Source organism: Sapajus apella, unplaced genomic scaffold (genome assembly GCF_009761245.1).
Source record: "Sapajus apella isolate SASKATOON/1434 unplaced genomic scaffold, GSC_monkey_1.0 scaffold3, whole genome shotgun sequence".
NCBI classification, from domain to species: Eukaryota; Metazoa; Chordata; class Mammalia; order Primates; family Cebidae; genus Sapajus; species Sapajus apella.
This window is the reverse complement of record NW_022436943.1, coordinates 27765484-27909662: the sequence shown is the minus strand read 5'-3', so window position 1 is coordinate 27909662 and position 144179 is coordinate 27765484. Positions and strand designations below refer to the sequence as shown.

The 144179-nt window shown below is 38.1% G+C and overlaps 3 protein-coding genes, 1 long non-coding RNA gene and 1 pseudogene across 6 annotated transcripts in view; 2 read left to right on the top strand and 3 right to left on the bottom strand.

The window, feature by feature from the left end:
* Window positions 1-1409, top strand: part of LOC116528788 — a 9775-nt gene extending 8366 nt beyond the window's left edge. For both annotated transcript variants that reach the window (XR_004259205.1, XR_004259201.1), the window contains exon 3: window positions 1253-1409. This is a non-coding gene — a long non-coding RNA (uncharacterized LOC116528788). The remainder of the gene's footprint in view (window positions 1-1252) is intronic.
* Window positions 1410-49745: 48336 nt separating this feature from the next.
* DCAF13 (DDB1 and CUL4 associated factor 13) lies at window positions 49746-75945 on the bottom strand. Its single transcript, XM_032245816.1, is given in 12 exon segments — window positions 49746-49928; window positions 50851-51014; window positions 52141-52276; window positions 56302-56466; window positions 59333-59415; window positions 61284-61361; window positions 64888-65043; window positions 65995-66084; window positions 70812-70919; window positions 71439-71638; window positions 75404-75824; window positions 75826-75945. Coding segments are annotated over 12 exon segments (1794 nt in total). The 5' UTR covers window positions 75931-75945; the 3' UTR covers window positions 49746-49840.
* On the top strand, window positions 75782-91612 carry SLC25A32 (solute carrier family 25 member 32). Its single transcript, XM_032245829.1, has 7 exons — window positions 75782-76137; window positions 83064-83214; window positions 85845-85930; window positions 87019-87179; window positions 88541-88654; window positions 88932-89077; window positions 90038-91612. The coding sequence occupies exons 1-7, from the start codon at window positions 75984-75986 to the stop codon at window positions 90171-90173; spliced, it is 948 nt and encodes a 315-aa protein (XP_032101720.1). The 5' UTR covers window positions 75782-75983; the 3' UTR covers window positions 90174-91612.
* A 4633-nt stretch (window positions 91613-96245) lies between these two features.
* On the bottom strand, window positions 96246-97285 carry LOC116528528 (annotated as a pseudogene). Its single transcript, XR_004259078.1, has one exon. The product of XR_004259078.1 is annotated as a succinate dehydrogenase [ubiquinone] cytochrome b small subunit, mitochondrial pseudogene (transcript).
* A 6832-nt stretch (window positions 97286-104117) lies between these two features.
* On the bottom strand, window positions 104118-115336 carry CTHRC1 (collagen triple helix repeat containing 1). Its single transcript, XM_032245791.1, is given in 5 exon segments — window positions 104118-104656; window positions 108734-108950; window positions 111038-111259; window positions 115171-115296; window positions 115298-115336. Coding segments are annotated over 5 exon segments (732 nt in total). The 5' UTR covers window positions 115322-115336; the 3' UTR covers window positions 104118-104513.
* Window positions 115337-144179: the final 28843 nt, after the last annotated feature.

The following is a 144179-nucleotide window of genomic DNA, read 5'->3' as shown; positions in this document are numbered from 1 at the left end:
GTTTTGGTTACTGTAGCCCCATAGTATAAAGGTGGGTGTAGTGTTTTGCCTCCAGCTTTGTTCTTTTTGCTTAGGATTGCCTTGGCTAGTTGGGCTCTTTTTTGGTTCCATATGGATTTTAAAATAGTTTGGATTTTTTGTTGTTGTTGTTGTTGTTGTTGTTTTTAGTTCTGTGAAGAATGTTATTGGTAGTTTAATAGGAATAGCATTGAATCTAAACTGCCTTGGGCAGTATGGCCATTTTAACAATACTGATTCTTCCTATCCATGAGCGTGGAATGTTTTCCCATTTGTTAGTATCATCTCTGATTTCTTTTAGCAGTGTTTTGTAGTTCACTTTGTAGAGATATTTCACCTCCCTGGTTAGCTGTATTCCTAGATATTTCATTCTTTCTGTGACAATTGTGAATGAGACTGTTGGTGGTGTATAGGAATGCTAGTAATTTTTGTACATTGGTTTCTGTATTCTGAGACTTTGCTGAAGTTACCAGTTTAAGGAGCTTTTGGGCCAAGAGTATGGGGTTTTCTTGATATAGGATCATGTCATCTGCAAAAAGGGATAGTCTGACTTTCTCTCTTCCACGCTTTATTTCTTTTTCTTGCCTGACTGCCCTGGCCAGGACTTCCAATAGTATGTTGAATAGGAGTGGTCTTGTCTTGTGCCAGTTTTCAAGGGGAATGTTTCCAGCTTTTGCCTGTTCAGTATGATGTTGGCAGTGGGTTTGTCATAGATGATTCTTACTACTTTGAGGTATGTTCCTTCAATACCTAGTTGATTGAGAGTTTTTAACACAAAAGTGTGTTGAATTTTACCAAAAGCCTTTTCTGCATCTATTGAAATAATCATGTGGTTTTTGTCTTTAGTTCTGTTTATGTGATTAATCACATTTATTGAATTGCACTGTGTTGAACCAACCTTGCATCTCAAGGATGAAGCCTACTTGATTGTGGTGGATAAGCCTTTCACACATCTTTATCTTAATTACAATGCTGCTTACAGAAGTAAATAAAAGTGAACTTTATGATATCAGAAATAAATTTAAAACTTCTAATGAACAAATAGATGTAGATATTAAATACTAATTAAACAACAACAGCTGTTAATATCAAAGAAAATAGTCAATGAGATATTGTATGCTTCCTGTGCTTCCTGATAGAGGAACACGCCACCACCTGTGAAGCTGTCTTGCTAAAAACCAAAACAAAATCATCTGAAATTTAACATCTTCTAGTTTCACCTATCAATTTACAGGAAATAATGGAGACAGAGGAACATAGTAAACTGCACCAAAAGATTGTAGTCTGTGGAACACTTGAGAACATTCTACATGACAAAACCCAGTTTTTTCAGTAAACATATTGCAAGGGGGATATATAGTTTAAACAAGACTAAAAGACATCAACCAAGTGTGAGTAATTCACGAAATTTCATTTGGAACCTGAATTCTTTTTCTTTTGCTTTCTTTCTTTTCTTTTTTTAGAAACAAGGTCTTCCTATGTCATCCAAGCTGGAGTGCAGTGGCACAGTCATAGCTCACTGCATCACTTGGTGTAGCTGCATCACTTGAGGACCTTGGCTCAAATGGTCCTCTTTGCCTTAGGCTCCTGAGTAGCTAGGACCACAAGCAATTATCACCACGCCTGGCTATATTTTTTAAAAATATTTTTTGCAGAGACAGGGTTTCACTGTGTTGCCCAGGCCAATCTTTAACGCCTGGTCTCAAGTGATTCCCCTGCCTCGGCCTCCCACTGTGCCTGGTCTAAGGACTCTGAATTTTTTTAAAAGACTAGAAAAAACTTTTATAAAAGAGTTGGAAATTTGGACAGTGGGTATTCGAGGATAGTGGGGAATTATTGTTAGTTTTAGGATAATAAAGGTATTGTGATGATATTAAAAATAAGAAATTCTTAGTGATAAACACTGAGATACTTCCAGTCGAAATGATGTGATGTCTGAGATTTGCTTCACAATAATATGACTTAACAGGATTGGCAATGGAGGATAAGAAAAAATATCTGCATTATAAAAGTTTTCACAAAGAGGGTGAGTCTTCTAGCTTCCTTTCTGGTTCCCTTTCATTAAACTAGAACATCAGCCAAATCAGATAACCCTTTATCAAGCATTCATTATTTGACACATACTGTGTTTAGTTCTTTCACTTGTTTTTTAAACTTCTCATCCTATGAAAAATTAGTATCATTCCATTTTACAGGCAAGAAAACTGAGCCTCAGAGAGGTTAAAAGATGTGACCAAAAGAAGTGACTGAAGTTCAAGGCTAGTTTTCAAATCTAGGTCTCCTGGTTCCCTGTCCAGTATTCACTCCACTATATGCATTTGCCTCATATGATTGTATACATATATTTTGTTTCCCTGACTAAAATCTGAGCACACTTTTATTGTAGTGACTGACATATAATAGACATCATAAAGTAGTTATATTTAGCCCAATATGCTTTCTAATAACTATCATACTTAAAATGTGAAAATACAAGTATAGCAGAAGCTGATTTTTAATTAAGGTGACCATATGTTCCACTTTGTCTGACACTATCTCAGTTTTCCCAAGACAGTCTTTATTTAACCTGTTGATCAGGTATGATTATTAATTACAACTTCTTTCACTCCACACAGTATCCCAGTTTGTACTTCACATTACAGTGTTGCTAAATTTAGCATGACGTGAATTAGACTCAGATGTGTAATATGTAATGGGTATAGAAAATCTTTAAAATCTAAAAAATATGTTCCTAAAGCAAAGGTGTATGTTATGACCATCCTGTAATTGTAATACTACATGTAGCCATTTAATAAATGTTGGTTGAAATTAAGTTACTGAATTCCCCACTATAAAAGAATAAAGCACTCTGATTAGGTTATATTCTCCCCAGAAAAAGATTTTGACTCAGCTGTAATTCAGAAATAACTATTAATAATAGGAATACCAATTCTAATAAAGATTCATAGCAAAACAAAGGGTCAAACTACCCAGGGATTTGTAAGACAAACATTATAACTGATATAGAAGAAATCAACATTGGCCTGATACCCAGTGCCAGAAGATAAAGTCATAGCAAGCTTCCCAACAGGAAGAAAAAGTAATCACTGTTTATTTAAATGCATATAGGAAGTGACTGTAGAAGTCTGGGGCAAAATCTGGCAAATTAGGAAAAAACTGCAATCCAAGATTTCCTATAAAATTGCAGCTTTCTGAAACAAAAGGTGGGTTTATTTTCCACAATGTTACTGGCAGCTGTACACTTCAAATGTCTTCCTGTGCCTACAAGGATTGATTTAATCTTATCTAGATAGTGCCTGATCCAACTGCTTTTCTCAGTGTCCTTTACTCTGCCAGACACTGTGAAATTCAAGAAACCTCATCCTAGATCTGATGAAAGGAGATGCACAGCTTACTATCAGCTGTATACTGTTGGTACTGCATCCCTAATTACTTCACTATCTCTCTGATTAGCGTCATATAACACTAAAGTGAAAGGGAGATAGAAAAAGGCTCTGTCATTTCCCAGAAGGGAAAGGTAAAAGAAAGGATTAGCAGGAGAAATCAAGAATAACCAAACTTTATTAGAGTCTTTATCTTACTAGTGGAGAGAAATTTAGTTCATCCCAATACAAAAGAAAGAAAAGTAAGTTTATCATGTTTATTAGCTGCATATTTTATGGGGTGCCTAGTATATATCAAGAAAATGTTACCATGCCAATAATTTTGGAAAAGTCATTCAAATTTGAAGGCTTCAGTTGTCCCTTGTAAAATAAAAATCCTCTATAAAGCGATCAGTAAGTTGTTTGTTTGTTTTTCAAGACGGAGTCTCACTCTGTCGCCAGTCTGGAGTGCAGTGGTGTGACCTTGGCTCACTGCAACCTCCGCCTCTTGGGTTCAAGTGCTTCTCATGCCTCAGCCTCCCGAGTAGCTGGGATTACAGGCACACACCGCCACTGCACCCAGCTAATTTTTGCATTTTTGGTAGAGACTGGATTTCACCACGTTGGCCAGGATGGTCTCAATCTCCTGACTTCCTGATCTGCCTGCCTTGGCCTCCCAAAGTGCTGAGATTATAAGCGTAAGCCACTGTGTCTGGCCCAATAAGATTTTTTATTCCTTTCAAATGTAATGATTCTATGAAATACTACAATTATTTAATGTGTACTTATGAAAGATATTATTCATCCAGCAAGCATGTACTGAGAACTAATGAGAACACAGCTATATAAGAAATAATGCCTGCCCTCAAAAAGAGACACACCAATACTTAAATCTATCATGGTATGTGCTGTAAGAGTAGTATCTGTAAAAGTCTGTGGAGTACAAAGAGGATATATCTAATTCTTATGAAGAAATATAGAAAGAAAATTTTCAGTTGGGTCTTGACCTGGAAAAAGGAGTTATTTTGACAGAGGAACAAAGATGGATATACATAATTGCTAATTATTTTGTATGACTTGAAGTGTAGGTTTTAAGAGGTTCAGAAGAAGTTACTAGAGATGAGGCTGGAAACTGAGCTTGACCAAATCATGTAGACCCTTGAAGATATGCTAAGGAGTCTGTACTTCATCCTGCAACAGTGCATCTTGGATCTGCATATTAATCACCTTTGTAGAACTTGTTAAAATGCAGATTCTGATCCAGTTAGTTGAGGTGGAGGCTGAGATTCTGCATTTCTCATCAGCTCCAACTGATGCCTGTCCTGCTGGTTGTGGGCCATATTTGAGTAGGGGAAGTGTATTCTACAGCAAGGAAGTGTTATGGTGAGATTGTTTTTTAAGTGAGTCATTCTATTAGGAGATAGGAAGTGAAATGGAAAGAAGCAAGAGGAATATTAGGAAGCAATAATAAAGGTCAAATAGTAAACAATGGTGATGAAGATGGAAAGGAGGGGATATCTTTAAGATGTATTTAAGATGTCAGATGAATAGGACTTGGTGACCAGACAGCTGTGATAGGTGAACAAGAGAGAGGAGCCCACACAGTAATCCAGTAGTCTCAATTTGATTTAAGTGAATAAAATCTTATAAAATAAGCTAAGAGTGCCTCTCAACTGTAGTCCCAGCTACTCAGGAGGTTGAGATGGGAGGATCACTTGAGCCCAGTAGTTCAACTCCAGCCTAGGCAACATAGTGAGACACTGTCTCTTTAAAAAAAAAAAAAAGCTTGTTAATTATACATTGAAAAACATTTCAAGAATAAGAAAAAACTGTAAAAGTGGCCAGGCGTGGTGGCTGGTGGCTCATACCTGTAATCCCAGCACTTTGGGAGGCTGAGGCTGGCGGATCACGAGGTCAAGAGATTGAGACCATCCTGGCCAACATGATGAAACTCCATCTCTACCAAAAAATACAAAAATTGGCTGGGCGTGGTGGTGGATGCCTATAATCCCAGCTACTTGGGAGGCTGAGGCAGAAGGATAGCTTGAACCCGGGAGGCAGAGGTTGCAGTGAGCCAAGATCATGCCACTGCACTTCAGCCTGGGAGACAAGAGTGAAACGCTGTCTCAAAAAAAAAAAAAAATGTAGAAGTACACCTGTTGAGCTAAAGCATTCATTTGACACTTCTCTTATTTAACCCTGCAATATTCTAGGGTTGATCTTCTGCTGTGTTGTCTAATATGGTAGCACTAGTCATAGCCATACTAACCACATGTGGCTATTGGAATTTAAACATATGTTAATTTATTATGTTAATTAAGATTAAGTAACATTAAAGATTCAGTTCCTCAGTTACACTAGTCACATTTTAAGTGCTCATAGCTATATGTGGCTAGTGACTTCAATTTTGCATAGTGTAGATATAAAATATTTCCACCTTGAAAGAAATTTCTATCGAACAGCACTGATAGAGGATCAGTCAGGCGTCTGTATTGCAAGGAGTTGACATGGAAAACATCCCATTGTGTTTAATTTTTGTTTACTTCTTTTAAAATGTATATTTTTCTTATTGTAAGACATATTAATTTTTTTAATGTGATGGTCAATGAATTAAGAAATGGAAATATTTGTAAACGATATTGAAGGTGAGAAAATCTTGGCAGGCTCAATAACATCATTTTCCCTTAAGAAAAAACACCATGCTTTGGAAATCCCAGAAGATCACAACACCCCTGAGGGAATGACCTCATTTGTAAGCAAGTCTGGAGAATGATAACAAACACACTCCTCGAATGTAATTAATGGATAAACAAGGCTCAATTTCAAAGCATTGTGCAACTGCCATGAGTAGTTTAGTCAAGAAGGAAGAACTGAGTATAGAGGTGTAAAGTTGGAATCTACAGGGCTTTCCCCTAAACAACAGCTAGCTTACCAATTGAAAAAGAAAGCTCTACCACTTAGGATACTTCCAGTAATATATAAAGGAAATTCAACACAAAACGACAAATAATAAGATAATTATTGGCTCATGTAACTAGAAAATCTGAATTTCAGCTAAAACTAGGTTCTTGGTAAATGAAAAAAAAAAATCAGAATTGATTAATCCATCAGCCTTTACACTTCACATTATATATATTTTTTACATATATGTGTATATTATATATATATATATATTATATATTATATGGGGGGAGAGAGAGATCCAGCCTCTGTGACAGATGGGTGACAGAGTGAAAGTCTCTCTCTCTCCACATATATATATATATAATACACACATATATGTAAAATATATATATAATGTGAAGTGTAAAAGTGAGCAAATGACGTTGATTTCAAATTCACAATGAAAATCACACAGAGATACCATAAGGGAAAAAAAGTAGCATAAAAGTGGTAAATTTTATATTTTCAGTGTAGTGACAAAAAATGGGGGGAAACAATTTTTTAAATGATGTTATAGATGATTGGGATATATCCAGATTTTGCCCTGAAACTATAGATGAGAATCTTTGAAAAAATAAATAGCAAAAGTGAAATAGAAGGACTTGGACCAACCCACTGTTGAAACAATGCATGCACAGCATAGGAATTAATTTACTTTATAGGGTTCCTATTATAATATATAAGCATGTATTGAATTGATGACCATAATAAGGTACAACCATAACCATGTTATTTCTTATCATTTCTTCACACATGAGAAAATACTGGAGAATTTTTACCCAAGTTCACTATAAGTATTACAAAAGTTTTTTTTGTTTTGTGTTTTTCTGTTTTGAGATTTTTGAGCTTCAGCCTCCCAAGTAACTGATAAAAGTTTTTGGACCCTAGATGGATGCAGGAAATTAAAAAATAATAATAATGATGATGCCCTCACTTGGTTTTACCTTCACTTTAAGATTAATGATAAAATTATGGTTTCAACTATTACTTCAATGAAACTAGTATCTAAAATTGTATCTCTAGTTCAGTTATTCATTCCCAATTGTCTATATAGCATCTATACTTGAAGGTTTCACTATCGCCTCAAACTGAAATATCTAAAATAGAGTTTATACACTATCTCCTCCAACAACAAATAACCAATTCTTTCTCTGACTTCCATTTTTCTGTCATGATGTACGTCATGATTTTCCACAAATCTCCCAAGGCAGGAATGTCAAAAACATTCTTGATTATTCCTTATGTTTTTCTTATTTCTAATCAGTCCCTACATACTATCAATTATCAGATATCAATACATCAATTATTTCTTTATATTTCAGATGTACTAAAATTTTATGCCACAACTATTTTCCCTTGCTTCAGTCTCTTCCACTCTTCTCCTCCAAATTACTCTGTATGCTGCTATCAAATTAATCTTTTAAAAACATCACTTTTACTATTACATGTAGGAGGCAGACTAAAGCATTAGTTAAGAGTGCCTGCGCTGAGGTCAGATGCAAGGGTTTTATGTCAGCTCTACTGCTTAGTAGCCACAGTACTAAGCATGTTCCTCATTTGCAAAAGAGGAAGAATGATAGGACTGTTAAATATTGCTGTAATTAAATGAGAAAATATAAGTATCATGCCCATCACATAATAATTAGGCAGTAAATGTTTGCTATTTTTACATTCCCCAGTCAAAACCCATGAACTGACCTTGCTACAAAAGGTCCAAAATCTGTAGCCCAAGTTTTACATTTTTCTACATCTGCCTCTGAACCAGTTTTTTTCTTACACTTTTTACACTTTATCATTACATTGTATACACCATCTTCAAAACATTGGTCTACTTTTTTTCTTATCTTCCAGGGGTTTCTAACTTACTTGCATTTCTTGAGTATTGTTTCTGGAACACTCTAACCTCTTTACTTACTTGAAATGTACCCATCTAAATCAGAAGGCTTTCAACTACATGAAACAAAACAAACAAAACTTAAACTGCGTTAAACAGTAAGAAAACATATTGGTCTAGCTGTAAGACAGGCTTCACATTGGCTTGATCCAGTGGCTCTACCTCTGTTGCTTTGCGGGTATCTTGGCAGTACCTTCCTCCATATAGTTCCTTGCCCCTCTGCTTACATCTAGCAAAATGACTGTAATGGTTCTAGGCTTCACATCCATGCAACATGGTGTTGGAGGAAAAAAGATGTTTTCTCTTCCTGGTGTTTTCCCAGGCATTTCTCAGCTGGCATTTCAAACAACAGTCCTGAAATTCACCCTGGTTGGGTCATGTTCTCCCCTTCTCATTACCCATCCCTACCCCTAACCGAAAAATGACGTAAACAGGGGAAATTGAATGTACCAATGTTTGTTTTTAAACAAGCCAGAGGCCCCCTCCTCCCCACCCACTGAAGCTTGAGTGGAATCAGCTTTCCCCAAAGTATCTGAGCTTACGGTAAAGAATCTATGTTATCCAAGTTAAAGTCTGGATGCTGTTAGTAATGGGAAAGCAGGTAATGAATGTTAGCTATGGAGCCAACAGACAATGTCCACTCCATTGTCTTTAAGGTCCAACTAAAGGCAATGAATGTCAGGTTGATTGGTTGTTTGTTATTGAGACAGAGTCTCGCTCTGTTGCCTAGGCTGAAGTGTAGTGGCACGACCTCAGCTCACCGCAACCTCTGCCTCCCTGGTTCAAGCAATTCTCCTGCCTCAGCCTCCTGGGTAGCTGGGATTACAGGAGCATACCACCATGCCTGGCTAATTTTCGTAGTTTTAGTAGAGACAGGGTTTCACCATGTTCACCAGGCTGGTCTTGAACTCCTGACCTCAAATGATCCACCTGCCTCAGCCTCCCAAAAGTGTAGACCACTGCACCTGGCCACAATGCCAGTTTCTATAAATACTGCCTTGATTTGCTTTATATAGTTTTGTTTTGTTTTTAGAGACAGGGTCTCAATCTGTTGCCCAGGCTTGAGTGCAGTGGTGCAATCATAGCTCACTGAAGCCTTGGACTACCAGGCTCAAGCAGTCCTCCCACCTCAGCCTCCCAAGTAGCTGGGACTACAGGCATGCACCACGATGTCTGCCTAATTTTTTATTTTTTTATTTTTAGTAGAGATGAGGTCTCACTATGTTCCCCAAGGTGGCCTCAAACTCCTGGCCTCAAGTACTCCGCTGGCCTCAGCCTCCCAAAGCTCTGGGATTGCAGGTATGAACCACCATGGCTGGCCTACTGTATATTTTATGCCTATAGATATAAGTCTTACCTCCCTAAGTATATTACAAGTCCCTTGAAGTTAAAGACATTAGATTCCTAGTCAGCACTGAGCTGCATACAGAGAGCACTCAATGAAGGATAAAATAGTTTTAGCATGTATTCAGCGACATATATTTTGAAAGTGGAACTACATGACTGAAAAAAGTATGATGGGTGGAAGAAAATATTACAGCTCTTAGAATTGCCCTAAGGAGAGAGTAACAAGTTAAGCAATGAATCCCTGGGTTCACTCAAGCAATTCACTCCCTAAAACAAGAGCCCACAGAATCCCATTTCTGCTTTCAGAATGAGTTTGAGGCCAATATGATTTTCTAATAGCTGTATTTGATGATTATATTTATGCCTCCATCAGTGGCTTTTTAGCCTTGACAATGTCAGTTTAAGTTTTTTATTTCCTTTGGATCTATCAAAGTGTTTTTCCCCAAGAGGCACATGGGAAAATATATTCTATACATTTTTTTTATAACTGTTCCCTTGACCTCTTTATTGCTTCCCTAACTACGATCACCCAAGATGCTCTTGCAAACCAGACTTAATATTGGCAGTCTTTATTCCTTGCAAATGGAAGTGATGACAGACCCAACACTTTGTGTAAAAATATTTTGCTATTTCTATATAAAATATTTTATTAATGGAAACCACACATTATGTATTTTACTGAAATGTTATGACTTGAAATTGGGGAATCTGATATGTCTCTAATAATAAAGGCTTCACAATACAACTGTTGTTTGTAGATTTGTAGCTGGCTGGCATTTTAATTTTTTAATTTAAATTTTTAATTCAAATAGGATTGACCTGAAATATTAACAAAAATTCTACTTGAATTGGTGCACTGCAAAATAAGAAAGCAAAATCAGCTATCTATGATGCAATGTTTTCTTTATAAATTAAGATCATTAGCACTCATCTATTGATTTTTCTATTAAATGTTCTCCTAATAATGAAGGGATGGAAGGATCTTTGTAAAGTTAAATTCACCATAGCAAAGAATAGAGGCGATAATTAATAATATGTTAAAACTACTTTCTAAAAGTAGATTCAATAAAATGTAAGTATTCAAATAACTACTCCCATTTCTCTTTCTCAAACCTTAAAAAATACATTCCAAGGTATTAGTTCTAATAGTTGTTCTGTCTTTTCCAGTGGATTATTATGAGCTCCTTAAAACATGTGAAATACCAGCCAGACACAGTGGCTCACAGCACTTCGAGAGACTAAGGCAGGCAGACCCCTTGAGTCCAAGAGTTCAAGACCATCCTGGGCATGGCAAAACCCTGTCTCTACAGAAAAATACAAAAATTAGCCAAGCATGGAGGTGCATGCCTGTAGTCCTAACTGCTTGGGATCCTGAGGTTGGAGTATAGTTTGAGCCCAGGCAGCAGAGGTTGCAGTGAGCCAAGATCGGCTGCACTCCAGCCTGGGCAACAAAGAGAGACCCTGTCTCAAATAAAAATTTAAAAAATTCAAAGAAAAAGAAAATATGTGAAATGTCTTATTTTTCTTTATATTCACCTATTCTCTTAGCATAGTATCTTTTATACCACCGAATATTTATTGAATTTAATTTAAAATCAATAAGCCCTGATAAGCCAACAATTGACAGGCAATATTTTGACTCTAAAATATTGACACTTGAAAGAAAAATATCTAGGCATAGGAATATTATTTTCATTTAAAATGTTGAGGAATTTTTTCTATTGCTTTTAGCTTTTATTGTTAACATAAATGTTGAAAAAATTTAAATATATTTGGTTAACAGAATCAATGTAACATTACTTCACATTCTAGCTCACCCGCAAATGAACTTTTTTTTTTTTTTCCCAGTAGAGACAAGGTTTCACCATGTTGCCCAGGCTGGTCTCGAACTGCTGGACTCAAGCAATCCACCCACCCTGACCTCCCAAAATGCTAGGATCATAGGCATGAGCCATCGTGCCTGGCCGAAATGAACATTTTAATTTAACTTTCTCTTTTTTTTAGAAAAAATGAAAAATGATTAAATACTTTCTAACTCAGAGGGTAGGAGGTCATAACTTTCTACCCCAGGATATTTTTTCCTTCCCTATGTGTTTCTGTGAAAGGACTACTCTGTTGTTCCTGTGTGTTATGGTGATAATAATGTATATTACTTTGTGATGATAATGATAGTCCTTTAAATCACTGTTCACAGAATACTCAAGAAGTTAACCTCAGTGAGAAATGCTCAGATCTGTTAACCTCAGTGAGAAAGTTTTGGATAAATAACTGTCAATTATAATTCCAGTAAAATACTATGGATAAGGTGTATAACTCAGGCTAAAACCTGAACTGGGTGGGAAGATCTTTTTTTTTTTTTTTTTTTTTTTTTTTTTTTTTGAGACACAGACTCACTCTCTCTCCAAACTGGAGTGCAGTGACACAATATGGGCTCACTGTGATCTCCACCTCCCGGGTTCAAGCAATTCCCCTACTTCAGCCTCCCGAGTAACGGGGACTACAGGCGCACACCACCAGGCCCAGCTAATTTTTTGTATTTTAGTAGAGATGGGGTTTCAGCATGTTGTCCAGGATGTTCTCAATCTCCTGACCTCGTGATCTGCCCACCTTGGCCTCCGAAAGTGCTGGGATTACAGGCCTGAGCCACCGCGCCCCCAGCCAGAAGATCTTAATTACTTTGAGAAGTTCAAACCAAACTCCTAGGTCTTGGCCCAAGAATGAGTCAGTAAGTCAACAAAACAGTTCTTTTGTGATGGTAAATGAGATTCCCAGTCATATGGAGGCAGGAACTTGAAAGAGAAAGAAGCCACGCTTTCAAAATTGAATTAATCCTTTAGGGTTGCTGTATGGTTATAATTATCATCAAAAACTTGTATATTTTATGCTTGATTTTCTTTGCTACTTCCTTTCATTTTTCTTCTATTTTAATATCTAGTAAAGTTTTCAAAATAACCACCTAAATATTGTTCACATTTGGACCAGAGTTTACTACCCAGCATAATTCAAATTATGACAGCACAAATCTTCCCAAGGGACGTTGAATAAAGGTGGAAAAATGAAGATCAGTTTAGTCAGCTTCTCCTCCTAGAATTTTTTCTTCTATAACTTTCACTGAATGAACCTCAGAAGATTTTGTGTTTTCACTTTTATAAGGAAAGGACATTGTATTGTGGCTCAGCACATAATATTTTTATGAAGTTTATAAGATCATTCTTAAGCCTGTCAACACGTGGTTTCCATAAGAGAAGGAGATGGCATAAATAAATCTCAGAAAAACAAGACAAAAGATGTGGGGACATCTTTGACTATTATCATCATCTTCAATTTAATTATAGATCCCTATGGTGTCTGATGATTAACTTCTACTCCACATGGTGCTGTGGTGGGTTAGTACAAAGATAACTCCCTAATGGCTTCAAGTAATAATTGGGAATATGAGATTTAACATAGTTGAAATATTAATGGGAGATAGAAAAAGAAGATATGAAAATTCAGTTAGAGAAAAGTTTTGAGAAGTTCAATATAAAGGAGAAATAGCATTGAGAACAGAGAGAATTTAGAATTGGTTATTTACAAATATAAGTGAGAAAAAAATAAATGGCTAGGGGAAAATCCTAATATATATAAACATATTTTGTTTCCCTAATATATAAAATCTTATATATATTAGGGAAGCAAAGATGATACCTAGGAGGTACATAAAGGGTAGAGAAATATGGGTCTCATTAGCTTCAACCAATTAGCAAAGTGACTTGTACAGCATTATCAATTTTATCAATTCTTCTAGGCTTGTAGGCTAGAAAAACTAAGATGCACCTTTGACTCTGTCCTCCACTTCATCCCCTATAATCACACTATTCCTAAGTCTTTCTGTTTTAACCATTTTCTCTACTTTCATTCTTTTTCTTTCCCCACCACTGTTATTACCTTAGCATAGGTAATCCTACTCTAATCTATTTTATATGTACTACCAGATTAATCATTCTAATAATTAAGAAAGACCTGATTTTCATCATGTCACTACTTATCCTGCTTGAGAATCTACATTGCCTAGAGTATCAAGTTCAGGCTTCTCTTTCTGAGAAGCTAGAACTCTCTGTAAGCCACCTCTACTCCGGCTGTATAAATTTTATTTCCCATCAATGCCTAAAACATACACTTGCTTCAGGCAGAGATAACTACCCAAGCACTTTCCCCACAATACCAAGCACATTCTTGCTTTAATGCCTGTACGAGTGTTGGCATATTGCTGAAATGACTTCACTGCTTCCCTCCCCTCTAAATTCTCTCATCTTCAAAGTTCAGTTCAAGTCCCACAGCCAGAATGAGACTTTTTCCAGTTATTCTTTTAAAACAATATAGATGCCTCATATTTCTGAAATCACTCTGGTCTTACAGTTAGTGCAGACAACTACTTGCTCTTTTATACTTGGCTAGAAAGATTGTAAACTACTTGATGACATGTGCCATGTTTTTAACTTCTTTTTTCTCCAATAGTATGTAAAATGTGCTGGGCCTTTATTTATTCTTCATACTTTGACTCATGATAAAACTGAAATTTAAATTTGAAGACTGTGATTTGGGAAAAATCTTTAGAGATTGTGTAAATTTAGAAATTGAGTACTTATACGGTGTAAGTTTTTACAACTTATGTTAAGTAGATTATTTTAAAATACACTATTTTTGCTGGGTGCTATGGCTCATGCCTATAATTTCAACACTTTGGGAGGCTAAGGCAAGAGGATAATTCTAGCCTAGCAGTTCAAGACTAGCCTGGGCAACATAGTGAGACTCTATCACTATGAAAAATACAAAAAAAAAAAAAAAAGAAAAAAGAAAACAATTAGCCGGGTATGGTGGTGAATGGCTGTGGTTCTAGCTTCTCCAGAGGCTGAGATGGGAAGATGCCTTGGGCCCAGGAGTCTGAGGTTGCAGTTAGTTAGGATAATGCCACTATATGCCAGCCTGTGCGACAGAGCCAGATTCTGTCTTTAAATAAATTAATTAAATTAAATAAGGAAATAAAATACACTATACTTATGACAAAAAGAAAGTCAAAATTTTCTTTCGTCCCCAGCTACTCTATTCCCACTCCCGCTCTTCAGAGGTGACCCATGTTAATAATTTCTTTTAAAATCATTCAGAAATTTGCTATGCATATACATATGATTTTTAAGGCAAATTAGTTTATAACATACACACTGTTTTACCAATTTGCACTTTTCTTTAAAATATATCTTGGAACCATTCCTATATTAGTACTGTAGAATTATATTCTTTTTTTTTTTTTTTTTTTTGAGATGGAGTTTCACTCGTCACCCAGGCTGGAGTGCAATGGCACAATTTCGACTCACTACAACCTCTGCCTCCCGGGTTCAAGGGATTCTCCTGCCTCAGCCTCCCGAGTAGCTGGGATTACAGGCATGCGCCACAATTTCTGGCTAATTTTTGTATTTTTAGTAGAGATGAGGTTTTGCCAAGTCGGCCAGGCTGATCTCAAATTCCTGACCTCTGGTGATCCGCCCACCTTGGCCTCCCAAAGTGCTGGGATTACAGGCATAAGCCAGCAGCCTTGGCCAATTATATTATTCTTAATGTTTTGCATACTGTGTACCACTGTTTATTTATCCAGATGCCTAGTGATAGTCATAAAAGTTGTTTCCAGTTTTCTTGCTATTACAAACAATACTACAATGCACATCCTATTTTTTTTTGGCTACAGTGCAATGTGGCAATATTGGCTCACTACAGCCTCTAACTGCTGAGCTCAGGCAATCTTCTGCCTCAGTCTCCTGAGTAGCTGGGACTACAGGTGCCTGCCACCAGGGCTGGCTTAATGTTTTTTATTTTTTGTAGAGACAGGGTCTTTCTGTGTTGACCAGGCTGATTACAAACTCCTGGCTTAAAGATTCTCCTGCCTCAGCCTCCCAAAGTGCTGGGATTATATACAGATATGAGCCACCATACCTGGTTAATGTCTTTTCTTTCTTTAAGAACTAATTCAAACATTTATTTGGAAACTGATGATTGAATTCAGTCACTAATTGATTACTTTAAGGTTAAGTAGTTTGAGAAACTTCAACTATATCATTCACCTTAGCATTGGTGTAGGACATCCTGGTAGTACATATTCTTATGCAGCTAAATTTTCATGACTATTTTAGGATACCCATTGATAAGAAAGGTCAGATTCCTCTCTTTCTTTCCCTTCCCTCATCAATCTATCCACAAGACCTGCCAACACTACCTTTAAAATACATTATGAATCCAATCACTTTTCACTATTACTACAACTTGCACAATAGGCCCAGGCTATTGTCAGCACTTGCCTGGACCACAGCAGTAACCTCCTGACTAGTCTACCTCCTTTCAGTCTTGTCTCCCATGGGATCTCTTCCCCATATAGATGCCAGAGTGATGTTTTCAAAATGTAGCCTGAATCATGTTGCTTTTCTGCTCCAAAGCCTCTAAAAGCTTTCCAAAATATGCAGAATACAATCTGAGCTACAAAATACTATGTGATTTGGGTCCTGACTACCACTCTCTCTGTCTCTTTCCCCACTTCAGGAAAACTGGCCTTTTCTCACTTTTCCTCATATATACCGTATGAAGCTAACTTGTGTCTCAGGGATATTATATGCACTCCATTCACTGCCTGGAAGCCTCTTGCCTTGTAGAGTCATATGTCTCAGGTCTCTGTTCAATGCTACCTCTTCAGAGAAACCATCCCTTACAGTGTGTTCTAATTAGGTCACCTGCCTTTTGTCATTCTCAATATCCTTGTCTGCTTTATTTTTCTTCATGGAATTCTTACTACCTGAATTTATATTACAGGTTGAGTATCCCTTATCTGAAATGCTTGGGACAAGAAATGTTTTAGATTTCACATTTTGTGTGGATTTTGGAATATTTACATATACATGATAAAATATCCTGGGGATGAAATTAGTCTAAACACAAAATTTATTTATGTTTCATATATACCTTATACACATACCCTAAAGGTAATTTTTTGTACCATTTTAAATAATTTTGAACATGAAACAAAGTTTTTAATGAAACCTGTCACATGAGGTCAGGTGTCAAGTTTTCTACTTGTGGTGATTTTGGAGCATTTTGGATTTTGGATTTTTGGATTAAGGATGCTCGGCCTGTACATATATTTCTGTTTATAGTTTTTATATCTCTCACCTACCAGAATGTAATCTTTGTGACAGAAAGAGTTTTGTCTTGTGCACTGATGTATTCCCAGCATCTAAATTGGCCAGGTATATAGTATTTGCTCAATAAATATGTTTCACTTGAAAAATGATGCAGAGCTAATACAGGACCTTGGCTCTCTAGATTTGCATCATTTCATCATATTACAAATTACGCATTATTATCATAGAAACATATGTACATATGTACATTCTTGGAGGCACAATTATCCGCAAATAATGTCTCCTGGACAACCTACCTAAAGAAGTCTAGGTAATATTAGAAGACAACTGAATTAGATCATCACCAGTTGATCTATTACCTGATTTGTTTGTTCACCTGTGATCATCATTTCTGCCAAGTAACCCAGACATAGGTCCTGTTGACTTGCAGAATCACTGGGGTTAGATGTCACACCCATTAAACATTACTTGCACACCTGGTCTGTGTTATTAGGGTTAGTTTTTTATCTTAGTTTCTCACAAATCATTGAATATTCTGTGTCATGGTAATTTCCTATTTTCTTTTTTATTTATATTATTTTTCATTGGCAAATCATAATTGTATACATTTATGGGATACAATGCAACGTTCTGTTTTGTTTTTGAGATAAGAGTCTTGATCTGTCACCCAGCTGGAGTGCAGTGGTGCAATCTTGGCTCACTGCAACCTCTGCCTCCCGGGTTCCAGCGATTCTCCTGCCTCAGCATCCCAAGTAGCTGGGATTTCAGGCACCCGCCACCATGACTGGCTAATTTTTGTATTTTTAGTAGAGACAAGGTTTCACCATGTTGGCCAGGCTGGTCTCGAAATCTGGACCTCAGGTGATCCACTCGTCTCAGCCTCCCAAAGTGCTGGGATTACAGGCTTAAGCCATTGCACATGACCCAGTGTTTTGATATATCCAGACAAATTAGATTTTATTGTAGCTAAAGCTAATTAGATTAAGCAAATTAACATATTCATCATCTTCTTACCTATCATTAAGCTCATTAACATATTCATCAACTTTCCATACTTTGATTTAAAAATACCATTTTTATGGTGAGACATTCAAACTTTACTCTTAGTTATTTTGGAATATATAATACATTAATATATCTAAAAATGTATTCCTCCTTTCTGTCTCAAATTTTGTATCCTTGACTGAAAAAACAAAGCTGGAGGTATCACACTCCTTGATTTTGAAACATATTATAAAGCAATGATAACCAAAACAGCATAATGATGGCATAAAAACATTCAAATCAACCAACTGAACAAGACAGAAAGCCCAGAAATAAACCCACACACTTGCAGTCAATTGATTTTCAACAAAAGTGCCAAGAACACATATAGTAAAAAGAAAGTTCTCTCAATAAATGATGTTGGGAAATCTACATGCAGAAGAATGAAATTGGATCCTTACCTCAGACCATACACAAAAGTCAACTCAAAATGGATTAAATACTTAAATATAAAACCTGAAACTGTAAAACTACTAAAAGAAAACATAGAGGAAACACTCTATGATATTAATCTGGGCAATGACGTTTTCGTTATAACACCAAAAATCACAGACAACAAAAGCAAAAATAGACAAATGGGATGGCGTCAAACTAAAAAGCTTCTGCACAGCAAAAGAAGCAATTAACAAAGTGAAGAGACAGTGCACAGAATGGGAGAAAATATTTGCAAACCATACATATGATAAGAGATTAATATTCAAATTATAGAAAGAACTCGAATAATTCAATAGCAAGAAAAAACACCCAATTAAAATATGGACAAAGGTCCTGAATAGGTATTTCTGAAAAGAAGACATACAAATGGCCAAGAAGTACATGAAAAAATACTCAGCATCACAAATCATTAGGGAAATGCAAATTAAAAACCATGATATATCACCTCACACCTGTTAAAACAGCTTTTACCAAATATATGAAAGATAACTGTTGGCAAAGATATGGAAATAGAGGGAACTCTGTGCATTGTTGGCAGGAAGGTAAATTAGTATGGCCATTATGGAAAACAGTATAGAAGTTTCTCAAAAGTCCAAAAAAGAAAATACCATTGATCCAGTAATCCCATTTCTCAGTGTGCATCCAAATAAATTAAAAGCAATACATCAAAGGGATATCTGCACTCTCTATTTATTGCAGCATTACTCACACTAGCCAAGATAGGGAATCAACCTAAATGTTCATGAATAGATGAATGGACAAAGAAAATATGGTACATATACACAATTAATTACTACTCAGCCTTTAAAAAAAAGGAAATCCTGTCATTTGTGACAACATAGATAAGCCTAGAGAACATTATGCTAAGTTAAATGAGTCAGTCATAGAAAGACAAATGCCTCATGAGCTCACTTATATGTTGAATCTAAAAAAGTTGAACTCATATAAGTAGAGATAGAATGTTGATTACCAGAGGCTGGGAGCTAGGGGAGGAAGTGAACAGGGAGTTTTTGATCAAATGAACATTTTTTTCCATATCTTCATGTATTCATGCAAGTATATCCTAGAAGAGAAATTACTAGATCAACTGATAGGTTACATTATACAATTTTAAATAAGTGCCAAATACTGTCTTCCAACAAAGTTTCCACAAACTTATACTCCCACCAGCCAGGCAAGAGTGCTATTTTCCACACCCTCACTGGCATGGATATTACAATTATATTTAATCTTTCTAATCTAGTAGATGAAAAACATTGCTATTTTAATGTTCCATTCATTAACTAAGAATAACAAAGGTGTATTGGCCATTTGTGGGAAAAAATAAAATTAGCCAAGTGTGGTGGCACGTGACTGTAGTCCTAGGTACTCAGGAGGCTGAGGTAGGAGGATTGCTTGAGCCCAGAATTTCAAGGCTATGGTGAGCTATGATTGTACCACTGCACTCCAGCCTGGGTCACAAAGTAAGACTTTGTCCATAAAAAAGTTTTTTAATAAAAATAAAAATGGGGCAGAGATGCAGATTTTTTTTAAGTATCTAGCCAGTTTTCTTCAATTGATTTATTGAATAATTTACTTTTTTTTTTTTTACTTGTTTAGGACGTATATATAAATTAACTGCCTTTTTTGTTATTACTGTGAAGCACAAAGTAAGGTCTAATGACCAGATTTTGTCAATAAGAGGAATAAGTCAGTTTTAGATTCAGACAGTTTATTAATTACATAGACAAAGGGAAGAGTATCATAAGGTGCTAGGTCCCTGCAGAACTTGGGCATGGCAACACCAAAACATAAGGAGCCAGATGACTACCATATAAATGAAGGGACATCCTGTTGCTGAGCAGCCAATGCCAACACTGCAGCTAAGTAATAATATATATATAAGTTTCAGCTGTGCCCTAAATTGGAGCCAAGAACAAGGCGGAAACCCTCATGCCTTATCAAAACCCAGAAGGTGATGAGAAACTGTTTCAGTACACCAACCTTGGTAGATAGGTGGAAGGCAAGTAGGAAATGGCCTTGTAGTAACTCACAAGCCTCCCATTGTTTTGTGTTCTGGAAAAATCGCAAGCACCCTGTCAAGTCAGCTGCAGTTGAACTTGCCTACTTGGCCTATGTGGATACATAGGTCATTAAGTGCCAGCATGGAGCTGTTCCTCTACAACTGTTGGTGTAGAACCAAAATCTATCATAATGGAAAGTGTCCTTCAAAAATTTGTACCCACCAAGAACTTTAGAATATGGTCTGAATCTTTGCAGATGTAATTAAGACATCATATTGATAGATATTAGAAAAGATCAATAAAACTAAGTGTTGGTTTTTGAAAAGATAAAATTGACAAACCTTTGGCTAGACTAAGAAAATTGGGAGAAGATTCAAATAAAATTAGATTTTGGAAAGGAAACATTGTAATGATACCAAAGAAATACAAAGGATCATAAGAGACTGCTATGAACAATGATATGCCAACAAACTGGATGTCCTTCTCAAACTCTGCCAAATTCGTCCACAAAATTGAAGAAGAGGGAATATTCCCAAATTCATTTTACAAGGCCAGCATTATCCTGATACCAAACCCAGTCAAGGACACTACTGGAAAAGAAAATGGCTGGCTAACCATTTTCATCCCTGATGAACACAGATGCAGATATCCTCAACATAGTACTGGAAGTCTCCTATATAAGAGACTGAAATCTCTTCTCTCAGTAAGAACAATACTGCCAGTTTTTGTCCTTCAGTGTTTCTTTGGATGAGTACCAAATGAAACAGTTGGTTTGGATAAGGATCACCTTGTACAAAAATACGTCTCTTCAAGCTCCATATATAGATGCACACCCTACTGGAGGCATACAGAAACTAAGATGGCTTTCAGAGATAGCAGATTCACGTCTTCTATCACATGAAATGGTGGATAGAATCATCAGTTCTTTATGTTTACTTTTTTTCCTTTCACTCTTGTTTGCTCTTTTGTTTTTTGCTAATGTTTTGTTAATATATGTAAAATAAATATGCAAATAATGACATGCTTTCAGTGATAATTCATATCAAAATAATTTAATTTTTATTACTAATATCTCACTATATTCACGATTCTATTTATTACATAGCCCAAATACAATTAAAAGTATTTCAGTTTTTGCTGAAACCATTTTAATGGTGTTATTTAGTTTCTTTATGATTTAAAATTTGTTGGAACTTACAAAGTGATGGTACTAAATTTACTTATTTAATCATTAATACATTCAACAAATATTAATGAAGCATCTGTTACATTCAAGTTACTATGTTAGGTTCACTGTGAGTTAAAAAATAAATGCCTTGCATTCAAAGAATTCACTATTCGCATCATGGTAGTATCAATAAATTCACACTGGTAACAACAAATATCCCAAGAGAAAACTTTCACATTATAATATCTGTCTCTTACTTTTTAAATCCTTGACTAATATCTCTAAAAATATTATAAAATATTAAAAATTATCTTATAGACTATAAAATATCTATAAAAATATTTCAAGCTGGTCATGTGTTTGGAAAATGCATTAATTAGTGTATTATATATCATCATACATTATTTGATCAAGTGCCACAAAGTAGTAAATAAGCAAAACACTTGGTCATGTGAAAAACCTCAGGAAAATCTCTTAAAAGAGGCCAAAAACCTCCCTGACTACACCTTTGTAGATATTTTTTCTTCTCATGAGAAGCAGATGGGATCAGCAGACCGTAACTATTGCCTACTGCTATTTAACAAGGTACATAAATTTTTCTGTGTCCCTTCCCAAAAAAGAATAAGCTATATATCTGAGGAAGAAGAACATGTAAGACCTACAAATTCCTGAAATCTTCTTTGTTTACAAATCATGCTTACTTGATTTTTTTATAAGATATATTTCTTCATAAATAAATTGAGGAGAAATTAATTGTTTAGGATCCCAAATAAAGTAAAACAAAGTTGGGCACTGGTGCCAGTATATGCCAACAATTTCTGCCCTAGGAAAAGTAACAAAAGGCAGAGGGGAGCCAGGGGCAGTGGCTCACACCTGTTATCACGGTGACTTGGGAAGCTAAGGAGGATCCCTTCAGGCCAGGAGTTCAGGACCAATCTGGGCAATACAGCATGACCCACTTCTCTATAAAAACTACAAAAAAAATTAGCTGGGCATGGTGGCATGCACCAGTCATCCCACCTACTTGGAGGCTGAGGTGAGAGGATCGCTTGAGCCCAGAAGTTTGAAGCTGCAGTGAACTATCATCGTGCCACTATACTCTGGCCTGGGTGACAGAACAAGACCCTATCTCCTCAAAAAAAAAAACAAGGCAGAGGGGACACCCTCCACCACCACCACCTTCTACTATCTGACTATCCCCACAAGGTATAGCTGTGGACAAGAACAAGATACCTCTATCCACTTTGTTGACAAGTAAGTCCTGTCAAATGGATTCAAATTATCAAAAATCTCACCTTTGGTGAAGGGTTGGAAGGATTGCAGGCAAAAGAATCAAAGTACAATGGGCCAGGTTTGGTGGCTCACACCTGTAATCCCAGTTCTTTGGAAGGCAGAGGCAGACAGATTGTGTGAGCCCAGAAGGTTGAGACAAGCCTGGGCAACATAGTAAAACCTGTCTCTACAAAAAAACACAAAAATTAGCCAGGTATGGTGGTGCACACCTGTAGTCCCAGCCACTCTGGAGGCAGAAGTGATGCTTGAGCCCAGGAGGTAGAGGTTGCAGTGAGGTGAGATGTACCACTGCATTCCATCCTGGGTGACAGAACAAGATCCTGTCTCAAAAACAAAACAAAACAAAAAACCAAAAAACAGAAAAGAAAATGACAAAAAAAAAAAAGCAGAGTACAATATAATGGTGAGGGATAGGGAGCATCTTTAATTTAAGAGCACAACTTCATGAAAATTACCTAACTTGTACTTTACAATTACATATTTAATCTTTAGTTTCACTCATGAGATAGAGGGGTAATCAGTAATGTGGGAAGAGTATTAAAACTAGTATTGGAAGCCGGGTGCAGTAGTGACTCACACCTTTAATCCAAGCACTTTGGGAGGCTGAGGTGGATAGATCACCTGAGGTTGAGAGTTCAAGACCAGTCTGGCCAACACAGTGAAACTAAAAAATACAAAAATTGGCCAGGCATTGAGGCACACATCTGTAATCCCAGCTACTTGGGAGGCTGAGGCAGGAGAATTACTTGAACTTGGGAGGTGAAGGTTGCAGTGAGCGGAGATCATGCCACTGCACTCCAGCCTGGGTGACAGAGTGAGACTCCATCAGAAAAAAATTAAAAAAACTAGTATTGAAGTGGGAGGAACATCAGATCTTGGATTCCGGGGCAAAACTGTTGAAATTCCAATTCTATCACTTACTGACTGTGGCCTTGAACACTGGACCTCAGTTTCCTCATCTATAAAGTGGGCAGAGTAATATTACACATCTCCTAGGGCTTTTCTTAGGAACACGTAAATTAACATGTGCACTTAGAAAAGTAGTTGGCATAAAGTAAAGCTTATAACATGGCTGCGCACAGTGGCTTACACCTGTAATCACAGTACCCCATCTCTACTAAGAATATAAAAATTAGCTGGGCATGGTGGCATGTGCCTGTAGTCGCAGCTACTCAGGAGGTTGAGGCATGAGAATTGTTTGAACCCAGGAGGCGGAGGTTGCAGTGAGCTGAGACCATGCCACTACACTCCAGCCTTGGTGACAGGGTGAGACTCTGTCTCAAAAACAACAACAACAACAAAAAAAATCCCTACTATTATAAATGTCTTAGCATTATTGGGAAGTGTAATGTGGTATTCTGTGCTAGCTTGCCCTCAGTCAAGACAAATTAGAATTCTATCAAACTTTAAAACTCCCAGCAAAGGATTAAAGGCCCTTCCTCTTTCGCTACAATTTTTCTGGTATCCAGTCACCTTGTATACTGCATTTAGGCAATGGGGGTAAATGAACTGAAATGCATGGAATCTCTAGGAAGCATCCTCATTTTAGGAACTCTAATAGAGTTTCCTCATCTTAGGAACCTGCTCAGAGCAGGGTGTCATATTTCAGGCAGCTTTCTATACATTCCTGCTACTCTCACTTCACTGCGATTGCAACTTAAGCTCTTAGGGAACTATACTCATCAGAGGACAGTCAGTAATAGTAATAGTAAATGATAATATCTGAATTTATGCCAGGACTGGACTAAGTGCTTTAAATACTTTTCCCATTGAATTGTCAAAGAACTCTATGATGAAGGTACTGTTACTGACAGAGGATATAGCACAAAAATTATGATTGTGGGCTTTAGAGACAGACTTGCCTGTATTGTAAGACTTTCCAGGCATTGTATCCCAGCTCTATCATTACCTAATTAAATAATACTGGCCAAATCACCTAACCTCTCTCACCTATAGAATGGGGATAATGATACTACTTATAGGACTTATTGGTGAGCATTTAATGAGTTGACATATGTACAGTCCTCAGAATAAGGCTGGTTTAAAATGTGGACACAGCTCAGACTGCTTGGGTTTATATCCCAGCTCTAACACTTACTAGCTATGTGGCCCTGGGCAAGTTACCTAACTTAGTGCCTTGGTGTCCTGTGTGGCAAGAATAGTACCTACCTCAGAGAGTTTTTGTGAGGATTAAATAAGATACATCTGTAAAGTACTTAAAGCAGTAGCTGGCAAATAAACTTCTCTGTATTCTTTCTCATCTCCTTCTGGGACTCCAGCTACACATGTGTTAAACCTATTTGCTATATCAATTTATCTTTTACTATCTTTTCTGTGATTTCCATACCTTTTGTGCTTAAGTCTGAGTACTTTCTTCTGATCCATGTTCCAATTTGTTAAATTAGAAATAAATAAGTGAATGGACTCTCTGGGCATGACATATACTCAATGAATGTTAGCTGTCATTATTAACCCCAATGTAACATTGGAGGAAACTGAAACTTGGGAGATCAAATATATTTTCAAGATTATACAGATACTGGGTGGTACAGCCAGCATTTAAACACAGAGTCCATAGACTTAGTTACCTTAATTATACTCTACTTCAATGACTGGAAAACTGGTAGGACACTACAGATGTTTGATTTACCTTGTTCTTGAGGGTGAATATGGCTTTGTTTTGTTTTTTTGTTTGTTTGCATGCGTGCGTGAGGGTGTGTGTATTTTAAGGGCTTTGTCAGAATGGGGATCATTTCAACCTAATCCATCTTACCTACACCATGTTTAATTTTGCTCAAAATATCTCCCAAATAGAAAGCTTAATCCTCATTTGTTATTCTGTAAATGCAATCAGTGGTGGCTCCCTACCCGCAAGGAGATGAGAAGTGAAGCTAACAGTTCTCAAGCAAGCAGCCTGTGAGTCCAGAATTAACCTCATGCTGCTGCCATCCTTGAGCCCTTAGGCTGAGATGTGGCTCTGGTGGAAGAAATGAATTAATCATCTTTTTTAAAAAATTAGTCTTCAGCTATTTGAAACAGCACCACTTTAAATAATTAAAGGAATTAAAAGGAAAAAAATTAAAGAAATACTGATTTCTTTGTTGATAAAGCCCAAATGTATCAATATTAACTTGCTGAGAGAGAAGAGAGGAAAAACCTTCAGATGATTCTCTAGGAACAGTTCTGCCTAACTAAAAGGCATAGATAGCAGGAAATCAGATATAAAACTGGAATGAGAGCAGAATATAAGAAAAGTATAATCATTATTTTGTCAAACCATCTGCTTCCCATCAAACACACAATACATACAAATACTATCCTTTTGCAGTAAGTCTAGTGATTTAATTCTGAGTCTCCAATCATCAGGGGGTTTTTTTCATTTTTTTTCCCTAAAATATTATCTATTCTATCAGCTTTATCACTTCTACATATTGAGGACTAAGCTCTCTTTTTTTTTTTTTTTTTTTTTTTTTTTTTTTTTGGAGGTGGAGTTTCGCTCTTGTTACCCAGGGTGGGGCGCACAGGCGCGATCTCGGCTCACCGCAACCTCCGCCTCCTGGGTTCAGGCAATTCTCCTGCCTCAGCCTCCTGAGTAGCTGAGATTACAGGCACACGCCACCATGCCCAGCTGATATTTTGTATTTTTAGTAGAGACGGGGTTTCACCATGTTGACCAGGATGGTCTCGATCTCTTGACCTCGTGATTCACCCGCCTCGGCCTCCCAAAGTGCTGGGATTACAGGCGTGAGCCACCACGCCCAGCCCAGCTCTCATTTTTTATCTTGCCCAAATTCCTATCTAAAGGGTAGTCATGCCCTACAAACCATAAATTCTCATCAGATGGGTTTTATTTGAACCTATACATTGTAACTTACTTTTTTTTTTTTTGGCAGTTATCTATCTATCTATCTATCTATCATCATCTATCTATAAGTTCTAGGATACATGTGCAGATCGTGCAGGTTTGTTACACAGGTATACACGTGCCATGGTTGCGGTCTGCTGCATCCATCACCCCGTCATCTACATTAGGTATTTCTCCTAATGCTATCCTTCCCCAATTGCCCCATCCCCTGCTATTCTTTCCCCAACCCCCCCCCCCCCCAGGCCCCAGTGTGTGATGTTCCCCTCCCTGTGCCCATGTGTTCTCATTGTTCAACAGCCACTTATGAGTGAGAACATGCAGTGTTTCGTTTTGCTCTTGTGTCAGTTTGTTGAGAATGATGGTTTCCAGCTTTAGCCATGTGCCTGCAAAGGACATGAACTCGTCTTTTTTTATGGCTGCATTGTATTCCATGGTGTATATGTGCCACATTTTCTTTATCCAGTCTATCATTGATGGGCATTTGGGCTGGTTCCAAGTCTTTGCTATTGTGAACAGTGCTGCAATAAACATATGTGTGCATGTGTCTTTATAATACAATGATTTATAATCCTTTGGGGTGACTTACTTTTCAGTCTGACTCGGCATAATATTACAAGACAAGGAAAAAATGTTTTACCTGAAAATATATTTCCTTGCCATACCTTGAAATTGCCCTGCAAAGTCGCCTGTGGGAAAAATCTCCTTTGTCCTTTGTTTTCCTTTCTTTTTTTTGAGACAGAGTCTCACTCTGTTGCCAGGCTGGAGTGCAGTGGCATGATCTCGGCTCACTGCAACCTTTGCCTCCTGGGTTCAAGTGATTCTCCTGCCTCAGCCTCCTGAGTAGCTGAGACTACGGGCATGCGCCACCACACCCAGCTAATTTTTGTATTTTTAGTAAAGACAGGGGTTCACCATGTTGGCCATGATGGTCTCAATCTCTTGACCTCGTGATCTGCCCACCTCGTCCTTCCAAAGTGCTGGCATGAGCCACCACACCAGGCCTGCCTGCCTTTCTCTTTTTCTCTTTTCTTTCTTTCTTTTTTTCTTTCTTTTTCTTTCTTTCTCTTTCGTTTCTATTTCTTCCTCCTTTACTTTTTCTTCCTTCTTTCTCTCTTTCCTTCTTTCCTTTTTTCCTTTGTTTCCCACCTCGGCCTCCCAAAGTGCTGGGATTACAGGCATGAGCCACCACACCTAGCCTTCCTTCCTTTCCTTCCTTCCTTTTCTGCCTTCCCTTCCTTGTCTCTGTCTCTCTCTCTCTTTCTTTCCAAATCCAGGAGATAATAAACTAAGAGCCAAACACTCTTTTAAGCCTGATAAGGAACATTTTAGAACCTGCTCTCTCTGAAGTCTGCTATCTGAGTGTTTCCTCTGCACAATAAAACTTGGTCTCCACAATCCTTTATCTTAACCTGAATATTCCTTTCCATTAATCACAGGTCTTCAAATAAGCTCAACCAATTGTCAACCAGAAAATGTTTAAATTTACCTAGAGCCAGGAAGCCCCCCTCCCCACCACTCCACCTTGAGTTGTCCAGCCTTCTAAACCAAACTAATGTATTTTTCAAATATATTTGATTGATGTCTCATGCCTCTCTAAAAATATATAAAACCAAGCTGTGCCCTGACCACCTTGGGCACATGTTCTCAGGACCTCCTAAGGACTGTGTCATAGGCCATGGTCATTCATACTTGGCTTGAAATAAATTTCTTCAAATATTTTACAGAGTTTGACCCTTGTTGATGAACAAGAACACTTCTGCATTTGTATATCTTGTGTCATATTTGCAACTGCTTTTTGGAAGTATCTCCTTCCTTTTCCTGCCATCAGCCCAAATCAAATATACTTAAAAGTGAACATACTTCCATTCCCATCTAGACTGTAGAAAGCTGGGAAGAATGTTGCTTTCTTGCCCTCAGTCAAGACAAAAAGAAAAAGCAGATAATCAACATAATCATAATTTTGCTTAAACCCACCAAGGATCTGCTACCACAGGGCAACAAATTATATTGAAATCCAGGGAGAGGCAGAAACTTCCAAGGAGTGATAAGCGGGAATACTGACTCACTTGTGGCACAGCCTAGGAAAAAGAAACCCCAGGTGCCATACAAGCAGATAAGAAGAATACAAGTATTTTTTAAGGATATTGCTAAAAGCTGATTGTGAGCTAGTGAGAGAGTTTAGAATCCCTGGAAGCTACAGACACAAGGGGAAATCATACCTACTTGCAGGCTCTTCTCTATGAATATCCATTTGGGGTATATAATAAATAGGTGCTCAAAATATGTGTCGTGGAGAGGACACGGCATCTAAGTAGAGCCATTTCACAGGGACAGGAAACATTTACAGATGAACACCAGGGACACCTTAGTGGGGAAAAAATGTCACACACGACGATATATAATTTGAACATCAGGTACATATGCGTTTGTGTTTGGGAAGGAACATGAAAAAGCTGGTGAGGAACAGGAATGCTCACTTAATTTACCTTGAAGATGAAGGGTTTTAGGGGTCAACCATAGTGTGACTCTTCTTCAACAATATCTAACATGAGATATAGCGATTGTTAATACCATAATGGGAGGATACAGAGGAAGCAGAGTGAAATTGAGACTGAGAAATGGTAGAGCAGGAAGACAAGCTGTGGCAGCTTTTTAATGTGGTTGTTCCCTTCTCAAGAAAAAAAAAAAGAAAGTTTTATCTATCATGGCCATCTATCCTAGCTGCTTCCACAGTGTTGCATGTGCGAAGGTCAAATCCTTGATAGATCATCTTTCTCCCATTGACTGATTGGCCCCCACTAAGTTTTCACCCCACTGCAGTGCATGGGAACAGAGCACAAAATAGCCCAGGAGAGTATCCCCAGGTTTGGTTGATGGCTATCTCTGTGCCAGATGCAAGCTATGCCTAACACCTGACATGGGTCTTCCATTTCTGAGGAAGCACAGTGTCATATGCCATGTTTTTCTTTGTTGGTACAGCTTTGATTCTACCACCCAAGCCACTTCATTTTAATAAACTTTCCACATTCCAAAATCAGTATTTTTTTGTTGCCTATGTCATTCACTGGGGTCAATCAGCAGCTTTGTTTTAAAAACTAGAAAAACAAACTCTATTTCATCACAGAACTGGTCTTTTGAGGAATAAGGCTGTGAGAAAAATTGTGAGGTTTTATCAAATCTAAAATAAAACAAGTTAAAAGAAACTTAGATCTTAAGCAAGCAAAAACACAGTATTGGTCCTCAAATCCAAATAACATGAAATTTAACTGCAGGGAAGAATGGAGGAATTGTGTCAGAAAAATGAAGACTAGAGAATTTAGCCATGTGGTTTTATTTACCTTTTAATGTTGGGTAAATTTGATTTGAAAGAAAACATATATAAAAGTATTTCATTTATACTTCAGTTATACATGGGATTTCTATGTGCATTTTTTTAAAAAGTGCACTCTGACCTGCCTCAGTTCATCCTCAGTACTAGACACGGGCATGATTTGAAGGGTACTAGAAATAACCCACACTCCGAAATAATTATCTTTATACTTTGGTAAAAAAACATATCAGAGCAACCCCTACAGAGAATCTTCCTAGAATTCCATGACTGGTAAGTTTCCCTGTCACCACCTTATGGACTGAGGCTTCTTCTTTTTATTATCCTTGTATGTCTCTAGCTTCCTCTGCTTTCTGGCTCCTGTTATTTCAGCCCAGTCAGTCACTTGGGTTTTAACATGACATTGTTCTGCAGTGAGGAAATTTCAGAATATTCACAGTCATAGCAATACAGTCTGGCTACCTTGATGCTTCTTGACTCACTAAACCCAATTTTAACAGATCGTTCCTCAAAATTCACTACCAGATCAGCTGGTAATTTAGCTTAGTCCTAGCCACTAGGTAGTTTTCACTCTCAACTGAAGATAAAATGTTCTCTACAACCTTGATATGGCTTGGGCAGTTGTGTTTAATATTTGGATTCCGTCCTAAAGCTCTTTATCACATTTCTCATCTCAAGGCCCCTTCAGTCTGTTTAGACGAAGTGACTGAAGCTGCTGCTTCTTTTCAAGGCTTTTCTAGACAACTGATCTGTATAAAGCTTATGCCCTTCTTTCACTAGACTTTCCAAGTATCCTTACAACCTCTGGTCTCTGCTCCAGTTTCCCTTGCTTCCTGAGGTTTTCCCAAGTGTTTCTCTAAGTAACATGCAGATTTAATTCTATCCATCCTTTTCTGTCATAGTTATACCTCTAGTCTTCTCTTGTCAGTATTTTCAGAACCTTCATCCTATCCCACTTGGTACCACATAAAGCCCATTTATATCTCAACTATTACTGCCTCCATGCAGACAGGAGTACTATATCCTTAAGTCCACACTCTCATTGGGGGAATAGTTGTCTTTCTGAATCACAAGTTTTAATCAAACAAAACCTGGTTAACAACAACAATTGCCTTACAATTGAGCACTTGAGATAAGCAGCTCTTATTATAGGGCATGGACTACGGCCAGGGAGTAAAGATGCTGAGGAATTGCATAGAAGAATGCAGTAATTCATTAAAGGTCCAAATAGGATATAACTATCCTATATATAATTATATAACATATATAATTATATATCCTATACATAATTTGGGGGTAAAGTCAAGGAAAAGTTAATTTCTGACATTAAAAATAAAAATTAGATGCACCTACAGAAATAACTCCATTAAGTGGCTTATAAATAAGCTTAAATAGAGCCACTGTCTCTTAGTCCAATTAAGAAAGACACTGGATTTTTCAAAAAGCTGTAGCATACTCAGTGATATTCTCAAATGCCTCAGATTACTATTGTGCTGCCACACAGGAGGATTGGAAGCTGGCCTCAGTCCTAAGAAAAGAAATGCAGGGAAACATATTGATACTAGTTTTATCCAGCCTTTCCAGATGGAAGGGCACTTTCACTTTAGAAGACCATTGTCAATATCTATGTAAGAACACACCTAAAATAGACCAGGGGCAAGCTACATCTAATTTTATAAAAATAGCCACTAATTACATCTAACTATTTTTGTTGTAATTATTTTCATCAAGTGTTGGAGTAGGCAGAAAGAACTAGGAAGAGGAGTGCATAGGAATGTCACAGAGAGGAAAATAATGTACATATATGTAGTTCAAGATGGATAAATAAATTGCCAAATGTAAGTTTTCAGGAGAGATGCAGCTCAGGAGTGGGCGAACAGAAAGAAAGGCTGGAGAAAGGCAAGGGTGACCTACTGATAAGAGAATGTTAGGATGAGGCATAATCACAGGGAGTGCATTTGTAGATAAATGCTGAATCAAAATGCTTGAGCAAAGAGGAAAATTGAGAGAAGATATTCCATGGAGAGGTTGCCATAGTAAGCATTTTTCCAAATGAAGTTGATACTTAGTTGAGTCAAGTGATTGAGCATGTGTTAGTATAATCAGTCAAATAAAGTAGGAGATAGGATGTAGAATGGATTCACTGAATGGGTCAATTCTATCAGCTATCAAAACATACCGTGTAAATGCTGCTAAAACTTTGTGACTAATATAAGGTGAGAAATAAATTCCCAAATTTTAGTCTTTGAGTTCTACCTTCATCATCTTTGCCATATTCTCATACCATTCTTATCTGCCTAATATAATTCTTTAAAACAAATTTTAAAAAATATTTACACTTCAGCTTTATTCTAAGCCATAATATCTAGGACATCAGGAGTTTGATAAATCAAGTCTTTTGCTAACACACATTAACATAAATGCATAACCTTAAAAATAAAAGCTCTTCACCTAGGTAAAAGCTAAAATCAACCTATATACTACTGGTGATACAGAGATCCCATTCTGAGAAACCCTGATATATATATTGTTTGTACACAGTAATGTTGTAGTTTGGAATGCTGGAAGGGAAGTATTAAATGCACTTAGAACCCACTTTTGCTTCAGACTTGATCTTGGGTTTTTGTTGGTTTTTTTTTTTTTTTTAGACGGATTTTCACTCATCATCCAGGCTGGAGTGCAAAGGCACGATCTTGTTTCACTGCAACCTCCACCTACAGGGTTCAAGTGATTCTCCTGCCTCAGCCTCCCAAGTAGTTGGGATTACAAGCATGTGCTACCACGCCCAGCTAATTTTTGTGTTTTTAGTAGAGATGGGGTTTCACTATGTTGGTCAGGCTGGTCTTAAACTCCTTACCTCGGGTGATCCACCTGCCTTGGCCTCCCAAAGTGCTGGGATTACAGGCATGAGCCACAGCACCCGACCTCTCAATCTTGCTCTTTTGAGAGAAAAAAGAAAGACAAAATAAAGTATCACTAACTTCCTCCTACATGGATGGCTCTGGGGCTTATTTTAAGTTACTGAAACTGCTGGAGTACTAGAAGTATAAGCCAGAGGAGCACCAATTTGGTAACAGGGCTTTAGATTAAGAGAAAAGCATGATCTTCTCTGATATGGGTAGAAATGTAGGTCTCCTGATAGATGCTCCTAGGTAGATACTCTGAATATACTTCCATCAGGCCTACAAAAGAGAAAAGCTACATGGGAATGAACATGTACCTATTGAAAGACAGACTTCTTTGAAGACAATAAACTAATATTTACCTAAGTACACTCATACCATGAGTTAAGAGAGGCAGTTGAATACCCCTCCTACCTGGACCCATCACACACCCTTCTACTGTTTCACCATAGTGCAACACCAACAATTTGTTCTCTCAAGTGGATTACCACTAACAGAAAAAAGTTGTAGAAAATAACCAATGCTGGTATCTGAGCAGATGTAAATTCTGCACCCTGTAAGTTCTGAAATTGGTCTCCTGACTTATAAAGCAGTCTTTTGTGAGTTAAGTTAGAATGGATGTATGTTCCCCCTAAACTTGTACACTTTGTAGGAAGTAATATAAATCTAGTTTTTCCACCCACAAAGCCAAAGGTCAAATAGTTCCTCCACCAAGAAAACTTATATCACTTATATTCGGGGACCAATCTAGTCAGATGGCTGTGCTTTCTTTGAAACTTCAGTAAGTACAATAGGTACTAAAGACAAACTTAATCTCTAGTCTAATTTTCCAAAGGCTGGCCTTATTTATTGGACATCATTATAAGGGCATCCTACCATATTTCAAAGCTGTGACTTGTATCTTATTGGTGGAGGCTCTGGCATGATATTCAATGAGAGCTATTTACTAATGGAGCTGTGTAAGAAATAAAATGAGCTTATGTAGTCAGTAGAGTATTTTCAACATAGCAAAGACTGGTTTCTGTTGCAAGTCTTTGGTAAGAAGCTTGGCACCTTATACCTGAACCATCTGTCTGTCTTCCAAGTCCAAGGGATGCTGACCTTCTTATTAAATTGTCTTTTTCTCACTTAGCTCATCAGTTAACAATCTCTGTTAATTAGATGCTAAGAGTACAATGTGACGTCTAGGTAGCAGAATTCAGGACCAACATCTAATTATATAGTACTGAAAACAAAAAGTCTCTGGCATTAGGTAAGTGCTCTCTGGAGCAGATTAGTGCATAAACTATATTGCTCTTCAACATTGCATTTCAGTTAGTCATGTTGAAAACTTCACATAAGTATTTAATGTCATAAAACTCTTAGAAAAAAACATAATGGTAAATCTTCAGGACTTTGGATTTGGCAATAAATTCTTAGATATGACACCAAAAGCATGAACAAAAGAAAACTAAATTGTACTTTTTCAAAATCTAAAACTCTTGTGCATTAAGGGACCTTATCAAGAAATTGAAAAGACAGCTCACATAATAGGAGAGAATATTTGCAAACCATATATCTGACATAGGAATTAGTTCCAGAATATATACAGAACTCAACAATAGAAAGATACACAACCCAATTTAAAAATGGGCAAAGAACTTGTGTAGACATTTCTCTAAAGAATACATGCAAATGGCCAACAAGCACATGAAAAGATGCTCAACAGTGTTAGTCATTAGGAAAATGCAGGTCAAAACAACAATGAGATACAGCTTTATACTTATTTGGATGGCTATCATTTTCTTTAAAAAGCAAAATAAGCATTGGTAAGGATGTGAACAAATTGGAACACTTGTACATTGCTGGTGGGTATGTAAAATGGTGTAGCTGCTGTAGAAAACAGTGTGGTTGTTCTCAGAAGGCTAAACATAAAATCACCCTATGACCTAGCAATTCTATTCCTGGGTATACAGACAAAAACATTTAAAATAAGTACTCAAACAAAATCTTGTACATGAATGTCTATAGCAGCACTATTCACAATAGTCCACAGGTGAAAACCACATAGATGTCCATGAATGAAATAATGGATAAACAAAATGTGGTATATGAATACACTGGAATATTATTCAGCCATAAAAAGAAATGAAGTACTGATACATGCATGACATGGATGAACCTTGAAAACAGTATGCTAAGTAAAAGAAGCCAAACACAAATGTCACATATTCACATATATGATTCCATTTAGTTGAGGTATCCAGGATAAGTAAATCCATAGAGACAGAAAGCAGATTAGTGGTTGCCTCAGGCTGAAAGGAGAGAATAATTTTGAGTGACTGCTTAATAAATACAGGGTTTCCTTTTGGGGTGATGAGAATGTTTTGGAACTTGATAAGTTAGAGGTTGTGGAACACTGTGAATATATAAAATGTCACTGAATCGTATAAACAGGACAGTTTTATGTTATGTGAATTTAACCTCAATTTAAGACAAAAAGTTGATGGTTGTTATTGAATGATCTGATGTGCAAATTTGAAGCCAGAATGAGCAAACTATTGATGGAGAATTGGTTCAGAACAGGTGGCATTAACGAACTAGACTAGCTATCTAAGTGACTGCAAGATCATGGGAAACTTAAGTGTCAGATGACGAAGCTGACAGATACAGAGCATTGCAGCTGACAGCTTAGAAACTATAGAAGTACATCTACTATTCTGTGGAGTACTTACTAGGGCCAGGCAGAGTTCATAGAAAAGGTGCTTTGGAAGAGTTGTACCTCATTCTACTAAACGAAGAGGAGCCTGTCAAGAGAGCAAGTTCTATTTTGTATCTATTCAATACAAAATTCAAGTAGAAGAATTAAGAATCCTTACAGAGAGGATGTGCTTTCTGCTTTACAGAAGTTAGTTTCATTACCTTCCAAAGAAAATGCCTTGATAAGTCACCTGGACCCTGCCCCTTCTTGGTCTGTAATTGGACTCATTTCCAAACTGGTTAAAAGTTGTTATTACCCGGAGGATGATTGTTGAACTGTGTTACATGCACATCTTGATAATGAACTACTGTTTGCATAATATCAAATGATCACTTCTTTTTCATCCTTTCAAAAGGTACAGCTTACTTACTGAATCAAAGAAAGGTAATGATTATTACAGATAGAACAATCTCACCTAAAATAGGTAAGCAGTGAAAGGGAAAGTATTCATTTACCCCTTGGAGTGGGGAGTGGTTTTTAGACTGAAACTTAAAACAAGTCTTGTCATTAGGATGTTTTCTAGGTTGTTAAAATCAAACTAACAGTGGCTTAAGCTGAAAGTAATTTGTCTCTTATAATTAGAAGACAGGAGACAGCAAGTTGAATCTCCTAGTGAATGATGTCATAAAAGACCCTAGCCTTTTCTATTTTTTCATTCCATCATACTTTACCTTATTCTTTTGGACTCATGGTCACAATATGGTCACCATAGTAACAGGTATCAGGTTCACATTTAAGGCATAAAGAAGAGGTGGGGGAAGAGGTAGTACCAACCACATCTGTTCCTTTATTAAGAAAGAAATGCTTTCCTAGAAAAAGAAACCTTACAGTAGACTTCTGCCTATGCCACACTGGCCAGAACAGGCTCACATGGCCACCACTAGGTGCAAGGGAGGTAGAAAGCAAATATTCAGCATTTTCAGCCTCTCCAGTGGAAGACTACGGATAGACCAGAGGGCTGGGAATGGGTTTTAGGCTAGCCAGCTTTCACTATTTGCCACTTTTCCTTGTACAAATGTAAAAGATTCTTAGATGAAGAAATAACTGATTTTATGCCTAATAAACGAGAACATGAACAATGTTGTGATTTTTATTTCAGCTGTCAACCTATGAAGTGTTCAGTGGCTTAAGTTTCACTACATCACAGGAAAAATGAAAACTGACATTCTACCCTTAATGATTTGTAGTCTTACTTTTCAGGTCCTAAAATATCTTGATGTATACTGACTCCTATTTTACTACATTTAAGAGAAAGACACTGAGGGTTGGGGTTGGGGGAAATGGGAAACAAGCTATGTGATCATTTACTCACTTAAATTTAAAACTTTAAGGGGTCATGATTTGGAATCCAGAATATTTGGTAAGACACTTTACTGTTCTCCCTACTTTTAAATGCCCATTTAAATACACACACACACACACACACACACACACACACACACACACAGGCAAAATGATAATAAACAGAGTCACCACCAGTATAGGGGAAGAAAGCAATTTTCTAAACATTGGCCTGGGCAAACGAAGGTCATGACTGAATCCCCAATGCCAGGAAAATTATTTCCCTGGGGAATACAAATCTCTTTTAAGTTATCACACCTAAAAAATGGATTTATGCAGCAATATTTCGGGGAACAGTGGTCAGATTTATGACATAAAATCACTCAATTTACAAAATAATCCAGCTTCCTCTTTGTTATCCACAGAACCTATCTTACCCAACCAGACAAAATAAGCTTAACCTTGATGAATTTTCTCCCTGCAGCAAATGCTTGCATCAACTGGCAGATTTTCCCAGCTGTGTATTTGTAATTACTTTCTGAATATTGAGGAACAGATTAAATGACTACATAAGGATCTGAATATTACCATCCACAAATCTTTGTGCTAACTGATTACTATGAGTTATTATTAAATGGATTTTCCATGTTTCATAAGCATTTCCTGTGCTAGTGCAGCTTTTGTAATACTACATATTGCCTCTGACAAATGATTCAAAAAATAAAATATGAGCTTTAAAAAAATGAAGCCAACTATGTGGTAAAATAGATTTCAAGGAAGATTTTTATAGTATCCTAGGGGGAAGAACTTCAAAAACACATTTTCCAAGGCAAAAAGCATAAAAATGTTAAAATAAATTTTAGCAAAGGAACAAAAGCCTTTACAGAGTTCAGCATTTATAGGTTTAACATTTCAGCTTTAAAAACTTGCATTACAACGGTGATAGAAATTATCTGTAAATATCACTTACAGGCAAAATATATTCTCTAATACTAGGTTGAAATGGTTTCTAATCAGCTAGCCACAGGGCACACTTTATCTCTATGGTAACCATCTTTTTCATTTATTGCAGCCTCTGAAGAAAGAACACACTGTGTACAGCTGGGTAATGCAGTTGTCCTAGACTTTAATAAATTTCCTTTTCCATGTTATTTACAGATTTCTATCATATCTACAATCTTAGTCATTAAGGTTGAGAGATACACAGGGTCTTCATAAAGTTCTTCTACAGATATGTGGTAATATTAGTTCCCTTTGACAAACTCCTAGAATACAATGTTTTATGTTGGCAAAGTACATTCTAATCACTTCTACTTATCTTCTCAATATCCGTTAAGAATGGAATAACTTCTGGACAGGGAAGTGCTGGTTAATATGGAAGGCAGAGGAGGCTGCTGGCCTTTCAGAGTGATTTTATAACAATGATCGGAGGTTGAAAAGACAGATCACCTTGTCACAAATGCCATAATAAAGGGGACAGGCAAGGATGCCAAACTGAGAACCTAATATTGGAACCCAGGGAAAGAGTTAGACCTACTAACTTTTGAGTCCAGAGAGAAATAAAAGCCCATGATTGTTGAGCTTAGTGTGCTGAGCACTGGGATAGTAGTTTACATACTTTATTGTCACTGAAATCTCACAACAGTCCTGTAGAGAAGATATTATTATCTCCATTTTTCAGATAAAGACAGGAGGTTTATGGAAATTTCTTAATAAGGGTTAGGTATCTTTTCTGCTATTATCCATTATAATGATGTTTAATGAATGTGACCATTCATTCACTCATTCTTGTATTCCTGCTACAAATATTTAATGTACAACTACTTAATGCAAGGCACCATACTAGTCATTGAGCAAACCAAAGTAAGTAAGGCCACCATAAGCCCTACCCTCATAGAATTAACTTTGCTAGTCTATGTGGCAGAGTCTGTGTTCAAAATGATAATAGCAAATACTTGCATAGCATGCATTATATACAGGTGCTGGTTCTGTTTGACATATATTAATTCACTTAGTTCTCCTAACAACCCTTTAAGGTAAACATTTCTGCTTTCCTACAACTGACGAAACTCTGTCGTTACTAGAGGTTGAGCAATCTATCTGAAGCTATTCTCCTTGTCATTGGCAAATTCAGGATTTGAACTCAAGGTCTAACTTGAGGGACCACTATATCATTCCACCTCTCCAAAATGGATTATTGAAACATATTGATTAGATACTTCTCTCATGACTCTCAGGGCTGTAGGATGTTAAATATGGGATATTTTTTTCTAAGGGAATTTGCAATGAGAAAAATAATAACATAATATCTCCTCAGGGTATAGGAAAAAGGGGGATTTTTGGTGGATGTGACAAAGTAGAGAGGTCAGAAATTGGAGAACACAAATGAGGATAAGACAGGCATAGTCCATGTCCTCTTAGGGCTCGAAGTTAGCAAAGAAGTGTCATGGGATTATGTGACAAAGATGTACCTGGCCTGTGGGGTCAGGAGAGTTTCCTCTGAGAAAATGATGTATGAGCAGACCTCAAGAATGTGAGACAAGCCCTGAGGGCAAAGGAGACAATTTGTGGAAGGTCTCAAGGCAAGAGAATATACAATGTGATGAAGAATTAAGGGAAGTCCACCACAGACCTAGAGGAGGAGTGTATGTAGCATGAGATGGAACCCAAGATGTTGATGGAGAGGGTAGAGCCTTGAAAATGCATGTTAATAACTTTGTACTTTATTATAATGGCACTAGCAAGACACTGAAATATTTTTTTTAAACAGGAGAGTTGTGAGAGAAATTTGCTTTTTAAAATATCACTTTGGTTAAAGAGTGGAGAACAAATTAAAAGGGGACAAAATGTACATAAAAAGATGGATTGGGGGCCATTGCCATAGTGTGAATGAGAGATAATGTGAGCTAGATTGGGGTATTGACAGTGGCAATGAAGAGAAGAGGGAAGATTGAAAGATGATTAGAAGATGTTTAGGACCTTGTAACTTGATGAAGGGACAGCCAAGAACATCCAAAACTATGTCTACTGTCTGGGTAATAACTAAGAGAATTGGTAGAGCAATGCTATTGTGTTGCAGGGCAGGTAAAATGTATGGTTGCTGAATGAGAAGGCAGGAATCGATGGCATGATGACAGAGGGAAGAATGTTGATGGTTGTGGGCAGAGTCTGCATGCTGGTGGAGGTGAGGGGGGCACCTAAAGCTTCTTTGGCACTTTCAAATATACTTCTTAAACATTTTACTAAAATTCCTTTCAGCTATCTGGTGCAGATTTACTGCTCAAGACAGAATTTAAAAGATCAGACAATTTGACGAATGGAGAACAGTTATTAGTACATTGATGTATTAATTATAAATACAAAGATATTAGTAAATTGATATTAATAAATTATAAATATAATACAAATATAAAGAAAAATATTTTCTTCATCAACTCAAATCAACTTTAAACTGAAGTCTCCTTTACTTAGTAAGTCATCACTGCTGACATTAGCACTCTTCTACTTGACTTCCTCTGGAAAAGCAGTTCACAACCTACCTATAATCGCCTTATATTACTTGTAAAGCCACTGTTTGACCCCTGGCATATATATATATATATATATATATATATTAATTTTTTTTTTTTTTCTCAGAGAAAGGATCTCGCTCTACAGCCCAGGCTGGAGTGCAGTGGTATGTTCAGAGCTCACTGCAGCCTCAAATTCCTGGGCTCAAGCAATCCTCCCACCTGAGCCTCCTGAGTAGCAGCTAGGACTACTGGCATACGACCATCCCTAGGAATTTTTTATTTATTTATTTATTTTGTAGAGACAAGGTCTCACTATTGGGAACACTATTACCCAGTGTGTTCTCAAACCCCTGGCCTCAAGTGATCCTCTGGCCTCAGCCTCCAAAAGCTCTGGGATTACAGGCATGAGCCACTGCACCAGGCCCCTATATTTTCCAATGAACAAACAAGATATACGTTGTGGATAAATTTCCAAACCAGCTCACAATAACTCATTTTAAGCCTTAATGTAGTTAGAATAGGATTTTTTTTTTCTTTTAAAACTAACAAAGACAATAGAATAGGAATTTCTACACATTGCAGGGCAGGTGGGAGAAGCTAAATGCTATTGCGTTGCAGGGCAGGTAGGCTGTATGACAGCTGGAGAAGGCAGGGATTGCCTGGGATAACAGTGGCAAGAATGTTGGTGGATCTCTTCATGCTGAAGAGATCCATCACAATTATTGAATAAACTCATTTGAGCACATGATGTGGTAGACAGTTTATGTGCTGAGAATTTAACAATAAGCAATGCAGTCCCCTATAGTCTAGGTGAAAATAAGGGACTGAGGGTAGGAAGCTGTGACAAGGTTTCCACTCTTCTTCTATCTTTCCTTATTTCTCTAGCCTAAGAAGTGGAAAGCAGAAACTGGACACAGAATGTAGAATAATGAAATTTACTAAAATAGAAATGTGACAGGCTTTCCTTCCTGCCCCTTCTCCACTTCCCATATGCTGACTGAAGTTTTCCCTTCCTTTGTGCTCCTTCTCTCTGCAGAATCCCCCTTCCTTTGCCAACTGGGGCTAACTAGTTCATCAGTGGTAGGAATGTGGGAAAGGGCAGGAGATGAGAAAAAAAAATGGTCTTGGGAAGAAGTTACCGAAAGTGGGGGGGAGGGAGACGGGAGAGGAGAGAAGAGTAAAGAAGAGATACAACCCCAATAGGAGAAAAAAAATTCCTCTCCAAACCAGAAGCAGTTCAATGCAAGATACTCAGATCAAGACAGTACAGAGCTTACCTTCTTTGTAGCATTTCCCACCAATTAATTTTTGTTTAAGAAAAATAATTCTCAGGAAGGCATGATTTACTTAAGGAAAGCTAAAAAAATTAGAACCCTCTAACGTAACTTCCAAAAGGTAGGTTTCTAGTTAATTCATTGGCCAAGGACTATGCATATCTAGGTTACAGCATCAGAAACTGACTTTTGCTAACTTTAGTAGAAAAGGAATTTGCTGCAAAGGTATAGGATGGCTCACAGATTGGACAGGAAGGCTGGATTTGAAGGCTAGAAATTTGATAGGAGCCAGGGAAGATTAGGGAGCAGGAACCAGGCCAAGGTCCTACTGCAGGAATAGTCTGTTTGGGATGCCTCAATAGACATGACTGCCACTGCTGTAACTAAATGCACCTCCCTGTCACTTCAAAGTTGTCCTTGCACACTGGCTTCACTAACCCCAGATGCAAAATCCTGAGCAGGAACATCCAATTGGCTTTGCCCCTAAGGGAGTGGGGAGAGGAAGTCTCTGGCTCCATCATTTCCAAGAATCACATAGTATGGATTGCATCAAAATAGATGCTGTGCAGCCAGGGAAGGACAAAATGTTCACACACACTGCTTATGATAATTTATAAAAGTATTATTGTAATTAAGGGGTAGAATTTCAGCCAAGGATTTCAGAAATGTTTTTAAGGGCAGCAAAGGAGCTCTGCCCATGAGTTATCTCCACTGATCAACTCAAATAACAAACACCACTAAGGCCTACACTTGACTTTGATTCTTAGATCTCGAAGCAGATATCTTTGTCAAGATTGCTACTTGCCTAGGGCACAGTACTGTGTCATTCGAAATCCTCAGCTCCAAAGGTATAGGTGTGCCCACCTTCATATACCCATTTGACGTAGATATGACTGAATCTCAGAGGTGTTTTGCCTTACAATCATGTACTAGAGGTATAATTGATTATTATAGAGTACCAACAGATGTGGAGCAATTAATTTCTTCTACCTTATTTGCTTTAAGCAAAACATAATTAGTAAAAGTATTTTAATATATGTATTTCCTCTAGAAAATATTTCATATTTTTTCCCTCATAAAATGAATAATAGTGATTTGAAAGTCCCAGAAGGATGAATAGGAAACTTGTTGCAGCTGAAATTGAATTCATTCATTATAACTCAGATTGATAATGCTATTCAAAGCTTCACATTTCACCTGGAAAGAAATCTAATTAACAAGATTGCTTTTTACAAATTAATTTCCTGACCTATTTTCTTACAGAATTGAAACTAAACTAAAATATATTTGTTCCAATTACTTAGTACTTATATTTGAGCTTGAAACTCTTATATTTGGGATTCTATATACTGTGATAACACATGTAAATCCAACTGAATTTTAAAATTAAAATTAGAAATATTGACAATAGTTTTGACGAATGTGTATTGTCATGCCAAACGCCATATTTGGGCTTATATTCCTCCCAATTCTAACTGTTTAAGGGAACTTTTGTGTGATGTTTTGATTAACAAGTCCTTGAGGCAAACAAGTTTCTTCATGAGGAAGTTTAAGGTGTTAAAGCCAACAAAAACCTTCATAAATGATGCAAAGCAAGGCTTCCTGAATGTGTTAGCTGGACAGCAACACCTCTATATAAAGCTCCTATTTCATCCCTACTAAACCGAAGATAAAATTCCCTTTGAGATAATTATGAAGTCTGCAAAATTTGTGTTCCTCTCGGGTGCAAAGCATGCTACGACCTCAGCTCTTGCATGGCCAATTAGGGGCTGCATTTACTGTGAATGCCTGCAGGTAGTCCCAGTAGTGCTATAGCTTTGCTAGTTTGGGCAGAATTTAGGGGTTCATCAGTGGTTGGCCAGAGCACAGAGGGAGGGTTTCTGTGTGGGGGTTCAATTTAGGAGCCAGAAAAGACATGTACCAAAGTGTCCATTATGCCAGTAAGCCAAGTATGGCTAGCAGCCATGAGAAAGCAGATTTAGTAGGAGCTTGTCAGGGGGTTTGATGGCACTCCTCAACCAGGGGCTCAGGGTGGAGCCACTTGGAGAAAAGATGGCAATTGGGGTCTACACCCAGATCTGGTAGACACTGAGGGTCTAGGGAGCTTAACTAGATTCCAGGCCCTCATTATAGTTCTCATTTCATTCAGGAGCAACAGAGTCAAAACTGAGACTATGAGCTGTTTTAGGGGGTGTATGTCCTGGATCTAGGAAAACAGGCAATAGAAATAAAGTTAACATTTTCCGCCTCTTCCAGTGCCCTTTATTGACCCAAAAGCCACCTGTACTATGTTCTTCTTAGTTTCACCTCCTCCCGATGTGAAAATACTGATATGGTATTACTGTTTATTTTGACAATTAACTGATATGTACTAAGCATTATATAGGTTTGCCTACCCACAGCTCATTCTAAAGACCCCCTACTTCTAGCCCAGGCTAAGACGGCTGTCAAGGGCAAATATCTGAAAGCTGTGAACCAGGGCCTCTAATGGAACACGGCTACAAAAGACTCTGTCCTTAAATACATGTTTCTAGCTAAGTTTTCTTCTCTCAGGAACTGAAACTGAAAGACAGAGAGGTAAGTGGTAACTGATGGGACACTGGGACTGCAAAGTCATAATCAGGTCAGGCTGGGGCAGCCATTTTGGGACATAAAGAGCTGAAGCTATCGAAGAGTAGAAATTGTGAGCAAGGACAAGATAATTAGTAGAGAATGTACAGAATAGAGGCACAAAAATCTTATTTTTGTGGCTATCTAGTTTCTAGCTCCAGAGTCCTGGATGTCTGGCCCAGCTGTATTGAGGTTCCTATACTTGGGTCTCTGTGTGAGATTCCTGTTAACAAACTGCTTGAGATGCCTTGAGGAAAATATCATTTCCTGCAACAAATCATCCCCGGCTACAAGAAGACTATTTTCTCAACTAACCACTGTATTTTTAATCTTTGTGTTCAGTTGCAGTAAGGATGTTTTATTCACTGAATGCAGAAGAGGGAATTATAAAATCATCCGGGGGTGTGTGTGTGTGTGTGTGTGTGTGTGTGTATTTTGCTGCTGGTTTGTTCTCTGTTCCTTTTGGTATGCACAGGCATGTGTATGCACCTGCTGTAAGCTTATTTCCTGTCCCTGCTGGCTGATCTTGTCATGGACCCATCAATCCACAGGATTTGCAGCACTCTCAGCTCGGGCTCCGTGCCTCCACTTCTCACACCCACTTTCATTTTTACCTAACACTTGCCCTTTTGGTCCTCTGCCCTAAGACCCCTAGATCTTTATTTTGTGCTTTCTGATCCATTAATCTTAAGTTCCCTACTGAACTTTCTATCCCATAAGTCACTTATCTCTCTGGAGAATATTAGCCCAAATCTTACAGTTGAGCCCTGAATGTCATGGGTTTGAACTGCACAGGTTCTATTTATGCAGAATTTTTTTTCAAACGCATAAAAAACACAGTATTCATGGAATGCAAAACATGCATATACAAAGGCCCAACTTTCTCATACACAGGGATTCCACAGAAATGACTTTGGGGTCTTACGAATGTGTGGATATTGGTATGTGCGGGACAGGGTTGGGGGGGTACTGGAACCCATCCCCCACGTATACAAGAGACAACTGTGTATTATTTGACCTAAGATAATGACTTTCTAATACAGATTGCTGGAAGTTTCTTTCATTAATAGTGCCATATCTGAATGATGGATCACAGATTTTGAAAACAGCCCTACTGTATTTCTACTCACCCATGCAATAAGCCAGAACCAACTGGTGTGATAAATGCAGTTCACCTCTGAAGGGCTTCTTTCCCCAGCAGGAAGTTAGGCTTTCCTCTTGGGTGCTACTATAGTATCCTGCCAAGACATCATAATGTACTGCTGTTACTTGTTTTCATGTTTATTTCCTTTCAGACTGAGTTCTTATCTTTTACAGATTCAGTGCACAGTACTAAGACTAAATATGGATTATAATAGGACCTTCCTTTTGGGGTTCTTAGGAAAATTAAATTAAGTGCATGTAAAACATTCGCAGTGTTGTAGATGTCCAATAAACATTAGCTACTATTGTTACTAGTATTAATAAAACTTGTGCCCTTACACCCAGGTTTCTGTCTTGGCTATCTCTGTGGATGGTGTGTCATGCAGAGACAGGGAATATAGGAGATGAAATTTAGAGATTGGATCAAAATATTGAGTTCATTTCTGGATGCTGGCTTCGGTGCTTGTGAAGACATCTGGCCACGAAGCTGGTATTGCCTTTGACTTCAAAAAAACATACACACCTAGCAGGGACTGAATACATGTTGACTAAATGAAAAAATGCTCATTCAATAAATCATTAATTCATCCAAGTTCTTGGCCCTGACTTAATCTGTTTAAATAATTTTAAAGGAAGGGAATAAAAGCAAACAATGTTTACTTTAAAATGTATGCACCATTAGCACTATTAGGAAAGTCACAACATCCCAAAACTGGAAAACACTGATCCACGCTTCAAAATCCCTGTCATTCCAATTAAGTACTGATTTGGCATTTTCTAATATGGGACTTTCAGACTGTATGAATTACCGATGTTCACTGAGTAGCAATCAATTTTGAATGCATTGCTCAAATATTCAAGCTGACCATTAACGTTCCCTAAGAAGAAGATGTCTTGATTTCCTAACTCTTCTTGCCCATGATAATCCTTCAGTCTTTTCCCTTCATTTTCTCTAAAAATACGATGATGAATGGGGATTATAAAAGAACAGATTGCACAGTAACCTGCTTTCTCTGGGTCCATCAAAGAGAAGGGTCATAACAGTGACCGAGTGGCTAGACTTAACAAGGCATTTGATCTAACTTTTCTTACCCGAAGGGCCACTATACATCATTTGTATTTACTTGTGTTTATCTCCTTAAGTAACCCTTTCATGTTGCCACCATCCTTATTTTCTTCCCCAGGATTCTACCCTAACAACTTTAGTCCTTAAAACATATCTGTGCATTTTATTCCATAAGATTTTTTCTAGTAAAGTTGCAATTCCAAATGATCAATATCATGCTCCCATTTCTAGATGAGCAAAAAACTTGAATTATATAGAAAACAACTCAATTCTTTAACCAGTCAGGTTCTGTTTTGTCAAAGTCACTGAGACATCACTATGGAAACCACAGGTCGTAGCAGTAGGTAGTGCCAGTGACTCAGCAGGTGGAACAACTTCAAGGCACTACCACCAAATGCCCTGACAAGATGCCAAGCAAACACCATGCTACAGTCCATTCATTATTTTTTAGGTGACATATAAACTGCACTAAGGTACACTCCGATTTTAGATGAGCCAAAACATGAGCAGGAAAAGCAGAAAAAGAGAAAGATCAGAGTGAAGTGGTCAAAGGGAAAGGTTAAAAAAAAAAGTAAGGTGAACTTCTATCCAACTTTGTATATCACTTGAAAACTGGCCTGAGTAACCAGAATTGCTTATTCAAGGGAAGGCTGTAAGAGGAGGATGCTCTTTCCTGTTAGGCTACTTCTCAGTGCCTATAAAGGTAACATATTGCTGCTTAATGAAACTGCTTTCCTACCTGGAATTATTTCCCCTTAATTAATTATAAGCTGCTCAAAATTGCAGTGGAAGACAGAGGATAAGTATTTGTTGTGGTCCTTCAGGGAAAAGGGCTACTGATCACATGACCAACTTCCACCTTGCAAGAGATGTGCATGGAACCATGGAGGAGTTCCTCCCAAAACCTGTAAGAAGAGACAAATCTGTAAGGTGCAAAAAGGCCGACCTTGGCAGCTCTAGAAATGTGCTGCTCAGAATTTCTTCACTATAGGAAGCCCAGTTGACTGGCAGTCCTAGCTGCCACCCCCTGAATGCACTACTGCATTCACTACAAGACCCCAGGGCTCCCTGTCACTGATGGCACAGTGACAATATGAGTGCTGGCCCACTCCTGCACAACATGAACTCCTTTGGCTGGCAACTTTGGCTCGAGGACTCCCCATCAGCTCGGCCCAACCTTTTGAAGGACTGCACCAACAGTCTGAGATTCTTCCTACCCAATCCTCCTTCCTTCCCTCTCTTACCACTGGTGTTAGGTTTACGGAAGTCTGAAGACTCTTCCTGCCTATCCTACTCCCTCCTCGTTATCCTACACAACTGAGTCCCTCCAATAAATCTCTTGCATGTCTAATCCCATCTAGTCATCTGCTTCCTGAAGGACTCAAACTGACAGCTCACACTTATGGATCAGTATTTGCAGATTTTCTTTGAAACTACACCCAATACAGCAATACAGGTGCACAAGAGAACTTGGTTCACCCTACAAATCAAGTAATTTGAGTCCTACAATAGATCATCAGGCTGAGTGGTGGCTCACACCTATAATCCCAGCATTTTGGGGAGGCCGAGGTGGGTGGATCACCTGAGGTCAGGAGTGTGAGACCAGCCTAGCCAACATGGTGAAACCCAGTCTCTACTAAAAATACAAATATTAGCTGGGCATGGTGGCAGGTGCCTGTAATCCCAGCTACTTGAGAGGCTGAGGCAGGAGAATTGCTTGAACCTGGGAGGAGGAGGTTGCAGTGAGTCGAGATTGTGCCAGTGTGCTCTAGCCTGGGCAACAAGCGCAAAATTTAGTTTCAAAAAAAACCCAAAAACAGATCATCAGAATTAAAAGCTATGGCTGATCCCTTACCAGCCTTAAGAAAAAATATATTTCAGATATCTAAGAAAGCATTATAAAAATAGAAAAAAGATACAGCTTAAGAAATAAAATGTTACCAAAAGAGTTGAAATCTCCTGTGTACTGAACCCTGATTGCATCCTCCTCCCACTCTTCAGATTTTGATCTTTATCATTCCCGTGCACACTTTACATTTTTCCTATGACAGATACAGTCAGCACTACGTATCTGTGGGTTCCTCACCCAGACTCAACCAACTGTGGCTCAAAAGCATTTGGAAAAAAGAAATTGCATCTGTACTGAACATGTACATTTTTTTCCTCATCATTATTCCCTAAACAATATAGTATAACTACTTTATTTAGCATTTACATTGTATTAGGTATTATAAGTAATCTAGAGATAATTTTAAGTATTTGGGAGGATATGCAGAGGTTACATGCATATACTATGCCATTTAATACCAAGGAGTTGGGTATTCTTGTGATTTTGGCATCCATGGTAGGTCTTAAAATCATTCTCCCACAGATACAGAGTGATGACCATATTCTTAAACAACACATTTTTTTCTTTGGATTTTAAAATATCTTCTTAAAATTTCCTAAAATTTGGGTTTATATATATTTATAATAAAGTTAACTCAGTTGATGATTTAAAAAAAAAAAAAACCCTATGTCACATAAAGCTATTTAGGATTTAGTGAGATTGAAAATTATTTATCAAAAATGGGCCAAAGTTTCAATGCTGAAAGGAAGTTTTATTATTTTAACTTGACCCAAATTATAATATTATTTATAAACGTTATATAAATGCAGGTTGATCATTCTGAAAGAGTCAAAAAGCCAAATGTAAGTAAAGTACTAGACATAAATGCAGTTATAAAAAGTTGACATCATTCTTCTAAATGTCATGTAGAATCATAGGAAACAATATCATTGCAATCATTATTCAAAGTAACATTAAAGATAACAGAGTTTTTTTTGTTTTAGATGGAGTCTCACTTTGTCACCAAGGCTGGAGTACAGTAGCGTGATCTTGGCTCACCGTGACTTCTGCCTCCTGAGTTTAAGCGATTCTCCTGCCTCAGCCTCCTGAGTAGCTGGGATTATAGGCACAGGCCACCACATCCAGCTAATTTTTGTATTTTTGGTAGAGATGGGGTTTTACCATGTTGATCAGGCTGTCTCAAACTCCTGACTTGGTGACTCGCACACCTCAGCTTCCCAAAGTACTGGGATTACAGGTGTGAGCCACTGCACCCAGCCAAGATGTTTGATTTTAAATGTCAATTTGAATGTACAGTGTCTACGATAATAGATCAGAGAGAAAGTAAGAATATCTGTAATTAAAACAGGAAAAAATGAGTTAGTTACAAATACTGTATTCTTCAATGAAAGAAGGACGCAGATTAAGGATAAAACAGGAGTCTTATCAATGAGGCCACCTTTAAGGATCATTTTTCAGGGTAGCTAAAAGAAGCAATAATAAAGCTTTACACATATAACTAAAATGTTCACAATTAATCTAGTCCCAATACTTTTATTTGCAGAGTTCTCAAATCAAAAGTAAAAAATAATTATACATCAGGATTGTTAGGAATACCAATTATTTTACAACTGCCACTATGTGTTTCTTCTTCTCTGACACAACTGGCACAGATCCAGGCTTGCTGTGTTTAATACGATTCACTTCCCTAGAAATAAACAAAATATACAAAATATAAGCAAGTTTATGAGAACTCATTTTAAAGAAAACTTTCTCAGAAAAATCAAAGCATTTTCCTTCACTGGAAAAACACCTATTAAAAAAAATATTTTTTCACAATGAGAATAGGTAAAAGGGAGCAAGTACCAATAAATCAACTTTACTTATTTAATTGCTTCTTATCCTATTTACCTAACAGGATCCTTTACTAAGTTTAAAAAAAAAAAAAAAAAAAAAAACCTGCCACAGTTACTAAAATTTTCTAAAAGTGATTCTACTGAAACATCTACTCAAAGATAGAAAAATGACAGCCATTTGCATAGTCTAATTGAAAAAAAAACTCTTAGAATTTCAATGCATGACTTCAAGTATTTCAAAGAGAAGAATATTTCACAGGGGAAATGGTGAAATAGCTCTGCTATTGGTGGCAGTAGTTCTGCTCTATACCCAAAATGACAGATGTCACGTTATTAATAAAGCACATTAGAAAACTTTTTACTTAAGAAAAGAGCCCTATAGATTAATTCTTTGCATTCTTTAACTTGGAAAATACCCAAACTCTCTTAATTCCAACTACATCAGAAATTATTTTTTAAAACATTATTTACAATAGTTTTCTAATATAAGCAAAAGTGTTCTCTTATTTCGGTAATTCATCTTCATTGTTTGTCCTTTAAACATATTCTTAAAAACAGGTAATGGAAATTCTCCATTCTCAGATAGTCACTGCTTCCCCCTTTATTGGGAAAAGAAAAAAAAAAAGGCCTTCTGTAGAAGTCTTCAAATACATCACTCATGTACAATAATAGCATGTAGACTACTCCCTTGAATGGTAGTTGTTTGTTGGTGGTGAGATAAGAGAAGAAGTCAGAAAAGGGTAATGAGATAGAGGCAAATGCCTCAAAACATACTTCCGTCGACGAGCTTCTTTCATGATGCGCTGTTCCTGAATTTGGCTGTAGATAGATTTTGGTAGATGTCGATGACGAGCTATACGTTTTATATGAGGATGATGCTGAAATTTTTCCTTCAATTTCTGGTTATAATCCTTGGCTGCTTTTTCTCGCGATGTAAGCTGAAAATACACATTTGGGTATCTTGATGAATAGTGTGTTCTTTGTTTTGCTTCCGTATAACAAAGCTAGAAAGCACCCTTTTCCCCCGAACCTAAACTTTTATGATATGCAACCAAAACTTCCAATGTATTTCTGCACTTTAAGGCAACACACCTGCCATGTAGATAGATGCCACCTAGTAGAAAGCAGCAGTGCTAAAGGAGTAGGGCTCTAAGGACCACTGAGTTGCATCTTCCCTAAATCACTCGCTCAAATTTTGGGGGTAGGTAGGGAGGTGTGTTAAACATAGTGAAACATAAAAGAAAAACTAAGTATCTAATTTCATAAAAACTAGCCTTTGTTTAACAAATGTTAAGGATGATACAATTTAGAGGAACATTTAACGATGGACCTAGGCACAATGCAATATTTACCAATGATTAAACCTAAAACAAAATTGTCTTTGATTTTCCTACCAGGGCTAAGTAGAAAATAATTCACACTCATGCTTTCCTTCTTACACTTAATATTTATTTCTGATATAAACACTCTGTATGTTTCTTACAGAAAATACGGGACATTTAGAAAAACATCAAGAACAAAACAAAATCAACCATAATCCCATATCCTAGAGGTAACCAGCCAATAACAACTGCTTTTTTTTTCATGAAATCTTTTTTAAAGTCTAGGCTTTCTGTACTTATTAAATATGTTCCATTTTGTCTGTGATATTAAAAGATCTCACAGGAACTTGCAGCCTTTGAGTTGCTGGATGACTATTTCTCTAACAAAAGAGATACAAGCTCTAAGTTCCAGGCTTCTAGTTCCTGCATCTTCTGTCCCTACCTCAAAGAAAACACAAAGAACCAAAAAGACTCAACATTCTCAAACATCTGAATTAACAAAGGTATTCTGAAGGTCTTAAATGTCAATTTGAATGTACAGTGTCTACAATAATAGACTAGATTGAAACAAACAATTATCAATACAACTTTGTCAGTTTATTGCTAACTTATTTTTTTATCACAGCTATGGCAATTTGATCAAAATATCTAAAAGTACTTCAAATAAAGTTTCGCAATGTAAAAGTTTCTAACAAAATTAGAAATCAGCTTTATGACAATAAAAGAAAATGAGTCATCTTACCACACCCAATTTTTCAGAAGCATTAGCTTTCCATAGGCGAATGTTCATTTCATCAGATCCACACATAATATACTTGCTATCAGAAGTCCATTTTACACAGATAACATGTTGCATTCGCTTTGTGTGATACACCTCCCTATAGAAAAGGAATTAAGTTAAAACCCTTTGGATTTTTGTACAGATATTCTTTGAGTAATCACTGCCTATTAAGTATCAGGATATCATTTCCAAGTCCTATAGGAGTATAAAATAAAAATTCCAATTCTTGTCAATGTATTTTTATTGAACTCAACAAACAAGGTTCTGTGTTAAGTGCTGGGGTATTAAACAAGTTTCTGCTCTCAGAGAACTTATTATCTAGTAAGAGAAATAAATATGAACAAACTAAGCAAAACCAGATGTACAGAAAAGTTCACAGAATAACTGAAAGTATAAAATGCAAATAAAATATGATGTTCAACTGAGGTAATTTTGTAACAATAAGAAAGGACTTCTCTTAAAAGGCCCCTTCTCCCTACCAAATCAATTCAGGTCAAAACACTTTTTTCCCCCTCATTTTGCTGAAAAGAAAGAAATGCAGTGATCTTCAAAGAGTATCTCCTGATAAGTTGATTCTAATGTCAGATTTTTGTTTTGGTTAAATTGTTTAAAAACTTACTTAATTACAGCAGCCTGGCCAACATGGTGAAACCTCATCTCTACTAAAAATACAAAAATTCGCTGGGCATGGTAGTGCACGCCTATAATCCCAGCTACTCTGGAGGCTGAGGCAGGAGATTCACCTGAACCTGGGAGGCAGAAGTTGTAGTGAGCCGTGATCGCGCTACTGCACTCCAGCCTGCAGCCTGCACGACAGAGTGAGACTCAGTCTCAAATAAAAAAAAAAAAAAAGCTTAAAGTGAGTTGATGATTTACATGTGTGAAAAGAAAGGGAGGGCTACAGAAGTGTCTGATAAGTTGAGGCAAGAATCATTTAATAAATGGAGATGTAAAATATCATACCTATTTGGAAAGGCTGTGAAGCATGCTAGGTGAATTCACAGGTGATACTATATTGGTAAGTGTTAAGGAGGGCATTAAAAAGCAAGTAAAATACAAGGTCAGAAAAAATAAGATGAAACTTCTGAAGAAATAAATTTTCTGAATCTGGATTATATTATTCAAAATGCAGACCACAGAAAGAGAAAGGAAACAGGCTCAGTAAACTGTGCACAGTAAAAGAAAACTCAAACAGAATAACTAAACCAACTATAATTCATATCTGTAAACAATCTCTCAAGTAGGCAAGGTGCAGTAGCTCACACCTGTAATCCCAGCTCTTTGGTGGGAGGATTACTTGAGCCCAGGAGTTTGAGACCAGCCTGAGTAACACAGGGAGACCCCATTGCTACTAATGACAAATTTTAAAAATTAGCTAGGTGTGGCGCTGCTCAGGAGGCTGAGGTAGGAGGATCACTTGAATCCAGGAGATAGGGGCTGCAGTGAGCCATTGCGGCATCACTGCACTCTAGCCTTGGTAACAGAGCGAGACTCCATCTCAAAAAAAAAACAACAGAACTCTCAAGTAAACTCACAAAACTAGTCTTTTACACTGTTTCTGATAGGTATGTTTTAAGCACTTTGATTAACCATAAGAAATTTATTTTTAAAAGTGGGGGATAGTTAAAAAGAAAGTCCTATTAAAATGAAAACTAGACGAGACAGACTGCTTTTTCTTCTCCCCCACAATGCTCTGCTTTTGAAGACTCATTTCTTCTAATTTCTACATACTTAAAAGGCCCTTTTTTTCCAGCAGTAAAATGTGTTTAAAGTAGGGAAATTCAATCAGGGTTCTGTAACCATTAAACATAATCTGTTCATGCAGTAGGCTAGTCAAATCCAATGGTTAGTCACTTAAGTAACTGAGAATCCTCCTTAATGGTAAACTATGCTGAGATCTTAACTGCTAAATATGTTTATGTCTGTATATATGCTAGGTTTATTGCGCTCACTCAAAGTTCTACTATTAAGAGATAAATACATTTTTAAAGGCTTAAACTCTTTATATACATAGTCACACTGATTTTTCCATGTGAACACTATTAATTTGTTTGCTTAGTAAATATTGAATGAAATTCCAACAGAAGCCTACTTTCAAACACTGACTTAACTGTAGTTTTAAAAACTTTACTCAAAATTTACTTTAAAAATACTATGCGTTAGCCATTTTAAGGCCTTTAAAGAAAAACATTTTTGAAATACAGGTTATTCACCCAAGCATGAGTTATTCGATGTTTATAATGATAGAGAACAAAACACAGAAACAAATTAGAACTAGCTTTCAAACAGATAAAGGCAAATATCAGACGGAACAGAAACACAATAGGATGTAATACATATTAAGACTGTGATTACAAAATCTTCAAATGACATCAGGATACAATTCCTTGGAAATGAAATATAAGAACGCTTTTACAGAATTTTTGAATAACATGAGCTTTCTAGCTAGACCTACATTTAGCTGTCCACACTAGCTTTGGAATAATACAGCCTGAACTCAGCTGGTGGGCCCTTGGGATCATAGGTACCTACACAGTCCCATTTTTTTCTTTGTTCTCTTCTCATTCTTTGTGTCTGCTATATACCATGTTAGAAAAATATTACGCTACTACCTTTGGAAGTTGTGGTGCCAAGAAATGATGGAGGACCACATTCTCTTGATTCTCAACATTTTCCAGAGGTGTGAGAAAAATGGAAGCTAACAGTCTTGCTTTGGGCCTAACTGAATAATCCCAGAAAACCATTTATGACAATTTGGAGAACATCAAGGCAGAAAAGAAGCAACAGTCACATAGGAACACATAGGAGGAGCTCTACAACAGAAATGATGAAATAAAGATCAAAGTCATCAGAACACTCCTGTCAACATGCTTCTAACTTAAGCACCTACATAATCAGATAAACAGTGATGATTACAATTATCTGCTGACAATCAATGATGATACATGGTTTAGAAATCAATATGGCTTCCCCAAATTACAATGGAAAAAGACAAATATCACAAGTAAAACAGTAAAGAGTTAGATAAGTAGATTGGCTATGACCATAATCCTCCAATTTTCATAATTTTTTGAGAAAAAATATTTCCATTTATTTGGATTTATTTTATGCATGCTTCCAGGAACACATCTAAAGCATTACTAAGAAACAATGGCAATATGTATAACAGGTCTTTGTAAACCATAATTCACTACACAGGGGGCTGTATCTTATACAGGACTTAAGTTTTAAAGTCAGTCTGTAAAGCAAAAAAATCGAGAACAAAATTCCCCTTGCAAACTCCTTAAAAATGCCATCATTTTCTGTAAACTACCTCTATACAAAAATATGTATTTAATAGATGCATAAATACTGTATTTAATAACATAATATGTAGTAAAGAGCCAAACTGTACAAAACAACACAATACAAATCTTAAACATTAGAATCATACTCAACGTGCTTACAGAATTAGACACACACACGAGACTATGGGACAGCTGCGTATTCAAATCTCCTACCTCTCGATCAACCAAGGCATACAACTACTAAAGTAAAACAGAAGGAGAACAGTCTTGACAATTTAAACTTACTTTTCTTTTTTAATTTTTGTTTTGTTACATAGAGTTGGATTTAAAGAAGTAAAAAATAACAAATGTAAGGTACTATTATTAATTTTTCTTAAACTGTATTGGGGCAAAAAACTTTATCTATTAAACTTCAGGTACCCTCTCAGAAAAGATAAATAATAATCAGGACAAAGAAAAATCAAACAAAAATAGTCATATGACATTTTGGTCAATGATAGACTTCATATACAACATTGGTCCATTAAGATTACAATAATGGATTTTTATTGTACTTTTCCTATGTTTAGATATGTTTACATAAACAAATAACACTGTGTTACAATTGCTCACAGTATTCAGCACAATAACATGCTGAACAGATTTGTAGTCCAGGAGCAACAGGCTACAACATATGACCACATACGCTAAGTGCGCAGCAAGTTATACCATCTAGTTTTAAGTGTACTCTATGATGTTCACACAATGATGCAATAGCCTAACAACTCATTTCTCAGAATGTATCCCCATTGTTAAGTGACATATAAATATAAATGGCTTACTGGTAGGCACATACCTGCTTCGACTTTTGTCTACAGGAAAGATTCGAATAGATTTATCAAAACTAGCAGACACAAACTCTTTCCCAGTGGGAGAGTAATCCACATCAAGGACTGCTGATACATGATCCATATGGACCATTACAGGAGTGTCCAGTGCACGCATATCAAAAGTATATAAACTGTAAAAGAATTTTAAATATTTGACACACATTTCTAGAAAGATGCCACATACAGTGCTAAAAGATACCAGTCAAAATAAGACCCATTAGCAAAACAATGCAATCTAAACAAAAAGCTCAATGCCGTACACAAGCAGGTGACGGATAAGGAAAAATTTCAACAGTTTTTTATGATTCCTTAAGACTCCACTTACATATACACCAACACATTTTCCTCCTTATAAATCTCATTGTAGAAAATGTGAAAATTTCAAAAAAGTACAGAGTACAAAAATTAGCCTTAATTCTACTACCCAGAGGCCAATTATTTAGTGCAGCATAATTTTTAAAAAACCTTTTCATCATACTATTTAAATACATATTTTTAATAAAACTGAAATAATACTATATAAAGCTTTATATTCTGATACTTCATTTAGCATATTAATGAGCATTACCCATGTTATTAAACAATCTTTGAAAAGATTTTAATGGCTACATATATAAATTCAAATAATTTATTTCCCTATATTTTAATAGTTTCCAATATTTTTTTATAAATAATGCTTAATAAAATCCCAATGTTTGGATTTTTGGCATTCAATCTTTAACTGAATGAGGCAGATTCAATTAAATCTGGACAGATTCCTACAAGTAAGACTGTTAAGTCTAAAGGCATGAGCATTTTTAAGGCTTGATTTGAGTTGCCAAACCACTGCCAACACAGCTGCTCTAATTTATACTCCTATTGGTGATATGTAAGAGTAAACACGGCCTTTCAAAGGGTCTATCAAAATGAGAAGACTATATTTTATGCACAATTGGTAAAAACAGTGACTTTATGAGTTTCAAGATTCAACAATTCTTAATCTAACAGCTAAAAGAATAGTGCTTAAAATGAGCCCACATGAACAATGGACAAGAGTAAATATAGCATTATTGTGACCAAGTTCGTAATGTAAAAACCTTGAAGATGCTAAGATTAGTGAGTGGAAGTTTGAGAAGAGGGTATCTACATAGTTTCAAAGTATCTCAGCAAAGATATATAACAATTACAAAAGGAAAAAGTAGTAATCTTTAGTGGAAAAACCTGGCAGACACCACCCCAACCAAATGATCAAGGTTAACGTTACCAGTAGTAAGATGTATTGACCACTGCTTTACAGCTCCTGCCTAAAAGCAATGGTTTTCAACCACCATTGTTTTGTTCCAGCAAAGTGTTTTTTAGTAAGTTGCTTTATTTCTCCATGGGAAAAATGATAAGAATTCCAATTCTAAGCATGTAAATTTGTTTAGATGGAAAATATTTAAATAAACAAAGTTCCACATTATAGGATTAATTAGGGATCATGTATTCTAACCCTCCTACAGATGTTGAAACTATGGTACAGAGTTATTTTAAATGATAAGTTTATACAGTAATTACTGGTCGGCCTAGAGTTGAACTTAGGTTTCTAATTCAGAATGATTAGAATAGCTAAAAGGCAATAAAAGAAAAACATACAAATATAGAAAAGGGATACAAAAGCAAGATCATTTTCAAGAAAGAGCAACTGCTCTACTCTAACAGTCACTTATAAGGGATATGCTCTTTATTTCAGGTGGCACATGTAATTCTTTACAAGGCAAGAAATGACAAATTCCAAGATACTCTGAAAAAAGATATCTTGCTAAAATAGCTTATTAGAACATTCTTTTAAAACCCTAATAAGGTTGGTCACAATAATGCTGTATTACTCTTGTCTTTTATTGCCTTTAACTGGAACAATGTCGCTTAATTTCAAAACATCAATAAAGGTTAAAAAAAAAGTTTCAATTACTGTGGTTTGGTACTGCTAGTTGATGAGAGTCTAAGTGAGCTTCTATTTATTTATTTATGGACCAGGGTCTTGTTCTGTGGGCCAGGCTGGAGTGCAGTGGCCCAATCACAGCTCACTGAACCTCAAACTCCTGGACTGAACTTCTTTTTAGTAGAAAGTCATAAAAAATGTTTTTAGCTGGAACTACTAAAACATCCTAAAAGGAATCCTTTTATGAGCTAATACTGCTACATTTTTGCTTTCAAATCTATATAGCGGAACATAAAATACAGATCTGAAGTTCAATCCACCAACAAACTTCCACCTTCTTAAAAAAACATATATTAAGAACCTATCAAAGGCACAGCACTATAACAAATGCTTTGGATAAAAAAAGATAAGACACCCTTTCCTCATGGAGAGATTAATCTCCCTGCTTTAATATCTTGAAAAGGGGATAACAAATATGTCCTACCCACCTTATATCAATACTGAAAAGGTAACTATAATTTTTCTTTCGTCTTACTGAAAAGTGATAGCTGATAACATGACTACATGAGTATCAGCTACCTGATACTCACTGCAAACACAAACACTGCAGGCAGATATTTTCACTTCCATTAAAACATGTACGGTTCAGTCATTACCTATAGGATCTACAACAAAGATCAGCCAACTTCTTCTGTAAAGGGCCAAATAGTAAACATTTTCAGCCAAGTGGGCCATAAGGTCTCTGCCGCAACTCTTCAACTCAGGCATTACAGCACAAACGCAGTCATATCCAATATATAAGAATAAATGGGTATGGCCAGTTCAACGGAACTTTATAAAAACAGGTAACAGAAAGCATTTGGTCTACTAGTTGTTTACTGTCCCTGGTTTACATCATTCTAAATACTGAGAAAATAAATATTTTTCTAAGAAGTTCTTCTCCAATTTGGAACATTTTTTAAAGCTAAACAAATGATAGTTTTCAAACTTATATTTAAAGGTATAGCTACCTAGTGGTACATATTTTATTAGTACGACTTATTTGATTAAGCCATTTCTGATAGAAATACACAAGTTTTTAAAAGAGGGAAACTTACTTATAATCTTCATTTGCCGCTGTAAAAATGAAAGCTTCCATAGGGTTCCAACAAATTGTATTTGTTCTCATGTCTAATATAACCTGAGAAAGGAAGCATATGCTATCACATTACCATGAAATGAATTACCCCTAAAATGGATAAATTTCCCACTTCCTTTCCTTTTTTGTCCCCACTAATTTAAGAAAATATTTCATAAACACCTATTATGTGTATAGTACTCAGCTCAGTGCAATGGGAAGAGAAATCAATCAGTAATTGCTTCCTGAATACACAGGCAGAGTAGTAAATATAAAAACAGAAATGCTTAACTGCTGATCCCCTAATCTCAAACAACTTATAGTTTAGTCAGAAAAATGAGACAGATAATAAAAGTTAAAATATAAACAATAAAGTAACAAATGACTAAGTACCAAGATAGGGGCAAAATTAATGGTGAGCTTAGGGTTAATGTAGAGAAGAACTGTTTCAAAAGACAAGTATGATTTGAACTGATCTGTGAAGGATCAGTAATTTAGTGTTTCTTAATGGGAACACTATTGGCATTTTGAGGAAGATTATCTTTTGTTGTGGATATCTACTGCAGGATGTTTTGCCTCTCAGGGACCTCCCACCAAATGTCCCTCTTGCATTCCCAAAACTGTTCCTGCAACCCCCTACAAACCCTGATTGAGAACTACTACATCTATGAGAGAAAGGATAAAAGAAACGTTGATAGACTAGTAGACGGAGCAAAGAAACAACTAAAAGTAGCAGCGTCTAACAATCTTTACATGTGACAAACCCCAATTCAATGTTACCTTACTGACTACAAGAAATAAAAGAATTGCTAACTAGAACCAGATTTCAGAGCACCTTGAAAGTCAGGCTACAGTTTTTTTTAACCTAAAATTAATAGAGCACCATTAAAAACTGAGAATGTGCAAAGCTGGAGGCAATAATAATGAAAAATAAACTAAATTAAAAAAAAAAAAAACAGAATGAGAGGTAGGTGGGAGGGGGCATAAATGATCATTTATTAAAATACCTCATGTTAGCACTGCTAAATGCTTAAAGTATCCATGTTTTATTCTCACCAAAGGGCTGCGAGATAGTTATCAATACCACCATTTTACAGAAGAAACACAGATTAGGTTACCTGCTTAAAGTCTAAGACCGAAGTTCATATAGGATCTTCCTATTAAATCACAAGAATGAGTGAAATGACAAAAGTGGTACTTTGGAAAGATTAAAAGCATTTCTTTTGTATGTGGATTATGACAACAGATTTGTGGCATATGAATGATGTCCAACCCTTTCTGTCACTCAAAATTCTAGTACCTGAAATGAACTTTTTAACCTTGTACTTAGGATGGTACTCTTTTCCTTACTTACAGACAATATTTCTCTCCCTCTTGAGTTAGGTTAAGGTTGTATTATTAGCTTTGGTATCTAAGTCCTGAAATTACTACTTCAGAATTGTTAGGAAATCTGTTACTTTGATCAGGATAGTGCTTGCCTAAATGTCGAACTAGTATTGATCGGCATGTAACTGAACAAATAAGCTGATATGTGAATCAGTTCTAAAACGTCCTAGAATAAAATACTGTACATTTTATAGGATAATCATGGGGCTTGAAGTATTATTACACTGTTAAGTAATAAGATGTAATACCTTTAAGAACTTTCAATTCAGTAAGTATTAATTAGATGCCTAAAATACACTGGCATCATGGAAGACACAAGGATGATGACTAGGATACAATACCTAGTAGAAATTTAAGAGTCTCTAAAAAGCTACGGGGAGCTAAAAGAACATGACTATACTATCATCATGGAGGGTTCTAAGAACATCTGTACGAAAAAAAGGTTTTTAATTCTGAGAAAATATTTGCTCCATATTTTCAGTCACTCTATTTACAGAGGAATATAATGCCAACTGTATAAACCAAAAGTCAAAACTGAAACTCACCTTTTTCAAAGGAGTAGCTTGCCTCATATCATATAGTACTATATTCCTGTCAGACGCACAACTTCCCAAGAGAAATGTCTAAAAACAAGTATAACAATCACCAGTTAAGAGCCAGGCTTGGCAGCAAACCACATCCATTCAATGAACAAATGATTTAATTGCCCTTAATATATATGTTAAAAAATAAAGTCAATTTTAAGATGGTACAATAAATCATCCATAATCTCAGCAACTTAAACCAAGTATTTTCATTGTAAAATCTCCATGCATTTTATTTATTTATTTATTTATTTATTTAGAGGCATAGTCTTGCTCTGTTGCCCAGGCTGGAGTACAGTGGCACGATCTTGGCTCACTGCAACCTCCACCTCCCAGTTCACGTAATTCTCGTGCCTCAGCCTCTGGAGTAGCTGGGATTATAGGGGTGCACCACCATGCCCGGCTAACATTTTGTATTTTTAGTAAAGACATGTTTTCGCCATATTGCCCAGGCTAGTCTTGAATTCCTAACCTCGGGTGATCCACTCACCTCAGCCTCCCAAAATGCTAGGATTACAGGTATGAGCCACCTCGCCCAGTCCCCATGCATGTATTTTAGATGCCAGTGATAATGCACAGATAATACTGTGTTCTAATTTGCAATAAAATATATTTTACTTATCCATTCTTCAACTTAAGACTTGTTTCCTGTTTTTTTTACTATTATAAGTAATACTTCAATAAACATTTCCTAACATTTAGCTCTTCTTCTGAATTATTTCCTTAGGATAAAATTTCAAGAGTGACATTACTGAATCAAAAGGTATGAACAATTTTATGGCTTTTGATATTTAGGGCTAATTATTTTCCAAAAAGTTGTATCAGTATACACTACTATGTGGGAATACATCTATTTTAATGCAACTGGGCAGCACGGGGTAGTGTCATTTACAAGTTAATACCTGAATGACAGTATTTCCTAGCTATATAAATTTATTGTTTTATTAGTAGTTAAATATTTGTTAACTCTCTGTATAAATTAGGCCTGTCTTTTGCCCAACTGTTTAACAATTTTTCTAATTATTTTACTTGTAAATCAGTTATAAACGTGCAAGATATTTACATAACCCCTTGGCATTAAGTAAAAATAAGCCCTCTATCATCCAGTAGATCTCTGAACTCTTCTCTTTGTATCATCATTCCTCCTCACTCATGGTCCTGACACTCAAAATTCTTAGCATCTGCCTACAATTATTTCCTATGGCAAGTATGGGGGCAGCAAGAAGAGCTATTTACTAAATAGTTACATGGCCAGCTAACTCCTCCTACTGTGTGTACACAGTTCAAATAACACATCATAAAGCTAATGTTACAATCATAATTTCCTCAGTCCTTTCTGAAAGCCTGCTGTCTTAATGGCTGCATTTCTGAGACTTCCCCTAGTGAGGTCCCTCAGCTTTTCTTGGATTCTCATTATGTCACCTTAGGGTCTGACCAGGTTCCATTTCTCAAAAGAAAGACTTTGATGTGAACAAAGCAAAACAATCTATCTTGACTGAATGTCAACTTTCACACTGTAAAATGTGCCAATGATCAGCATAAACTTTTGGCTTTACCAGAATTCTAGGCTTTAATATTTTAAGAGAAAATTAATTATTAATGATTAGAGGAGACAAAAACAAATACACTCCATTTGTTCACAGCAACATGCCCTTTCCATTAAGTATAACATAAGATAAGAGACATGTACACCATTTACTTTTACCACTAAGTTCATAAGGTTAATAATAATTTTTTTAAAACACAGCTGAACAAATACAGCTGTTACACAGGCAAGTTTGAAAAACAGGGTCACTAGATCATCCCTAATAATTATGATTTTAGAATTGGCAATTAACTCTTCTGACACAGATGTTGACCAAAGTAGAAAAGCAAAAGATTTTTTTGTTCCTCCTCTAAATAGTAAGAACCAAGTTTAATAAGTAATACCATCACCATCTTAAATTCAATAACACTTTTAAAAAATGTTCACTTGTTATCAACTTTTACACTCAAAACAAACCTATGAAGTACACTGGGAGATATAATCAATCTCACTTTATAAAGAAATAAAGAAAATATCCACTTGTAAAACAATGAAAAGCCACGTTTGCAGGAAACAGTTTGGCTTCACTTCACACCAGTTAGGACATAAAATATTCCTACAACTTGCTTATGTTTGTAGCTTGCTTCTGTTCAGTGTCACCTTGGCCCTGCTCTGCAAAGGCAGCTGCCTTTCCATGCCATCTCTCTTCTACAACCAAGGAGAACATAAGGAAGAAAATCGAGGATAGAGTGAGAAAGATAACAGAGACAGATACCAGACCTGGGATCAGAAAAGTTTCTGTAAAGGGCCACAGAGTAAGTATTTTAGGCTTTGTGGGCCACATAGTTTCTGTGGCAATTACTCAATTCTGCCATCATAGCACAAACGCAGCAACAGACAATATGTAAGCAAGAGAAGACAGCTCTCTTCTAGTAGAGCTTTATTTAAAAAAACAGGCAGTGGGCCACATGTGGCTCACAAATTGTAGTTTGCCAATCTGTTCTAGACCTGTGGCCTCTCTAGAAGGTGTGTGTGTAGGCATGTGGTAGCTGCAGTAAGAGAGTCCTCTGACTTCTCAGCAATACCTCAAGGCCAAGCTCACATGGCACTGCAGCATCTCATTTTCCAATACATCATACAAACAATTTTATACCTTGCTATTTTGACTTAACCTTACTTCGTACCTTTTGTCAGGTTAAGTCTTCAAGAGCATAACACTTGCATATTAGGATTTTTCTCTTATACCACCTAAAATGGTAGCCTCCCAATGACTATTAAAATTGGCTTATATATGTAGTGATTGCTTTGTCTTTCAGCAGGAAAAGGTATCCCTACTGAGTCTTTTGGACAATCAGTTCATCTATTATGTATTAAGAAAAAGTTCAGGGAAAGATCTGGAGTCCAAGGGCTACCTTGGCCTTCAGGGCAGCCTCCATTCCTAAACTCAGACCTGAATAGACAATATGTAGTGGCCAATCCCCAACTCTTCCCTTAGGCCTGGAGGAACTCGGAATCACAATTCAGACTTTTGAACAAAGAAAATATAACTATAACTAATTACCATGCAGTTCAATTATAATCACAAATGTTTTTATGAAGCATTGGTACCTTACCAATTACAAACAGACAAAATGATGCCCAATGCTCCTTCTTCTGACCTTCAAGGGGATTAGAAAAATCAACATTTTCCTAAATGTACAATGACATAATCTATGGAACATGAGGTTGAAAGCATGAATAAAACTAAAGTTAAACAGGACTATATTTGCTTGAATTTTACCCCAATGTGCAAATGCACATACCACTCCTCTAACAATGCTTAATTCTAGTAGCAGGGACTAAATTGCTGGGAAACACGTTGAGATTTGAGCAAAAGTATCAGAACTCAGACACAATCAGAAAAACTGACAAAATGCCAAAACACCATAAAAATTCAGATGTTTCCATCACACATTCAAAAGTTTCCTTAACAGAAACTGAAATTATTAAGCAATAATAAGGAAACAAAATGCAGAACATACTTAAAAAGAAAAAAATTACCTCAATTGGGTTAAATTTAACGCTACTTATACTGTCAAATCCCCAGGTCATTGAACATATAGGATTAGTTCTTTGTTCATCCCAAATGTCTACTTGCTGTCCACATGTGGCAAAAACAGCTTCTTTCCAGTGATGATCAATGCCAGTATACACTGTCTTTAAAGCAAAAAGGTTGTTATGAAGAGGTTTTTTTCATTACGAATTCAAATCTGCAGAAAAGTATTTCAAATATATTTATCCACACTATCATTTTTTTGAGAAAAACCCTGTTCACAAAGAAACTTCTTTGAAATCTTTACTTACAGGGGGAAACAACACCATAAAGAGACAAGACATTTTAAGAATGAAACCAATTTGTTTTAGAAATTACCAACATGTTTCCAACTACAAATTATCTCTACCTCATACTAATACCCCATTCCCCATCCCTTTAAGAACATGTAGAACTTCTTGAAACCTAAAGAACCTAAATATTATATACTAACCATAATATTGAAATGACAAAGTGATTTTTAAAATGCATATTTAATTTAAAGATTAAATCTAATTTTGGAATTGTCTGCTTAATATAAAAATGTAAACATTATAAAACATGGATAGGCCAAATGTTCTAAATTATACTTAAGCTAAAACTAAACTACATCATCTGATTTGCAGAATAATTTGGTAGAAATGTTAATAAGATTTATACATGATGCATTATACTATTACATTTCTTCATTTCCTAAAGGATTTTTTAAACTAATAAATTCTGAGTTTTGTGTTAGTTCTATGATGACATAAACCAGACAAGCTGAAGCATTTTCTGAACTTCTATCTTTTCCGCTATGGTCTTGCTATAGGAAATATTTCATTGTATTCTCTAGCTAAAAACAGAAATCAAGCTCTACTACAATGAATACCAAAAAAACTGTTAAAATTCTTTAGCACTGAAGGACCTTAACTGCATTAAATATTGCTTAAATGGGTCAATGGAGTCAACGATTACAGCCTAAAGTCTTTCTTACTTGCGTCTTCTTCCTCCTTTGAAAATTTTAACTATAAAATAATTTTAAATAAAAGAGAAGAATTTTAATAGGCAAGGTATTAGTCAGTTTACTTTTGTACCTTTCCTAATATTGTATGTAATGGCTCTTCCTCCTCTCCATAGCCTGGCCCATCCATTTTCCACTGCTTCACAGTTTTGTCATCACCAACCTAGAAATATTTGTTTTATTATGATGACAATAATGAACAGTTATAAATTAAAACTTGCCAAGACATATATCAAATTATCAGTATCTTGCTTAAAAAAGGTAACATACCGTATCATTCCAGTATTATACTTACTGATGCATTTATATCCCACTTTGTTTTAGTAAAGATTTGTGATAAATATATAAAGTATATAAAATTAAAAACAGTATAAGTAGAGCAAAAGAACCAAACAGGAACAAGAGTCAAGAACAAGTTAGGTCATGCATATTGTGATAAACATGGCATTTCAACTTAGAGAAAATATGGATTATAAAAAATGGTACTGTCATATCGGGTTGGTCATTTAAAAAGTTTAAGCCAATTTGATGCCTTACATGAAAATTCCAGATAGTTTTAAATGTAAAAAACAAAATGAAAAACACGAAAATACTAGAGAGAAGGCATTGTTACAATATTGAAATAGATAAAGCCCTTTTCTGCATGAACTGCAGAAACTACTAAGTCACTGGTTTTCAAACTGTGAACTTTGGGCCTCTGGAGGACCCTTAGAACTTTTCAGGGTCCACGTGGTCAAAACTATTTTCATTAATGTTAGTAAAGACATAGTTAGTCTTTTCACTGTGCTAACAGCTGCACAAATAGTAAAAAGCAACAGTGAGCAGAACTGTTGGCATGTTAGCCCAAATCAAGGCAAAGCAACAAACTAGGGTAATTTAGACATGGGTATTTGGGAGACATGTTTAAGCTATCAGATGAAAAAGACAACAAAACAACATATAATGTGGTCCGAGGTTGAAAACAAAGTCACCTATCTGGTACTGTACAACTACATATATGCCAAACTGCTAGTTTTAACTGAAAAGTTAACATTTATATATTAGATGTAATCTAGATCCACTTTTTGATAAAAAAACATTAACAAAGGTATATTTATCTATGGGAAGAGTATGAATATAGTTCTTTTCTTACAGCAAATTAAAAAAGGAAAACACTTCCTGCAAAACACTTTACAGTGCCCATGAGATGAGAACAGATAAGCGATCAGGAAAGGTTTTGCTATAAGATTAGATGGGGATGTCTTTTGTTGAGGATGCCAATGAACAAAATCCTTAACAACATCCTTATAATAGACAAAAAGTATTTAATAGGGCTACATCTTATTAACAATTCTGAATTTGAGCCACTGGCACTATATCAAAACTCAGTTCCAGAAACCTGATTATATTGGGAGAATGTAAGATATAATCTAGGTACCCAGATTTTGACTGATCTGGCTTGACCCAAAGAGATATTTTAGCAAGTATATAATACAGGATAAAACTGTGTCTCTGCGCATCCGATTCCTGAAGACAGCATCCCTCCATCAAGTTTCTGACAGTGTCTGCAAGCTCAAGACTGAACTTCCTTGTAAATGACCAAGCTGCTCTACAGTCTATTGAGAACCAACCTCAACAGACCACCGATTCTGAGAAAGGTGTTCTCATTTTATAGAAATGAGTAGCCAAACAAGAATAAATGACTGGCTAGAACATCTCATCTCCAGGCTGGTTAAGCTGAAGAAGGCACTGTTGGTATTACAAACTGTGATATCTTAGTGACGTTTACATAATAAAAGTTTATCTTTTACAACACAATGTACTAAATTTTTTAAAAACATTAAGTGTTAAAGTTGAACAAGTAGTTTTCAAATGTGTCTTACCTCTGACAAAGCACACATTACCCAAACATATTTTTTCATAAAAAGGGAGAAACAATGAGCTGGGCATGGTGACTCATGCCTGTAATCCCAACACTTTGGGAGGCTGAGACAGGCTTGAGCCCAGGAGTTCGACACCAGCCTGGGCAACATAGCAAGACTATGCCTCTTTAAAAAAATACTATAAAGTGGGGAAAACAAGTGGTGAACATGAAACATTTCCAGTCTTTACCATTTCTTAAAATGTTAATGTTTTAAATTTACAAATAAAAGTTATATATATTTGTGATGTACAACATTGTGTTGTGACATATGTAGACACTGTGGAATGACTAAATCAAACTAACATCTCTATTACCTCACATACTTATTATTTTGAACATTTAATCTACTCTCTTAGCAACTGTCAAGAAGACAGCATATTGTTATTAACTATAATCACCGTGTTGTACAATAATCATCCCATCTATTGAAATTTTGTCTCTTGTGACCAACATCTCCCCAATCTCTCTCCCTCAAAGCAACTAGTAATGACCGTTTTACTCCATTTCTATGAGTTTGGCTTTTTTAGATTCCACACAAGTGAGATCATGTGGTATTTATCTTTGTGTGCCTAGCTTATTTAGCATCATGTCCTCCAGGTTCATTCACGGATGCTGCAAGTGACAGGATTTCCTTCTTTCTGTAGGCTGAATAGTATTCATGTGTGTGCGTGTGTGTGTGTGCTTTTTAAAAAATTCATTCATCCATCGCTGAACACTTTAGGTTGATACCATATCTTGGATATTGTGAATAATGCTGCAATGAGCCTTTATTAATTTTGAGCATTTAAAAAAAAGCACTAAATTCTCTGGCTAAAATATTAATCAATATATCCAAAAGAATAACCAAGTAGAAGAAGCCTTAGCTGCCATCCACTACCACTTGCCACCTAATTCCTTGCACAACACTGGGCTTGCAAGGTCAGGTACCTTATCTGCACCCCTGTGGTGAAAAGTAAATGAATGTTTTGCAAGGTAGCCTAGTCTGGTTTTTGACAGCAAACAAGTTTTTCTCATACCAAAACCAAATCTTTTAACATTAACACCTATTTCCAGTGCTTCTCTGTGGAGCAACAAATTAGTCTATTTTCTTTTTCACATGACAATCTTTCAAACTGTAGCTATCAGGTTTCCCAGAAATCTTCTTTTCCCTTATTATTCTCTTGCAATCTGGCTTTTGCACCCAGCTAACCTGTATTGAAACCTACACTTTATAACTCGGCTCAACCTGTTTTTTAAAATGTCAGCAGTGAACAAAGAATAAGGAAGATCTATTTGACTGATTAGTACATACATACAAAAACTGTTGTATAGCTAGGTCAAAACACTTGAAAAGACCTACACCAAACTAACAGTGTTAGAAGTGAAAGACTAGAATTACATATCTTTAACTTCCTAGTTTTCACATCTCTACATTACTAAAATGTTTTTCTCAGTCTTCATGTTTCATTATTCTTTGTAGTAGTTCACACAACTGACTATTCCTTCCTCCTGGAACACTATGCTTATTCACAGACTCTTTGAGCTCTCTGGCTACTCCCAGAGTTTTCCCACTTCCCAGAGGTAGGCAATTCCCAAGGTTACTTCCCTGACATCTTTGTATTTCTATATTTTCCTCTTCATTTTCTCCCAACGATGCCTTACTATGGCTTCAACCATTACTTCTATAATGATGATGCCAAGTTTAGCTCTGACCTCCCTCCTAAGCTCCAGACCTGCATCTGTAAAGGTATGATAGACAACTGCATTTGAACAGCCCAGCAGCAGTCAGTTTGTCACATCATATCCTTCCCATTCCCACCCTCTTCCAAACCTGCTGATACTCCTGACTTTCCCATTTCTGTAACAGCAACTACTATCTTCCCAGGTACCTCTCAGTTGTCAAATCTGTCAATCCTCCAAAGTGTTTCTAAATCCAACCACTGTTTTCTAGTTTCAGTCTCCATAATAAGGTAAGCTCTTATTATTGCCTACCAAACTATTAAAACGGCCTTCAAACTGATCACTCACTGCTGTCAAATTGAATCAACCCAAAGCACAGCTCATATTTTGTTGTTCCCTTGTTAAAAAAAAAAAAAAAAAACGTTGAATGACCTTAAATTATTATCTGTACACCAATGGTCATGACAACACTATTCACAATAGCTAAAAGGTGGAAACAAATCAAATGCCCATTGATGAATGAACAGATAAACAAAATGTGACATATACAATAGAATGCTATTTAGCCATAAAAAGGAAATTCTGACACGTACTACAACATGGATAAACTCTGAAGACAATTATGTTAAGTAAAATAAGCCAGACATGAAAGGTTTTTTTCCAAAAAAAATTTTTAAAGGCTTATTTCACATACACAAAGTATCATTCTTTATAATAGGATTGTATTTACATAAGGTATCCAGAATAGTCACAATCACAGAAGCAAAAAGTAAAATCATGGTTACCAGGGGCTGGGGACTGAGGGGAATGAGGAGTTACTGTTTAATGACTACAGTTGCAGCTGCAGAAGATGAAAAAGTTCTGAAGATGAATGGTGGTGATGGTTGCACAATGATATGAATGTACTAGATGCCACCAAACTGTATATTTAAAAACAGATAGTAAATTTTATGTTCTGTATACGTTGCCACACGTAGGCACAAAACTTCAATGATTCCTTACTATGTGACTAATGGAAGCACAAATTACTCATCTTAGCACCAAAAATCCTCCAGAGTAAGTCAAAATCTTTCTAGACTCACCTCCCATTAATTCCACTTCTGTGGTCAATGGAATATTAGTTTATAATGTTAAGCAATTATTTATAAAAAGTATGGGGATGGCTGAATTATGTAAAGAAAAATAGTAATTTTCAAGGTTTTCGTAAGATATTTTGCATTGTGAAACTCCAAAAGGGCCGAGGAACAAATAAACTTGAAAAATGTATTCAATTAGATGATTCTCATATACGTTGATCAAATTTAATCACCTAATGGTATTATACTTACAGTGAAAAAAGAAGTCCCACAAAAGCGAGTACATATTCCTCGTACAAAGCCTTCATGTGCTTGTATTGTACGGATACATTTCCGTTGAGTCAGGTTCCAAATTCTAACCTATGATAAAGCATATCAGGAAATTTCAGTAAACTATAAACGTAAAATGTTCAGGATAAATTCAACATTGAAAAGGCTACAAATCTTTCTACTGGGCAGCTTAAACCAAAATCCTTTGGATTAAAACAATGCAATGCATATGGATAAGGGTATCAACAAGCAGAAAATACAACCCTGGCAAATACTGTTGATTCTAGTTTAAAGTGTTGCAAAGCTTTTTCGCTTGTCATAGTAAGAAATTAGGTGTTGACAACATCTTCTGTGAAAAAACTAATAAATACTTTAATTATAAACATGATTATTTAATTTACTGTCAAACTGATCCTTAAACTACTGCATTTATAATTTCTTAGATTTAAAGAAGAAAATACTAAACTTAGTATTTCTAGCAAAATTTAGTCTTGAGAAGTAAATTGAAATCCAATAAAGTAAAACCTACTGTAACTAAAAAGTAAAGGAAAAACATCTGAAATGTAAGTACTTTTGGTTGAAAATATCAACATTTAGAGTGAGACTTGCCTCTCCATCACATGCCCCAGAAAGGACAGTAGCCAGGTTCTTTGGATGCTTTGCCAAGCAATTGACTCCATCTCGGTGACCATCCAGCGAAGCAAGGAATGGTTTTGCAAATACCCGTTCCAGTTTGGTAGCATTTAAAGCTCTTACATATTCTCGCGGGACCTCAAAAGGATGTAAGGCAGGATCATAGTTTCTTGGAACTGAAATAAGAGCGATTCCTCATAAAATAATTCAAACTTAATATTTCCTGCAGTCTTCCTCAGCTAATCACTCTATTTGTTATTCAATAAGCATGAAGTTAGTGACATTGTTCTATGCCTAGCACTATGAATACAAAAGTAGAAGACCTGTTTTCCAGAAATCTTTCTGAAATTACTGGAAAATCAAGGGATGCATACATCTTGCAAAACAATTAGACCACATATATATGCACATGCAGCCTTTCCCTCTCATATGTCCTAGTATGCTCTTCAACTGGGTTCTAAGTGTTCACTGTCAGGGTTTCCAATATATTTTTGTTTTCTATTTCCTTATGCCTAGCACAGGTCCTGGCACAAAACATGTGCATGATGTTTGCTCCACAGAACTCGAAGCTTCCTGTGGGGCAGGGAACATTATTAATCTCTGGTGCTAAATTCTGTACTGATAGGCACAGGAGGTTGTGATTATCATACTATTATATAGCTATATCATACTATTATATACTATTATTTACTGAACACTTTTTCTGTTTGTTTACTTAAAAAAGACTCACATAAGAGTTCACCAGGTGTCAGGCACGGTTCCAAAAACCTTAATCGTTTGATCTCCACAGCATTCTATGTGTTAAGTTATATTACTATCTCATACTTTATTGATGGGAAAACTGAGGTATAAAGAGGTTAAGTAACTTGGATATGACATTACAGAGCCAGGATTCAAACCAAGGCAGTATGGCTCCAGAATCTATGTTTTAACTGTCCTGATACGCTGCTAAACACATTGTCTCAGTTAATAATTATGCTTAGAAAGTAACTTTAAGCTTGTATGTCTAAAAAACTCACTGTGTAAAAAGTAAATGCATCTTCTTACCTCATGACTTCACCTTGCTGTTTCTTTCTGACTCCCTGGTAATGGTATTATATCTAACATTCAACAAAGCTCTGACCTAGGCCATTCTTATGTATTCCATCTTCCATATTCCCTACTACCAAAACTCAAAGTCCCACTCATCCTCTTTCAAACACTTATTCATCTTTCCCTTTAACTCTCTATTTCTAGTAACTTAGTGTTTTTTGTTTGTTTTTTTTTTTGAAATGGGGTATCACTCTGTCACCCAAGCTGGACTGCAGTGGTGTGACCACAGCTTACTGCAGCCTCAACCTCCAGGGTTGAAGTGATCCTCCTAACTTAGCCTCTCACCTCAGCCTCCAAGTAGCTTGGGCCTCAGGCATGCAGCACCATGCCCCATTAATCTTCACATTTTTTGCAGAGATGGGGTCTCCTTATGATGCCCATGTTTGTCTTAAACTCCTGGACTCAAGTGATCCTCCCATCTTTGCCTCCCAAAGTGTTGGGTTTATGAGCATGAGCCACTGCATCCCCAGCCAGTTTGGGTCTTTATTACATCATACTTAGGCTACTGTAATATCTTCCCTACTGGAGTTGGTGGCAGTTTACACTATTATCAGTCATCTTAAAACAGCTTTTTACATGTCACTCACATGCCTAAAACTTTCAAAGACTCCCTGTATAGTAGTCTTCAAGCTTTCTGTGTGTCCCATTGGTAACAGAGTTTATGAGCATATCCCTTCTCCTCAACATATGTGCATATTAATGAGGGCGTGTAATTAAAGATGTTCTTTTTTTAAGAAAAATCTTGATTTAACACTGTGACAGATTTAAAGGTTTTAATTTCAGCTTAATTCAATGTTTGGCTTTAATGGCTACTATTATAAAAAAGAATCAGGCAGTACTCACTTTCACAAAGTACTGTGTTAACAGGATGACATGAATACTGGAACCAATTCCTCACTTTGCAAAGTTTTGTGGTTAACAGACGTGACTTCAATCACTGTAAACCTCTCATAGAATGGGATTGGTTCAGTTAATATGGTACTATGCAAAGTGTAGAATGCCTGTACTTCACAAGGACAAGCATACCCAAAATGATAATGTCCACAGCTGGCTGTATTTATTTAATATATTTAATTTTCAGTCTCATCCATTAGTAATGCAAAGGTTATTTTTGAAATTTAAGTCTACAAAATTTCCATCTATTCTGATGTCAGCAGCTATTCCTACAACTAAATTTAGCATTTTAATAATTTTAACCAAAGTTTAGTAACTCCAACAAGATAGAACATTTTGTTTCTAAATCTCTTCATGTGGTCAAAAATGAATCTTTTTTTTGAGTCGCAGTCTTGCACTGTCACCCGGACTGGTGTGCAATGGCACAATCTCGGCTCACTGCAACCTCCACCCACCAGGTTCAAGCGATTCTTTTGCCTCAGCTTCCCAAGTAGCTGGGATTACAGGAACCCACCACCATGCCCGGCTAATTTTTTGTGTTTGTAGTAGAAATGGGGTTTCACTATCTTAGCCAGACTGGTCTCGAACTCCTGATCTCATGATCTACCCACCCTGGCCTCCCAAAGTGCTGGGATTACAGGTGTGAGCCACTACACCCAGCCAAAAATGAATCTTTATGGATGAGAAACTGACATTTATAAAGCAACTATTATGTTCCAGGTGCTGTCTAAAAACAGTTCATACGTAAACATGATTCTTCCCCGTTTTGTAAGTGAATTCTGATGGGAAAGCCTATTAATCAAAATAATCATCATGAGACAATGTGATAAACACTGTGAAGTGATAGAATCATAGAAGACCGCTGCTGAAGGGAGCTGAGCACATGCAGGAGTTAAGTATGAAAAGATTGTTCAGTCAAAGTTTTCCAGAGAAAGCAGCTAAACTGGATAAGGGTGTGCGCCACAGGAAGCCTTAAAAAAGGCAACTGAAATGCACTGAGATTGGCAAGGGTGAATACTAAACCACTTGTGGGAAACATAGTGACTGACGAAAGTGGCAAGGAAGGTGGGACCAGAGATTGAACGATTGGGAATAATGCCAATTCCAAGTGATAAATCTAATTTATATTTTAGAAACATTACTGCCTTATGACAAACTGTAAACATCTTGTGAGCAGAGACCTCTTAGCAATGTTGACATGCATGTTGATAGTATCTACTGTTCAACCAAAATAGTGAAATACTGTTCTCACCTCATCTCATCTTGCTTACTCCTAGTTAAAACTCTAATGACAACATCCTTCTTTCCATGCCTTAGGTTCATTCCTGCCTGAAGACCTTTGCTCCTGTTATTCTCTTTTCTAGAACAATCTGCTCATGCACGGTTAGTCCCTTGTCATTTAGGTATTACGAGACACAATTAATAAGTGGTTAGCATATTATAAGTGGGGGAAGAGACCAGTAAGGATAAATAAAACTCATTAATTCCACTTTAACCATTCTTTCATCAAACTTCATAAGGGATGGTAAGAGAAAACTGACGCTTTTAAATTTAACTTCGTCTCTTCCAATATCCAGAATATGAGCAGTAGGGAGGTTTTAAAATGCTGTTTAATTCTTAATCCTTCAACCCGTAAGTTTGACTCATTCAAGTCCACTTTTCAATAATAGGAACCTAAAGACAATCCTAGAGCAGCAGCTGGAATCTTTCTCCACTGCAGACAACTATTTCCCACTCACCACTAGAGGAAATTCTTAGAAAAAGGACTTGCACAGATTTTACTTGCTATCCAGTTCCGCATCGACCCCGTAAGCACAAAGTTTGCCTTAGCGAAAACGGAACTGGGAAAGAACCAGGCTGGAGCGCCAGCCTCCCCCGGCTTTACTCCGTGCGAGCCGAGGCTAGACACAAAGACTCGCGGAAAGCCTTCCTTTCTGGCTACCAACTTATCTTACCTCTCTGTAAGTCAAACTTGGTTTCGCGGACATAATTGTCCGGATTGCGACTCAACATCTTCACCTTCATCTTGGTTGCTCTTCCGGCCGAACTCCACGAGGGATTCCATATGAGTGCCGCCCCCCGCCGCCTCCTCCCACATGCGACTTCCGCTTTTCCCAGACTACTTCCAGTCACGTGACTCGAGGACTGGACGCTGGCTGGCTTAGCTGGATCCTGCGACGCTCCGTAGTTTTGCCGTCCTGCGCTAGCAGGGGGCGGTTCTTTAGCTGTGCGGTCTCTTCCGCGTCCGAGGGCTGGAGCATTTGTGGGCGGGACAGGGCGGAGACTCGGCGGAGGCTGGCACCTCCCCTCCGACGCTACTTCCGCCGGCGTGACCTGGTGGCTGCGCCCCACTCACGCCCACTCAGTACCAGACTCTCGCGGCTTGGCTCCCGCGCCGTGGGCGCCAGAGTCCTCTCGCCGATCCCGGAGGTGGGCTTGCCCTCACAAGGGGCGACCGCCGCCACGGTGGCGGCCACAGCATCTCGTCCCACCTCCGCGGCCCTGGGCGCCGTGGTATCGGCTGGCCCCGAGCCTATGACGGGCCAGGGCCAGTCGGCCTCCGGGTCGTCGGCATGGAACACGGTATTCCGCCACGTCCGGTATGAAAACCTAGTAGCGGGCGTGAGCGGTGGCGTGTTGTCCAACCTTGCGCTGCATCCGCTCGACCTCGTGAAGATTCGCTTCGCCGGTAAGAGCCCACCCAGACACCGGGCTGCTTCGTGTCACTGTCAGCCTGAACTGAGTCGTAAAAATTCAAAAAGAGGCCTTGGTCTCCTCTGCCTTTTCCGTACTAGGGAGAAAGAGGAGCGTTGAAGGGGATGCTGTCCGCCCTGGCTCACCTGAACTAGATTTGAGGAAATGGTGCTTTGTAGAGGGGTCGGTGTGCGATCTTCCCTCCCTCCTCAAGACTAAGGGATGGGGCCTGTATGTAGAGAAGTATGAGAAAAAAACATCCTCATTGGCAGGGAAGATGGGATGCAATTCCTGATTTATAAAATAAAGAAGGGATTGTCACATTTTAGTGTTTATTCCTCACACGTGCAAATCATTCGCTCTTGGAGGAACTTTGAAATCTTAGCATAGCCACGTGGTTTGGCAGCTCGACCAGTGTTGGGATAGGGCGTAATCTTCAGCTAATGTTGGGAGTAGATTTGGAATAGAGTTCTCTTGAATGTTTGTTTTTTGTCGTTTATAGAATGGTACAAGGTCCTGTGAAAGAATAGTTAGCTAGACTCGAAATACTATTTTAAGTGTATTAGATGAATTGATTATTTGAAATTAACAAAGCATTTTAGAAGTTAAACTCTATTCTAAAGTCTGGAAAGAGTTTCAAAGATGATCTTTGATAACTGAAATTGCAGAAATTAATTTTCAAATTAAGCTATTACAAGTTGTGCCTTGAGAATTAAATCTACAGTTGTTTATCCTAGCATTAGGTAATTCATTTCACTTGCTGTATATTCTCTTAATATGTGTATACTGCTGTATGGGCTACAGAAGTATCTAATAAAGTTCTTGTCTTCAGGGAACTTAGAATTTAATTGTAGACGTTAGACTTAGATAAAAGGTAATTCTAGACGACATAAAATCAGGAAATACAAATACGAAATATAAATACAGGTAAACCGTCAAGAAAATTCTACATTGCTGATGGTCATATGTATCTTTAAAGGTTCAATGGAAGATTGGGGCTTGGGGTTTCCCATAGAAAGGCTAATATTTTGACAGGTGGAGAGGAGGCAAAAAGCCAATCTGTGAAGAAAAATCATCGAGAATTATGGAGTATTATCTCTAGAAAAAACATCACAAAGGCATATAATTTTATGAAGTTTTATGATGCATGCACAAATAATTATTGACAGGTAATCTTTATTTACTAGGAGCAAGGCAATGAACTATGTTTTAGATGTATTATCTCATTTATTATTCCTGTAAATCTATTCATAGGAACAGTCCTGTGAGTTTATGATCCCTGCTATACAGATGAGGATAACAGAAGTTGACTAATTTGCCCAAGTCACAAGTTTGTAAAGATGGATCTGGGATTTAAACCCAGGTAATCTAACTGTGGAACCCCCTGGCATTTAACTCCTCACCATCCTGCCTCTTTAAGCCCCTGTTATGCAATAGTGTGAACATCAGAAGAATTTTAGACTTGGCTGCAGGTGCAGACCTGTATGACTTGGTGTCTCTCTTCAGCAGCACTTTAGGAACAGGAGAGGTGATAGTCGAGGTGATCATTGAAGAATAGTGTGATTGGTCTGATGAGTTTTAAGACAGTGCTGTGAAGCATAGCATTCCTGAGGAAACAGAATTCTTATTACCTGAGAAGATTAGTAGTCTTGATGAATTGGAAAGAGTATTGGGAGCCTAGTGGGGCGGAGGTGACAGATAAAAGGATTGAGTTTGGATTGGAGGCCTAAATTAAAGATCTAGGCATTGAAGCAGGAGTTTGTATAATAAAGCTCACAGTGTAGCTGTGAAATGGTGATAGAAAGGAGGAAAATTTAGGAAGATGAATAACAGAAATAAAAATTTATTGATTATCAGCATCAATGCTGAATAACTTACTATAGTTCTTATGCTTCCATTGTAATTAAACTCATTTAATAAAATTAAAATCTAATGATGACAGGATCTGAATGCATGTGCTATTAAACCAAACCTGGAATTTTTCTGTGAGTTCAAGTACAAATTGGAACTCAGAGGTGTCCAGAGTGGTAGAAAGATTAGAAATTAATTCATATGAAAAATAACTGGAGGAACTAGTTTAGCTCAGGAGAGAAAAAAACCTCAAGATATTTAGAGAACTTCCGTGGGGGAAAGGGGGCTACCTTATTGTGGGTTGATCCTAAGGTCAGACACAGGTTGAGTGGAAATTACAGGGAAGCAGATTTTGGTTTGGCAGTGTGGCAGTGCTCAGAAATGAAATTGATGATTAGAAGTGGCTGAGATAACAGTTGGATGACAGAAGTGAGAAGATACTCTTGTATTAGGTGGAAAGATTGGATTAGATGACTATTCAGACTCCTTCTAGCTTTACGATGTAATGTTAAACCCTCAAGAATGATGAGAGAGCCCCAACAAAAGAATGAGAATGAGATATAGTAATTTTCTAAGTAACCCAAAAACCTGATCGTTTGCAAGTTAAAGATATGTGTGAGCTTTTGTGAAGAACGTGGAGAGTATGACTACACCCAAAACATTAAGAAATCAAAATGTAAAATTCAGTAACAGTAGTGCAGAGTAAAGTTTTATATGTATGTGGTATTGCAAGACCCAGTGGCATAGCAAGACCCAGTGGCATAAATAAACTGGTACTTATTGAGTGCTTGCAATATGTCAGGCATAATTCTAAGAGCTTTATATGAACTAACTCATTTAATCCTTTGTAATTTTTAGAGTTAGATTCTATTATTTTTCCTATCTTACGTAAAAATTCAGGCACAGAGTAATCCAGTGACTTACTCAAGATTGCAAAGTAATTGCTAGAACTAGGATTCAAGCTCAGAAAGTCTTTTTCCATAACATATGCTGTTAGTTTGAAACCATGAGTGGGTAGTTTTGTATAGCTAAAGGGTAAATTAAAATGGTAGAGATGAAAATAAAGAATGATTCCAGAAAGTTAAGAAGCTGCCAGATTGACATGTCTTTTATGAAAAGTGGAAACTGGCAATAGGATCAGAACCCTTAGTAGGGCAGGATGTTAGGAATAAGATCCGGACTAGTAGCACTGGGGTAGTAGGTGAAGCCACCCAGCTGAGAGACCACCTCTATTTGATGGAAATTGTGCATATAAAATCAGCATTTAAGGATGGGAAGAGAAGAAGGAGTGAAGGAAATTTAGTGGCAAAGAAGCAAGAGGACATTGAAGATGGTGCGGTGTTAAATGAGCCAGAAGAGAGGGCTTTAGGAGTTAAACAATTTAAGGTGCTGCTAAGGGTTCCTAAGAAAGAGAGGACTCCAAAATGCCTTTGAAGGTTCTTAATTAGAGTGCTTGAAGTAATTGGTAAAGCTCAAACCAGATTGCCTAGGAGGTGAGAGAGTTCCTGCTGAGATTCGAGTGGGGCAGGGAGGGACATGTTTTCTCATTGCAGACACTTAACTGATAAGGAGGCACTGGGATCAAAGAGTAAATACTTAGGAGAGATTTAAGCCTGTTTAAATACTAATGGGAAAGAACTTAAAGCAAGGAAGAGATTGGGAAATGGAGGCCAGAGGATAAGGATAAGGTATCTAACTAAGGGGTGTTGTCTGAAGGCACAGTATCTAGAACAAGCTTTTTTTTTTTTTTTTTTTTGAGACGGAGTTTCACTCATGTTACCCAGGATGGAGTGCAATGGCGCGATCTTGGCTCACCGCAACCTCCGCCTCCTGGGTTCAGGCAATTCTCCTGCCTCAGCCTCCTGAGTAGCTGGGATTACAGGCACGCGCCACCATGCCCAGCTAATTTTTTGTATTTTTGGTAGAGACGGGGTTTCACCATGTTGACCAGGATGGTCTCGATCTCTTGACCTCATGATCCACCCGCCTCGGCCTCCCAAAGTGCTGGGATTACAGGCTTGAGCCACCGCGCCCGGCCTTTAGAACAAGCTTTTTTGACCAGAAATAAATTTCACCTTTGCTATGCAGTGCATACACATACATACACAAACATTACTGAAACACACGTTTCATTAAACAATATTTATCCTAACTACTTGTGATGTCATTTATATTTGTTTTCTATTCCAGTCTAGTTTTGAAGAAAAGATACTAGCAATCTGCTCAATTGGTTTCTTGATTCATCTGGAATTTTAAAAACACCAATATAGTGCACAGGTAGAGGGGATTATTTTTATTAAGAGAGACAAAGGAAAGTTAAAACTAATATCCAGGAAATGAAACAGGTTGTGTTAGGGTGATGGTGCTAGATGGCAATTTTTTAAGTCATTATACTGTCTTTCTTAGAAGATAAATTAAAATGAGTGTCCTGTCTTGGCTCCTTTCTGTATACCAAACTTTTTATCTTCAGCTTGTGTCTATTGGCAATTTTTAGTGCTATGGTAAGCCATTGTCAATTATTTGATAGATGATTAGATCTACACACTAATTGGTTAGCGGCAAATATTTTTAAAACAATCATGAAGTCATTTAGGCCAGTGGTCCCCAACCTTTTTGGCTCCAGATTGGTTTCATGGAAGACAATTTTTGGCTCCATTGGTTTCATGGAAGACAATTTTTCCATGGATGGGAGTAGAGGAGGTATGGTTGATTTCACGATGAAACTGTTCCTCCTCAGATCATCAGGCAATAGATTCTCTTAAGGAGCATGCAGCCTAGATCCGTTGCATGTGCAGTTCACAGTAGGGTTTGTGATTATGTAAGAATCTAATGCCACCACTGATCTGACAGGAGGCAGAGCTCCAGTAATACAAGCGAATGGGGAGCAGCCGTTAAGTACAGATGAAGCTTTGCCCACGCTCCACTTACCTGCTGTGTGGCCCAGTTCCTAACAGGTTACTGACTGGTAGAGGGAGTTGGAGACCCCGATTTAGACCAAAAAAATTCACTGTATTTTATCTATATAATTTTAATTTTATGTTAGGGAGATCCTAGTTCAGCCTTGGTTTATACCTATGAAAAGAACAGGTGGTGTTTTAATGGTTGGTTTTGCTTTTTACCTCAAGAGAAAAATGGTATTGTGAGTTTATTATTGAGAGGAAAATGGAAAGTTCTTAGAAAAAGGGATCTATACAGAAGAATGAGACAGAGAATCCAGGGGAAGCATCAGAAAGATTATAAACTACACAGGAAAACATTTCTCAGGAGCCTATCATTCTGCTGCCTGCCTTTAAATTTGTTGTCTTATATAAACCTCAAAAAACCCTGTGAGGTACATGACTTTTATCCGCATTTTATAAGTGAGGATGCTGAAGCTCAGCAAGGATAAGACCATGTAGCAAATTAGGGAAGTTACATATCAAACTCAGGTCTACTGATAAAACCTGATGTACTTTAATCTCACTTCGTGCTGTAACATTGGCAGGTTAATGATGAAAGAAATTAACTTTTCCCCCTTTGCCTGCAAATGGTAAACAGTGATTCTTCTTTGCCAGACTGGATTATACACAGTGAAGTAGGACAGTGAGGGGAACAGTGAACCGGGGATGCTCCTATGGCTAGTGGAATATAATTTGTGTAAACTTTGTGGAAGGCAGGTTCAGTATGTATTTGTAACTTAAGTATATACCCATTGACCCATATCAGTTCCCTTTCTAATAGCTAATTCCAAGACAATAATCGTTCATGCAGATTGTTGTACAGAATGTTCTTTAGAGAACTTTTATAATAGCCAAAAAAAAGAGAATTCATGTTAAATGGAGGAATGACTGTAAGTGATGTGATTTCTATAAGATGGAAAACCATGATGTCATATACTAAAAATCTTTTTTTTTGGGAAATCTATTGAATAACAAGGAGAACTGTTCAGAAATAATCTTGAGTGGAAAACAAAGCTGTATACAAAACTATAGTAAAATTACAATTTTGGATATACTACAGTATAACATAGAATGGCATGCATAATGTGGAATGTCATTGCCATTTACTGAGATACTTAATACTCCTAGAATTAAGTGATTTTTTTAAAATAGTAAAGAAATAATTGATACTATATTATTCCTTGTGGTTGTCAACAGCCTGCTCACACCTTTGTAAATAGTCCTTTTAGCTGCCCCTCATGCCCTAGTGTTATCCTATTTTGAATGTGCTTTCTATTTCCTACAGAGAGATGAAATGAAAAACTACCAGATTTATAACTTAGATTATGTTTTTTCCAAAATTGGCAAGAAGACTACTTTAAATGCTGATGATGCTAGTTGAAAACTGATGGTTTCTCAAAGTAGGATGATGATGGTGTGAACTGAGAGATATAGACAGTTGCAAAAGAAATTTGTGAGACAGAATCAAAAGGACTTGTTATTTGATAAAAAAAGGGATGAGGGAGGAGGGTTCACAGATAGTCCCTGGGTATCTGGTGTGGGCATCTATGTAGATGATGACGTTTGTTGAGCTATACAGCTCAACAGTAAGAGCAGCTTCGGAAGGGATGGGGAAAACTTATTCAATTTTGAACTGTTCAAGTGAAATACTTTCCTGCTTTCTACTTGGATTTTGATATGTTTTGGTGGAGAGGATAGGAAGAATTTCCAGGAAGAAAATTTAACCCATCCTCTGCATTTTCTTTCCTGCCTTTCCTCAGGTCTTGCTAGTACTTGAGGCTCCTGGCTAGTTTATTTTTTTTACATTAGAATCCTTAACCTTGGAGCAAAAACAAAACCTAAGTGTTGAAACCTAGTTACCTAAGAGACTTTCAGATTATTTGAGCTAATCTAATATTTCCTAAAATATTATTTGAGTGTTTAGTATGCCCTAAATAAACACTTGAATAAATTGAGGAATGTAGTAGTTTTAAAATATTGAAGCCTGGAAAATAATTTTTTTCTACTACCTAAAAAAGTTTTTCTTCTAAGCTTACCTCCTTTATATAACTGATTGTGCAATATCTGTGTTTATATGTGATACAGAGCTAGAACTTTGTTCTTACCTGATTTTGTATATCTTTTAATGCAGTGAGTGATGGATTGGAACTGAGACCAAAATATAAAGGAATTTTACATTGCTTGACTACCATTTGGAAACTTGATGGACTACGGGGACTTTATCAAGGAGTAACCCCAAATGTGTGGGGTGCAGGTTTATCCTGGGGACTCTACTTTTTCTTGTGAGTAGACTTGGGAGATTTTACAGTATTATATAAAAAAAGGAATTTTTGTTTTTAGTGATTTTTTAAATGTCAGATGATGAAACATGAGTCATTGAATCAGTTTCTCTGAATTGGAAGGATCAGAAAGAACAAAATGACTAAGTTTGATTAGTTTGATTCAAAATGGCTAATTAGTCTGATTATCAGAGGCAATTATTTAGCCTGGAAGAAAGTTCTTAATAGGAAAAAGGTGAAGAGATGAGGTGGAATAATACTCTTACAGAAGCCATTTCTGTGAGGTGAATTTAGGAAGATGAAATGTTTAACTGATTACTTTGATAAGCTAAATGCATATTAAAGGGAACTTTTCACTTTACTTAAAGCCATTTGAAAAACAGCCAACTCCAGGTAACTCACAATGAAATTATAGGGCCCCTTCAGTGTTGTATTAGGTGTTTTGGCCATATCGTGCATACTCGTAAGCGTTTCTAATAGAGTCAGAATATTACTAGACTAGAAAAAGTTGAATCAGTTGGTTTGTTATTTATTAGTGGTTTTGGAAAGTGTCGTAGAGACTGGAGGAGCCTGCAACTGTTGTCTAAAATTAATCCTATAGATTTGAGTTCTCTTTGGTATTCAATTTTGTTAAAGAAGATTGTTTAAATAAATGTTATTTTCTCCATGTGTCAGAGATTAGTTCCAGAGTACCCCAAATAGAAAATTTCATAAATACTGAAGTATTATTAGTTACTTTTTATCCTCATCCAGATTCCCAAAATATTTAAGATGGCTTACAAATGTATATTTGATTTATAATGAAGGTGGAAAAGCAGGAGAGGATAGACCTTGGGGTCCTCATATGAATATGTACCACAGGAAATCCCTATTGGGAACAGAAAGAAAAAGCCAGTGCATGGACAAAATGGTTTGAGTCAAATTGTTTCTTGTTTGACCTGCCCCATCATCTTTCCAGCTCATTCTTTTCCTTACTCCTTCACTGGTCAGATAACATCATCATTTAAAATAACTGTTCTCACCTGCCTCCTGAAGAAGTCATAGAAGGATCCTCTGGCAGGCATATGCTTATTTAGTGAACAAGAGCATGGTCACAAAGTATCCTGGCACTGCATTGAGGGATAATGTGCTGCTTGGAGCATGCCTGTGATCTGTGAAACTGAAACCATGAATGGTGAAGCTTTTCTTCGCTTCAACAGGTTTCATTTTTAGGAAAACATCATATCTAGTGTATTTGCCGTTGTCTTCTCTGTGTCACATATTTTACTTGATCTCCCATAAGTTTATGGCAGTATCCATACCAAACTTAAAATATTTTTTAAGTGAAAGCAAAATAAATTCAGCCTTAAAATTGTTCAAATATTTCTTATCTTTTTCTTCTCTTTAGAGAGGTATGTGTGAAATTATATACACACACATACCCCTCGACACACACACACACACACACACACACACACATACACACACATAATGCTTTATGAATTTGAGTTGTATAGATTCATCAAGACAGTTTCTAAGGATAAGCCATATTAATATAAAATTGGCGTGATAAGAATTTCTTGGACCAGGTGCAGTGTCTCACACCTGTAATCCCAGCATTTTGGGAGGCCAAGGCAGGAGGATCACATGAGTCTGGGAGTTCAAGACCAGCCTGGGCAACATAGTGAGACCCATCCCTTCAAAAAATTTTAAAAAGAATTAGTCTGGCTTCATAATGCTACATGCCTGTAGTCTTAGCTAACTGGGAGGCCGAGGCAGGAGGATTCCTTGAAGCTAGGAATTCAACGTCACAGTGAGCTGTGATTGTGTCACTGCGCTCCAGTCTGGGTGATACAGTCAGACTCTGTCTCAAAGAAAAGAAAAATGTGTTCACTTGACATCTTCATCCAAGAGAAAAGTAGAAATTAGCATTAAAGGAAATAGGCTGATTTGACTCCCTTACTCTGAAACATTTAATGGGGATTTTCTACTAAATAAAACCCAAATCTCAATCTGCCACTCAAGAGTGGCCAATTTTCCCTGCCTTCCCACCCATCCTTACTACTTTTCTACATGCTGATCCTTTTCCCTGTTGAAACTGTGCCTGTCTCAATACCCAGTTCAATACTACCTTTTACACAAAGCCTTCTGTGATCTCAGTCATGATTCCTGAATATCTTCTATTGTCTGTTGTCTTTTATTGTGATCATTTAATAGTCCTTATTAGTTTGTTAAGAAAAAAAATCACGTTTATCTTTTTATCTGTCAGAAACTCAACTATAGTACCTGAACATAGGTGCTCAGTATATATTTGTTCGGTACCCCTTCTTTGGTATCTTTTGTCTTTTCTGGCCAGTCTGTGTACCACCACTCTATTCTCCCCTCCTCCCAGTTTTCCTGTCTTTTGAAAGTAATTGATGAGTGTCTGATTAAAATATTTTACATTTGTATTGATAGCCATATTTATTTAAGAGGGAGGGGTGGTATAATCTTGCAGTAAACCACTTCCAGCAAATCCATTCTTGAAAAAGGTCTCATTTTGTGGTTGTATTATGCATTGACTTTTGCTTTTGAAGTACTGGTGTTGCGTTACACTTTAAAACAGACTTTATGACACCTATTCGGATTAAACTGCTTGAATTTAATTCTTTCAGTTATAATGCCATCAAGTCATATAAGACAGAAGGAAGAGCTGAACGGTTAGAGGCAACAGAATACCTTGTCTCAGCTGCTGAAGCTGGTAAGGCAATGTGTAAAATATAAAATTGTCACCTTCCAAACTTAATTTTCAGTTTTTGCTTTTGATTTTTTTTCTTTGAACACCTGAGTTTAAATACGCCTATCTCTATTAAATTAGTTATATGGAATTTCTTTGCAGGAATTCTTATGATTACTCTGTCCAGATTTCAAGAATTTTACTTATCACAGAGTGGTAAAGTTTAGAAAAGTTATGAATCCCTAATAGTTTAAAATGATTTGGTATAGTGTTTCTTTAATTAAAGTATAATTATAGTTTTCAAATTATACAATGTAGCATCCTTGTTTAATTGCTTCATTTATGTATACTATCCAGAAGGAAAAAACAAAGTAAGAGTCATTAGTCTTTATAACTCCTACTTTAATACCTTGATTTCTTAATGTTTGATTAGGCAGAAACTAACTTACTCATTTTTGAATACATAGCCCCTAGCAAAGACCTGAGTCATAACAGATCTAAATATTTGTTGAATAAAGGGTTCCTTACGAAACCTAGCAAATAAGAAACTTAGCCAGATGAATTTTTTTTATAAAATTGTCAGTCTCTATAATGGATGTAAAATGTGACTTACTGTATTATATAATTATTTAATTTATGAGGGATAGCAGTTACTTTGAATGGATTTGAAGGAGATTGTGATAAAGTTGGGATAGATATGTGTGTCACATGCACAGGGTCATGGGGTGCCAGATTCCTGGTCCTTTTCCACTATCTTCAACACCTCTGGATTATACCGTGTGCTATGCCTAAGATCTATATCTGCTTACCTTCTGTTCTTTGCACCTGGCCACGTTGTTTAGGTGTCAGGACATTTTTGCTATCCTAATACCTCAAAGGGAAAGCATTTCACATTTCCGTCTCCCTTTTAATTTACCTCTCACTAACAGCATGAGGAACTTAATCCTTTGACCTTAAAACTGTGCCTCAGAGACTGCATTTTATAGTTTCAGATATGGTCCCTGTGCATTATCTTTTTTTTTTTTTAAACATAAATGTACTGTTTTTAATTTGGATTGTCTAAGTGTGAAAGTATCTGTATGTAGAATAATCTTATTGAAATCTCATTTTAGGAGCCATGACCCTCTGCATTACAAACCCATTATGGGTAACAAAAACTCGCCTTATGTTACAGTATGATGCTGTTGTTAACTCCTCACACCGACAGTATAAAGGAATGTTTGATACACTTGTGAAAATATATAAGTATGAAGGTGTGCGCGGATTGTATAAGGTAACAAATTATCAGTATATTTTAAATAACTGAAAATTGCAATTTCCATTGACTCTGTTGTCTTAGTTCTGAGTCACCTGTAGTAAGTCCCAAAAAGAAGTCCAACTTAGGCAAGAAACAATTTAATGAAAACTGAAATCTAGTTAATAATACTGAAATTGTACTTAAAGCTGTTTATCCTCATTAACATAGGATGTATCATCATGACATTGGTGGGGGTAAGAACTGTCTAAAACTTTGTCAAGTATCTTTTTGATAAGTCACACAACAAGGTCACCTATTCCTTACTTCATTCCTTGGAAACTCTGGTTTTTTGGGAACCTGGGATAATGTAGTCTGGAGAAGACATTAGCGGTTCTAACAGGATCTTAAAATGTTTTTTTTATTCACCTCATCTTAAATCTTACATAAATTTAAAAATAACAAAAATCAAACCCAGCCCTTTGCCTGTTGTAATATCTTAAAAATTTCTTGCTAGTGTCATATCTGTTTTCTGATTTTATAACTCCTTTTTATCTTCCCCTTTTCTACCTTCTACTCCCATCTCTTGCTTATCCCTGTAAAGAAATTTTTAAGCATACATAGTTTAAAATCAAAATTAGATGCATTGAATTTCAGTTTGGTTTTTAATGATTGAGTAATAGCTTTTAAAATCATTGATTTTACTGACCTATGGACAAAAATTTTATAAATATATTATTCAATTTTGTGTTTTTTCATCACTTTCTGCCTTAGTCTTTCAGAATACGTATCCTTAGTTCATTGATTTACCATTACCTTTAGTTTCTTTGTAGCCCAGGCTGGAATGCAGTGGCACAATCTTGGCTCACTGCAACCTCCGCCTCCGGGGTCCCGGTTCAAGCAATTCTCCTGCCTTAGCCTCCCAAGTAGCTTGGATTATTTTTGTATTTTTAGTAAAGATGGGTTTTCATCATGTTGGCCAGGCTGGTCTTGAACTCTGACCTCATGATCCACCCGCCTCGGCCTCCCAAAGTGCTGGGATTACAGGCGTGAGCCACCTCGCCCAGCCACCTTAGTTTCTTAACTTTACAGAATTTAATTTCCTACTCCTCAAGTCTTGACAGTGTGTACCGTCAAGAAAAACAGTATGTTTACTGTTTAAAGAAAAACTAATATATGAACATCCAAACCTTTAAAAATAAAGTAGAAGAGAATAGTACCCCTTTGTTTTTTTATATTACTACAAGTTTTTAACCTCAGATTTTAAAAATGTTATTTGTACAAAACTTAAATGAATTTGCTTAAAGTGCTATAATGAGAGAGAAGAGAAAGTATTTTACTCAAATATATTGTTCTTTGAAAGTATATTGTTTTGCTTTTCAAAAACCATCCCCTTTTAGGGATTTGTTCCTGGGCTGTTTGGAACGTCACATGGTGCCCTTCAGTTTATGGCATATGAATTGCTGAAGTTGAAGTACAACCAGCATGTCAATAGATTACCAGAAGCTCAGTTGGTAAGATGATTCTTGTAAAAATGGTATCATTTACTTTTATGGGTATTTAGTAGATAGAAATTTTTGTCGTGCTTACTTTGGTGGTAGTGCTATGATGATGAGTACTGACTCTGCCACTGATTTAATTTATAGTTAAATATTTATAGGCTGATGCCACACAGTTGTCAAAAATAGAACCCTTTAAAGATCTATTTAAATTTTTTTTATATAATTTTTACTTCTGTGTTTTTAAAGAAATCCTGTCTCAAGAAAAAACTGTTTTGTGTTACCATTTTAGAGCACAGTAGAATATATATCTGTTGCAGCACTATCCAAAATATTTGCTGTCGCAGCAACATACCCATATCAAGTCGTAAGAGCTCGTCTTCAGGATCAACACATGTCTTACAGTGGTGTAATAGATGTAATCACAAAGACATGGAGGTGAGAGCATGCGCTATATCAAAATTGCTTTGATAAGGTACCTTGCATATCTTAGACCATCTTGTTGATAGTAGTTTTATAGCAAAGGCCAGTTTCCTGTGGTGAAAACATGATTGGTGGTCCCTGCTTTCCCTATTATTATGTATATGACCATGTCTCTGAGGCTTGATTTCTTCATTTGTAAAATAAGACTGTCTAGGCCAATAAGTTGTAATAAGAGTCAAATTAAATGTGTGAAAATGTTTTAGAAAATGAAATTTAAATGTTTTAAAATATCTGAGGGTATTGAATATAAGAAGTCAAAGTATGACTTAATACATTCAAGAAGGCTCCAAACCTGCCTCTGGCACAATAACTTTTGTAAATACTTGTTTCAATATATGAAAGAGATGCTTGTTCTTCAGTATGAAACTAGTTAAATTATTATAGGCAGACATCACTGTATTTCCCTTTAATTCTGAAAGAACAGAGGAGAACATTTAGGATGTTTACATTTAATTTAATTCAAGAAATATTTAATGAATGCCTACGTGACAAAGTTCTAGGCCATATTCCATATTCTTGGCATTAAGGAAATAAAGTTTTATCTTTGTATATGCTGTATTTAATGTTGGCTAGCATTTATCCAAGCTGTGAGATTTTTTTAATGCCTACGTTAGGTCAGTTAAAACTCCTGTCTGTTCATACATTTAAAAACATTTGAAAGATAGCTAACTTAAGGGCACTTTTAATTCAGTTTTGAGGTGTCCTTACCCTCTCTTCCTCAGTAGATCCATAAAAGGAATATAAACCCCTACAAATGGCTTATAAACTACATTACTTTAGGACATTGAAAACATGGACTTAAATCAGAGTGAGGTTTGACTGCTGCTTGCTCCATGCCTTTTGTCAGTTAAAACTTTCGTGTTTTCATGCTAGCTCTATAGAAAATTAAGCATATATCTATTTTTCCCTCTAAAGGAAAGAAGGTATCGGTGGATTTTACAAAGGAATTGCTCCCAATTTAATTAGAGTGACTCCAGCCTGCTGTATTACCTTTGTGGTGTATGAAAACGTCTCACATTTTTTACTTGACCTTAGAGAAAAGAGAAAGTAAGCTAAAGGAAGATAATTCTGTATATCTGCCCAAGGCAGCAACAAGCTTCTTTTGTTTAAGGCATAAAAGAAGAATCCTGCACAGCAACATGGCTCATATTTGAAATTGGTCTGTGGTCATTAGAGGCCAGAGAACTGCTAAGTCTTTGCAATGTTTTTCTGATTTTTGCCTTCCCCATATATATGGACCTTGGCTACCTCTGCCCAAAATGGCTGCCATCAACACAATATTAAAACTGACACGAAGTATAGAGTTTCACAGATTTCTACATTTTATTGGTGGAAGCTGATTTGCAACATTTGCTAAATGGATTAGATGAATGTACTTTTTTGTGTGACTTATTTGCCTAGATGCTTTAAAATTAACCTTCGTGCAATACCAAGAAAATGGCTTTTTAAAAGAATGTCTTTGTTTCAAGATAAATTAAGGATTTACTGGATAAGGTGTTGACCAAATTCAGAAGATTTTAGAATTGAGAAATTTTAGTGAGAAAAAAATCCACTCTGTGCTTCAGTTTTAATTCAACTGGGATGCACTACCTAGCGAAAATTGAGAAATTACATACTTCTCGGAGAAATAGCTGACATCTATTGTCATTGCATTGCTAATTTTTTTTTTTTCCCCAGAGACTTCCATAATTTAAAATAAAATCCTAGATCCAGTTCTTGTGTTTTAGCATAAGTACTTAGTCTATTTTAAATTTATAAAGTCGGAGCTTCTAGGATCCAGCTGTGTCAACCTTTATTTACTATATGTAGCTATAAATCACTTATTGGAGATGCTAAATCACCTTTTACAGATACCGAAATGTTTGGGATATGTTTGTTGTCAAATTGAATGGAAATGAGAAACTTTATATTTTGGTTTTCAGATATATGGATCTAGATCCCAAATAAATGATTACTCTTCATTGGTTGCTCAAATTCAGTTTGAAATACAAATCACATTAATAGCCATTATTGATTTTACTTGTATGAGTCATTGTAGACATCTATAAATGTAAAAGGGCCTGTTCCCAAAAGATGCCAGAATGATGCTAGTATTTTTATTTATCATAAACATCTAAGAGTGCTGTTGCACTACCATCTATTTGTTGTAAATAAAACTATTGTTTTCAAAGCCATCTTTAAATAGTTCTTTGAAAATAAATTATTTTTTTATATTTTGGAAATGGCATTTTTTTGAAATAAAGATAAAATAAGTACCTAATTGTATTTACTGTAATATCTTGTAACATGCATAGGAACACTTTATAAGTTAAATGTGATGTATGTTTTTATACTTCTGGATTATACTGTTATTCATATGAAATCCTGGTATTAGTCCCCATGTGGAAAAATGAACTGCAGTTGATATTTGGTGCTTAAGATAGCACCATTATTTAAATACCTCCTATGTACTCCCAAATGAATAAAACAAAATTCTTCCTCCGAGAGCATGTAAGCTTGTGTGATAGATAAATATGCATTAAATAACTACAATTATAGATTCAGAACATGTAAGGAATCTGTTACAAAGCCCAGTAAGAGTTCTGAGAGAAGAGAACTCAATTTCAGTCATTCAGCAACAAATAGTCACTCAACTCCTCTTTTCCAAGTGTGTCACCAAGCACTGAGGATATATCAATAAAAATAAGCCAGACAATATTCCTGCCCTCAGGGAATTTTCTTCTTGGTGTAAAAGTGACAGAAAACCAAGTATATGCATAACATGATTTAGGTATTTAATGCTATAAATAAAACAAGCAGAACTGGGGGATAGTGTTGCTATCTTAGGTAGTATGGTTGGGGTCAGGAAAGGTCTCTGAGGTCATATTTGGAATATTTTGAAAGAAGTGAGGAAGAGAGCCACAGTGAGAGGAAACACATTTCTAGCCAGAGAGGATAGGAAGTACAAAGGGCCTGAGGCAGGAATTAACTGGCTGGTGGGATGAGTGAGGAGAGAGAGGAGGTTGGAGAAATGGCCACTACAGTATGGTGGGAAAGAGCTCAGGGTGGACAGCCAGACCCTCTGGCTTCAAAATTCAGCTTTCCCATTTTCTGTTTGATCTTAGGCAGATCACTTCAGCCTTCTTTGTCTTAGGTTTCCTGACCTGTAAAATGGTATCTTAGATCATTTCCTCTGTAACAGTGCTGGAGATGGGGAGTCTTGGGCAAGTGATTGAGGGAGCACTTTTAGGAGAAATCTGCAATGGAGTAAAGTAAATGGGATAAGGCAGAGGAGTTTCAGGAGTAGCCTCAGCCCGACCCCATAGGGCACTCTGCCGAATGAGTTGGGCCACAGCAGTTCTGCAAGAGGTGAGGGGGCTGAGCCATTAGGTTCCCACATTAGGCTGTCAGTACTGACTGTGGGGAAAAGGGATGGAGGAGTGACTAGGTACCTCTCCTCAGCCAAGGGCAATCCTTCAAATAAGGGCCAAAGTGTGAGCTCTTACCAGCCTACACCTACAGCAGCTAGAGTATGGGTGCACCAGTCCTGTAAAAGGGGTCTGGGCGAGTTACCAACAGCATCTGCTACAAATGAGGAAATTGAAAGTACCTAGCTGTAGGATTATTGAGAGGATTAAATGAATGAATTTTTGTTTTTTATTTTTTGAGACGGAGTTTCGCTCTTGTTACCCAGACTGGAATGCAATGGCACGATCTCCGCTCACCGCAACCTCCACCTCCCAGATTCAAGCAATTCTCCTGCCTCAGCCTCCTGAGTAGCTGGGACTACAGGCATGCGCCGCCATGCCTGGCTAATTTTTGTATTTTTAGTAGAGATGGCGTTTCACCATGTTGACCAGGATGGTCTCGATCTCTTGACCTCGTGATCCACCCACCTTGGCCTCCCAAGTGCTGGGATTACAGGCTTGAGCCACCGCGAAATGAATGAATTTTTTTAAAGTGCTTAGCATGCCTGGGCCAATAAATGTTAGCAGAGACCAGACCTTGTAGGCCATGATAAAGAGTTTCAATTGAGAGATCATTGGTGATTATACAGAGGAAACAAGAAAGGCGAAAAGCAGGAATATTAGTTAGGAAGCTTTTACAAATGTCTGTCATGAGCAGGTGGTAGCTTGGACCTGGTTGATGGAGTCTGAAGTAGTGTTTTATAGCTTAGGGGAACTACAGCAGGGTTCATGGAGGGGGAAACATTTAAGTTGGGCATTGAATGAAGATCCCAGAGGGAACCATGGAAAAAGGAAAGCACTGGTGACTTGCCTTGAACAGTGAGTTGTCAATGTAATAATAAAAGGAAGTTGAAGAGAAAGCTGAAAGATTGGGACCAGGACATGAGAACTCTTGGAGCCTGACCAAACCTGTATGGGCTTTACTGGGTAAAAGAGAAGTGAGAGTAATTAGAACAGAGAGACATGGCTATTTCTTAGGGGTGACAGAGGAAGACTGGTTAGATAAGAGAAACAAATTCAAAACAGAAGGTGTTAATCAACCAGTAGATATTTGGTAGGATGAAGATTGGTGCCACTGATAAAGCAGATTCAAATTATAGAGGCTAATGACAGTGCAAGCAACTTAGGGAATGGAGTGACTGTAAGTATTCATTTCACTATGGGCTCTTCTTTCCTGGGTTTTGGCAGATAAAAGGAAGGTAAAGAACTTTAGCTTGTAAAAGTACTGCAAGTCTACGAAAGAGTGTAGGTAGAAGAGGTTGGCAAAGGGAAAATAAGAACACGACTCTAGGGAGAACCCTTGAAGATAAAGACACAGGCCAAAAAATAAATAAACGAACTTGCTGGAGCTGTGCGCCAGAAAATGTAATCAAAGACAATGATGGGTACCATGCCTTGTGAAAAGAAGGCCATTACATTTGAATACATGCCTTTGTAGTCTGACAATATTAGAAAGTCTTGTCTTCTAAACACACTAAAAAAGGGATATGAACTAAAAAGTATGTTGGAGTTTGAGTCATCAGAGTTAACATTTTCTTTTGAATGTGGACACTTTGATGAGTATAAAATCCTCCAGATAAAGTATGTATTATTACTACTTTTATAACAAGGTCTCTTTAGCTATTGTAAAATAGCTTATAGAAACAAAATCCTGTGAGATGATTTAGTTACCTTTATGCCTATTTTCAAAAGACAAGTTAGGTAACATGCAGAAATTATGTGAAGTTTGGGGTTAAAGTCTCAAATTTGTTTCTAAAGGAGTAAATAGGAAAAAGACTCTGGAAGTCCCTGTAATGAATACCTGTTACTTGGCTGCGTAGAATCCATGCCTCTTCCTTTTTGGAGCAGGAGTCTGAAGTTCTTTTTTTTCTTTCTTTTCTTTTTTTTTTTTTGAGACAGGGTCTCGCTCTGTCACCCAGTTTGGAGTGCAGTGGCATGATCACATGATCATAGCTCACTGCAGGCTCAAACTCCTGGACTCAAGGGATCCTCTTGCCTCAGCCTCCCTAATAGCTGGGACTACAGGCATGAGCTACCTCACCTGGCTACGGAATTTCTTTGTGGAACTTACCCCGTCCCTCCATTCTCAGTTTTGTGATTTAGATGGGATCAGCCTCACCTGCCCCAGAGACAGCCATAATTAGCAGAGCCAATCTGAATGTGCTATCTCTGTTCATAATGAGTGGTTTGAAATTGGCACAGTTACTTAAGCTGATATGATCAGAGTGACTTTTTTTTTAATTACTTTTTTAATTGCATTTTAGGTTTTGGGGTACATGCGAAGAACATGCAAGATTGTTGCATAGGTACACATGTGGCAGTATGATTTGCTGCCTTCCTCCCCATAACCTATGTCTGGCATTTCTCCCCATGCTGTCCATCCCCTGTGTCCCCCCGACAGACCCCAGTATGTGATGCTCCCCTCCCTGTGTCCATGTGTTCTTATTGTTCAACACCCATCTATGAGTGAGAACATGTGGTGTTTGATTTTCTGTTCTTGTGTGAGTTTGCTGAGAATGATGGTTTCCAGGTTTATCCATGTCCCTACAAAGGACACGAACGCATCGTTTTTGATGGCCGCATAATATTCCATGGTGTATATGTGCCACATTTTCCCTATCAGAGTGACTCTTAAAGACGTTTTCCCCCTGAGTATAGTGACATAAATTCTCTCTTTGCTGCAAACAGAATTTGATAAACAGGAAATAGTCCCCTGGGAAACAAGATAAACAATTCAACAGAATTTGATAAACAGGAAATGGTCCTCTGGGACACAAGCAATCCAAGGCTGGCGAGCAGATTGCAGAAAGAGTTAGGACATTTCTGCAGGTGTGAAACTGGAGCAGAACTTCTACACAGTGAAGGACCTCAGAAGCCAAACTTTAGGAGAAAGGAAAGCAGAGATTGATGGGTGGACATACAGAGAGTCAGGGCACTGCTACAGAATTTATGTCACTATACTCAGGGTGAAAAAACTTAGAGCTAATTTTTGAGCTTAGAGTTTCTCAAAGCCAATTTAGAATCATAGATTAAGCAGAGTGAGTTTGTCCAAAATGGAGTCAGCACCAACGAAGTAACAATAAGAAATTGAAAGAAAGGAATTAGGTACTATGCTGTATTACATGGGATTCTGGATTAGTCCTTACCCCTAGCAGCATGTATTCTCTGGAATTCAACTGGGTGACCCAATAGATTTCCTGTTTTTGTGTGTTTTTTGGGAGACGGAGTTTCACTCTGTCGTCCAGACTGGAGTGCAGTGGTTTGATCTCAGCTCACTGCACCCTCTGCCTCCCAGGTTCAAGCGATTCTCCTGTCTCCGCCTCCCGAGTTGTTGGGACTACAGGCACGTGCCACCACACCCAGCTAATTTTTGTGTTTTTAGTAGAGACAGGTTTCACCATGTTGGCCAGGCTGTCCTAGAACTCCTGACCTCAGGTGATCCACCCACCTCAGCCTCCCAAAGTGCTAGGATTACAGGTATGAGCCACCGCGCCCGGCTGATGTATTTTTTTTTTTTTAGTGTGAAAATAACAATTTATTACTTATAGTTTTATATTTGTGGACAGACTGTTTTAGAACAAATAGAACACATTTGAGAATTAAGTCTCAATTTAGAATCTATAATATTTTGATATGTCTACAAGGGGAACTTTGCCCTTACATGGAACTTCTCTATATTCAGAAGCACCACAAGCTTTTCTTCGAAGGATTTAGAAATTTATAATATGAGATACCAGCATTTCCAAATTTTAAAATTTCCCTAGTATATGTATCCATCAGTAGGTGGTATCTACTGAATAGAGAGGGAAATTTTCAAAAATTAAACACTGTCTAGTTTTCTGCAAAGTTTTTATTCATGAATTAACGATATTTCCCTTTGTCCATTATTTCCAAGGCAAAAAAGAAGTTTGATCATATATTAATAGTAATAAAACTGGATTCTCTTTAAGAGATTGATAAAAGGCAAATGCTCATATATCATGTTTAGTTATACTGTGAGTCTTATGAGAAGCTGGGAGGCAACCCCATTTACTTACCAGAATACAGAACTCAGACTCACAATTTCTTAGACATAATTCCTCTCAAACCTTTTCCTCAAAGATTAAGAGAAGAAGACTGTTCACCAATAGACTTATGTTATTTCTTCCTTACTGTGAGCTGAATGACATGACAAAGCAGAGGCAAATAGGCATACATCAATTCTTCAAAGTATGAAGTCAAAAAGCTCAGAGTTTCCACAGCATGGCAACAGCTTTGCAGATGCCCACATCGTGATAGTTGAAATAGTAAAGCCCAGCAAAGGTTAAAGCTGAAAGTCCCAAAAGCCCTGCCTTGGCAGATTTCTGCGAGACATCCCCATGAACATAGTAACAACTTGTCCAAGGCCCCAGTGACCATGAAGAGTGAGAGTTGCAGCCAGAGAATAGTCCATCGCAGAGCAAGGATTCAAATAAGTAGCCGGAAGCAGACCCAGAAGCAAAACACTGACAACCCTCTCACTAGTACAGTGGAGAGATGCAGCCTTGGAACCAGAATGGTGACTCGGTGACAAGTGAATGTGCTGCACTCCACACCATTCTGGGGTAGGTTGGTCCTGAAGAAATGCTGAAATATGAGCAGGTCTGACCACTGAAGTTCGTAGCAACAGAGCTCGGCCTCCTTGGGCACCGCAAAGAGCACTCAGTCTCCAGAGAACCGCTATCTCATTCCTGAGGGCTCAAGGTCCGATTTCCTGTATTTTTAAAGCTAGTCTTCGTTTGCTTTTTCTATCACTTGCTGTAACTGAAAACTTCCTGGATGACACAAATCTGTGATACCCTGAATTCTGTATGTTACTTCCCCATCAGCTGTTACGATCTATGTGGACTCTTGTTTCTGTGTTAATCGATGTAATCTTTATGAAAATCGAGTACTTTGGGACCCTTGTGTGGTCACATAGTTTCATTAAAATGTGTTCAGTTTTATAGAAAAACATTAAATGTTTAATATTTATATAAATTAAAGAGATTATTCAGCTCATCATGAAAAGCACAAAGAAAGAAGATTGGTAGACTTAGAAAAATAAAATATGTTTCTGGTAGAAGGCCCAACTGTATAAAAGTTGGGTGATTTGTAAGTTCTCCCTGGTGTATTTTCTGAGATCTAATATTCCAGGATTGTGTTTAGTATTAAATTTCAGTATATATTAATTATGATTAGACTTGTACCACTGTAAGGCTAGGAAGTTATAAAACCATTTCACATTCAACATATCAAAAGGAAAACCAGCAAGCTGTTTTTAAGTGATTCACATTGATCTCTTTCCCACCCGAGTTCCAAACTAATCCAGACATAGACAAGAGGTAGTGGGAGCATGGGATATTGCTTTTATTAATGATAAGGCTAAAATTAGAGAATGAAACTTATATATGTGTAAAAGTAGGTTTCTTTATGCCAAGCCCCAGAATCATATACCCATCCAAGCACAAACAACACTGGACTAAGACTATTTTATGGCCTGCTCTTGTAAAAGTTACAGCAAGGAGTAATGGGGCAGAATGCATTTTCTCTATAAGCAGCTTATTTCCAAAGAGAGAGGAGGGAAAGAAAGTGCCACTCATGCTCACTTCCCTGTCCCAAACTTAACAATCAATTACATCTGTCAATCTAGGTTCAACCAGGAGACAGAAGACACCATAATTTAAATAAACTAAGTTTAAAGGATTATTATGTGGTGATAGAACAATAGAAATATGTTTAAAGAATTTAAACTATTCTAGGGCTGAGAGTGAGTAGCCAAAGGACAAAGTTGGAAGAGAGTCCCCCTCTGGTGTTCAGACTTTTTTGAAGAAGTTGTGGGTGCAAACCACTGGGTGGTATGGAAGTCTGCCTGTGTACCTGGGGCCAGAACTGGTTTATAATTGTCTGATAAACAGGAAACGGTCCTCTGGGACACAAGCAAGCCAAGGCTGGTGAGCAGATTGCAGAGAGAGGACATTTCTGCAGGTGTGAAACTGGGTTAGAACTTTTACACATTGAAGGACTTCAGAAGCCAAACTTTAGGAGAAAGGAAAGCTGAGATTGATGGGTGGGGATACAGAGAGGGCACTGCTGCAGGTACAAGGTCAGGAGCATGTGGGGTGCATCTCAAGAGGGCTGCAGCAAGGTGGTCACTAGGCCTCCTAGGTTGGGACTGCAGGGTGTACTGTACATTCTGTGTGCAACCGGAGCAAAACACCTTCAGATGCATATACCACTGACCTTGCAGTGAGAGCAAAAGAGAAAAAAAAAATGAGCATACCAACACTAGGATGAGAAGTTCCTTTCCTCCTGCAGCACCCCTCCAGCATCCTCTACTTCTTATTCTCATTTTAAAGGAGAAATGCTTATTGTTCAATCTGTTATCACAGAGTAGATACTGAAGGATGAATTTGGAGTTGAGAAGTGATAAATTGACAAGGGGGCTTAGTCGCCCCTTTGACTGCTCAGCTTCCATACATACACACCCTTCTGCACATATTTGAACTTTTGCACAACAGAGCAGGTAACTATATTTTGGCCTAGTGAGATACAGTTACCCTTCTGTTAAGTGAAGCACTTGCTGTTCCCCAAAATAAGACACAAAGTCTCAACAGTCATTGGATTTACTGCTGGCTATATTAATTACTCCTCGATTCAGTCATCATCCCACCTAATATTGTTAAGACTGAATTGTAAAGTTGACTTTCAATAACCTATGTAATAAAAATAGGGAGGATAGGAAAGTAGGAAATAAAAATAAACACATGCATACAAGCAAAGAGAAAATATGCAGAGCTACTGCAGTCCTTGTTTATGTATTTGGTCACAAGATTATGGTTGATATCCATAGCTTCCACCTTCAACTACCTCTGTATTTCCCTTTCTCACAGTCAGAATCAGATGCTCTGGGTTCTTTGCCTGGTAGAGTGCTTCAAACCTTCCTTTTTGAAAGGTCTGAATCCTCAGTCATCCTGCCCCTTTTCTGATTCTTGTGGTTTTCCATTTAACCTTTACTGTTGGACACGAAAGTATTAAGAGGCACCTTAAAGCATCTCCTGGGTTCCAGACAGTCCTCCCTGCTTCCATTTGCAGCAGCAAACCAATTTACCTTGGAAATTGTGATCAATCACTACAGCCAATAAATGACCTCCTCTTTTTCATTCATTGGCTAAGTGGTAGAAGAAGTGCAAAATGACCAGGTAGCAGTCTGAAAAGCAGAATTCTAAGATGAATGCCATGACCCCTTCCCCATCTTGTACACAGCCATGTAAACTCTTCTTGAGCACGGTTGAGACCTGTAAATATGATTGGATAGCACCTCCATGATTATGCTATATGGCAAAGGGTTCCTAATCAGTTGACTATAATCCAAATGGAGATTATCCTGTGTAGGTATGATCTAATTAGGCAAGTTGTTTAAAAGCAGAAGAGTTATCCTGCTGGTCTAGAAGAAAAACAGCCTATTGTGAGAGTAGGGACCGCAAGGACCTGAGGGTGACCTCTAGAAGCTGAGAGCAGTCCTCAGCTAACAGTAAAACAACAAAACAAAACAAAAAACTAGAACTCTAATCACAACTACAAGAAACTGAATTGTGCTAACAACCACACATGCTAAGAATAGGGTCCTAAGTCTCAGATGAGATCACAGCCCCAGCTAATGGTTTAATTTCAGCCTGGTAACACTGAGCAGAGGACTCAGCTAACCTGTACCCAGACCCTTGACCCACAGAAACCATGAGGTAAATAAATTTGTGTTGTTTTAAGTTACTAAATTTGTAGTCATTTGTCATGCAGGCAATAGAAAACTGATAACCTGTCTCATCCTATGATTCAGTGGAACCGCTGTTTTGTTCCCTTCATGGATACTAAGACTTCCAAACCAGCAGACTCAGAGTTGCCAGGACAGGAAGCAAAAAGACTGTAAGCCAGTTATTGGGTGTAATAATGAGATAAGTCTATAATGGTTAGTTTTAGATGTCAACATGACAGGGCTAGGGGTACTCAGCTAGCTGTTAAGGCGTTATTTCTAGGTATACCTATGAATGTGTTTCCAGAAGATATTGGCATTTAAATCAGTGGACTGAGTAAGGAAGATCTGCCCACAGCCAGTCAGCTGAGAGCCGCATTCAAACAAAAAGGAAGGGAGGGAAGGTGAATGTGATCCTTATTCTGGAGCAGGGACACCTTTCTTCAACTGCACTTGGGCATCAGAACTTCAGATTCTCCGGCCTTTGGACTTGGACTTGGACTTGCAACAGCACACCCCCTACCCCGGGTTCCCAGGACTTCGATCTCAAACTGAGTGTTACACTGTGGGCCTCCCTGGTTCTCCAGTTTGCAAATGGCCTATCGTGAGACTTCTCAGCCTCCGTAATTGGGGGAGCCAATTCCTCTAATAAATTTCTGCTCATGTATTAAGAGATTTATAAATATGTAGGCATACCTTTGAGATCTCTGAGATACTTTTATAGTTCACTTCTGGACTACTGCAACAAAGTGAGTTTCACAAGAAAATAAGTCATGAATTTTTTGGTTTCCTAGTGTATATAAAAATTATGTTGACATTATACTGTAGCCTATTAAGTGTACAATAGCATTATGTCTAAAAATACCTTGTATGTAGCTTAATTTAAAATACTTTATTGCTAAAAAATTTTGACAATCATCTCAGCCTTCAGTGAGTTGTAATCTGTTTGCTGCTAGGGGATCTTGCCTCAGTGTTAATGGCTGCTGACTGATCAGGTTGGTCGTTGCTGAAGGTTGGGGTGGCTGTGGCAATTTCTTAAAATAACAATGGAGTTTACCACATCGATTGACTCTTGCTTTAATGGAAGATTTCTCTGTAGCTTGTGGTGGTGTTTGATAGTATTTTACTCACAGTAGAACTTTGTTGGAAATTGGAGTGAATCCTTTCCATCCCTGCTGCTGCTTTATCAATGAAGTTTATGTAATACACCAAATCCTTTGTTGTCATTTCAACAATATTGACAGCATCTTCACCAGGAGTAGATTCCATCTCAAGGCACCACTTTTTTAAAATTTTTAATTTTTATGGGCACATAGTAAGTATATATTTATGGGGTACATGAGACATTTTGATACAGGAATTCAACATGTAATAATCACATTAGGGTAAATGGGGCATCTGTCACCTTAAGCATGTATCATTTCCTTGTTATACAAACATTCCAATTATACTCTTTTGGTTATTTTTATTATTTTTTGTCTTTATTTTTTTCCTTTTTGTGGAGAATGAGGTCTCGCTATATTGCCCAGGCAGGTCTCAAACTCCTGGGCTTCAGCTATTCTCCCGCCTCTGCCTCCCTAAGAGCTGGGATTATAGGCGTGAGCCACCATGCCCGACTTTTAGTTATTTTTAAATATACTATGAATTATGATTTATTGCGGTCACCCTGTGTGCTATCAAATACTAGATTTTATTCATTCTTTCTATTTTTTGTGCCCATTAACCATCCCCACTTTCCCCCCACTCCTCACTACCCATCCCAGTCTCTGGTAACCAACATTCTACTGCCTGTCTCCATGAGTTTGATTGTTTTAATTTGCAGCTGCTGCAAATGAGTGAGAACATGAGAAGTTTGTCTTTCTGTGCTTGGCTTATTTCACTTAATTTTGACAAATGGGGATAGCTGTTAAGAACAGTTTTGGTAGCGGCAAGAACATTAGTAAAAACACTGGAGTATTAATAAAAAATCATGTTCAAATAATAGGTGGTTTGAACTAAAGGCATGTATCAAAATTTTTATGCATCTTGGTTAACATCTGCCTATCTGAAATATTATTTCACCTAGACTCCCCTTCTACTTCCCATTTCTAGATTATTCTAAAGCAAACTCAACATGTCATATCACTTTGTCTTAAATATTTCAGTAGCTCTAAAAGATAAAGGTATTATTTAAAAAGAACCACGATATCATTACCAGACATAAATAATAATTATTTAATATCAACTATTCAGCCAATATTCAAATGTCCTCAACTATCTCAAGGAAGTTTTGCTTTGTGTTTATAGTTCGCTTGAATCAGTATCCAAATAAAGTTCAAACATTGCAATTGGTTGATATGCTCTTGTTTCTTTTAATCTATAAGTTTTTTTTTCTCTCACTTTTCTCGCTAATTATTTGTTACATAAACCAAATTGTCTTTCAAGTTTCCCACAGTCTGTATTTTGCTGATTATATCCCTGTGGCGTCAATGAACATCTTCCTCTAACCCCTGTATTTCCCACAAATTAATGGTTAGAACTAGAGGCTACATCAGATCCTGGCTTGATTGTTTCTTGGAAAACTACTTCTTGTGTGCTATTATATACTTTCATTGGAGGAACATAGCTGGTCTATCTCTTTTGGGAATGTTATCAGCTGTTGATGTTCATTTACTAGATCCCTTAATTCGTGAGGAGTTGAAAAAAGTTAATATTCAAATACTATCACTCTTTCTTCTTTTGCAAGCTATACCACTAATATATGATGTTACTATAAGATATATAATATTGTGTGTATGTGTATATATAGTTTTAGAAAGAGAAATTTCCCTTCATGAACAATTTGGTTACTCAGACATACAGTACATGTAGGGAAAGCAGAAGAAATGTTTGGTTCGATTTACTAATTTTCAAAGTAACAAGTTGGTTTACTGGCATACTGTAAGTTGACCAATAATTTTTATTTCACTGTAAGTTGAACTCATACCGATGTATTTAAACATATTTCATGTTTTAAACCATTGCAATTATTCTCCTTATTGATATTTAAATTGTATCAACTTTGCCAGTGAGAACCAATTCAAGTTGGCTCTTGGATCCTTTTGAGTTGTTTTTCATAGTTGCCTTGTTTTCCAGTATGACAAAATGTTTCATGTTCATATTGTACATTTCCTGCCCCAGAGCTGAAATCACCATTTCTTCAAGGATTTTTAGTCTCTTTTAGTAGGAAGTGGAAATGTAGAGATCACATCCTGGGCACTACTGGATTGGTAATTTTTTTCTGGGCCTTTTTGGTAAACAAAGGTAGATTTTGTTATTGTTTTGTAGCTTTATTTAAGGTAAAGTATGAGTTCATACTGATACTTCCAAGTCAAGCCTAGAATTTACTTAACTTCATCAATCTTACATGTATACTGCCTTCATGGATTTTTTCCTGATCACCTCAGCCAGAAATGATCACTCTTCCTTTGAACCATATCACCCACTTCAACAGTTTTATAGTAATCGACATATTAATCTTTAATTTATTGTTATTTCTATATATGTCTGATCTGTTCTACCAAATGGCAAGGACTTTGAGGATAGAATCCATCTTTTGTTACTCTTTGTTAAATAAAGATTAAAATTCCTAAAGTGCTCATATATTTCCTGACACATAAATACCATTTTCTCTTTGTATTCCTTTAAAAATGGAACCATGTTATATATGTACTAAAAATTAATAAATAAGCATTAAATGATAAATACAAATTGGATTTATGTTAAACTTTTCAGGTATAAAGTACTAGAAACTCCAATTTAATTGGTAATTAATTTAAAGATATTAAGATTGTTGGAAATAATTTTTATTTAACAGATATAAAAAAATTCTTAACATTTACAAATTGTACGAAAACTGGTAGCTTTTATATTTAAAAAAATGCTATGCTAAGAGCAAAAAACTAAAGACCACAACAATATTCCAAATTATAGGTTCAGAGAATGTGACTATGAAGAAAGTATCCTAATCAGCTAAAAAAAAAATATTGTAACCACTTTTGACTGAAGTAAAATGAATAATGCTAGATTTAAAAATAGTGTGAAATCACACTTTGGTCTGTAAACATGTTTAGCTTTGCTTTTCATTCAGATGTACACATAAAAGTTATTTAAAATGTCATTTAAATGAACCATTCCAAGGTATAATAGAAAAAGAGGTAGCAAATGAAAATTAAAGCATTTATTTTGGTAGTTCTTCAATAATGATGCGAGAAACTGAATTCCATCCAGTAGAAGCATCTCCTTTTGGGTAATCTGAACAAGTACCAACCCAGATAGCAACATCCACTAATCCAGCACCAATTCCTTCACAAAGTCCTTCCACTGCAAGACAAAGATGAAAGTTACATCTTTCTTTAGAACAGCAAAATCCTTTAGTTAAATTTTATGACTTTATAAAGCTAGATTGTAATTCTGTTTAATGTAATGCTAATTAAAAGTTCTAATACCTGATAAGGTTTTCATAATAAAGTTCTCTTTTTCTAAATTGGTACATAAATATTTTAAAAATATGTATACATATCCATTCTATGGATAAGTTTAACAGGCAGTGTTCTTACAGATTTCAAGCATAAAACCAGAATTTGTATAGTTACAGAGCTAACTTAAAACAAATTTATTTGACTAGATAAATTTATTTGATTAAACAAAGCAATTTATTTGACTAAGCAAAGAAAGCCTATTTATACTTTTAAAAGCCAAGACTTTCATTTGATATGCAAATCTTTTTTTTTTTTTTTTTTTTTTTTTTTTTTAGATAAAGTCTTGCTCTGTTGCTCAGGCTGGAGTGCAATGGAGCGATCTCAGCTCACTGCAACCTCTGCCTCCCAGGTTCAAGCGATTCTCCTATCTCAGCCTCCAGAGTAGCTGGGTCTATAGGCACATGCCACCACACCTGGATCATTTTTTGTATTTTTGGTAGAGATGGAGTTTCACTGTGTTAGCCAGGATGGTCTCAATCTCCTGACCTGGTACTCTGCCCACCCTGGCCTCCCAAAGTGCTGGGATTATAGGTGTGAGCCACTGCACCCAGTCAGAAGAAATAACTTTATAACATTATAAGAAATTCTAACATAATCATTACACCAGCCCTTCAATCGGGAATCCCATTTTACACAGAATTTCCTCATAGTGAAAAAAACATAAAAGAAAAAAAAAAAACCTTGCATTTCCTCTGTGTTTTTATGCATTATAATTATGCAACTTTTCACATGTCCTCTGGACTTTCACCTACTAACATACAAGTTGCATTCCATCTTACCAAAGTCTTGTCTTAACTTAAAAAAAAAAAAAATCCCTCAGTGGTCATTTTAGCAGGCAAAAAGACAGAGTACCTTTGAGGCATGTGTAAAATGGGAGAAGAAACTAGACTGGCAGATTCTTTAAGAAAATGAATCCTGATATAGAAGCAGTGTAGTGGATGACTTCATGTGACTTTCTATTTGACTGAGGTTAGTGCATTCCAGTTGAGACCCAGGGATGTAAGTCTGAAGCAATCTACTTACATAAACTCTCAGAGGAGTAAACTCAGGGCAAGTCTCTCAGAATCCAGAGACCAGCCTCTGGTTCAGGCCCCTTTCCAAGTTGGGGACTAAAAAGTAGGCCTACAGTTCCATTTAATCTGGTATTCTTAGTACCATGCCAAGTGGAAATGCCTAAAATGCTCATCTTTACCCAAGTTCTTGACATCCATAGCCTGGAAACTTGCTCACATGCCCCTACAGCCTAAGGACATCAGACAAGCTTGGGTCTTGCGTCAGCCTCATCTGAGGAGAATCAAATGGTCACTTCATGGTCTTTAGCAGATGAAATAATGTAGGTAAATGAACATTTTTGCTGTGACAATGTAGTATGATAGCTTGTTAAGTGAAAGCAACATGTCGGATTAGGAGTTCTCAACCCATTTTCCTCCTAGACCCATGTAATAGATGAAACAGTTTGTCAAACTCCCATGGGTATATCAAGGCTTTAAGTCATCCTCTGATTTGCTAACTATAAGTGTACCCCTTTCCTTTCCCTTAAGAGAGATTATCAGCATGTCAGAGAAAATGATTTATTACAGAGATAACTTTTAATCCACAATAACACAAAAATTTTTATTAATAACACATTACTTGTGACACTCCACCCAATTGATCACACCAAATGAGTTTGCACACCATGGTTGGGAAATGCTATGTTAAATTATTTGTAAAGTATATGCATGTATAGGTCACTGTTCTTGGGCCTACGGGCTTACATTGTAGCAAAATATTAACACACACCTTAAAGATAACAGAATAGAAAGTAAGTTGCTTATATCAACTACTGTCTAAACATATCACTTCCTAATCAAATTTTATATTTAATATCTAGATTCTTCTTATTTTAAAGACTGTTTCTTAGATGGGAAACACTTCTTCCTTTCTAGCACATGTATCTGGCTTAGTGAAGAGGGTTTTTAATCTGATTACAAAGAGAACTGGGACAAGAGAACAGGGCCTTGGTTTCACCAATTCTACTGTCCTAGGTAAGACACTGTATTTCCTTGGGTTTCTCAATATGCAAAGAGAGGGGTTAAAATCTATTCTTTATATTTCAAGGATATTGTGTGGATTGAGGGAAAATGTAGAGGGGACCCCCTTGATTGCTTAGGAATAAATTGGTTTTGGGGTTCAGTATCTGACTTGGAGCCCCAAAGAATGCTGAAATGTTCTGAGGGAAGGGAAAGATGAGATGATCTTCTCCCTCCCCTCAACCATTTTTAAGTATAACATTAGTGAAAAATCTCATCAGGATGTCAGGGAAATGATGTTAACCACCTGTACAGTTTCTTATTTTTCTTCTATGGAAAGACAAATGAATATAATAGTATTGCACTTTTTGATGCTACCAGGCTGTGCTGTCATGGTGTGCCATGCACTGCAACTTAAGAAACCAAAATGGCTAACAAGCAAATATTGATAGTGGTGCCTCTAGGGGATGAGATTAACATTTGTTCAAAAAACTCTTCAACTTTTTGGTATTTTCTAAACAGTCTTTAATGAATCTTAAAATAGAACAGTCTGGGCATGGTGGCTCATGCCTGTAACAACAGCACATTGAGAAGCTGAGCAAGAGGATCAACTTGAGGCCAAGTGTTCAAAGTTACAGTGAGCTATGATCCCGCCACCGTACTCCAGCCTGAGCAACAGCACAAGACCCTGTCTCTAAAATAAATAAATAAATACACACATACAAACAAACATAAAACAACCCAATAATATTTTTCTGACAGTTTAAGTGACCACTGAAAGTCTTTTTTCTCATATTAGATGGAAACACAGAATGCAGAAATAGTATAAAAATTTTCTCTTTTACAAATTCAGCAGACAGTATCCACCCTTTTAAAGAATAAGGCAGAAAAATGAGTCAGTCTCCTTTAGTCTGAGCCAGTGGTTCTCAACTTTGGCTGAACATTAGAATAATCAGAAGATTTTTTTTTTTCCAACGGGATCAAACTCTGTCATCACTCAGAATGGAGTGCAGTAGTACAAACTCAGCTCACTGCACCTCTGTCTCCTGGGCTGAAGCCATCCTCCAACCTCAGTCTCCCTGGTAGTTGGAACTAATTTTTTTGTAATTTTTTGTAGAGATGGGTTTTTGCCATGTTGCCCACATTGTCTCAAACTTGGGCTTAAGTTTGAGCCCAATCACTTAAGGCTTAAGTGATTGCCCACCTCAGCCTCCCAAAGTTCTGGGATTACAGGTGTGAGCCACCAAGCCCAGCCAACCAAGAGATATTTTGAAAGTCCCATTGCTGTGTCTGCACGCAGACATATTAAATCTGACTCCCTAAAGGGGTGGGATAGGTATTTCTTTTGTAAGGTTCCCAAAATTCCTAAAGTGAGCCCAATATGAAGCCAAGGTAGAAAAGCCACTGCTCCATGGCATTATTGGCTATTTTGCCATGTCATTTAACTCATTGATTTTCAAGCCTGGGGCACATCAGAATCACTAGGGGATCTTTTAAAAAGCGCAGAAGCTGGGCATGGTGGCATGCACGTCTGTAGCCCCAGCTACTGGGGAGGCTGAGGCAGGAAAATTGCTTGAACTCGGGAGGCGGAGGTTGCAGTGAGCCAAGATTGGGCCACTGCACTCCAGCCTGGCACCTGGCACCAGAACGAGACTCTGACTCAAAAAAAAAAAAACCGCTGTGGTCTTACACTAGAGATTCTGAGTCAGTTCATCAGAGATAGGTCCCAGGCATCTATATTTTTTTTAAAAGATCTAGAGGTAATGCAGAAGTACAACCCAGGGTGGAGAATCATGGATTGAAAACTTCCTAGAGGTTCCTTTACAGCAGGCTAGGACCCAACATTATAGTGGGACTCATCTTAGTTAGATCTGAGACACATCTTGCAATGTCACAACTTTACATACCAGAAGAAGTGCGATGAATATTAATTGTTGAATTCATTTCAGGGCTTCCTTGGTCCAAATAAACTATAGCTTCAATAGGAAGAGGTCCTGAACATTCAGCTCCATTGAATGTGAAATACCAACGTTGACAGCATGCATTTCTGCATTTTAGCCGAAGTGAGCCACTGAACAAAACTCTTAGAGCACTGTTTGAACGCATCTTTGTAAATGTACACTCCTGTCACACACATAGAAATGAAATTTAGTTAACATTTTCTATTTTAATTAAAAAGAGATTTTGAGATTGGTGAATTTTACTTAACAATCCTTTTCCCCAAAATGTATTTAAAAAGTTTAACTTGGCCAGGTGCGATGGCTCATGCCTATAATCCCAGCACTTAGGGAGGCCAAGGTGGGTGGATTACTTGAGGCCAGGGGTTCAAGACAAGCCTGGGCAACATGGCGAAACCCGTCTCCACTAAAAATACAAAAAATTAGCTGGGTGTGGTGGTGCATGCCTGTAATCCCAGTTACTCGGGAGGCTGAGATGTGAGAATTGCTTGAACCCAGGAGGTGGAGGTGGCAATGAGCCAAGATTGTGCCACTGCATTCTACCTGGGCAAGACAGTGAGACTCTGTCTCAAAAATGGGGAAAAAAAAAAAAAGGAAAAGAAAAAAACTTAACTTTTATAGAGACAGGGAGATATTCTGCAAGCTAGGTAAGAGATTTTGATAAAGGAACTCTAAGAAAATCAAATTATAGCCTTCTTAGAATATCTCACCCCATTGAGGGTATCTTTCAGTTTTACCAAAGAAGGCTAGCCTCCAGTACTTTTGACCAAACCAATTTATATATTTCCTCTTTTTTTTTGCATTCAAAAACTATTTGCTGAGGCCAACTATGTGCTAAATGGTATAGATACAGCAGTTAACAAACCAGAATCCCTGCCCTCATGGAACTTACATTCTAGACTAGTGCTGTCCATACATATTCACTCTTGACCTGTTTCTTTTTGAGCAATAGCAAACAGTATGAGGGAGTAAAGGATAGACAAGGTTTTTAGTCTTTATCTATACGACACAATGATAAGGGCCAGGTTTCTTGTTTGCTTATTTTGGTCTTTGCAAATTTGTCTGTCTATTGGCTTATTGTCCTATTGTCTTTTACTTGTAGAAGGTTCCCATACCCATCCTGACCATTGCTAAAAGGACCTTTAAAACATATTAATAATTCAGAACCCACAAGGATAGCGTTTAGAAGGAACTCAGTAACTTTTGATAAACAACTATAAATAAGCAACCAGTCTATCAATATCAGATGTTTAAAATAACTAGGGAACATTTTAACGAGATGCTTTCTAGAAACACACATGAGCACAGAGAAGGTCATAGTCACCATAACTATGGAAGCTACATGGAAATTCTATCACAAAACAATTAAATCAAGACAGTCTCAAACTCTTACAGATAATAGAGCAGAAAGAGCTGAGATGAGGAACAGGGATTATACACACAGTGCATCTTAAAATCTTAAGAGTTTTATGAAAAGAAAATTTCTTGTAATTGCTTGATGGTAGTGGTAAAATCATGAAGTAATGTTCTGTAAATAGAGAACCATGTACAGAATTGGTCAACAAGAGAAAAGAGGCTTATAAATAGCATCAACTTCTTCAACTCTCTTCCATCCCAGTGGATGTGCCAATTACTTTTGAGGCAAACACTAATCAAAGTGACTGAAACATTATTCAAAATACATTACCAGACAAGCTATTTTGAGTAATTCCCCACCATTCAGCCTTAATGTTGCAGAAAAACTTAAAATAATCGCTGTAGTACCTCACATCTAATCTATTTCACTTCTCCTAGGCTTAGCAATTTTAAGCTGGTATGCTACCTGAATAAAGACAAGCACCAATGGACTTCTGCTTCCAGATCAATGTGGTAATTTCTTGAAAATTTCTTCCCACTTTTATATCTGAAGCCAGGGCAGAATTTCTTAGACTGAATTTAAATTTACTTTAGAGCAAGATTGGAAAGTTGCTTACTGTCCAACACAGACCACTTATGCTCTCTTTCTTTTGCATTTAAAAAGTATGTTATTTTAGATACTATGGTTAAAATGATAAGCATTTGTCTTAGAAATACATTTATGAAATTAACTTTGAAATCTTATGAACTTTTTATTAGTTTTAAATTAAAAGTCACATGCTACCTACTTCTCTAAGTCTTTTGGTTAAAAAATAATAAAACATCACCAAAAAATTAACACTGAAACATGAAAACCATATTTTGCTTCACTTTCAAAATAATTCATACTTTACTTACCGCAATTTTCCCAAGATCTATGCCATAATTCAGTGAACTCCATGAACACTGCTTGTAGTTGGGTGTCCAGGACTCCTCAAAGGTTTCCCTCAAACATTCCCCCTTTTCTCCTTTGAATCCATCCCGACCTGGGATCCCAGGGGTACCTGGAATGCCATTGGCCCCAGGGCTCCCATCTCGACCAGGCACTCCTGCTGGCCCTTGTAAGCACATTCCATTATACTATAATGAGAAAGAGAAGGCGAAGAAAACTCTCACCACTCAAGATTCAGAGACTCAGTATGATTAAAATTGCATTTACTTTGAGGCCTTGGAGTCAAGAATCCCTTAATACCACGTGCCCATGTTCTAGATGATTTATTATAGAGAATTCGTTTTCAAATTATTTCTAAAATATTGTGATTTCTCTCTTAATTTTTAGTGCACAAACTGTACACACACACACACATCAGAGGAGGACAAAATTATTTCATTTGCCTGCTCCTTTCTACTGTTCATTATAAGCATATATAATTTTAAATACCTGTATCCAAAGGTGGAAATAATCTGATATTCTGCTTTTTTTCTTCTAGCCCTATATCTTGCAAAGAGACCTGGACTTTTACAGTTTGATGCAAACATACTATTTTTAGATACATAGTTTATTTCTACTTTTTTCTTATTAGAATATTATTGTAATGAAAATCTTTATCCAGATACCCTATTTCTTCTTTTGAATTATTTCCCTAAGATAAATTCCTAGGGACATAATTATAAAATAAAATCTTAACAGTCAATAATTATCTTGTACCGGCAGCGATATCTCCAACTTGGATATGAAAATCCCTACTTCTCCCTGTTTTTAAGTGGGGAAAGCAATACTTGGATAACATTTCTGGCCTCTCAACCCACCCCTCCTCCCCAAGGAGAAGCAGTAAGTGATCTAGTTTCAGGTGACCATTAGTTCTCAATAGGGGACCATCCACAATTTATCAAACCGTCTGTAAGTGCGAGGATTCTCTATGTTTGTTTTGAGGAAGGATATCTTGTAGTGTTTAAATGCATGGATTCTAGAGCCAGTTTATTTGGATTTTATCCTGGCTCCACCTTACATTAGCTCTGTGAGATAGGGCAAGTTACTCAACATTTGGGTGTTGTTTCCTTACCTGTAAAATGGGGATAATAATAGAGTCTTACCTTGTAGGGTTTGTATAAGCTTCAAGTGAATAATATATAAAATGTGCTTAGAACAATGCCTGGAACACAGTAAACACTGCATGTGTCAGTCATTATTATTCCTATGATTCCCCCAAGACCAATGCGAGGCAGTGACTCTGGGCAAGTGTGTCCACTGCCCTGGGTGGACCTTTCAGGGTAGACCTTGGGAAGAGAGCACTAGCAAATCTACCAGCCTAGCACACATAAGCCATGCACACCAATGCTGTATGATCACGGGTAAAGGTATACCTTGCATTCCACCTGTCTAATTTCTGTGTCTACATCTGAATTGGTTCAGCTAGGAACAAATGTGCCATTTATTAGATACTCCAAAACCCAATGCAATCCATTTAAATTTTTACTCTAACATTTCCTCTATTTGTGTAAGTTGCCTAGTACTATCATTTTGCATAAGTATACTTTCCAACGAAAACAAAAAATGTTTCTTAGATATTAAAGTAACTTCAAAGCTTATCTTTTGACTACAGTATCTGGGACTGGATGATAAAATCCAATAGCTGTCTGGGAAAAATCCTAGATAATCAGACTGATGTTTGCCTATCAATTTGCTTCTCCATTACCAGTTTCATTTTTTGTTTGATAAATGATTTGTTAAGTCTTTGACATTGCCATTTTCCTTACTGTAAGAAGAAAAAGACACTACTACTGTCAGAGAAATAGTAAAAAAAAAAAAAAAAGCATTTAACAATTACAAAAGTATTCAAAGACATACAAAATAAATTTTTAAAAGTGCAAACTATTTCAAAACAGTTTGGTGTGTTTTAGACTTTTTAAATTTTAGTAATTTAATTAACTTTCACAAGCAGATGCATAAAATATTTAGACATACATTTCAAGTGGGAATAACACTGCTTCTGATATTCTTTGATTATTTTCACTATTATTCCCCTCAGGGCAAGATGATACACAGACTAAATCTTATTTTCTTATATATCAGTGGATCTCAACTGCGGACAATTTTGTCCTCTAGGGGACACTTGACTATGTCTAGAGATATTTTTGGTTGTCACAACTTGGGAGCGGGGGTTGCTACTGGCATCTAGTCTGTACAAACGAGGGGTGCTGCTAAACATGCTACAATGCACAGGACGGTCCCCACAAGAATTATCTGGCCCAGCATGTCCATCGTACCATATTGAGAATTTTTATTCACCTTTTCATCTAAAAAACACATTTCAGAGACCATATAACTTTACTTGATTCGATTCCGCAGGTGTCACACCTGTCTTCTTCTACTTTAAAATGGTAACCCAACACATGCTTAGTACTCTGAATAAATGTCTGTGGAATGGAAAAAAAAAATGTGAAGGGAAGAGCACTTTTCTACGCCCCTGTTACTTTCACTAGCCACCAGGGGGCAGAGCTTGGTGGAAGCTTGAACGCTTTGAAAGATCCTATACAAAGAAGTTGCTTTATAGACTCTGTTGAAAACTTAATGACTGTGGTCTTTTTCTGTCAGCAAACCAAATCCAACCTACAGGATGCACCTGAGCCTGGCTGCAAAATCTTTTCCAAGTCTGGCCAGAGTTGTGGGAAACCACAGATACTGTAAATCCTTGAAGGGGGAAAGCTTGCAAGCTTCCCAGGAAAAAATGGGTATTTTGTGTATCATAACTACAAATTCATAAAATGCAAACTACACATAAACCACACTCATTTGGTACAGTTTTAATAACTTGGTCACTTAAAATAGTACTGTTGCCTGAAAACATAGTCTGCTTTTGTGGAGCAAAATTACACAGCCTATCACCAAAAGTACTGTATGAAATGGGGAAAATTTTTTTCTAGCACTTTTGAATCCAAGGTAGAACTAGCTGCCAAGGAACTTGGTTTATTAGCTCAGTTTAAAATGGTAGCTTAACAAATTCAAAACTTTCTTTTTAATAAAAAATGCCCCAACTTATGTCTTGCAATGCCTGTAAATCATGTTTGTCTACAAATGAGACAAGTTTATGATACACCAAGGACTATGGTAGCTGTGAAAGGCTCCCTCATGCCACAGGGCAGAGAACCTCGCCCTCCAGTGGGTTTGTTGATTTTCAGAGGGATTTTAAGCAAACATACTTTTCCACAGATGAGCCCCTGGAAAGCACTCGGCCGTTTGTTTCCAGTTTTCTGGAAACTGTCGTCTCCCCTAGCTTGACTGTGATACTCCTACCCGGTGGCCACCAGGGTATCTATAAGGACTGACTGCCCATTTGATTTAAACAGAGCAAACAAAACGGGTCCTTAGAGCGTTAGCGCCGGCCCCTTCATTTCCCTTTCCGGCCTTAAACCCTCTGAACCATTGCTGGCCCCTGCTGTGGTTGTCCAACAAAGTAAATTGCAGCCCATACTCCCTAGGAAGATGACCCAACATGACTCATAGTCTTCAAGTTACAAAGAGTTGGACGGATGCTTTGTGGGGGTTGTTATTCTCTCCTGCAGGCAGACGTGGCCACCAGCCTCAACAAAGGACACGTAGCACCGCCCTGGCCCTGGCCCAGGCCCAGGCCCACGGGATCAGCAAGGCCAGGGTCTTTCCAGGTTCACTTCGGACCTACCCATGCTCCTCATCTTACTCTCATTGCCACCCTACGCCTCCGACCCTTCGCAAGGGGTCCTCCTGAGGCCAGAAATTATTGGGGGACTCGCCAATACTTCAGGGAGTCCCACCGGACCCATGTCACATGTCCGCTCCACAATGGCCTCTCATTTTAGTCTCCCCTCTGAGTTCCAAGACTCACTGCCCGCATAACCGAGGTCCTTCTGTACCTGTAGACACAAAGCCTAACACCCTCGGCACGGCAAGACACTCGACACACAGCTGTACAGACAGACACGCCCAACAGCCGGACTGACGGCCTGCCCATGCGGCGAGCAGCCGGGTCCCCTCCACCAGAGCGGCTGTCTGGGCTGGGCTCCCCCGAACTCACCAGGTCCACTACCTCCCTCTGCCGAAGCTGCGCCTTCTGCTTCCCCTTGGGGATCTCAGAGGCGCTCGACGGCGCGGGCAGCTGCAGCAGCAGGAGCAGCAGGAGGCCGCAGAGCAGCCGTGGGGGGGGCTGCGGGGCCCTGGGGGCGCATGGCGCGCGGCGGCCCGGCAGCGCGGAGCTGGAGGAGGCGGAGGAGGAGACCAAGGAGCTGGACGCGGTCAGCGTCTGGCCCCGCCGCGCTCCGAGGCCGCCGCAGGCTGCATCAATGCGCCTTTCACCAGCGTGCCTTTCTCCCTCCCTCCATCCCTCCCGCCCCTGTGACACCCGGAGCTTCCATCCCGTAATAGGCCCGGAGCCCCCACCCCGAGCCCAGCGTGGGGCGGACCGAGAGCCGGGCCCGCCCCCTCCTGCGGCAGTAGCTCCGCCAGCCAGGACCCTCGCGGGGCGCGCGGACGCGGTGGGGAGCCCGTCTGCAGGGTTGGGGCAGGGAGGCGGTGGCCAGGAGCCGCAGGTCAGGGATTTGAGCAGGGAAGATAGCGCCAGCCGCCTAAATGAACATTTTAGAGGCACGTGGCTTAATCTGGGTCCAGGAGCCACCTTCAAAGGTCGTCAATTCATGGCATAGGTCGCAAGCCTTTTTATTTTTATTTTTTTTGGAGGTCACATTTTTGGAGGCTGGAAGGTGGGGGTGGGGCGGGGGCAGAAAGGAATCGTAGGTAACGTTAGGTTTTCCAAGAGTCGCATGACCCGAATGACGTATAAATGCTGTTTTCATAAGTGCGAAGACTTGCTAAGGTCTGGGACAATGCAAAATTTTGCACGCCGATTCTGTCCTCTCCGCCCGCGATTCTGGCGGGTTAGGAGGGATAGATGCCTCCTCTGCTACCCTCCTTCATCAAGGAGAAAACTGAGGCTCAGGGAAGTTAATCAACATCCAGTGGAAATGGTAGAAGTTCACTTTTGAGTACTCTTCTTCTGTGATGGATATTATCTTTTTGTAACCCCCTCTGTCGTCTTTTGGTCTGTCCATTCTAGAAGTAAGCATTCTTAGAGCCCAGGCTGTCCACCAGGTAGGGCCAGGGTGGAGCAGGACATCCTTTTATATATAACTGGCTGGACCAGGCATAACAGAAGTCTTGCCACACCCAAAACAACATGAGGTTGTGACAAATGGCAATACTGCTGAAGTCAAATTCAGCTCAGCAGGGGTCTCCTTATATACCCATATAGATTTTCCTGAGTTGGTGGGTCCAGCTGATGGATATTAAAGAGAGGGAACAGTCTAGCAAGGAAGCAGGTCGGGGCAGTTCCGAAAATGTCCACTCCTGGGTTGGTAACTAACTACAGGTAAATTTCACTTGTTTTTCTAGAAGCAGTAAAAATTTAAGTGAACTGTAAAGCCAGCGCTGGCTATATAATTTGCCTCGCCCAGTACAAAATGAAAATGCAGGGGCTTTTGTTAAAAAGTTGTTCAGAATTGCAAAATGGTGTCAACAGAGCAATAAATCATGTGTGGGGTCCTTCTAAGTGCCTGGCTCTGTATGACAGCACAGGTCATATGCCCATGAAACTGACCCTGTATGTGAGATTGCAGTCCTAGTGTTTGATAAAACAGACTTTAAACCAACAAAGAACAAAAAAGACAAAGAAGGTCATTATATAATGATAAAGGGATCAATGAAACAGGAAGAGTTAACTATCCTAAATGTATATGCACCCAATACAGGAGCACCCAGATTTATAAAGCAAGATCTTGGAGACCTGCAAAGAGACTGAGACTCACGCAGAATAAGAGTGGGAGACTTTAACATCCCACTGCCAATATTAGACAGATCAATGAGACAGAAAATTAATAAGGATATTCAGAACTTGAACTGAACTCTGGACCAAGCAGACCTAACAGACATCTACAGAACTCTCCACCCCAAATGAACAGAATATACATTCTTCGCAGCACCACATCACACTTATGCTAAAATTGACCACATAAGTGGAAGCAAAGCACTCGTCAGCAAATGCAAAAGAACGGAAATCATAACAGTCTCTCAGACCACAGTACAATCAAATTAGAACTCAGGGTTAAGAAACTCACGCAAAACTGCACAACTGCATGGAAACTGAACAACCTGCTCCTGAATGACTACTGGGTAAATAACAAAATTAAGGCAGAAATAAATAAGTTCTTTGAAACCAATAAGAACAAAGACACAGTGAACCAGAATCTCTGGGACACAGCTAAACCAGTATTTAGAGGTAAATTTCTAGCACTAAATACCCACAGGACAAAGCAGGAAAGATCTAAAATTGACATCCTAACATCGCAATTAAAAGAACTAGAGAAGCAACAGCAAACAAATTCAAAAGCTAGCAGAAGACGAGAAATAACTAAGATCAAAGCAAAACTGAAGGACATAGAGACATGGAAAAACCCTTCAAAAAAAAATCAATGAATCCAGGAGCTGGTTTTTTGAAAAGATTAACAACATACATAGACTGCTAGCCAGACTAATAAAGAAGAAAACATAGAAGAATCAAATAGACACACAAAAAAATGATAAAGAGGGTGTCACCACTGATCCTACAGAAATACAAACTACCATCAGAGAATACTATAAACACCTCTACTCAAATAAACTAGGAAATCTAGAAGAAATGGATAAATTTCTAAACACATACATCCTCCCAATACTAAACCAGGAAGAAGTCAAATCCTTGAATAGACCAATAACAAGTTCTGAAATTGAGGCAGTAAATAATAGCCTAACAAAAAAAGCCCAGGACCAGACAGATTCACAGCCGAATTCTACCAGAGGTACAAAGAGGAGATGGTACTATTTCTTCTGAAACTATTCCAAACAATAGAAATTTTTCCTAACTCATTTTATGAGGCCAGCATCATCCTGATACCAACACCTGGCAGAGACACAACAAAAAAAGAAAATTTCAGGCCAATATGCCTAATGAACATCTATGCGAAAATCCTCAATTAAATACTGGCAAAGTGAATCCAGCAGCACATCAAAAAGCCTATTCACCAAAATCAAGTTGGCTTCATCCTTGGGATGCAAGGCTGGTTCAACTTATGCAAATCAGTAAACATAATCCATCACATATACAGAACCAATGACAAAAACCACACCATTATCTCAATAGATGCAGAAAAGGCCTTTGATAAAATTCAAAACCCCTTCATGCTAAAAAATAATCAAACTGGGTATTGATGGAATGTATCTCAAAATAATAAGGGTATGTATGACAAACCTGCAGCCAATATCATACTGAATGTGCAAAAGCTGTAAGCATTCCCTTTGAAAACTGGTGCAAGACAAGGATGCCCACTCTCACCACTCCTATTCAATGTAATATTGGAAGTTCTGGCTAGGGCAATCAGGCAAGAGAAAGAAATAAAGCGTATTCAAATAGGAAGAATAAAAGTCAAATTGTCTCTGCAGATGACATGCGTGTATATTTAGAAAACCCCATCGTCTCAGCCCCAAATCTCCTTAAGCTGATAAGCAACTTCAGCAAAGTCTCAGGATACAAAATCAATGTGCAAAAATTACAAGCATTCCTATACACCAATAATAGAAAAAGAGAGAGCCAAATCATGAGTGAACTCCCATTCACAATTGCTACAAAGAGAATGAAATACCTAGAAATACAACTTACAAGGGATGTGAAGAACCTCTTCAAGGAGAACTACAAGCCACTGCTCAAGGAAATAAGAGAAGACACAAACAAATGGAAAAACATTCCATCTTCGTGGATAGGAAGAATCAATATTGTGAAAACAGCCGTACTGCCCAAAGTAATTTATAGATTCAATGCTATCCCCATCAAGCTACCCTTGACTTTCTTCACAGGAGAATTAGAAAAAAACTACTTCAAATTTCATATAGAACCAAAAAAGAGCCCATATTGCCAAGACATTTCTAAGCAAAAAGAACAAAACTAGAGGCATCATGCTACCTGACTTCAAACTATACTACAAGGCTACAGTAACCAAAATAGCATGGTACTGGTACCAAAACAAATATATAGACCAATGGAACAGAACAGAGGCCTCATAAATAATGGCACATATCTACAACTAACTGATCTTTGACAAACCTGACAAAAACAAGCAATGGGGAAAGGACTCCATATTTAATAAATGGTGTTGCGAAAAGTGGCTTGCCATATGAGAAAACTAAAAATGGACCCTTTCCTTACACCTTATACAAAAATTAACTCAAAATGTATTAAAAACTTGAACATTAGCCCTAAAACTGTAAAAACCCTAGAAGAAAACCGAGGCAATACCATTCAGGATATAGCCATGGGCAAAGACTTCATGACTAAAACACAAAAAGCAATGGCAACAAAAACCAAAATAGACAAATGGGATCTAATTAAACTAAAGAACTTCTGCACAGCAAAAGAAACTATCATCAGAGTGAACGGGAAACCTACAGAATTGGAGAAAATTTTTGCAACCTATCCTTCTGACAAAGGGCTAATAGCCAGAATCTACAAGGAACTTAAACAGATTTACAAGAAAAACAAAAAACAAAAAATAAAAAACACCATCAGAAAGTGGGCAAAGGATATGAACAGACACTTCTCAAAAGAAGACATTTATGTGGACAACAAACATATGAAAAAAAGCTCATCATCACTGGCCATTAGAAAAATGCAAATCAAAATCACAACGAGATACCATCTCACATCAGTTAGAATGGCAATCATTAGAAAGTCAGGAAATAACAGATGCTGGAGAGGATGTGGAGATATAGGAATGCTTTTACACCATTGGTGGGAGTATAAATTAGTTCAACCATTGTATAAGACAGTGTGGTGATTCCTCAAGGATCTAGAACCGGAAATACCATTTGACCCAGCAATTTCATTACTGGGTATATACCTGAAGGATTATAAATCATTCTACTGTAAAGACACATCCACACATATGTTTATTGCAGCACTGTTCACAATAGCAAAGACTTGGAACCAACCCAAATGCCCATCAATGATAGTCTGGTTAAAGAAAATGTGGCACATATACACCATGGAATACTATGCAGCCATAAAAAAGTATGAGTTCATGTCCTTTGCAGGGACATGGATGAAGCTGGAAACCATCATTCTCAGCAAAGTACCGTAAGAACAGAAAACCAAACATCGCATGTTTTCACTCATAAGGGGGAGTTGAACAATGAGAACACATGGGCACAGGAAGGGAAACATTACACACCAAGGCCTGTTGGGGCTGGAGTACTAGGGGAGGGATAGCATTAAGGAGAAATACCTAATGTAGAAAATCTGCACATTCTGCACACATATCCTAGAACTTAAAACTTAAATTGTATTAAAAAAGACAAAACAACAGCAACAACAAAAACAATGACAATTGAAAAAAAGAAAATAAGACAAAGTAAGACTCTGTAAAAAAAAAAAAAAACCCACAAGAAATGCACAAGAAGCTAAAATTTAAAAATTATAGAACTTTACTGATACTTAAAAGGAAATTTAGAAAGATGGGGAGATATGTCCCTAGGAGGAAAGATTAAATGTTTTAAAATATATCAATAATTAAAGAATTTGTATGTCTAACAAAAAATACATTAATAGCTCAAAGTAAAAAATGTTGGAAGACTGGAAATAGCCTATTAACTTGGAAGTGATCAATAAATATGGTCAATTTTAAAGTGGCAAACATTTAAAATGCATATTTAAAGTTGATAAGTGTGTAAAGAGATGTGATCCCTCACACTGCAATGGGTGTATTAAGTGGTATAATTTTTATAAAAAGTAATTCTAATTGCATATCAAGAGCCTTTAAAAAGTTAATTCTCTTTGAATTGCTTGAACCCAGGAGGCGGAGGTTTCAGTGAGCCGAGATCTCGCCACTGCAGAGCTGATTGTATTTGCTTTCCTGCAAAGGAAATATAAAAGAAAGAATTTTTCTTTCACCTCAAAAGACAAAAAACATTCATTCTGTTTGATTTAGTAATTCCACTCCTAGTATTCTATCCATAGGATATAATGATATGTGTGCAAAATGATTTTGTAGAATGATATTCAATGCAGTATTTTTTATAAATTGAAAATAACCTATGATAGCAAAATGTCCAGCATCTATTTCACTTCAAAGGATTGAACTAAGTCAAATTACATTCATTCCCCTGGGTAATGATTGGTTAGTAAACTGACGTGGTCTAATCCTGGCTAAAGACATGACCAAGTTCTGTAACATGACTTTGGAGAAGATTCCTTGTCCCTAAAAATGATAGAGTGGAAACTAGCTCATCTTTTTCTGGATATTTTTTGTGCCTGAATGTGGTGTTTAAGATCATCTGATTATCATGAGTGGAGAAAGCCAGATATTTTGCTGCTATTACAAAAGGAATTTCCCCCTCCCCAATATATTATATTACATTTCTATTACTTGTAACAAGTTGCTACAAATGTAGTGGCTTACCATAACACAAATTTACTATCTCACCATTTTTGTGAGTCAGGAGTTTAGCATGGCTAGCCGGTCCTCTGTTCAGTATTATCCTAGGATGAAGTCAAGGCATCCACCAGGTGCATCCTCATCTGAAAGCTCCACTAGGGGAAAAAAAATCCCCTCCAAGCTTCTTTAGGTTGTTGGAAGGATTTGTTTCCTTATGGCTATATGACTGATATCCCCATTTTCTTGCTCTCTGTGGGTTAGGGATCAATCATTCTCAGGCACCAGAAGTTGGTTTCAGATTCCTGCCATGTGGCCCCCTTTAAAGGAGCTCTATCTCATGTCTTAATTCTCTGACTTCAGGAAGGGTGTAGTCCCCTTTAAGGGCTCACACAATTAAGTCAGTCCCACCAAGGATAATCTCCCTTTTAAGTTAAAGTCAACTTATTGGGGACCTTAATTATACCTGTAAAATCCTTCTGCTGTATAATGTAATGTAATCATTGCAGTGACACAGATCATAATCACAAGTTCACTCACATTCAAGGGAAGAGATTATATAGGATGTGTCTAAAAGAAGGCAGGAATCTTGGGGGTCGTCTTGGAACTCTGCCTACCGTATGAGGTGATTAGCTATGGAAAGATGTTTTTGATTTTCATCGCTTGTCTCCTTAAAGCACAAAATTGTATCAAGCTTGCTCAAGAAGTTCAAGATGGTCAATAAAAATGTTCTAATTATACTAGTGGCAGCAGGCGGCTACCAAAGTTTTTATATTTCCTTTGCAGGAAAGCAAATACAAGCAGCTCTCAACTTTTAAAATGTTAAGTGGTCACATATTTCTCAGTCAACCTCATGCCAAGTATATCTTTCATGTATCAGCTAAAGATAAACATTTCAAAGTATCATGTGATTACTGTCTGCCAGTCAAAAGTTCAGTTTCAGCAGCACTCCTATCCTTCTATAGCAGTATATGTGTAACTGTTTGACTGTTTTGTATGCTCTTATTTTATAAAAAGAAAACAATTAAGAAGTAGTGATATTAATTATAACAGCTCATAAACTTTGTACAGCTGAAATAGAGATATAAATGGGCTGAACGTGGCAATTTTTTAGCATCAATGGAACAGTCACTGGAATGAAGATAAGAAGAACCTGTTTAGTCAGAGGAACATAAACCATGCTAGATATTTCAACCAGAGTAGTAGATGCAATACGGGAAATTGATTACCCAGCTGTTGGAAAGCCAATATGCTGAGGTGAAGCCAATTAGGTACTGATGGAAGCGGCTACCATCTGCAGGACTAGAGAAACAAAAGGAAGGAAATGTCTGTGAGGAGGCCCTAGAAGCTTGAACTTAGAGGAAGTTCCACCCCTACTCCAGCTCAGTTCTTAAACTTCACCCTGGAGCACCAAGTACACAGGGATTGAACCATCAACAGGGGCAAAGCACAGCTGCCAAGGGAAGTGTCGAGAGAAGCTTGACTAGGCTTTGCCATCAGTGTGGAGCTAGCAGGAATCCCTAACGAAGTGAGTTACTTTTTCTTTCCTTGTGCCTTGCTATGTCTTTCTAGTGCCTCCAATTGTTTAACCATTAGACCATAACAGGAAGCCAGCTGGTAAGAACATCTGGGAGATGTAGTTTTTAGCCTCTAGACCTATCATTTCAGAGCAGAGTATAGAGGGATAGCTTAAAGTTGAAAACAATAAAAAGTAACCCAGGGCATGACAATATAAAAACCTAAAGAACATGTGCAAAATGAGGAAACTATATCTCAAAATTATCAGGAGTGGGAAGTATCTAGGAATTCATTATATTTCTGAGGTTGGGAAGGGATGTGAACTCTGCTCTACTAAACAGCACTTGCCTTTGTGGTTTTAAAACCACTTATTTGATTTCTTCTGGTGACAGAATTCTTCTAGAGTAAGGAACCCATTCCTATTCTCTGTATGTCAAGTAGGGCTTTGATCCACCAGCACTGAGATGGGGCATGTTATCCAGGCCCCAACAACTGCAGGGCCCCATTCACTTTGCCACAGTAATTGGTTCAGAGATGAGCAGATGACCTTAACCAGGCTAATCAGGGCTCTCCCTAGTATGTTTTATTTTTAAATCCATTTGCGGCAAATGCTGGCTCTCTGCTGACCTTCCTAAGCTTGCAGAGTATGAGTTTGGGCTGCCAATTGCTGCTTTGTCTACCACTGGAGAGAGCTCTTCCAAGAGATAGAGAGAAAGAAAGACATAAAGACCCCAAACATCATTTAGACCTTGTCCTGAAGTGAGCTTGTACTTTTCAATTATGTGATTCCGTAAGTTCTTTTTTCCCTATAACATGAGTTGGTTTTAATTGTAGTTTACTTGACTTTTATCCACATTTTTTTCTTTTTACTTTTTATTTATTATTATTATTTTTTTTTTTTTTGAGACAGGGCCTTCCTCTGTTGCCCAGGCTAGAGTGTAGTGTGTGACCATAGCTCACTGTAGCCTCAAGCTCCTGGGCTCTAGCAATCCTGTCCTTTCACCTCAGCCTCCCAAGTAACCAGGATGACACAAATGCACCACCACATCTGGATAATTTTTATTTTTTATTTCTGTAGAGACAGGTCTGGCTATGTTGCCCAGGCTGGTCTCAACGCCTGGCCTAAGTGATTCTCCTGCCTTGGCCTCCCAAAGTGCTGGGATTACAGGTGTAAGCCAACACACCCAGCCTATGTACATTTTTCGTAAGTACAGTATATTCAAAGGCAACATAATATAGTGGTTAAAAGTGAGAACACTGGACCTTGGTTATACAAACCATGACTGAATTCTGATTCAGCCACTTAATGAGCATGATATTGGACAAGTTATTTAAAATCTAATTGAATCTCAAGTTCCTCAAATGAGGATAGTGATAACACCTTCTTCAAACAATGATTATGTGAAGACCTAACTGGGAGGCTGGGTGTGGTGGCTCACGCCTATAACCCCAGCACTTTGGGAGGCTGAAGCAGGCAGATCACGAGGTCAGGAGCTCAAGACCAGCCTGACCAACATGGTGAAACCCTGTCTCTACTAAAAATACAAAAATTAGCCAGGCATGGTGGCATGTGCCTGTAATCCCAGCTACTCAGCAGGCTGAGGCAGGAGAATCGCTTGAATACGGGAGATGGAGGTTGCAGTGAGCTGAGATCGTGCCATTATACTCCAGCCTGGGTGACAGAGCAAGATTCCATCTCAAAAAAAAACCCAAAAAGCAGAAAAGACCAACTGTAAGAATGCTGGCCTAGCACAGTACCTGGTTCTTAGAGAGTGCTCAAGACACATTAGTTATTGTTATTTTAATTAGATAATTAGGGGATTCCATATAGATTAAAGGAAGTCATGATTCAGTGGAAAACACCTAACCTATACATCAGTTTTATCATTCAGGGTCCAACTGGGAAACAGAAACAACTCTGATTATTCTAGAAGAGTTAATTTAATGTAACAAATGGATCATCCACACAGACTACAAGCTATACAGAGGACAGTTAGGCCCCCCTACCCCAAATTGGCAGTAGCTTGTAAACTGCTACCACCCCTAAGATGGAGAGACTTAAGGTGTCCAGTCAAAGTTGCAATCATGTTGGGCTTTTGCGTTGGAAGCTGGAACCACGAAAAAGATGAAGCCACTGCCAGAAGAGCCACCTGTGGCAAAGAAGGCAAATGAGCAATATTTTGGCTTCTCTCTTATTTCCATCCTCCAACCTTTGATTGGCTATGCCCAACTGGAGGCCTATAAAACGGGAGCCTGGGAAACAGCCTTCAGAGGTTGGAGCAGAGCCAGGGAAGCTAAAAGAATGTATCTGAAGGCAAACAGCACCAATCACTCTCAGAAGGAGGTTACTAAATTCCTCTCTCCACTGGCTCATGTTCACATGCACACAGACATAAAATCCAACAGTGTGGCGGCTTCACCCACATTCTTAAACACCTAGGTTACCCGGCTGTTTAGATTGGTATTAAATGGTTAACCTACCCACACTCTGTACTGATAGACATTAAATATATACCATTTCATCAGTTATTGGAATTTTTGTAGTTCTAAGAGAATACTAGTTGATGGTAAATCACAGACCCTAAATTATTGGTGAAAGAAGACCAAAAGTCCCTGGCCTGCAATAATGGTAAGTATGTTCTACATGCGTCCTTTTTTATTTCTGCATATTTATACAACTAGAAGCTAATATTCTCTGCAGTACTTGGGGGCAAGTGCTGGTCTCTTAGACCTGGAAGAATTCCATTTCATTTTTTCTGAATCATAGCATGCTATATGCTTTCAACGTGGGTAGTCTTTCATTTCCAGTCAAATTTTCTCCCTCTTTATTAAGTTACCCGAAACCATGCACTTTCTTCCTCTCTTCATTATCCTCTGTGTACAGAGGTTTTTAAATCAGCATCCTCTGAACAGACTCTGCATTGTAAGAATTCCTCAGAAAATTGTTCACTGTGGAAATCTGTGTTTGAAAATGGTCAAGAAAAGACATTTCTGGGCAGTTCAGATGACTCTTTGCAGCCTGTGTGTCTCTTTCAAAGTACAAAGAACTACCTGTTTTTGATAAAAGGAAGCCAAAGTAAGCAGAAGTTCTGAAATTGCATCTCAAAACACTTTGGTTTACAAAGTATGTCCAGTTCTTCAGTCTCCCTCCGCAAATCTCCAACTCCATCAGCTGCACTGTGATTTCTTGTTGTTCTCCATCCCCTCCGGCTACTAGAGATGTGATTGCATTTGTTGGTATAAAGTCAGGTCATTATAGTGGAAATTGAAATAAGCCACTAATTTTAATCTCCTCCCTCACTCCATAGGGCTTGTAGTAAATGGCAAAGCAAGCTGAATATAGTTTCACCTCTCCCTAAACTATCCAATAGAGAATGCTAAAAAGTAAAAAGGTGCAATTGATAGGTGATAGGAGAGAGAAAGATAAAGAGGTTTGGGTACTGATATGGTTTGGATTTGGGCCCCCTCCCAAACCTCATGTTGAATTGTAACCCCCAATTCTGGAGGCGGTCCTTGTGGGAGGTGATTGGATCATGGGGGCAGATTGTCCCCTTGCTGTTCTGGTGATAGTGAGTTCTCAAGAGATCTGGTTGTTTAATACAAGTATGTAGCTCCTCCCCCTTTACTGTCTTCCTCCTGCTCCATCCATGTAGGATGTGCCTGGTTCCCCTTCTGCCATGACTGAAAGATTCCTGAGGCCTCCCAGCCATGCTTCCTATACAGACTGTGGAACTGTGAGCCAACTAAGTTTTTTTTGCTTTATAAATTACCCAGTTTCATGCATTTATAACAGTGTGAGAATGGGCTAATCCACGTACAAAACAAGAAAGTATTCAAAGAATAAAACAAGAGATAATGGAATAATGCATTGTCAATATGGCAGAGAGATTACTGGTTGTTAAGACTTGCTAACCACTGTGTAGAAAATTAAAATTAAGTCTAGGCAAACTCCCTTCCCATGTTCTTTACTGGATTTGAAAATAACCCAGTGGCAATATTATCAGATGCTATGGTAGTATTATCAGAGTTATCAGAAACATCATTCTATTGCTGTTTCCTTCTAACTCTTGGCTAAATTAATGATTCCCCCCTATTTTTTTGAGATAGGGTCTCACTCTGTTGCCCAGGCTGGAGTGCAGAGATACAGTCATGACTCAGTGCAAACTTCACCCTGTGGGTTCACGCAATTGTCCCACCTCAGCCATCCAAGTACCTGGGACCACAGGTGCATACCACCACACTGGTTAAATTTTGTAGTCATTTTTGGTACAGACACAGTTTCACCATGTTGCCCAGGCTGGTCTTGAACTCCTAGGCTCAAGTGATCCACCTGCCTTGGTCTCCCAAAGTGCTGAGATTACAGGTGAGAGCCATGGCACCCAGCCAGTGATTCCTGTTTTTATACTGTTGACCCCTTAATTTAGGGACTGCATAGAAAATCATGCTTCAAAACTTATAGCTGACCAAAAGCTAGAAGAGATAGCTAATATAATGCTCTAGCTGCATGCACCAAAGCAAGAGAAGTATTAGCTGGGTAGATGAGGGGGAAGCATGCAGATATTGAATTACTCACTAGCTAAGTGAAAATAAATAAATTACCATACAGAAGAAATCACTGGAAATTGAAAAATGACAGAGAACAAAAATTCTCATGTATCCACTAAACAGTATAAACATCTACTAATCCAAGCTATATACAACCTTTCTTTTGGAGTTTAAATGCACCAGGTTAGATGTTACCACCAGTTGTATGTGACTCTTATGCTAGGGGTAAGAAGGGATGACCTGGGGCTCCACCCCTTCATGGTTTCATAGTAAAACTTCTTCATCAGGTAACTGGGATGCTTGGCATGGACCTGTTGTTAAGGTGATTGCTCCTTTGGGTATCACAGGAAATTTACACCCTTGCCTTACTCCCTTCTACCTTTTCTGTTAGGTAGAATTATTCTAAGAGCCAGGCTGTATCCTCACCATCTGCTTAATATGTCTCCAGGAACCTCTGCATCTTGGTAACCCTGTATTAAATGTCTGACAACATTTCAAAGTTATGGCTGGAATATTACATTCCTGGCCTACCTTCAGTCCCCCTGCCTTGCTGCCCCATATTCATGCACATAGACAAAGACAAAATCCTGCATTTCTACTCTAATTATCTTTTTTTCTTTTTTCTGATACTGAGTCTCACTCTGTCACCCAGGCTGGAGTACAGTGGCATGATCTCAGGTCACTGCAACCTCTGCCTCCCAGTTCAAGCAATTCTCGTGCTTCAGCCTCCTGAATAGCTGGAACTACAGGCACACACTACCATGTCCAACTAATTTTTGTATTGTTTTTTTTAGTAGAGACAGGTTTCACTGTGTTGGCCAGGCTGGTCTCAAATTCCTGATCTTAGGTGATCTGCTGGCCTTGGCCTCCCAAAGTGCTGGGGTGACAGTTGTGTCACCGCACCTGGCTTAATTATCATTATATTGCTCCATATTTTACAATTATCAAGGCTGGGCTGACATGACTACTAAAAACCAAGGCAACCTTATAAGTGCACTGACAGATATCAACTGTTGTGCATGCTTAAGAACACCTCTCCAGTACTAGGTTCTATTCCAGACAACACAGTTTAAGAGCAACATTTTGTGAATACAGCACAGGAATGCTTCTAAGTAAAGTGAGCATGATTGTGAAGGGGTTTAGAAACCATCTCAAAAGATTTCAAATTATTGAAAAAATGGAGAAGCCTAGCTAAGGGAAGCAAGATGCAAAAACCCAAAGGGTTGTCACAAAAGGGAGAAGAAAGCTTCTATTATGCGTCAGAGGATAGTGTAAACTTCCCTGAGATGATCGGCCACATTCCAGGAAGTGCCAAGAGTGGAAGCAAGCCTTTCATGCTGATGTTTGCATTGTGATAATAGTCCAGTTGCCCTGGTGGTGAGTACACAAGAGCACAGGTACTGTCTAAATGTGCAGCAGGACCTCTGTGAGAGCCCCTATTTGAGGGTAGTTCACATATGGCAATTGATCTTGGAAGACAAAGATTACATTCTAGAAATAGTATATGAGTGGGCAACGTTTAACTCCAGGAAACTTAGCTTGGTAGGTAGTACATGTCTCAGGGACTGAAACTGGATGCCTAAACTCAAAACAGTCTTGAATCACAGATAGTTTAAGTGTGGCAAGGCTGTGGGGACAGACCCTATGCTTTAAAAAACAGGGATTAGGCACTCTACCTTTCTCTCAATTTTATTGCAAGACTTTTCATCGCGAGGATATCCCAAGCCCCTCCCCCTGCTCCCAGCCCTGTCTCACCTGGCAACGTTGTCAATCACCTACTGCACTTTGGACTGTCTCTAAATATGGTGCTCTGTTGACTGTCACATGAGGCTTCTCCATTATTTCTGGAAGCCATTCATTCATTCACTCAGCTAATGTTTATGGAGCAGCTACTATGAATTAGGTAGTAATTCACTGTGCTAGACACTGAGGAAAGGTGATAAGAAAAAGGCATGGTCTCTGTCTCAAATAGCTTTGTGCTTAGAAAGATTTCTAACGTGGTGAATGTAGAACAGGGTAATTGGTGCCATGGTAAAAGTGAGTACAGGTTGCCTGAAATGGGGAGATTGAAGAGAGAAAGAGGCCATGGAAGGCTTCCTGGAGGAGGTGATACCTGGCCATTATAAAGAGCAGGTTAGAGTTAGCCAGGCAAAGGGCAGACACTGGGACTTGGGGGAATCAACATGGAGAGTAATGAAAGGAAGGGCATTTGGTTAAGGTGGCAGTATGGAGTTGGCAGGAAACAGCCCCATATTCAAGAAGCTGTACATCTCGGGTTGTTAGAGCTTATGGTGCAAGGCAGAGTGTCCACAAATGAGGCTGGAGGGGCTAGCAGGGGTTAGACCATGGTGAGCTCTGTGTTCCCTGGGAAGGTGACTGGTTTTGTCCTGGAGTCTGTGGGAAGCTTTGGGTGGTTGTTTTCTAATAACTGGCCTGGTGAGGTTTGTTTTGGCAGAAACTTTCGTCTGCATAGAGAGGCAGGACTTGAGGGAGCCACACTGTGTCTAGGGAGATGATTTAGAAAGCTATTGTTATCATGCAAGCCAGTGGCTCACAGCCACAGTGCTGTGCCTGATTTGTCTAAGGATAGTCTCTGGTTCCTGCAGGGCCTGGAAACTGCCCAGGATCTGAAGCCTGTTTCATCAGTGCTGCATGTGGATGACCATAGAGTATCCTGAATATATATGCTGTGATGATGCATGAATATTTGTTTCTCAGGAGAAAAGGGATTGGGGCCCACTCGTAGAGGTCAGAGATAACAAGGAACTGAGCTTCGTGGTGAGAAAAATCTAGGAAATGCAATTAGAGTGAGACAATCACAATGATTCCCCTCCCCTTTCTGGATATCCAGCTTAGGGCACAATCCGTGGATTATGATCAGAAACTGGGATATAAAGTATAGCAAAAGGAACAGTTTTCAGGGCATAAATAAACAAATGCAATCTTGGGCCTTTTGGGTGAAAGGTACCTGAGGGACATCTGAGAGTGCTGTCCTATAGGCAGTTGGAAAGACAGTTCTGAAGCTTGGTGGAGGACTCACCAACATAGAGATGACCACCAAGCCAAGCAGGGTGGCTAAGGAAGACAGGGCCGGGAAGTACACTGAGGCTAAGTAGCCTGACTAGACGCCTCATCCTAGAGGGCAGATACTTGAGTATGGAAGTGTGCCGTTTTAATATGGATGCAAACAAATGTGCAGATCATGTTATAGCTCTGGGATGAGGGAAGTTTAGGAAATGTGTTTACAGATGCAATGGCAATGAGTATGGAGACCTCAGTGTGGGTGGTAAAAACTTTTGGATTGAAGGCCTAGTCTTGTCTGGAAATGCACATGTCATGCGTTGTTCAACTCTTTTCTAGAACTGTGGTGCATGGCGACATGCAGGGCCTGGTTCAATCATCTTTTGTGGAGAAGGGGGATGGAGGAGCAAGAAGGGAAATCCAGTAGTCTGTCCATGGGGAAGGTCTGTGATGAAGTGGCAGAGCAGATGGTGAAGATCTGGGCCTATTGACTGGGCTCCTGTCATCATCATTTTCTGCGGGTTTGGCCAGTTATCTGACATATTGAGGCTGGGTTTGCAGCAATGTTTGGGAGCATCAGGTGCTTCAGGAGGCTGGCTTTTGTCCAAGGTGCATTCTATAAGCCTGCTTTACTATTAATAAACTGACATTTTCTTCCCATTGGTTTTAGAATCTGGGAGCAGCGTGACTAATTGACTAATTGATGGTGGTAGGGGCCATCACTGCATATAACACTTTTTTTCCCCTCCATGTCTCCTTCTGAATGCATATTGTGCTATTCATTACATGCCTGCTCCCACTCTCCTTCCCCTTCTGCAGAAACAATCAGAAAATGCAAGCCAACTGCCCTTCATTGCTTCCTTTTCTCCTGCTCCACAGTGATCTAAGCAATGAGCCCACATAGACCCACGGAGGTTTTCCCACCTTCCCCCGTGGATCCCCTTCTTAGCGTCTGTGTCTCTCCACCCATCTCTAAATTGCAATCGTTGGTTACTGACTTTGTTCTACTTTACAGCTCACATCAGTCCTGAATTCCTAGTTCCTTAGACCTAATCTCAGCCGGGGGAAAGGCAATATGATTATGTGGGGAAAGCAGTTGGTGTTTCAGCGAATGCTTCCTAGGAATATTTGCATTTTAACATGGCAAATGGTAAATCTAAGTACTCTGTGACTACACAGAGTACTCAGGAGAGCAATTTCCAAGCAGGATATTTCTGAAGCCCCAGTTTCTAGAGCCTGCCAGGTTTCTTGAATGCTCCCCCACCACTAGGGTAAATAAAGTTATTAATAGTTAGATGCTGTTATAGGCTTAATTGCGTCTCCTCCAATGTGAGTATGTTAGAGCTCTAACCCCCAGAACCTCAGAGCACAATTATATTTGGAGACGGAGCCTTTAAAGTGATGATTCATGTAAAATGAGGTCATGAGGGTGGGCCTAATCAAATACGACTGATGTCCTTATAAGAAGAGGAAATTTGGACATACAGAGAAACACCAGAGATGCATGCATGCAGAGAAAAGACCATGTGACACTCCAGGAAGAAGGCAGCCACCAGCAAGACAAGGAGAGAGGCTTCAGCAGACACCAAACCTGCCTTCATCTCAGATTTTGAGCATCCAGAACTGTAAGAAAAGAAATTTCTGTTGTTTAAGCCACCCAGTCTGAGATATTTTATTATGACAGCCCTAGTATCCTAAGACAGGTGCATAAGTCATGTGGGACAAGTCTCTCGGGGACTTGTGTTCAGAAGACTTGGGAATGTGTTTCTGTCCACCTTGGAGAATTGGTGGGTGACCGATGTATGACAGCAGAGGTTCTTAAACTTCCCTGTGCCTGGGCTTGTGAAACAGGATTGCTGGTACTCACCTCCAGGGCTTCTGAGTTAATAGGTCTGGCAAGGTGCCCAAGAATCTGCATTTCTTTCTTTATTTTTTATTTTAAGAAACAAGGCCTAGATATGTTGTTCAGGCTGGAGTGCAGTGGCTTTTCACAGGTGTAACCATAGCAGACTACAGCCTCCAACTCCAGGGCTTAATTGATCCTCTTGCCTCAGCCTCCCCAGTCTCTGGGACTGCAAGTGCATGTCACTGTACCTGGCTCAAGAGTCTACATTTCTAATAAGCTCTGATGGTGCTAGTCAACGAAGCAAGCAATAGAATCTGAAACTGAGAAATTTAAAAATTCACTTTTAGTTCATTTTAATATCTCGGTAATTCACCCATTATATGTTAGAATAAATAACAGGTTTTAATTAAAAAGCTATATTTTCAAAACAAAAAAAATTACATCATATCTCTTGGAAATTCCACTATTGCATGTGTAAGAGGAGGAGAGTGAATATATCAAATAAAGCCTTGGTATTATTATGAAAATAGTTTTGATTGTTACATTCTCCCTGAAAGTGCCTAAGGGACTCCCAAGGGCTCCTGGACCATATTTTGAGAACAAATGACTATGATATGGGCAGAAGAAGGAAAGAGCTCCATTGAAGAGGCCAGAGAAGTAGGAGAAAAACTGGTAGAGAGCCCTGTCATAGGAGCAGAACCCTGGTCTATGCTGTGATCAATATCCACCTACGTGGGAAGAACTCAGATTCTCCTTTACCTCACACACACAGCTGAGCATACACACACCTGTGCAATGGAGTTAAACTCACGACAGAGAACAAATATCCTTAGTATGAGATCAGAAGTGTCACCCTGTGAAACACCTGTTGGTCTTCCGTGATTCTTGGACTATTGATTTCATTCCTCAGCTTGAGACTTTGGGACTGCATCCTGAATCTTCGGTGATCTCCTGGGCTTTGGGATTTGCTGATTTTCTTGGCACCCTAGTGCTGTTCTTCTCCTGCCTGTCTCCTTGCCATTAGCCTTTGTCCACAGCATGCATTTCCTCCTTCCTGACTTTCCCACACATGAAAGGGTCCTTTGTGTATTCTCTTTCAAGAGTGGGAAAATTATTCCTAGAGTCCTCCCTGCAGGCTTTCCTCCTATCTCACTGGCCAGGATTGTCTCACTTGCCTGTTTCCCAAAACAAGTCACTTGGTAAGGGATATTAACCCCATGAGGCTAGAAAGAGACAGTGTCTCCCCTGAAGGACATGGCCGCATGGAGGATAATGAATGCCATTTGGGTTCTATAGCAAAAAAGAAGGGTGAGTGGTGGTGCAGTGATTGACTGCTGAGCACACAGCTTAGAGTGTCTGCCACAGAACAGTCTCACTCAGCATTGACCCTCTTACCGTTTCCCCCTTTCTATCAACCACAGGACAGTCTTTGGCTTGTTTGCCCAACCTCCCACCAGTCATTTCAGCTCTCGTTATCTTTTGGAAATGGGAGGCTCCAGGAGTTGGGCTTAGGATAAAGCACCAGGGGAAATAAATCCCCAAGTTCAAAGGATGTATCATCAAGAGCCTTTCATAGATGTTAACCCATGATATCCACTCTCTTCTTGTACCAGTAGTTTTTCTAGCACACAAAAGCTAATTACAGAAACCAGCTTTGTTTTTAGGTAGGTAGCCCTAGCTTATTTGTGGTTGCAATGGAATGTTCCAGAGAAGATCCATTTTTATAAATGTTTTATGCAAAGTCCAAGAAACTTTGCAAACTTCCCCACTTATTCAGTGGCTTGTCTGTATTATGTCTGCTTCCTGCCTTCCCAGGATTCTACAGTAGTCTTAATGGAATGTGCTTTTTTTCCTCTTTGGAGGATCATGTGTGGGGCCCCTCTTACTAAGAAACCTTGTGTATATCTGGAAAATGTCATTGACACACACTAAATTTTCTGGTCAGTCATTTCCACAAAGCATTTTGCTATCTCTTGCTAATTCCTCAGATGAAACTTAGGCTCAGATTCTCACAATGCTCAGATTCTTTTCCTAGACCCGGTATAGTCTTTAGGTTCCTGGAGTATTGGTTCTTTGGCAGAAACTCAATTATTAGGCATATATTTCAAATTGCTCTTCATGATTGCTACCATACCTCTATAATAATAATCATTATTTCACTTTAGCGCACTGGTTGTTTGTTCCCACACTGGTCTTTATTTCCAGTGGGGTGTGTTCTTTGTTTCCATGCCAAAAAAAAGTCTCAATTCTTTTTTTTTTTTTTTTTTTTTTGAGACGGAGTTTTGCTGTTGTTGCCCAGACTGGAGTGCAATGGCACGATCTCGGCTCACCGCAACCTCCGCCTCCTGGGTTCAGGCAATTCTCCTGCCTCAGCCTCCCAAGCAGCTGGGACTACAGGCACGCGCCACCATGCCCAGCTAATTTTTTTTTGTTGTTGTATTTTTTTTAGTAGAGACGAGGTTTCACCTCGTTGACCAGGATGGTCTCGATCTCTTAACCTCGTGATCCACCCGCCTCGGCCTCCCAAAGTGCTGGGATTACAGGCTTGAGCCACCACGCCCGGCCTTCTCAATTCTTATGATAAATCTTCTTCAGTTACAGAGTCCTCTACCAGTTTATCTGTTTGAAAAAGGTGTAAGGTGATTGTTTTCCCTCTTCTATTTTGCCTGCTGTACTTAACTACACCAGCAAAAATGAAATGCATACATAGTTTATAAGCTTATAAACAAGACTCCAAAACTATTCTGTACCATACTGCAATGGTGGATACATGTCATTATACATTTGCCCAAGTGCATAGAATGTATATCAAGAGAGTAAACCCTGATGTAAACTATGGGCTTTGGGTGATAATGATGCATCAATATAGGCTCATCACTTGCTCCACATGTCCCACCTGGTGGCAGATGTTGGCAGTGGGGGAGGCTGTGTGGGGTCGGGGAAGGGAAAATTTGGAAACTATCTGCATCTTCTGTTCAACTTTGCTGTGAACCTAAAACTGCTCTAAAAAATAAAATCTCTTTTAAATCAATGGGTATGATTGGGTGGAATAGTACAGTGTTGATTAAGGTCCTCATGAAACCATGGCTCTGGGTAATCTTTTGAACAAAGACTTCCTGGAATTGCCATCACCTTCCTTGCAAAAATCGCTTTAGCTATGGCAATATGCAAAGCAGATCTGTATGGAGTAGGATTTAGCTAAGTACCAAAGAGTAGAGGAACTCAGGGTGTAACAAAAAGCTTCTAATCTTTTATTCTAGAGGTTCAGTATCTGTTTGATTAATCTTTATCAGCCTTCAGATTCGGAAAAGCTTGCAGCTTGTCACTTATCCTGCCTTGACATCATTTCCTCATGTTTACTGCAGAATTTTCAAGGATTTCATACTAAAGGTTGAAGTTCCTATATTATAAATGACATTTCCCCAGCCAAGTGGTTACTGTTGCTTTCGCTGCTACCTTTATTTATTTATTTTTTAGAGACAGAATCTCTCTCTGTCACCCAGGCTCCAGTGCAATGGCGTGATCATAGCTCAGTGCAACCTCAAATTCCTGGGTTCACACAATCTTCTTGCTTTAGCCTCCTGAGTAGCTGATACTACAGGCATAAGCCACTGTGCCCAGCTCCCTGATAAGCTTGACCATCAGCGATTCCCACATGGCCTCACTCCACATAAATCCTACATTTCTCTTACTTGTCTACTCATTTTGCAGTGTAAATAAGCTCAAATTCAGGCTTATTTGGATGGAATGATGCATCTGTAGTTATCAACGTGTCTGATATACACATTCTTTTCTTTTTTTTTTTCTTTGGCAACGTCTCACTCTGTCTTCCAGGCTGGAGTGCAGTTGAGCCATCTCAGCTCACTGCAACATCTGCCTCCCACGTTCAAGCAATTCTTCTGCCTCAGCCTCCCAAATAGCTAGGATTACAGGTACGTGCCACCACACCTGGCTCATTTTTGTATTTTTAGTAGAGATGGGATTTTACCATGTTGACCAGGCTTGTCTCGAGCACCTGATCTCAGGTGATTTGCCTGCCTCAGCCTCCCAAAGTGCTGGGATTACAAGTGTGAGCCATCATGCCCAGCCATATACATTTCTTATGATATTTCAACAAACGCTGACTGAATGTCTTTTATGTGATAGACTCTATATTCAGAAATATGCATTACTCCCCAAAAAGTTGATTGTTAAATCAGTTAAGATGCTCTCAGAAGCATGGAATAGAAACTCCAACTCGGTATGGCTTAATCAATAAGGAAATTTATTTTCTCTTTTAACAGGAAGTTCAGAAGGAGGGCTGCTCTGGGATGAGTTAATTCAGAGCTCAACTATATCATCAAGGATTTAAGTTTTTTTCCATCTTTAGGTTCTGCCATTTTAAGATTCTGGCTCTGTCCTCACACTATCATCCCCCCGGGAGACAGCTGACTCAGGTGTCTCTGATGAATGCAACAATGTCTAGAGGAAGAAGAGGACCATCTCTTGCATTATCTCTTTCTTGAGGAAGAGAATCTTTCTCAGGAGCCCCCTCCCCTATACACATCTCATTGGCCAGAATGAGGCCACATACTCAACCCTAAAATAATCCTTAATCCCAGAAATGAGTTAACCACAATAGACTTAGGCAAATCAAGAAGAAATTCCTGGGACTAATTTCCCCATGTAGAATAGAGTTGCTACTTGAGTATACTGGAGTTTTGCAATGAAAAAGGATGGGGGAATAGATATTGAGTTAGCAATTGACAGCTTTGGGTTGAGGACACAGATATGTTAAAGATGACTGTCGTTTTTCCTCAGAACTTTGGATGAAGCCCAAATAGGTGACACTGGCCTACACATTTTATGGAGAGATGATAGACATGCCTATACAACCATATAACCCTTTGCAGGTTAACCCATCACTCACCCAATTCGAGACGATGTGCTTTTTGTGTGTGCATTGTGTCTGGTTTCCTTTGCTCAGTATAATGTTTTTGAGATTTATCCATTGTTGAATGTATTAATAGCTTTTTTTCTTTTTCTCTCTTAGCAAAATTCTATATCTTGTTTTTCCATGTATCTGGGAAGATCACCCAGCAGCATTTACAGTTTAAAGTGAGCCAGCACATCAGCTCCTTTCCAGAGAGTAGTTTGCCCCTGGAGTGTTCCCACTGCAGAGCTGTGACTCCCAAGGTCAGGAGCATGCAGAGAGAGATGACAGATTGCCAGCGGACACCCATCTGCTGCTTCCACTGCCGGAGGAGGCCCAGATACCAGTTGCATTGTCCTGAGGGCTCCTGTGGATCCCCTAAGATGGTGAGGAAGTATAACTTTTTTTCTCCTTAAAACTTGTCACCAGAACTCCCTTTGTTCTGAGATTTTTGGCCTTTGCCTCTGAAGCAATAATCCAAGTCACACCATGGGCTGCTGCAAGGATATTTTCCCCCTCTTGCCTGACAGAGTACTGGAAAACAGAAGGCAGAGGGAGACAGGGAGGTTCCCCTCCTGACTGAGTCCTACAGGGTACATTATTAGCAAACTCTTGGCCTTAAAGTTAGGAGTTGGGTCCAGTATCTAATCCAATCACTATTTTCTGTTGGAGTTACAGTAATCCCAGACCTCAGGACACCCAGAACCATGAGCTAAACACTTAATTTCTCAGTATATTTAACTCATGTGGTTATGAGTCATTGTTAATACGTTCAACAGATATGCTGGTTTCCAAGCTGCATATCCAAAGTAAGGGTTTTAATTATTTTTCTTAGTGATTTGTTCATGTCTGCATACCAGCAGTCAGGCTTGGCTGACCAAAGCCATCTTGAAATATTTAACTTTGAATTCTGTATAGGACTAAAACACATCAACTACTTCTAATCTCTATCCAGAGACACAGGACACTCATCAAAGTTAAGTTCTAAACTAAGTTACAGTAGAAGGTAAAAACCAACTCTGCATTTTATACATTAATATCATATATAGAATCAATGAAATTTTACATGTTGTGTTCCAGAAACAAGCATATTTTATCTTGTACAAAATTGAAGGAAAGGAAATATTTATCTGGTAAGAAACAATTTGGAAACTTCTAGAATAGCATTTAAGATAATGAAATTCATAATATTGCTTATTTTCATTCTTATCTTGATACATAGCTTAAACTGCAATATGCCTTAATTTACCTGAAGTGTCAAATTAGTTAAACAAGAAATAGAAGTTTGCAAAATAGGTTATTCTTTCCTACCACTTTGGGCTGCCATTCCCCTCCTCTATTTTGGAGGTAGGTGGTGAATAGCTTATTCTTATTTTGAAATAAAACAATGTAGAAGTGCAAAATGCAGAAAGTAAAAGTTTTCCTTGCTATTGACCCATACCATAATCTCACTCCTCTAAAATAACCATTGTCTGTAGTTTGGTATATATATTTCTAGTCATTATACATATACAACTGCATTAAAATGTAAACCAAATAGGATTATCATGTACATATGATGCTATAGCCTGCTTTTTTCACTAACAGTGAATCCTGGACATCTTTCCCTATGAACACTTACAGTTCTTCCTTATCTAATTAATATAGTATTTTCACAGTATTCCATTCAATGGAAAAATTTATATAACAGTTGCATATTTGTAGACACTTTAGCTTGTTATAAATGATGCTTCAATTAATCTCATCAAATAATATTCCAGTATTTAATACCTTCTCTATATGAATTGGCCTTGTTTGTTTATTCAGTAACTTGCTTATTGCCTGATACCACCTGATTGTAAGTTTCATGAGGTCAAGGACCTTTAGTGTTTTCCATTAGATCCTTCCCTGGTATGGTGCCTGACAGATACCATAATTTGTGGTTATTTCTGGGAGCACTTGGCTATTTCGAGATTCCATCAATGATACAGGGAGTCAAGGGCACTCTGGAGAGGTGGCTGCCTGTGGCCCTCTCCCTGCCTCATCCCGCATTCAGTGCTTAGAGCTCCTTCCTGCCCAAGCTGTTCCCTTTTGGAGAGTCTGATGCCTTGGAATCTTTCCAGTTTGAAAGCCACGATCCAGTTTAGGTCTCAGGAATTTCACACCCACCCTGGCACCTTTCCTCTTTACAACTGACCTGGCTGTATGGGGCCAGGACACATTTAGTCACTTGCGTCCCCTGACTCCTGTGCTCTTGGCTTTATCTGATGTTTTCCTGAGAGTATGAATGGCCTTGATTGGTCCAATGTGTTGGGAGCTGCACTGCAAGAATTATTTGGTAGACAAAATACTTTAAGCTGGGCGTAGTGGCTGGTGCCTGTAATCCCAGCATTTGGGAGGCTGAGGCAGGGGGATCACTTGAGGCCAGGAATTCAAGACCATACTGGCCAACATGACAAAACCTCGTCTCTACTAAAAATACAAAAATTAGCCAGGTGTGCTGCAGCATGCTTTTAATCTCAGCTTCTTAGGAGTCTGAGGCAGGATAATTGCTTGAACCCAGGAGGTGGAGGCTGCATTGAGCCGAGATTGCAGCCTGAACTGCAGCTTGAACAGAGTGAGACTCAAAAAACAAAACAAGACAAAACAAAAAAACTTGAAAATATACATTTTTTCTCTTGGATAAAAGTAACAAAATCCTTTAAATATCACCATGACTACTATAGGGTAATGCTTATGCTCCTGAAATACAGCATAATTAACAACGAACCAATATTTCATCTAGGTAGTGTCAGAAAGGGGGAAAGTTCCCAATCCTAAGCTGATATCCTAGCTGCCTCTTACCTCACCCATCCCATGTTTCCCTCTTTGCCCACCAGCCTTTCATTTGTTTGGAAGCTTTTTTCCAAGTGAAGACCCAAACTGTCATTCCTAAATTGTTAGGGTGTTGGTGGCGCTGTCTTTGTTGAGTTGCCACAGTTTTCCAAGGAGTGCAATGGCTCAATCTTGGCTCATTGCAACCTCTGCCTCCCAGGTTCAAGTAATTCTCCTGCCTCAGCCTCCCAAGTAGCTGGGATTATAGGCACATGCCACCATGCCTGGCTAATTTGTTTTTGTATTTTTAGTAGAGTTGGGGTTTCTCCATGTTGGTCAGGCTGGTCTCAAACTCCTGACCTCAAGTGATCTGCCCACCTGGGTCTTTCAAAGTCCTGGGATTGCAGGCATGAGCCACCACACCTGGCATCTTATTATATGTTCTGTTATTTTGGTTATCTTCTTTGGGGTCACTAATTATATAAATAGTAATTTTCTTTGTCTTCTGTAACTACCGTGTTCTCTTTCAATGTTTTTAACTCTTATTAATTTTTATTTATTTTATGATTTTTGGTTCTGTCCTCTATGTCCTTTGCTGTCTTATAGGCAATGTTTGTTATCCTCTGCTTCTTCTAATTCTTTTCTGTTTCTTTCCTGAGTTTTGGCAGTAATTCATGTTTTGCCTCCTTGTATCTTTTCCCCATGTCATCTCCAAGCACTTATATTTCTTTTGTTTATTTCCTTTACAGTGTTGATTGTTTCACTGATTTTAAAAACTTGTAAAAATGATATGTTTTGTCAAACATTTTATCTACCCTGTAGCAATATTTTCTGGGAGGTATTCTGTGTCTGCCATTTGTTCATCTTGTTTCTTTTCTTTTTTTTTTTTCTTGTAGCTCTATTATATAGCTTCTCAGTTCCACTTTAAAATTGCTGTTTGTTTTTTGATGAGTTGAATTGTTTCTGGACCAACTATTGTGTAAGTGTTCATATGGGTGAGAAGCCAGAGTACTGATCCAGGGTAACAGGAATTCTTATTTTGACACAGGATTGTGCATACGACCTCTTTCAATCTTTTCTCTAACCAGTTAGCAACACAGGGCTGCGAAGAAAGCAGAGCCTCTTCTTTTCCACTTTATTTACAAATAGATATACCAAATATCTCTGTAGTTTGAGTCAGTGCTCATTTAGTTATACCTCCCCCTTATTTTTGAGAATGTGTGTTGATGTTAAACCTGCCACTGGAGAATGTGGCTTATTGTGAGAGTCAAATGGGCTTGCTTGTGTTCCTGGCATCCTGATCCTCCCAAGATTAGATTTTAGAACACATCACCCAAGGCAAAATTTGGTCTTCAGAACAGACCCATTTACCTGAGTGTGTGCAATAAAGGCTTGACACAGGGTTTTCTGGGGAGTTCTTAAGTGGTGTTCCAAAAGCTTCACACACACACTCATGTGTACTTGAAATTTGTAAATTTAAAAATCTGGGATGCAAATTAAACCCTTCAGTTTGCCTTAGTAAACAGGGCTTTAGTAAACCAGTAAATGGCCCTGTTTCCAGATCCAGAGCAATATGAAAGAAGGGTCTTAGTAAAATATTTTAAAAACCATAAGGTTGTATTATTCCCATGGGTCTCTGTTCTATGTATGAGGCATGTTAACTCCTTGGTATATCTCAAGTTCCGTGCCATGAGAACCTAGTCTAGAGCTTGAAGTACAGATGGCAATGGACTTTATTACCTCCTCCCACTCCTGGAAAATGAGGAGGAGGAACTGTAACATGCATCTTAGTCTGAATACCAGCCTCTAGTTCTGCAGAAACCATAAAATCAACCCAAATCCTGATGTGATCCCTATACATTATATGTATTGAAACACTGTTGTGTATCTCACAAATATGTACAATTATTATGTGTCAATTAAAAATTAAAAACAAAGACCAGAAAAACAGTATTGAGAGTTATTGAGTTCAGGGTCTGTAGTGTGTATGTTATCTTGCCAAAATAGTATACTTTTTCTTCTTGGCTATATTCTAGAGGTTGAATGGCAGATCCAGCAGTGATAGAAGAATATCTTTGGGAGGTTCTAGCCATCTCCCAGGCCACAACCAGTCCTTATCTTTCACTGATGTATGTAGTATTCTCATTGGAACATTTTGTCCTCTTGGTTAAAAATAATTAATCTTTGGTTTAAGTGTCAGATGGTTAAGAAAGTTATTTTTGCTCTTGGCAGACATGTTAAGAGGAAAAGTTGACTCGTCTGGTCTAGAGGGAAAGGACTAGGTTAAATTTCAAAATCAAAACCTAATCTCTCAGCGGCTTAGGCAGTAGGCAGGTACAGACAAGAAAGTTATGCCCTTCACAGTTCAGCCTATGTAGGAGCTATCCAGCAAACTGGGAACTGCTGATCAAAATTCGATGGTCCCTGAGAATACCTAGCCACGGCTACTAGGACACAGCGAGCTGTAAACAGCCAACTTTCTCAGCTCCATGGGCTCCTATGCCTCCATCCAGAACTCAAGGGCCTGGGTCAAATGCATGACTCTAAGGCACATGGGTGAATATATTGATGGAGTTTCCAGAGAAGAACAGGGGTTTGTCTTCTGCAGAAAGCCACGAATGCCTTAGATTCTCCTTAACCTCAGATATCACTTTTGAGCAGTTTCTCAACTTGAGGTTGAGGCATAAAGAAGCAAATTGTGGTGATGAGTTGCCAACTGCTGGCAGCACTTGAGGTACTGGTGGTGTGTGCACTTGGGTGTGGACAGGAGTTATCAGCCCTGGTGGGTGTTCTGCTGAATGCTGCCTACCTCAGCTTCATCTCCTTCACCTGTGTCCCTGATGTCTCACCCTGGGAGGCCCCTACATCTTCCCTGTGTGGGAACGAATCATCAGGTCTGGGCTTTACTTGTGGGGGTGGTAATCAAATCTGGGAAAGGGACTGGAGAGAAAGAAGCAGGCACAGAGGTTCCCAATAAATATGTGGTGATTGCCAATTAAAGAGAATGTGGTTCCAGAGAAAGGAGAAGTGCAGGATCGAGGAGGCAAGGGGAGTTTGAACTGGATGCACTGGTGGCCTTTCCCAACCCCAGTGGTGTGGGCTGCCTCTCCCTGGCCTGCAGATGTGTGCTCCATGTCCACAGAAACAATGGCCGCATCAGGCCAAGACTCAGGCAGATGTGGCTGAACCCACAAATTAGCTAGATTTGTGTTTAGTAGATTTTATTTTAAAAAAAAAACAGATTCTTGGCTGCGTGTGGTGGCTCACGCCCATAATCGCAACACTTTGAAAGGCTGCAGCAGGCAGATAGCTTCAGGTCAGGAGTTTGAGACCAGCCTGGCCAACATGGTGAAACCCCTATTAAAAATACAAAAATTAGCTGGGTATGGTGGCAAGCACCTGCAATCCCAGCTACTCTTGGAGGCTGAAGCAGGAGAATCAGTTGAATCCAGGAGGTGGATGTTGCAGTGAGCCAAGGTTTTACCACTGCACCCCAGCCTAGGTGACAAAGATTCTGTTTTAAAATAAATAAATAAGCAGATTCTCAATTATGACATGTGATATATTGATAGAGTCTCCTTATAAAAATGTAAACAGGCCAGGTGCAATGGCTAACCCCTGTAATCCCAGCACTTTGGGAGGCCGAGGCAGGCCGATCATGAGGTCAAGAGATCGAGACTATCCTGGCCCACATGGTGAAACCCCATCTCTACTAAAAAATACAAAAATTAGCTGGGCGTGGTGGCGTGCACCTGCAATCCCAGCTACTCTTGGAGCTGAGGCAGAATTGCTTGAACCCAGGAGGCAGGGATTGCAGTGAGCCGAGGTTGCGCCACTGCACTCCAGCCTGGTGCCTAGCGACAGAACAAGATTCTGACTCAAAAAAAAAAAAAAGTAAACATTACAGATCAGACTAAAATCTGCTTTGATTATCACTTACA

Coding starts and splice junctions, on each gene's coding strand:
- SLC25A32 (XM_032245829.1), top strand. CDS start 75,984: ATGACGGGCCAGGGCCAGTCGGCCTCCGGGTCGTCGGCATGGAACACG. Junction 87,180..88,540: donor GTGTGCGCGGATTGTATAAG/GTAACAAATTAT, acceptor ATCCCCTTTTAG/GGATTTGTTCCTGGGCTGTT. Junction 89,078..90,037: donor GTAATCACAAAGACATGGAG/GTGAGAGCATGC, acceptor TTCCCTCTAAAG/GAAAGAAGGTATCGGTGGAT.